Genomic DNA, 106366 nt, shown 5'->3' with positions numbered 1-106366 from the left:
TTAATGATAAATTTTATTTTTTTTTTAAAAAAAGAGTGCATAAAGCATACATACTATGCTCTAAGACTGTATTTAATATTACTCTTTACATAAATGCCCCACTATATAAAAGTTGGCCCCTCAACACAATTACTAGTTCTGCCACTGGAGGAGGATGCCTGCATCTCCGGCTGTTGCCATTCGGATGATGGCAAATGAAGAGATTAATATTGATCAGAAGAATTTCAGGGTGAAAATTTTAGAGCCCATGGAAGAGAACTTGAGGCAAGGGATTTGATATTTTGATGATGGTTTTAAATGGTGTTTGTACTTTGTACTCCTGCTGGCCTTTCGAATGACAACTAGAGATGGAAAATACTATGTCATTTTTGTGGCAGCTGCAGTTGTTTGGTTTTGTCATTGGCTGGTACACGACACCGAGAAAAGTGCAAGTTTTACTATGATCTTATGATTGGCATCCAATAGCTAAAATTATGTTGCACATTAACAAAAAACAGATTTTAATTCTCAACTGAATCTTATTTGGCCCATATATGAGTTTCTAGTTATGAATCTGCATTTGAAAGGGTTTTTCCGGATCATTCGTGGGGTGTTTTTCAACAGGTAGTTTTTGAGACTGCATTAGAACTTCATCTCTGTTTCGCATAGTAGTCGAAGGCATAGACCCACTTAGTGCACGAAGATCACATTTAAGAAATAGATTTTGCCACCGGGGCTGAGATCTGAGCAATTCCATTATTATATAGACATATTGGACCGCACCTGCAGACTTCTTTTTTACTACCAGCTTTCTTATTTTCACCTGTCCAAGTAGAATCGTCCACACTTTCGCATATAGCCGGAGGCAAACAAGAAATAACAATCTTTGTGAACATCAGGTACTCGATCCCATCTGGTATTAGTCTGTGAATTGACAGTTGTGGGTTGCAAAAGAAAGTAATCATCATCCAGATATATATCATCATGTCCTCTTTTAGATCAGCTCCATTGATTAAACTATACAAACATTGACGTACGGTACTTCCTCACTTCCACCAGAATGCGTGAAATAGTTATCCAAACCCCACCAACCTTCAGGGTGACAAAAGCTGGCATGACAGAGTTCAGAGCATATATCTCTTTCATTATTTTCCAATACCCTTAAGGAGCAATCTTGACGCATTGAACTTAATTAAATTCATATAGAAACTTGACTAATGTCCAAATTAAATGATTACATGAGCAGGCTCAGAAAGCTAGGGGAAAGAAATTGCATAAACTGCATGATGGTTATGAATGACATTGACATCAATTATGGGGAGAGTATGCATGCAGCAAACTAGCTATTCCATAAAATGACTGGTCTATGTTTTTTTATTCGACGTTGGGAAGGAAATCCATTGGGTATTAAGACACAGGTTCTCAACATTAGAACAATATTCATTTGTGGTTGGGGTAGTAAAACCGAACACCACTGCATTATTAAAAGAAACAAACTAACATCCAATAATGAATGTTTTGATCGTATCTACAAGTTCGGCGGCACGCTGAGGGTCCAGAAGATGAATAGCATGGAACCCAGCATCATCGAACCATGCACTTACATTCGCCCCGGACGTCGCCAACATCGTCACAAACTCCTGCTGCCGGTCGATCGTTGGGTCAGTATAATATCCCACCACCAAACATTTGGGCAGCCGGCAGATCTGACTCCTGTGCGGACCCATGATCATCGGATTACAATACCGATGGTCCCGATCGAGCCCTTTTGGCAAAACGAGTTCCCACATTAGGTCGAGCACAGGCAGAGGCAAGATATCGTCGGCGGCGTGGTCTAACTCGGATTTGGTTCTTTTTTCACCACCAAACAGGGGTTGGTTCATTATAAGCCCGGCAATCTTCAGGGGCTCCAAATCCCGCTCAAAAGACCTTAAAGCTGCGGAGAAGACGATGTTTCCACCACATCCACAACCGTAAAGATAACACCTCGAGAAGTCTCCGTAATCTCTGAGCCACTGCTCACCTTCGGGGTTTATTGCCTGGTTTTTTACCCAGCAGATAGCGTCCATGGCGTCGTGGTACTGTGCCGGGAGACGATTCTCAGGCGCGTGGCGGTAGTTCACGGCTACGACGATAGACGGGAGGCGACTGGAAAAGCGCAAGCATTCCCGGTGGATGGAGGCGTCGTCGACACTAAAGAGGACCCAGCCTCCATGGCGGAAGTAAATGATGATCGGAAGCCGGGCGACGGTGTTGTGATCCTTGGAAGGCAATTTCGTTGGCAGAACGATCCGGACCCATGTCTTAGTCTCGACGTTGATGGTGACGTCCTTGGAGACCACAACGTCATCGGGACCTGCGACAGGGTTTGCCTTGACCTTCGGGAGCTGGAGACAACGGGTGATCGAACCGTCGGAGTTGAGAGCGATTCTGAGGTGAGTGTAGGGATCAAACTTCGACATAACTGTTCCGGTATTATCAGTTTTTAATCATGTAATGGTTCAGGACCTCAGGTTCTCTCTTTCACGTAATTCTCATCGTGAAGCCACGAGACGAAAGCTAGCGTACGTATAAGTTGGAGATCATGTCTTTACTCTCATTGGACGCGAAAAATGGTCTTCATTCTTCACGAACAAACCTTCCGTGTACCGCGGAAAATGAGCTCCAAGAAAAGCCTCGGACCCATGAAAATGTGGTGCTTCTGACGCCTGAAAATGTCAACGGGGGCTCCTATTCCGTTGCCAAAGGTGGGGGGATTTCATTTAGATTACTGCTACGGTTCCAAATTCGAGATTTAAAAAATATCTTAAATAGTGTAATTTTTTTATATATATTATTTTAATTATTATAAATATTTTTTAAAAAAATAAAAAATTTTATTAAAAAAAATCTCATTCGAAATATTTTTTAAATCTCAAATTCGAGATTCAAAGCCTTTCTCTTTCGTTTAGAATTTTTTTATTTCTTTTAGATGGCAGTTAAAAACGAAATATTTTATCAGGAATTCTGTCAAATATATATATATATATATTAGAACAATGCTACAAAGAAGCCCCTTAGAGTACTTTTATTGGATTAGCTAAAAGTTAAATCCATTGAAGATTTGACTATTAAACCATAAAATGTGATCACATTGAAATAGCTAAATTCTAAATATTTAGAATTTAGCTATTTAGAATTTAGCTACAGTAACTTCTAAAATTATTTTCAAATTTGAAAGGAACTATTCATTCATCAAATACATTTTATATTAATTATTTCTCTATCCCTTTAATATCAATTATTTCTCTCTCTATTTTAAATGACAGTTGAAAAAATATAATTAGAATACAATTATTAATTAATATATAATATTATGAATAGTAAAATATGATAAAATAAAATAAATTCATAATTAAAAAAATTAAAAATTTTTCAAAATTATTAATTACTCATTACTATATAATGAATAAATGGATAGTCCAATATGGAGATTTGATGTGAATAGTCAAAGTTAAATAATCTTATATTATTTTATTGTCATATAATGAAAAGATGATTATTCTAATGTAAAAACTTATGTAAATGTAATAGTTAAATGTTAAATTCATCTTGTATTCATAAAAAATATACTTTAACTTTAGCTAATCCAATTAGAGCACTCTCATTGGATTAGCTAAAGTTAAAAGACATTTTTTTTATCAATATAAGAGAAATTTGACTTTTAGCTATTCTATTCACATAAATTTTCACATTGTAATAGTTATTTTTTCATTATATAATAATAAAATAATATAAGATGAATTTAGTTTTAATTATTCATATCAAATCTCCACATTAGATTATACATTTATTTATTATATAGTAATGAATAACTAATAATTTCAAAAATATTTAATTTTTTTAATTATTAATTTATGTTATTTTATCATATTTTACTATTATACCTATTATATATTAATTAATAATCATATTCTTATTAAATTAATATATCAATTTCAAAAATATTTTTATTTTTTTAATTATGAAATTATTTTATTTTATCATATTTTACTATTCATAATATTATATATTAATTAGTAATCATATTCTAATTACATTATGGATTAAAAATAGAAACTAGAAAGACATTGATGGAGACTTCGAGAAAGAGAAACAAATTATGTAAAATGGATTTGATGAATAAACAGTGTCTTTTAAATTTAGAAATAACATTAGAAGTTACTGTAGTTATTTTAATATGATACATTTTATAGTTCAATAACTAATCCAATAAAAATGCTCTTATAGCTCTCGAAATGCATGAAATGTCCACGTGGATAAGTGGGGTTCAAAAAATAATTAAAACTGTAAAACACAGCTCTCTGCATTTTCGCTACCCTCCTCCCTGACGAATCACTTTCTTTTCTTGAGAAACTCACTGCCTTAAGAAATCGCGCATCACTCATTCGCACTGCCCTCCTTCTGTTGTACTAAGAAGCCCAGGGAAGGTAATTAGCTCTCTCCTTTCCTCTCTCTCTCTCTTAAATTAACAAAACCAATTCAAATCCAAAAATGCTTGATGGACACAATTCAATAAACTATAGGAAACACTTCACAAATGCGAAAGATAACTTCTGAAAAATTAGAAATTCAATAAGAATTCTAAAACCATCCGCGTGCTTATGAAATCAAAAAACTACTTAAAGCCTGAAAACAATTAAAACGGAAAGGGAACATATCCTGATACTGGCATTTACAAAGTAGGGTGTCTAACAATTGCCATTGCTGTCTCTGTAAAATTAAAATAATTTGTTATCACGTGTTCAATGTTGGCTGTAACTTGTAATTGATAGGAGTTAGGTCTCGCATGAGTTGAAAAGGCACCATGCTTCCATACTCTTTAAAAAAAAAAAAAACAGTTAACTAGCATAAGTGGGAAACTTGGGGAGATTCTAGAAGGATATCGTTTTGTGTTGAACTGGAATTGTTTCACAATAATTTATTTCACATATCTTGTCATTTGTGGAGCATCTTCTACATAGTCCAATTGTATGGGTTTCAGAATGGTTTCTGTCAAGCTAGTTTCAGCTCCTTCTCGCGCATGGTATCACGCTGCGTTCAGCCATGGAGAAAGAATGAAATGCACAGAAATCAAGTAGTCTCTGGTGGCGCAAAACGAAAGCAAATTATTCAATTAAGTAAGGGTAAAATGGACATTTTATTATTGATGACATGGAGGGTGTGTGTTTCGTGTCTAATGGCCGTCGTGCCTTCTAGCATTTTTCTATATTTTAATGACAAGAACCATCTCGACAGACTCGCTACAGAATTTAAAATCAGGAGAGACCAGCACAATAATTCATTATTTAAGGTGTAGATTGTTTTCGTAAGTAAGGTAAGATAAAATAAAATAAAATATTTTTTTAATTTTAAATTTTAAAAATTTTTATTTTTTTATTTAATTTTTTTATAAAAATTTTAAAAAAATTATAATGATTAGATAAAAATAAAATAAAATAAATTTTTTTATAAAAGTAAATGAGTCATAAATCGCAATTTCATATCAGAAAAAATTGAACATGTGACATAGAGCTCGTACGCACGCACAAGTATTTAACACGTGCCAGCTTAAGCTTGTTGCCTAGACCGGAAAAATCCCGAAATTAAGCTCACACACAAAGAAAATAGGAAGCTGTCTGGGGACAGCTAATCAAGAAAATGGCAAGCGGCTGTTTTTGACTGAAAACTACTAAAAAATATTATAAATATAATAATAGCAGCTTTTGAATAACTATATTTTTTTAAGAGTAATGATTATAATTTTTTTTTATAATTATAATATATTTTTATAAAATAATTTATAAGAGTAACATTATCTTATATAAATTACTTATTTTAAAACAAAATTGTACGCTTATCATTACTAAGTTTGTAGATAGCCAAATTTTATCTGTCCCCACTCGAGGTTAGTAATCCATTTTTAACTCTATAATCCATTTTTAACTCTATCTTATTTTCATTCCACTAAATTAGATGTTGCACATTTATTAGATGATAAGAAAATAATAACGTGGTATATAGAATTTTTCATTATAAAATATATTATATGCATCTTATTACTCTTAAATATTTTATATTAAATAGATATTATTGGTTTCAAATAAAATGAAAAGAATTCTATTTCCTTTAACAAAATATCAAGATGCCCAGACTAGATGTGAATAAAAGTGGAATATACTATAAGAGAAATCATATTTATAATCGTAGGAGTGTGGAATCAAGCTGGATTTTATTTGGTCTAGTCTGAAACCCGAAATCCGGATGCATCTGGGCGGTTATCATCCATATCTGGTTTTGTAACCCAGTTATCTGTAATCGGTTTTTTTTTTTTTTTTAATCCTGACTCATTCTATTTCATCTCTCCTAGCTTATACTCTTCCGAATCATCTCACTTCTCTCTCAAGTCTAGAATCGGCAAATCCTCTCAACTTCTCTTACCCATTTGATTTCGTCGTTTTGTTTTTCTTACCCATTTGAGCCATATTTTGGTGAGGTAGTACTAAGTTAATTTGCTTATGGACCTTACTTACGGCTGCTTTCCTGCCCAACTCTTGAGAGTTATCATGACTACTGCTCGTGGAAGATGGGTTGAGCCCATATTCGCTTGTGGCTCCATATTCACTGCTTCCAGATTCCTAGCTATCCAATGACATCCTCCTCAATTCCAGATTTAAGATGTGGAGAGCAGTAGATTATATTAGTTTAATTATTTATAATGTATTATTATTATTATTATTTTTAATTTAATATTTTGCATTGTGAATTTGTGATGTAACAATAATATTATTTATTTTATTTAAAAAAACTTTTTAAAAGTGTTTCAATTATTTTATTAAAAAATCTAGGCAATTTGAACATGATATCATAATTTTTTTTAAAAAAGTGCTATAAAAATATTTTTTAAAGTTTTAAATAGTTTTTTCTTTTAAAAAAGAGTACTAATAAATTTGGATTAAATCTAGTTATAATTTGAATCAAATCCGGTTACAATCCGGATATCTGGATTTATAGTCAAAAAAGGAAAAAAAATCTAGATACCCGATTATAGATTGAATCCGATTATCTGGATAACTACCCGATTTTAAGAATCCGGATCCGGATCCGGATCCGGTTATGGCTGGATATCTGAATTTGGAATCGGTTGCACACCTCTATGCAATCGTAAAATGTGTAAGTGCTGCATATTTTTTGATTTTTTAATAATACATCACATTTTTTAATAAATAAATAAATAAATATGAAATTTACATAAAATAATAATAATTTATTTTAATAATTTTTTATTAATACACCCTATATTTTGTTTTTTTCAAAACAATTTAAAACAACCATGCAACACTTATGCAATACGCACTCCACGACTGCAGCATTACTCAATTAAAAATTTAAACAAAAAGTCTATTTGCAGGTGTGAAGGAGGAAGGCCCGGTGCACGCCAACTAGGGTTGCAAAATGCGAAGACATCATTTTTTAAAATTAGAAGAAACAATACATTTTTGAATGTTGGGTCATTTATCAGATTCTTCCTCTCCCCTCAAGATCAGCATTCCCTTCCTCCTCCACTCGATAAAAATATTTCTCTGACCCATTTTTTAAATATTCGAATTCTTTTTTATTTTCAAAACGACTCATTTGATTCGTGAAAAGATTTGCTATCTGTTTTTTTTCCTTGTTTTAGATTTTATTTTTTTTCCCTGTTGGTCTAGGTGTTCATTGACGAGAGTTTTGATACCATGTATATTTTGCATCGAAGTCCAGCTAACTTTTTTATTTGAGTTTCTCGAAGCCATAAATCTTAAGTGTACTTGTTGTAACTTGGAACTAATTTTCATTTTTTTTCAAGAGTTTTCTTGAGAGCCAAATATAGTATCAACTAGAAATTTCTATTGTGAACATTGCGCCACTTAGGATATAATTTATTTTGGCTAGTTCATGAAGGTTTTCTTTGACAAAAGATAAAAAAGAAAATGCTTAAACTTTCTATATCTCTTTGGATTTGATATATTGCAGTGACTGAAAGTCTTGCTCATTGTATTTCCTCTAAAGGGGGAAACCTACCCTTAGTATTTAACCAGTCCCTTATCTGAACCAACGAAATAAATTTGTACAGCCCATTGCCAATTACATTTGTAAATTAAGCATAAAAATGAATTATCTATTTTTTGTTGCTACCAACAGAACACACAAACCCATCAGCTGGGATAAAAGGATGGATATAGCCACGGAAGTTGCCCAAGGCTTACAATATTGAGCAGTTCTGTGCATCAGTCGGAAGTCGCAACACACCTCACGTGATTTTTTATTTTTATTTTTTTAAACTCAATGCACTAGTGTGCTGCGGCTTCCGACTGATACAAGAAATATTTCTACAATATTTGAACAAAAAAAAGGTCATCCAAAGAGATATGAGACCAAACATCCAGGAAACATGAACATAGAGTGATCAGGAAATCGCATGGAGCAATGATATATATTCAAGCTGAAGAAAGAAGCCCCCAAGAAGCAAAATCCGGAAAACAAATCCAGAAGTAATTAATAGCATTAAAACTGGGTAAAAGCAGCAAGAGATGAAGAAGAAAACTTGAAAAGAAAAAATAGAAGAAATAATTCAGAGCAGATCGTATGCAAATATAGAGCATTAGTATTGGATTCATCGTTTTCATGTTTAAAATTTGATGAAAATTACATATTTTTCATAAATTTAAAATCTTATTATCCATAACTCCACATTGGATTAACCATTAGATTCATCAAAATGATAATATAATATTATTTTTTTAATAATAATATTTTTAATTTATTTTTTTCATATTTTATAATTACATTAACTATATTTTAATTAATAATTTAATTTGACACTTAAATTATTATTTTTCAACTTAAATATATTGTGACTAAAAATTAAAAAATAATAATTTAAGTAAATAAAATAATAGTTATAAAGTGTAAATAGTAAATCTTTAAATTTAAAGATAAATTGAAATGTATTGTAACTTAAAATTTTAGATTTAAATATTTGATAAATCTAATGTGATAATTTTAAATATAAATTTATTAAATTTTTAAGATTAAACTCATAATTTTCAAATTTAAAACGTACCAGAGAAGCGTCTGTGTTACCGTATGATGTAAATTGGACGGCTGTAAACGGCCACGATAAGGCAGTAGGAGTTTGGTACAAGACGAAAGAGAGTTGCTGAAACTTGCGAGTTAAGTAGAGCATAGAGCCTCGCCCAAAGTCTACTCGCAATGACCGGCGGCGTAGGTGAACAGACGCCTCCTCCAGCGTCTAACGGCGGTGATTTCTTACTCTCTCTCCTACAAAAGCAGCACCATCGCCACCAACAACCCCAGACTCATCCACAACAGCAGCTGCAATCCCTGGCCGTTGATCCTGCCGTCGCAGCCGTGGGCCCAAATCTCCCCCTAGCTCCACCTCTATGGCCGCCCAGCGGCCTCGATCTTCCTTACGTTCTTCCTCCTTGGCCCCACTCTCTCCCTGCTCCCCCGGGCTTTCCATCAAACTTCCTTGGGTTTCCGCAAAACCCCATCCCCCCTCCTCGGAATCAATTTCCCGGAAATCAGATATCAGAAAATAGTACTCTCTTCGGTGACGACTTGAGAAGATCAGGGCTTCCGGGGATTGACACTAGAGGTAATAGTGGAATCGAGAATTTTATTGTGCAGCAGAAACATCAAGAGCACAAGCTGAAGTTCGGCTCTTTTCCCAGCGAAATTCATTGCTCTGAGGGTTTATTAAGTGGGAATTCTGGGAGTTCTTTGGACAATATACATTTCACCCCTTCGAAGGAGCGGGAAGCAGGTCCTGGGAGCAAGAGCTATAATGGGTTGGATATCAATTGGCCGTTCCAGCCGCGGGTGAATTCTAAGACAGATCCAAATTCAGATGCTTTTAGGCGTGGGAATTATGATTCTCAAGAACAAGAGCGACGAGGGGTCGAATTGGGGAAGCAGTACCACAACGGGAACTTTAAGCCCACGCCACCACCGGGGTTTCCGAGCGAGCCTAGGGGAAAAGGAAATTGGGATTCTCGGAATGTAAGGAGAGGATTTGAGAACAACGTGGATAAGGAAAGGGCTAATCATTTTGAATTTGGTAATAGCAGCTCTTCCTGGGAAGGGGAGGATGAGATGATAAGGAGATTGTCAATCGAAGATGGTAAGACTCGCTGTGAAAAGTCAGGCGCATTGGGCCTCAGTAGACAGCTTGATCGTCCTGGGCCGTCAACGGGAAGTAATCTCCATTCACTATCGGCTTCAGTTACTGAAGAGTCCGTATCGAAATTGCATAATGAAATTGATGAATTTGAGAACGGCAATAAGTACCGGGGTCGAGACAGGTTGAAGGAGGGAAGTCATGAACTAGATGATTTTGGGGAACAGCTTGTCGATTCGTTGTTGCTTGAGGATGAGTCTGATGGCAAGAATAGCGCAAGTCAACATCGCAGTTCTCGCGAGAAGGTTGACCTTTTTTTTGGGTTCTATTTCCTTCTATCCTTAAATGATGGCTCTTAAATGGGCTTAAGTTTTTGGAATTTATATTGAATGTAGATAAATGCCATAAACATGATGTGTAAACACTATGTTTTGAATTGTAACTTCTATAAACTTCCGCATTCTAGTTAGCAACTGTTTGTGAGAATATGTAAATCATTGCGTAATTGTCATATCTCTAATAAATAAAAAGATGTTGGAGTTCTTAGTGTTGGAGAATTAATTGGGAGGGGAAAGGTAATTAAAAGAAACAAGCGGTTTAAATGTGGGATTCACGTTTTCCTTTTGCTATTTATCAGGATGCCAGGTCAGATAGCAGAGGAAAACGGCTACTTAGCCAAAGGATGAGAATGATAAAAAGACAGATGCAATGTCGAAGTGACTTGGGTAGATTAAATGCGCCTTTTCTTGCAATTTATGAGTCCCTAATACCTGCAGAGGAAGAGAAGGCAAAGCAGAAGCAGTTGTTGACATTATTGGAGAGACTAGTTTGCACGGAATGGCCCAAAGCTCGGCTTTATCTTTATGGATCATGCGCAAACTCGTTTGGAGTTTCTAAAAGTGATATTGATGTTTGCCTTGCAATTGAAGACATGGATGTTAACAAGTCTGAGATCTTACTAAGGCTGGCGGATATTTTCCAGTCAGATAATCTACAGAATGTGCAGGTATATCATCATTCTGATTCTCATAGGGTTGGTACTTTAAGTTTTACTTAATTGAGATGTTAACAGGTATGTGCCGTTGCATGTCCTGAATAAGATTTATGCTCCCCTTTTCTGATTTCAGATTACTGGCCCTTAAAATTAATTTGTGATAAGTTTATTAACTATTCTATGCCATTTTCCGTAAAAGATTCTTCTTCTTCTTTGCGGCTCTTTCCATCTAAGTTTGAAGGCTTTTCCTGAGAAAATCTAACTTGGATGATACCTCTGATGAGGTTCGCAAGTACAAAATTCTATTCATGAAAAGAATATTATAAGATTGTCGCTTATATACTTTCCTCAAGCACTTGTAAAAAAAAAACCGTGCACAGGGCGGTTGTGAAAGAAAATTCATTTGTTCATGCATAATACATCATTAACTCATTTGTTTTGATTTTAAAGTAAATTTCTTTATGGGTCCTTGATTCACGATTTGTTCACAGGCGCTGACACGTGCTAGGGTCCCCATAGTGAAGCTTATGGATCCAGTGACTGGGCTTTCCTGTGACATATGTATTAACAATGTTTTGGCTGTCGTAAATACTAAGCTTCTTCGAGATTACGCTCACATAGATGCAAGATTACGGCAGTTGGCTTTTATTGTGAAACATTGGGCCAAGTCAAGAGGAGTCAATGAAACTTACCAAGGAACCTTGTCTAGCTATGCGTAAGTTAGCTCTTAAGATTCACATATATTCTGAAACTTACCACTTAAAACTGAGCAACCTTTATCAATAATGATTGTAGGATGCTTAACCCTTTTGAGTATGAACAAAAGCATGAGAACTTACCTATTAGGTGGGGTCTACACGATAACTCTTTCCCCCCCCCCCCTCAAAATCGCAGTCAATATCCTTATGATGACAAGTTTTGGAGATCTTTATGTTCCGTTAATTAAAAATTGTTTACAACTATTTCTTTTGGAGAGGAATTTGGGGCAATCGTCAAATCACGGCTGTTTGGAAGATGGTGCCTCTATGTTTAATGTGGTGTACTTGGAATGAGAGAAATGGTCTTATGTTTTGATAATAGGAATGCTTGTCGGGAGGGTTTAGGGACTTTTTCTTTCATACATTGTTACTTTGGGCTTCGGCTATTGTATTGAATGAGACTAGTTTTAATGACTTTTATGCTGTTTTTCACAGCGCTTAGCTTGTAATTAGGTTCATCTCCTGTATAACTTCATGTGTACTTGGGCATTGCCCAGTTGTGTGGATTAATAAATTCTTCTTACTTATTAAAAAAAAACTATTTCTTTTGTTTCAGGTATGTCATAATGTGCATACATTTCTTACAACAGCGGAGACCTGCTATCCTTCCCTGCCTACAGGTCTGTATTCATAATTTGATTCAGTTGCAAGCATGCAAGGCACATGTCATCCCACATTTACTTGCCGACATGTTTCTATTATGTTGTAGCAATGTATTATGATGGCCTACCAATTACCAAAATAACAACATAAATTGATGATTTGTTGACTTTGATCATTCTATATGTAGTCTTTTTTTACTCCCATTGAGAGCGTACCTGTAATTGTCCCCAATCATTTGATGAACTCCTTGTTTGGTTTTTACCTAGAATGCTTTAGCATCCTCTGAATTTTCTAGGATAACTCAGTGTCGAATTCTTAAAGTCCTGACCATTGTTCTCATTTAAATAGTTTAGATTTTGCTATCTCAATATTTGATATCTTTTGAGAATCCTTAAAAATGTTCATTATTATTGCATCTCATGTAGTTTGTGCTGAGACGATAAAACCTGAATCATTTAATTAACAAATGACTTTGGATTTTAGGAACTCCACTGTGGGGTTATTCTAAGAAATCTAGAGGATTTTGATCATTTCCCTTATTATGTGTCTGCTACCGGGTCAAAATACTTGAGATCACAGTTGAGGATTCAACTTCAATAAATAAATAAAAAAAAATGAATATCTGATAGCATAGAAATTTGCCATGGTGTGATGAAGCAAAGTAGAAAGTGCAATTCGTGTGATTCATGAAAAAGGCTGAAACTTGAAAACTGCTATGTTCTGTTCAGTCATATCTCTAACTTATCAAAAAAATCTCTATGTTGGTGGGATGTTGCTTCTGTTTGGGATTGCCATGGGAAAATTGAATTATAAATTATTTTTCTGTATAGTGAACTGTTGTTTTACATCAATTATATTGATATCATAGTTTGGCCTTTTACATCCAAACTGGAAGAAGTGCAAAAAATACTTTAGACGTAAAATGGAAGCTTTATTATTATGCCACAGATAATATACAGAACCATTCCTGTGCATGTCTGTTTGCAACTGCTGGTTGCCACATCAGTACAATAGTTTTGCATCTTTTATTTGCACTTCTGTATTACATGTATATTGTAGGTCTTTAATATGACAAAAGAGCGTACTCGACAACTGGTTTTGGAGCAGCTTTTGTTGCTCAGATATGAACTTATACGGTCTTAAATGCCTGTACATAGACTATATTGTATTAGACATGATAGCTCTTCCTATATTCTTAATACCTTCTGTCATGGACTTAGTGAGGCTATTCTCTAAATATTCCCGGTTCATTCATTTTCAGGAAATGGAAACTACCTTCTCTGTGACTGTAGAGGGTGTTGAATGTGCTTTCTTTGATCAAATTGAAAAGCTACGGGATTTTGGATCCTGTAACAATGAAACTATTTCTCAGTTGGTGTGGGCATTTTTCAATTATTGGGCATATCGTCATGATTATGCAAATTCTGTCATATCCATTCGTACCGGAAACGTAATCAGGTTGGATTTAAACTATGGTAGCTTTATTAGAATTCTGATGCATACAAATTTGCTACTTTATCATTTTGAAAATGAATATGGGAACTTTAATAAATCTGTGTGCCGTAATTGTTTTTCAATCTCATTGTGGCTTCAGTGCTTACAAGAATAAGAAGATATATTAACACGCCATTTTTTCCCAAAAACTCATGCCCTATCGTTGCCCCTGAATTTAATCCCCCCCTTTGAGGTCTGTTTTACATGTTGAAGGTGTGGTTCATATGTATGCTACCGTCCTTTTATATGGTATATACTAGTGCTGACTTTAGCAAGCAATGCCATGAACATTGGAAAGTTGAAAAAGTGTTTACAAAATCAGTCAAGGTGCTTTGCTTCAGGTTTTGAAAGCAGTTTTGTTTAACCTGTAAAAGTTATTTTGTCGACGGGAAGATCTGTATAAAAGATGGTTGATCAGAGGCTGAATTTAGAAATGGCATGTTAAAATACTTGTCTAATTTTATTGAAGGTAAAACTTTAGCCGGGACTGTTCCTGTTACTGACCGAATAACGTTCACTGTTAACATGTTCAGCAAGCAAGGGAAGGACTGGACTCGAAGAGTTGGGAATGATCGCCATCTGATATGCATAGAGGATCCCTTTCAGGTATCTCACGACCTGGGTCGAGTGGTGGACAAGTACAGCATAAAAGTTCTGAGGGAGGAGTTTGAACGTGCAGCCGACATCATGCAGTATGATCCAAATCCTTGTGGGAAGCTCTTTGAACCCTACCTTCATGGTTGAGTTGCCTTTACCTTGGATATGTAATTATTATGGTAAAGTAAACAGAGTGTAACGTCCCCACATCTTTGTCTTAGCGTCTCTCATTTTGGTCGGTCCTCGCACGATGTCCGCAGTTTAATTTAGTTTGTTAGGCTTTTATGTAAATATCCTGAAGTGTAAGGAACCTTGGGTCTATTTCATTATATTTCATTTTTCTCCATCGGAGATGAGTTAAGGGGGCTTTCAACTTCCTGTGCTTGCAACGTGCATGAGCCGTGTGGAGTTTTGGGGAAAGCGGCTGGAGTAGTTTAAAATTAAAATACTTCTATTGGAACGTGAAGGGTATGTATACATGTTGGCAATTTATTAATCCCTGAATATGGCGGTGCAATAATTATGAATTTTTTTTGTGTTTGCATGAATGACATTTGGTTGTTGGATCAGCAGCATGTTGAGCTCCACGTGCAAATAATAATAATAGATAATAAAAATAAGATAAGATTATGCAAAATTTAAAATTCAAATCAAATTGGAAACAGCTTAAAAACATATATATATATATATATATATATATTTTATAAAACAGATATTGCCACATTGACCGATTATAAAATAGATTGCAAAATAATTATGAAATGCCTTTTTTTCACAATACATTCTGTAATCAGTCAGTATTTGATAATTCGTTTGAAAATCAATCAAGTTCAGTAGTAACAACATTGCTAGTTTACGAACTTCTTGAGTAGATAGGGACATCAGGATCCAAACACATCCATTAGTTCAAACCGAGCAATTTCAATGAATACAGCTACTCGACTCCTATTCCTGTCCAAATCGGACTAACCTCCAAAGTGAGATACAATAGGGGTGTTTTTACAGGTCAACGAGACATTAGTTACAACGTTTCAATGGGGGGTGAGGAATGAAATCAATGAATTAAAAAGAAGAATTAAGCAATCATGTGATGTGGGAAATACTGCACATAAAAGAAAGTGAATCTTATCCCCCATGCGCTTGAGCAAACAAAAGCGACGTTTTAGTTAGAAGAGACTTGATCTCGCAGTAAGACTTTCTACCACCCAGTAATCCAGATCATTCACTTAGGTTGCAGGTGCGAAGGTAGGGATGATCGTACCTGATGTACTTAGTCCAGTACGACCGATATCTTGTCATTGCCAAGTCCAGCCAGGGTTTCATATTGCCATTATAATGTATAACTGCAGCATTCTCAATCTCGGTGCGATCCACACTTGGATTGTAACCCAAACCAAGCACATGCCATGACTTCTCAAGAGGATGTGTCAGCCCATAGAATGTAATTAATCCTGGAGGTAATGTCCCTAGCTTCCAAAGTACCCTATCTTCATTCTAAAGCCAACACAGACAAGGACAAGGTAAAATAATTAAATGAATTATGATATGAAGCTTTTTATACCAACAGAAATTAAAGCATATTTGGTGAAATAGTACTAGAGAATCAAGCGGCCAGTTTTGAAATATAAACTTGATTTAACAATAGATTTCTATCAATTTTAGGTCAGATGCATAAAATGCCTCTACATGGAACAATGAATGAAACACAGATGCAAAGTAATGCAAGGTTTCAAAGCCTCACCATGTTCTGCCACTTATGATATATGCCAGTAATATCCTTCTTTTTCCATTCCTTTAGATCAAAAACGTTCATCCCATAAGCCCAACCGCACGCATTTGGATCAAAGTTTCTTGCAATATGAGGATTTGTAAAGTTAAGGTACTTGTCAAAACGGTGAAAGCTCTCACCACAGGTTTCCACTGCACCATTAACCTTTCCATGGAGATCCACAGACCACAGTCCAGTCAAGTCTTTCTGAACAACAATGTCATCATCAAGAAAGAGGATCTTATTCAACTTTGGATAAACCTGTGGTAGATAGAACCTTAGATGGTTAAGCATTGACAAATACTTTGGGTTCCTGTACTTCAGATTAGCAGCACCAGATGAAAGTGTGGTCGGATGGCCGGCCTTGAAATAGTACTCTTTCATTGCAGCAGATTCGAGTTGACGTAGAACTGGGCAGTAAGATGAATTAAGCCACTTAAATTCATCAACATTTTCAACATGGATTGTGGCTTTTCCAGGAGGGTTCAACAGAAACCACATATTCATGGCTCCAAAGTTGAGTTTATCAGTGACAAGATGAAATACATGTTTTGAAGAGTCCTGCAATGCAGCCAAGAAGCAGATTTTAGTCAAGAATGAGAAAACAAGCAACTTGCATCTAAGCTTCAATTCAGAAGAACAAATTCTCCATTATATGTGGCATATGTCCAATGATGTCAGGTCCACAAAGATATAGGCCCCACTTAGAAAAATTTCATAAGATCAACAATTTAAGCGTCTGCTTAATGTTGCATTTCAGCATCCCAAACACACATGTTGTGCCTCAAAGCAGTTTCAGAGTGTTTGCCTACATTTTCCCTCATGCCTCATCCCACCATTTCTAACCAAATAAATTTAACACCAGCCAACCATGGGAAACCGTTTGTGCAAAGTTCCCCTACCAAAGTAAAAGGATTCTGCAAAACTCAAAGCAATGCTAAATGGCCCTGATTCGTCTGATTCAAAGGCTTATTCTCCACACATTTCTCAACAAGAGCTCCATAATTGCAAAATCAGCTAAAAAACCTAACAATTAGTTAATGAATATATCTCAAGTGCAGAAATAACAATTCATATCAAATGCAACCAATCATACCAGAGATGGCAAGCCCAAATATGTCAAACAGGGACAAAAATGATTAAGGAGCATCAACAGCCATGTTTGATGCTTTGGATGGATACCCACCAAGCCATCCACATACACAGGCACGCATTTAAGTCAGCAAAATAGAATAAGATAGTCTACATCACCTTAGCATTAGTGACAGTTGAGTTTACAACCACTGATGCAGCCAATACATTGTCTGAGAAGAGGGCATAATGATAAAGATTTGGATTTTCCAGATTCTCCCTTCTGGGGAACTTCCGCTTCTCTGGAGGAAGGAGGTAGTATTCAATGGTTAAGCGCATAGATAAACAGTGGATTGCATTTGGAATGGTCTTGGCAGCTAACTGACTCAAGAATGTGCTCTGCTTTTTCAAGCTCCTAACATGTTCATCAGCTGACTGAAGCATTGCTCTCAGCTTCCCTGTAACCAAATTGCAGTCATACAATTGCTCTCTTGCTTTTGACAGAACTTGGCCCATAGCTTTCATTCTCTCAGGTGCACTAGAAACAGATCAAACATGGAACAGGGTAAAAAGTGCCAAAATACCAATATACAAAAAAGAAGTGGCATTCTCAATGACATTACATGCCTAACATTTATTACCTGTGATGTAGATCGGCATCAGTGGCGGCCTCTCCTAGGGCCCGCTGGCTCTCTTTAAGCCGAGCCTGCAGTTTTTGGTATAAATCAACCTTGTTTTTCATCTTTGCAATAGTTAGATATACCCTTGCCATTATCATTTGATCCCGCATCAAGCGTACTGTCGAGTCAGAGTTCTCATTTTCGTTTTCTTTCCTCCATATGCTGTATTTTCCCAGAACAGCAGAGTCAACTGATTTGGAGCGTTCAATGGCAGTATTTTCAAGTTTTACAATTGCTTCATCATCCTGTTGTATCAACTCAGAAGCACGCTTTATGCGTCTTTTTTCTCGCAATTGCTGCAAAAGAGCTTAAAGAAGTATATATCAAAACTCAAGAACTAATGAAGTTAATACATTGGGAAAATCCTTGAAGAGCAAACGTTATAGTGATAATGTTTACTTCCTTTATTTTATAAGTGGAAAATAATTAACTACTCCAAGTCAAAAAATATTTTGAAGTGGAAGACCAACATCGTGACAAAAACATGCAAGCATCCAAGGATGACGATTACCCTTCGGACTAGGTCTGCAGGTTTGCCAATAAGTTGAGCATGATCATCTGCACAGGGCACGATATCAAAGGTAAATAATAAACATCATTCATTTGGAGATGTGCCACTATGAAAAAACATCAAAACTTCAAGATTGAAAAGCAACTAACAGAGTATCCCATATGCAGATGCGACAACAAAAGATATTATCACCTGAAGAATTTTCCTTGTTGCCCTTGGGTGTTTCTTTTCCAACAACTGCAGCTGCTTGGCTTGGCTTTGAAAACACAACCAAAACACATCAATAAATCAGCAGCTATTAATTGACGAGCCTTCAGTTGCAAAATCAAAAAAGTGAAAGGGATAACAGTGAATTCAAGCAGATGCATGGTCATCCTAACCTCAGAAGTGTCAACAACTGAAGTGTCTGTCCCAACGACTTTCCATGAGATAGACAAGTTGTTTTTCTTAAAGGTATCAAGACTCAAAGGCCCCATATCACTTGTGCTGGCTGTGATAACATCAATTACCTAAAACAAGAATTTTTAGAAGTGCCAGCTAGTAAGGAAACCTTGACATTAAATAACTACCACTAGTATTATAAGACATGTGGACAACACAATTAAATCTTCATCAACCTGCACTTTACCTCTTTTGTGAAGAGAGATTTGAAATGCTGCAATGCCAATCTTTCTCTCCAATCCACATTCTGCACCATTCCATCAAATTTGTTCTTCTTTTTAAGATAAAGAAAAAGAAGCAGAAAGAAGCCACTATAGAAAAATTATATAATCAGCACTAGAAATGAACTGCCTAAAAAGTTTACCTGTTTACCAGGATCAGTTGCAAGATCATCCAGATCTGTGCAATTAATAACAACAATAATTATAACTACAAAATGATGAATACAAACATATATAAATACATGCTACAAGCATCCAGAACTGATCTGGAAGATGGTATGCTAGGCTAGTAGTATACTATGGTACCTTTGCTGGCGAGTGTACCGATTTTCATGTACAAGTTAAGTCATTGTGGAATAATATTTTGGACTTCATCTGAACCTCATAGTAGAATAATATTAATCATAAGGTTTTTAAAACTCGTATCAGCAACTAACAAACATGCATCATTCGCATTCCAAAAGGTCCCTATCCACAACTTCATTGAAGCACTATTGTCAAAATCAATGAATCATCAACTTTCCAGACTCAAACAATCTCCAACCAAACATTGCAATCAGGGGAACGGCTGGATATGATATTTTCCCAAGAAATTTGACTCAAAGTAGACTAAAGGATTGGAGAAAGTCAAGCTAGAGCACAAAAAGCATTGCACAAAGAGCAAGGTATATTACTTCTCTAAACCTTGAACCCTACTGGAAGCAATTATCAACTATCAAAACCACAAAACCGTATATTGCTCCAATCAACTTCATATCAGTCATCCACCGGGTCATAGCCATTTTTTCAGAAATGTGCAGCACTGAATTTCCATCAATGAGCAATCATGGTCTAATATTCAGAAACAATACTTATAAAAAAAATATTCAGAAACAAACACTCACTATCCAAAACTTCATCATGTCACTAACAGATTGGAGGAAATTTTCTTGATATTCAATTTGCAGTTTAAGAAGTAGTTATCCTGATTCCCGAATGAAACAAATATAGAGCTCTTAAAAGCAATAAAAGCACTAGCAGAACGCAAACACAATCAGTACCAAAATCTTGATCAAGTAATGGGTATGCAATAGAGTTTAATTAAGTGAGATCCGGAAACTAAGCTCCCATAGTAGGACTTGGGAGGTGAGAAATACAGAAAAAGGTTTTAGAGCTGACCAGTGGGGTGGAGTCCTCGGCCGACAAAGAAAACCAAGGGCACGAGCACTGCGAAGAGAATGATAATTGCTAAAGGGAACCGAGATCCACCGCCTTTGTTCCTGTGGATGCCCGCGCCTGATAGTCCCCGCTTCATCGCCATTTGCGAATCAAAACCTAGAACATTGAGAGAAAAAGTTACTCGAGTGAGCCAAAACATAATAACCACGAGAGGGAGGGAGGGAGGGAGGGAATGCGTGTGTTTGTATTACGAGTGGGATTGGGAGAAGATCTTGGGGAATCGGGCGGCTTTTTGTGCTTATTGCCGGTGCAATCCCGTAAGATGATTGAAAAAGAGAGCGGAAGAAGGAAAATGCAGCGAGTAGAGAGTGAATTCAGAGGCAAATGGTTCTAGGATTTGTTTTGGGGGGGGGTTTGTAGCTTTCTTGCGCTTTCTTGCTCCAGGTAAATATAAAAAACAAAAATTCAAGTGTCATGTGCCTTTAATAGCGGCACGAAGACGACGTCGTTGTCATGAGGACTTCGTTTATTATTTTACGGACCGACCGAGTTTTCTTCCGCTAATCAAGAAAACCAATAATCATACTCATACAGTCTCATAGAATAAATAAATAAACTGACGCATGCATTCTACAAGTCCTAGCCAGTAAGTAGATCACGATAGCTACATGAATTTCTCACTTTTTGTTTTCTTTTTAAATTCTATTTGACTCGAAAAGAGAAACTCCATCTTTGCTCCTTTCCGGGCCATAACTAACTATATGAATCCTGTTAGAATTTTACTATATACAATCATTTTTATATTAAAAAAATAATATAATTAATCACATTAATAAAATATATAAAAAAATACATAAAAATAACTATACATAACATTTTTTAATAATGTTATTAGAACCGAGAATTCCAATCGATGCTTATTATTGAAATTATATTTTTTTAAATACTTTTATAACATCTTTAAATATTTTTTAAAAAAATACATAAATCAAATAATATTGACTGTCTTGAAAAAAATAAAAATTAAAAGAGAGAGAATCCGTACAAATCATCAATCCAATTTATTGGTTAAAAATACATTTCCTCTAAAACTATATTATTTGTTCGCGTTATTAAATTATTTAGATGGAAAAGCTACAATATCATAGTATTGGTAATGCCAAGTCTAAAGTTTGGTTAGCATCTTAACTTTTGGTTATAACATTAACTTTTAGTTAGGTGAATCTATATTGGACTAGCCATTTTAAAATTAAAATAATAATATTTATTATATTATTTTAATAATATTTGATATTTTTTTTATATATTTTGTAAATACACTTCATATATTAATTAATAACTTTATTTTAATTAAAGAATTCTTCCTCATCTCAAAACCAATTACAAACTACATGTACAAGAAATCTCAGGCAAAACCCAACAGCTCCCAGAACAACAATTATTTGAACCCATAAAACTAGAATCAAATGCTTGTAGAACAAAAGCATCCCAAGACCATAACCACAAAATACAGAAGATGGATCCCAAGACAGCACCCACAACAACTTGGCTAACTGCGTGGAAACAACAATGCAACAGAGCCTCCACTATTGCTTGTTTGCAAACTTCCAAAACTGTCAATGGATATGTTGGATTCCTCATCAAGTTTATGGTATAATACTAAAATCATTGCAATAGATCATCGTCGTTGTTGTCATTCTTATTCAGGCCTATAATTCTGGTGAATCTTGCACCACCTTCCAATATTTTCCTATCTGGGCAGTAAAATCTTCAAGTCTTTTAATTCTTCAACATTAGAAACCCCAAACTCAAAATCCCCTCAGCAGCACCCTAAAACTACAACATCCCACAAGATTTTAGCATCAAGCCTTGATTGTAATAAACAAAAACTTATTTTGCAAGTAACTTCTAGTTTAAAGGTCTTCTCAATTATTACTTTCAGAGGTAAATTTGAAATTTTTACAAAAAAGAAAACACTCACTCTGATTGCTGGGACATAAACAATAATGTCAGAAACAATAAGGACATGAAAGAAAAAGAAAATAAATAAGTTGAATTAGGCACCTCCATCCAAAATTCCAACTGCACTTACTAAACCTGGTTGGCAAAGATCAACTGGTTGTTCCATAAGTTGATAAAGGAAACAACATGAAAAATAAGATTCAAACTGTCATATTTCCTTCCTTCATTAGTTTCCTTAACAGTTTTTGACATATTCAAACTTTTATAATACTAAATAAAAATCACAAATTTCTTCCAAAAAAAATTCATTGGTAAAAAATGGAACAATTAGCTCAAAACAAAAAATCACGTACTAAACTTTTATTTGAGCCCAACAGAATTTCCCCACTAGATTCTCATAATCCGAAATGAGAACAAAACTAATCAGATAAATATAAATATATATATATAGTCAAAAGAGCTGACATCTGAAAGCCCCAAACGGAGACGAATGATCATTGAACTCAAATGAAATCACACTGTCCTATAGAACCGCTTGGAATATTAACATTTCTTGTAACAAAAACTTCAATTCACAGATGAAGATAAAACATACACTGCTCAAAAACATTTATATATCTCCAAAATAATGCAAAAATTTTAGTCAGCCAAAGCAATCGAGAAACAACAAAGAAACAATCGGTGGGTATGCATCTGTAATAGATGATTTCTTGGAGGGTTGGAGTGATACCAGATTTTCTAGATGTGACGATCGGACTGAGTGATGGAAAGAGAGAGGGAGAGGGAAGTGGAACATAGGACTTACGACATCGAGAGAAACCGAGAGACGAAGAGTGTGGCGACAACAACTTCAGCCAGACAACGACGCAAGGAAACAGAGTTCCGACAACCACGTTTAGAGAACCATTGCGTTCAATATTTGGTGAAACCATGAAACGCATACATGCATAGATCAGGTGAAACCAAATAAATAGATGAAGAATTGCATACTATCCATGAGTCGAGGCCCGTCGAAGAAGATGCGCAAGGTTGACACCCATAAACTGACATCCACAAAAACGGAGGAAATCTGGTGGAGGAAAAACGGGGAAGAAAACATAGGTCTCTTGGGTGCTTACGGTTGAAGAAGACGAAGGACTCAAGACAGAGAGAAAGGTTTGTTCGCACGTTTCGTGATGAAGAAAGGAAAAACGAGAGAAATGGGATGAAGAAAGAGAAAAGAACGAGAAAAAATAGGTGAAATAATAAAATATAGATTTAATGATGAACAGTAATTCGTTATGTTTGGAGAGGAGTCTAGATTTACTGTAGTTCAAATCTTAAATTTTGAACTTTTAGTTAGTCTAATATAGATATTTTTTTTCATATATAGCTAAATTACAAACTTATATTAACATTTGACTAGTTTATTACTAATGCTCTCAACAGAGTCTAGCTAGATCATTCCCCTCAATATAATATAGGACTCGACTTTGCGAGGATGATGCCTACGTTCTCCTTTTTTTTTCTAAGTTTTTTTATCCAAATATTTATTTCTTATTATAACTTGAAGAAAAATAGACAACGTATATGCGAATTTCAATGTATTTAATAGTGTTCATGGGCATCATTATTTGACGCATAAGTATTCATATGATATGTCTGAATGAGATAAAAATAATAGGCCCATACCGAGCCCTGCCTAATAAAGGATCATCGTTAAGAAGCAAGTGGAAGGAGACAAGGAAAATCAAATGTCAGATGAGAAGACAGTAGGGGAAGGCAGGCCGTGTTAAGGGAAAATAGTGGAAAAAGATAAAGGAGGGAAAAAACATTTCAGACACGTGAGATGAGACATAAAGCAGCCCATCACCACTCCAATGGGCCAAAATAAAGAGAGATCAGATCAGATGAAAGAGAGACTTCTTCCAGAAGGCTAAGCAACTATTACAAGAAAAAGATCTCCAGAACATCATCTTCTCCAAAAAATAGATCTCCGACCTCCATTGTACATAAAAAAAATATAATATTATGAGAAACTATAAAACACTCATATTATACTAAATTTTCCCTTCAAACAACTTGTGAATGTAGGCCTTATGCCAAACTACGTAAATATGTGTCTCAATTTATATTTTCCCTTCAAACAATCTCTATTTATATTTTATGTATTTATTCTCTATTTACTGTTATGAATGTATGTACAGGTACTGTACCAATACTATTCCGGACCGCCGCCGTGGGTTTCGAACTGTCTCATCTAGTCTTAGACCACCTCAATAGGCCAAAAATGGCTATTTTCTCCCATTTCGGCCTGTTGTGATTTTTTTGACATTAACAATTTAGATGTATCTCTTTAAATTAGAAAATAAAATAAAACAAAATTGTAACAAGAAATTTTAAGAAATTCCTTGGCTAATAGCTAGGCTTGTATGCTGTCTCATGCTTCATAATATTACTTTTTCTCTCGTGGTAGAGAGAAAATGTTTTTGGATTATAGGTTTGCATGCATTAATTGCATTAATTCCCAGTCCAACGTACTGTCCCAATTAATTAAGCATATATGAGACATGCATGCTTCAATAATTAAGTGTTTGTCGAATTGAAAATATCAGATAGTAGTAGCATCGGATACACACTTTTTATTTTCCCAGCCGGAAACTAAGAAAGTTTAGAAAGCCCAGTTGAATGGACATTCTGATTTGAAAAAATATTTAATGGAGGAAGAAAAATGGAAGGGTGTTTGATCATGCATCAGGGCAATGCAAGGACATGCATGCATATCCAGTACTGCTCGCTGGAAAGAAATATGAACAGTTCATGGAGACTTCACATTTTCTGCGACTCTGAAATTGCTAGGGTTTGGCATTATTAACGCCCAGTAACAAACTGGCTAGGTCATGTAGGTGGGTGCCAAACCCTTTCCACATATGTTCAACTACTGTCTACTGGGTTTGCTAGCTACGGGCATGGCAGCAACTCGCCTAGCTAGCTATAGTAGTTGGTGGCATGCACACGAGAAATTTTCCAACGGATTGTGAACAATACAATCTAATTAATGAAAATAAATGGGCTTAAAAAAGACCGGAGGAAGAGTCTAATAAAATGCAGCAAGATCCAATATCAAAAATCACAGCTTTTACTTTCAGCAAACAAGTATCAAGTTCTTACAATTTGCCTGCAGAGGAAGTACTGCAATAATATTTTAGTCGTGCAACGATTTGATTCAGATTATTGGAAAGAGTGATTATATTTGCAAAGATCGACTTGGTGCATAGTTAAGATCGACCTGCATCAAGTTGGTGGGGTTAAACGCTTTGTCCTCCTTTCCGGAGGTCCGATGAACAATTCAGTCTCCACATCAGAGCTTGGATTACTTTCTTCAAAAGGTGAAATTTCTGATCTGTGCTCGTTTGCTCCATGCTGTAATTGAATACCACACTGCGCGCAAAGGTAAGTTTAAGTTAATAATACAGAATAAAAACAAAAAAACAAAACAAAATGCAAGTTTATATATAATTAAACCAATGGCTGCTGATCAAGCTCCCTAATTATAGGTGGTATTACATTGATTTCTGTAGCTGGACAAGCCAAGCTGAGATTTATTTCTAGTTAACATACAGGATTCTGATCAGAATATTCAACTTAAAAAATTGTAGGATTGCCAATTTCTATTGTTTGTCATTTCCTTACAGAATGGTTCAGGGTGCATATATAGACTCCAAAAAAGCTTGAGAAGTCTTCCCCCCACCCCCTGGCGCCCCCCGCCGCAGCCACCGGAAGTGCTCTCTTCTCAAAAGAAAAAAACCTGCACTGTCCCTCTTCCCTCCTCTCCCCCCTTCCCGTCTTTGTAGGAAATGGGTTCTTGTTTCTCTTACACTAATCTACCATGAACCACCAGCAGATCATTTTTCTACAAACGCAAGCTGGGGGGGCCACACACCGCGAGCTAGCCGGCGACAAGCAGTAGTACTGAGTTCACAAAGTGCTGCTTGCTCTTTCTTTAGGAGTTGGCAATTTTCCATACACTCCTATTACTATATATATATATATATCCCTATATGTGAATATGGACTGAGGATGCAGCAAGAGTGGATAGTGCACTATTTTATTTGGTTTCATTTTCCAATCTATTTTTCCTCATTTTTGTATTTTATATATTTTATTAGGATCAATTTTTGTTGGGACTCTCACCCTTTCTTGTGTTTCTCTTCCTAGTAATTAATAATAACATGACTTTCATTTTAAAAAAAAAACAACAACATTAAGAATAACATTAATAATAATAAAAAAAAAAAGCAGAACTAAAAATAATAATTACAAAAGTTTACCTTCTCATATAGCCTTGCGTTTTCAGCTACTAGGGCTTTCTCCTGAATTTTAGTTAGAAAATAAAGCACAAAGGTAAGCAGCTGATGAAACATTCTCTCTTTAGAAAAATCAGCTTATAGCTAGTGTCCAATTTGAGTACTGAGAACTGATCTTAAGGAGAAAATAGAAGAGAGACTTGTAAAATATGCTTTATATATATCCGGCCAAGAGGTTAAAATTAATATATCACTGGATCAGCTCGTAATTGAAATAATTTATGAAACATTTCTCTCTCTCTCTCTCTCTCTCTATCTATATATATATATATATACACACACACACACACTCCACAGAATTAATGTGGAATATCCACTAAACATTTATACATGAATTACTTCACAATAAACGTCGGGCCTGCATCTAGCGTACGTCGACTTATCAAACATCAATGAAAAATCCAAAGAATCCCTTTTATTTTTATTTCTTATCATAAATTCTCAACACAAAAACAAGAATAAAAACGTGTGTAAGGCCTTACAAATTATCAATCAAATTACATTTTACCTTCTCTTTTAATTTGTCGATCTGTTCCTTGAAAACCTGAGTCTGAAAATATATATAGACGAAGATTTAATTAATTAAGCATGTTAAATTTTTATAATTTCATAAAATTTGTGAAAACTCATTAATTAGGATGGTTTTAAAATTTACCTTCCTTGCTCTAATTTTGATTACGCTGCTCTCCAACTGTTGTTCTATCTGTTGTAGTTCGTCAAGGGAGCATGCTCCCAAACTTTCTCCAAGGAGTTTTCTGAGGCATTATTCATATAATATATTAATTGAAGGTGCATATAATCATTCTTGAATTAGTACGTACGTAGTCATGTTAGACTAAATTCAAACGATAAATCAAAGGTAAAAAATATAAATAAAAATAAACTCGGACTGGCAGTACCGTTTTGAAACTTCAAGATGCTCAATCTTCTTCATCATGTTTGCGGCTTCATGCCTCAGGTGCTGCCATTACATATCGATATCAGACAAAAAGAACAAAAAGAGAAGCGTGATCATGAGCACCAAGAATAGCATGACAAACACCAAGACAATCTGGAATCTTCTTCGATCGTACAACTACAGGAATTAATACATACGTATCAATGTTATATAAAACTTGAAGAAGGAAACAAAAAGACAAGTTGCACTAAAACGTTCAATGTCAAGTACTTCCTCAGTTTCTCACATTCAATGAGACGCAGGTTCTCTATAAAATAAGATAATCTTAGGCATCATAGGAGACCGAGATTGCAGCTAACAGCATTATCAAAGAGTATTAACACACGTCCATTTGCTTTTATATATGGAGCAACACACCCAAATTACCAACCTGAAGGTATTTAGGCTCCCAACTGAGTTAAGAGACTGTATAGTTGTCTGCCAATTAGTGCCAACAAGAGTAGTACTCGTACCATGCCATTTTAGATGTCATTATTGGATATCAGTCTCAATGTTAATTAGGTTGCAACAAACTGCATGTTCTGAACATTTCTTTCTTTCTAAAAAAAAAAAAAATCAAGAAAATTGGTACAATCCAAGGAAATGAGGCACAACCTGCATGTTTTGTTCAACCGATTTGTTGATGGTTTGAGTGTCTTTTGTGTGCCTCCGGTAGCGATCTATTGTCTCCTGCATGCTGAACAGTTAAACCCAACATGACTGCATTCAGTTATTCTACTCTTTCCAAATACTTAACAAGGATTATCTAGCAATTGCATGTAAATGCATCTTATAAAAAGGGTTACTATTAGCAGACAACAACTGCATGTGTGCATGTTTAATTAGAAATAAGCTGGATTTTCAATCGAGAGTTCAACAATGGTTGAAATATTAATGTTGCAACGTGCAACCCGTTAAGATATAAATTCTCTAAATATTTCCATGCATGCATGGTTGTAATATTGTATCTTTTCAATTGACCTATTTAGAAGGGCAAGATTATCTGCTCAACTTTGCTAATTTGCTACTTCCCATGAGCATAAAATCTGTTTCCAATCATGATCTTCATGTCGCTCTTCTACTCTGATTCTCATGCTAAAGATTCTCTAACATCGTATGCCATTTCTTCGCATGAGTGGCATACTCAGTACCTATTTTCATAGTCTTGATCAGTACTCTAAATCAATGTTTTGGAACAATATTTCCCATAAAACACACAGGTCAGAGCTGTCATTAACCTCATATATGCTGGGAGCCAGGTTCCCTTTTTGAAATGAAGTAAAATTTGTAGATTTCAGACAAAATCCTTCAGACTACGTGACCTTTGGCGATATATGTAATTAAGTTCTGTTATTGGTAAAAAATAATACCTATCGGATACCTGCCCTATGTCTTCATCATTTTTTTTTTTGGCTAATCACTTTTTTCAACATTTTCGTAGATAATGCAAGCTAGCACTCATGCAACATGAGCTTACAATCAGTCAGCTGCATGTGAAACTTCACACACAAATCCAGGGTATTGAAATCTCCCAGCACTCAGTCCCATCCTTTTCCAAATCTGCACTGTAACGTCTCAATGCCACCTATCGTTGAAAAGTAATTCCACTTGATAATTCCGTTTGTCATGATTCCACAAAAGAATAGCCACACATACGTACGCTTATAGCTGGCCCAAATAATTAATTATACAATCCATGCAAGTCTTAGAGCATGTTTGGCAAACATGAAAATTTTCAAAATTCTTAACATTTTTCAAAATTTCTCATAGATTTATTTCCTGCAAACACCATTCAAACACAAAATACATTTCTATTTCAAAGTTTCCATTTTTTCATCTAATCATTACTCAAACATAAAAATCAATACAACTTTTATAAACTTTAAAACAAAATACAAAAATCATCATCAATTTTACCATCAATGTATCTTATATGAAATTTAACACAAATAAGAAGTATAATACAAGATTGGCAGTTGATTTTTGAAATCAGGGATTGGTGAGATCGATCCTTATAAAGGATGATTAACTTATGGATGGAGCTTCCTTGGCATTTATTACATGTGCTAGCTTGACGTACGAGTACATCACTACATGATCTACGTACATTAAAGGTGAGGTCGCATCGATTCCTTCTCTTCTGTTTTCTACAATGACAAGTCCAATATTTTCTGGTTGTATAAATGCAACTGATAAATCAGTTTAAAAAGAGTCTCTAGCTAACAAGCACTTGAAGAATGTACTAAGGTTCCCGGGAAAATGATGGTTATTTTCATCATGAACTAATTGCCATTGGGCAGGTCACCCCTCATTCAATGCTCCAAAACGCCATTGTACCATCTAATTATAATAGTGTCTCGTTGCAGACCATAGACCTAAAAACACAGCTTCAAGGCCGCGCGCACATGTATTTAACATAAAACTGTCTATAATATATATCAATTACGAAACGTACGTCCTAGATAATGAAAAAAGAAATGCATGACCCTTATCATCACTAATCATTAATGATAGTTAATTCCCACCGATTATTCTAGCTAACCATGTGATGTTAGTACCAACTAATAAGAAAGATAGGAGTTTTTTTTTTTAATTGTATTGCCTGTCTTGATTATGCAAGAACTAAATTGTCAGAAAGTTAAACATATACCCAATTTAACATAAGCGAGATTAACGTTAACGTTAATAATATTAATTACCACTATTAATTAAGGATGCTTGATATAATCTATCTCTTTTCTTGATAAGTACTCTTTCTCTCTCTCTCTCTCTCTCTCTCTCTCTGATCTCTATAAACATATTATATAAATTTCAACATCGATCAGCTCATCTCTGATCTTTCAGAATACAATATGTCAGTGATTAGAACAAGTTAGCTAGTACACTCCGACCCACTGTCCAAGCTGCAAACATCTTATGTACTATATATGCTCCACAAATCAACCAAAGAAGTACAATTCATATTATCTACTTTATTAATGATACCAAAAAAAAATAGTTATCAATACAATGTAAAAGTTCTTGTAAATTGTGACATTTGAATTAATTGCCGAGTTGGCAACATACAACGTATATTTGACACAAACAGATGATAAGGAGCCATTATAAGCATCTTATTAGGACGGAATGTGTTATATTTATATGATCCAAAACCAAGAATACAAGTTCGTGGTATAAACTCTAAGCTCTTACCGAGTATATATCAGCAATAAGTTCTTCTTCTTCTTCTTCTTCTTCTCTCTCTCTCTCTCTTCTTTCTTCTTCTTCTTCTTTTTTTTTTTTTTGTGTGTGTGACGGTAAATAGCAAAAAGGTAGTTAATATTTGGGTTTAGTTAGCTATATTTTTCTTTTGCTCTTTTCTATCTTTCTCCGCGGATATAAACAAGTAGCTGGAGTATTAAGGATTCCACCTTGTCTACAGAGAAAGTTTACTTAAGGCCATATATACAACCCTAAAGTGCAAAAAAAAAAGAAAGAAAAGAAGCCCATATCAACATATGCATGAAATCTATTATTAACTAAATATAAACACAATAACAGTGAGAATTCACTCCTTCCCATACACTAGAAATATTGAAATTAATATCTAAGGTATGAATAACACAAAATAATTCAAGAAAATGTAGCAATGGTTCTACCTGGAACTTGCAAATTCATAGAGCTTGCTCCTGGGAGAGAAAATTATGAGTGCAACCTCGGCATCGCAAAGAACTGATAGTTCAAACGCTTTCTTTAGCAGCCCATTTCTCCGCTTGGAGAAGGTCACTTGTCTGCTTGTGGCATTCTCTATGCGCCTCATCTGAGTCTTTCCTCTCACCATTTTCACTGCCCTGAGAAGAAAATGAAGCTCAGTACTATGACCGTAAACACACACAGAGTACTAATCTCTAATGCATATAGGAGTTGACTTTTTAATGTTATTTATATAAAGGTCACAATTACACAATTCAAAGGGAAGTGAGAAATTCTAGCAAAAACAGCCAAACCCAGAAACTATTTGATGAGAAACAAGGAAGAAGATTCCAGAGAGAGAGAGAGAAGAAGAAGACAACAACAATACCTTAGGTTTGTTAACACAACCAAGCAGACGGAGGAATAGATTACAGGAGTTAGAAACCAACAGATCTTCTTCAACTGATCAGATTAATAGCTGTCAACAAATTAATCAAAAAATAATTAAATAATGTCAAGGAGAAGAAGGGTGCGATAAGAAAGGATATTATTTAGTCTTGCAACAAGGAAAAACCCAGAAAGCTTTTTGGTGGAAGTTCAAAAAAGGAAAGAGAATAAAGGAAATGATCTGAGATTTCTGAGCAAAGAAATGAATCTTTAAAACACCCAGAGAGATGCAAATTTGGGTGATTGATTGATTAAAATACCAGAAGACAACCCAAAGCAAAGGAAATAAGCTCAGCGAAGACACTAATCAGGAAAAGGAAAAATAGTTAAAAGTGGGAAGAAGGAAACCGTACCAAATAGGCAAAAAAAACCCAGTAAGCTCGGACTCGGAGAAAGAAGAGACCAAAAAAAGAAAGAGCCAAGAAAATCGGAGGACTGTGAGATCAGAAACAAAATCTCAAAAAAAAAAAAAAAAAAAACAAACAAACTTGAAAAAGAACACAGAACTGAGAAGACCCAGAAGTGGTAGGTGTTTTGCCGTTGTTTCTGTTTACCAGTCTTTTCTTCCTAGCAATTAGGCGAAACAGATGCACACAGCGGCCTTTCCTTATTCATATATCTTCTCATCTCTCTTTGAAACCCCACTTTGTATATGTGTAATAATAGTTACTATAAATCCAAAGGTTGGCAACAGAAAACCTCATCCTTTGCTTGTTTTGGTAAGACCCAAATAGAGATCCGAAAAGATCACAATTTTTTTTTTTTTTAATTTCAGAAAAGGCAAAAGAAATAATGGAATAAAAAAGATAGGGCGAAGGGAAAAGTCACGAGAGAAGAGAGAGAAATAGACAGAGAGACTGCGTATTAGCATTACAATCAACCGAATGGGTACTGTTCTGTTCTTCTTTATTTATTGGCATGATCAAAAAGTACTCACGAATAAAAATAAAGCGACAGAAAAAAAAAAAACAAAACAAAACAAAAACACAGACAAAAATAAGAATGCTGGATGGAGAGAAAAAAGGAAGGCGGGGCAGCCTTAAAACAGAGTGAGTGAGTACAATGTTAGAAACACGTCAACTTCATCCGTACTAATTCGTACGTAACGGACCAATCAGAAGCCGAAAACACATCGCTCTGCGATCATTACAACTATTTTCTTTATTTATTTAATATGCCATAAATTTGGTAAGTATTATGGCTCGATCAGTCCCCACATTCGGTCGTACCTTTGTTTGTAACGTCAAATCAGTATCGGTAATTTTTCTGATTTTATAAAAATAAATTTATAATTTTAGGTAATCTTTAAAAATAAAAATAAATTTATAATTTAATATATTATTTAAAATATCATATAATAAATTATTTAAAAGTCTATATAATAAACTCCGTGGTCCGATTCGAATTAAAAAAAAAAAAACCCAATCTCAAGACAATCTTTCTTGAATTAAGACCAAGTGATTCCTCAATCGGTCTAGTTCAAACCGACCGATAGATGTTTTCGGTCGAGATTCTAATACCATGGTCCCTGATATTAGTTCTGGTATTAGCTCGGCTTGCATTCGGTAGAATTATACACTAAATAATAAAGTGAGTTCCATTCTATTTACTCAAATCAATTTAATAAGAATACAAGTAATGATCGTGTGGATTAATTCATGTAAATCGTGAATAATTCTAGATACAAATTTAGGATTAAAATATTCTTGTAAGTTTTTTGAAATAAAAAGTAGATTCAAGGTAAATATATATATATATATATATATATAATGTTAGATATTATTATAGGTTGTGCAAGTGCAGCCTCACATTCCTTTTGAAAATAATGGAGTCTATAATTAAAAAAAAATTTAAATTTTCATATGAGTCTCATATTTATTTATTTATTTTTAAAAGAAGTGTGAGATTTGCGCACTTTATGAACGTAAATATTATTTCTCAATATATATATAAGAGTAATGCTACTTATGATCCATCTTGTTATCATCCTCTCATCATCTTATGATGTGATATATATTAAATAACATGAGATTATTTATTATGTTTTACTTAAACCTATTATTTAATGTATCAAATGATGTCGAGAGGATGATAATAAATTGATTTTTCATATATATATATATATATATATATACACACAAGTGGCTCTACAACCATACATGGAGGATCCCGACAATGTAATTTTTGTTTCACTTTTTTTCATATATATTTTTAATATTTTTAAATATTTATTTAAAAAAATTATAATATTATTAAAAAATAATTCATTACTTATTAAATAAATAAATAAACATTGTCGGAGCCCCCATACGTGCCTTTAGCATTTCTCTCTGTATGTATGTATATAGGGGGGGGGGAAGAGAGGCAGTGAGTGTGTCCAGCTCACGACGGGTGACAGATTGGCTTATTTCGTCGAATAATGTTAATATTGTTTTTCAATCGTTTATATATTTAATTTTTTTAAAAATTTTGTTTTTTAAATTTTCATTATTAATATATTTGTATTTTTGTATTTTTTAAAATTTTTTAAATATATTTAAAAAATATTTGAAATAACAAAAAAAAAAAATATAAATTACACTAAACCGCACATAAAATCAGCACACAAAATCAACATGCCCAGGTTACAAAATAGCACCACTCTCTCCTTTAAGCTTCGTGCGGGGGGGCTCCCTTAACTCTATGTTACGCAAAAAGGACGCCTCGCGCCTCTCTACATTTGCTGCATTTTTTTGTTTTGAACCTGTCACATGTTATTACGTTAGTGTTACGGGAAGTGGACCATCCTACTCCACTCGTTTTTTCCATTCTTAGTATTCAAGTTATGTTAGTGAAGTGATTTTAAGATACTCAGATTATTTTATTTTTATTTTTTATTATATTTTTACTATATTTATAAATCATATCAAATCACCTCAATTTTCAAACGTAATTTAAGAATATAAAAAAAATAACAAGACTTTTATCTAAAGAAAAAAAAAAAGCAATATACAAAAAAGTTTTTTCTTAAGCTAAGTTTAATTACTTTGCTTAATCTTTAAAGGTTTTGTTTGGTAATAGATAATTTCTAAATATAACTAAACCACAAAATAATATTTTTTTTCTTGTATGAAATGCGCATATATATATATATATATATATACGTGTGATTTAATAAGCCCCTGAATCACGACACAATCATTGCTATTTATGTGTGTAGACTTGAGTTGAGATGAGAAATTAGGATACGTTTGGATTTTAAGATGACTTGAGATGAATTGAAATGAATTGTGAATAGTAAAGAGATGAGTTGTAAATAGTAGTGAGATTTGTGAGTTAAAGTTCTTGAATATTAATAAATAATAATGAGATGAGTTGAGATGAGCTGTGAATACAAACGTATCCTAAGTTGGATAGTGAGTTGAATTGAGATTGGATGAGATAAAAGTTGAAAGTTAAATAAAATATTATTATAATATAATTTTTATTTTAGGATTTGAAAATTAAATTATTTATTATATTTTATTTAAAAATTTTAAAAAAATATAATAATTATATAAAATGAGATGAGATGAATTGAGATCAACTCATTATCTAAATAAGATTTTATAATTAATGATAATAGTAATTTATACAAGTACCAAATAGATAAATTATACGTAAGTTTTTATCAAATAGATAATCTCACGCAAGTATATATATATATATAAAATAGATTATATTTTTAAAAAGTATACAAAAATCTATTATTTTTTTATTAGTAAAACTCACTTTTTATTATAAATAACCTACACAAAATTTATATATTTAAAATTGGTACGCGAGATTACTCATTTCGAAAGATGTTTACTGTATGTGTAGTGATTGTGGTGCTCGATCTTGTTAATTATGGGGCCGGCCGACAAGGTGGTGGCCTCGGGTGCTTTAGTTTCAAAAGCTTTGGTTATTAAAGTTGGTGACGTGTTCAGAGGGATGCAGTTAGTCGGTTTTATTGTATTTAATGTTCGTGCAGTTTTTTTAGTTTATTTATTTCCTTAAATAGATTAACCATAGATAGATCGATAGGAATCTAGGATAACATCCTAATTACGGATGAAGAGTTTTTTTTAAAAAACATTTATTTATAATTATTTATTTTAGATAATTTAATAATGATTTTTAATATTATTATATTTAATCACACTGCAATATGTCACTTTTCTAATACTTTTCAAGATTTTTGGTCATTTAAGAATAACTTAATTAAAACATGACATATAAAATATAAATTGATGTGAGATAAAGTTTAAAATAAGAAAAACAATTTCTCTAATATTATCTACGATTTAAGATAAATATAAGAGAAATGATTTATATAAATTTTAAATAGACAAATCTAATATAAATTATTTTTAAAAAATAGACCTCACTTTAAAAAAATTATTTTTATTAATAGGAACAAAAAAAAAAAGGCTTATAATGAGATTTACTTAATATATTTAAAATATTGTAATTATAAAGAAATATCTTTTTAATAAAACGACAATAATAGAAGATTCCGAAGATATTAACGTCTACGTCCCATTTGAAAACGAGAGAGATTGCAATGTTAGTGGTGCCGACACCCGTCACTTCGTTGAGTGGTGGGTCTGATGCGACACACTTATGTTCGCCACGGGAAAAGGGTTTAGGTACGTTGTGGGGGGGACCACACCTGGCGTGCAATACTCACTCTATTCTTTATTTTTTTATTTCCAAACGACAGCCCAGATTCGACCTCGGCATTTGTGGTCTTACAATCCAATGGCTATGATTACGTAGTCCCCTCGAATTCTCTGCAGTCAACTTTTCTTTTCTCAATGGCTGAAATCTTTTGTCCGAGTTCGATTATTATTTTTTTCTTTCCTTGTATATTTTGATGAATGTGGTAGCTAGGAGCCTAGCTAGGATGTTCACGAGCTGGTATTTTTATATTAAAAGTGACCCAAATGGCATCTCACTAATTTAAATATTAGAGTGACTTTAAAATATGTAACCATGAAGCTGGATACGATTTTTATATTATTGTTTTATAAATTAAATTATGTTATGTAAGAATTTTATTAATATATATGAGACATGAATAACATTTCTTTACAACAGTGTATGTCAATATATATATCATATTGATTTATGTTTAATTGTAGGTCTCATATAAGATATATCCCTCTTGCAGTAAATGATTTTCCTAGAGCTCGTGGATTTTAACATGTGGTTTTTGTTTAAAATTTCTTATTAAAAAAAACGAAAAAATCTTATTCACAACCTACTGTTGGTGGAAGCCCCAGCAAACCTAACGTGCTGGGTTGAAAAAAAAAAATTATGTGAGGTGTGTGAAGAGTGCAATGCACAATAAGTTGATCTCTAGCATTGTAAAAAAAAAACACCGGTAAAAAATGTCATGTTTAATATTCCCTTCTCACGTCGATCATAAAATTCTCTTATATTGACGTCAGTCGATTAATCCTCTGAGTAATATTAGTACTAGTACTATTGCGTCCTCGATTTAGTTGGTGACGATACGTAATTACGAGCAAGTCGTATTGATATTTGATCATGATGGTAATTTTTCCCACAATACAATTTAGATTACGTTTAAATGTTGAATTGAGTTGAGTTGAGTTGAGATGATATGATAAAATATTGTTAGAATATTATTTTTTAATATTATTATTATTTTAAAATTTAAAAAATTTGAATTATTTATTATATTTTATGTTAGAATTTAAAAAAATTATAATGATGAGTTAAAATGAGTTGAGAGAAGTTAAGGAATCAAGATAACATTAATAATAGATTAGATTTTTGGATTATTCTCCCGTGTCGTTAATTAATGCATGTCACCTTCCTTTTATATATATATATTCTTTAACTATAAACGATTTGAACAGTGATAATATACAGTGCTACAACAATAAACAGTATTAAACAGTGCGAACAGTATGAAACATGCTACAATAATCAACAGTGCCGAACAATATTACAATAATGTGCTACAGTGATAAACAGTGCTCGTGAACATTAATAAACAGTAAAATAAATGATAGAATTTTGTTAAATATTTTTAAGAGGGTAAAATCATATAAATAATTATAAATTTTTAATATAATTTAAATCTCATAATACTCTTAATTAACTAAAATTATTTAGATAAAATGATTTTTTACCATTATAATATTTTTGAAGTTTCCAAAATAGAAAAGACTTATTTTAATGATGAAAAAATGTGAGAGCAATATAGAAATAAAAGATTATGTATTTTTTTAATTCTTTCTGGGTCATTGAGTATTGTGGTTGAATTATACACAATTCATATATTTTGTTAAGAAAACTATTGTTAAAATATCTAAAATATTTTAATTTTCATATTACTCATATTACTATAACGTTTTGTTATCATTATAATATTTGTTAAAATTTATTTTCCTGCTCCTGTGCATTAAATTATTAACTAATTAAATTTTTTTTTAAAAAAAATATATTATTTGTACACATCATATTTTTTTTTGGACACATTATAAATGGGCAAACGTGATTTGCACGTTATATAACCGCTAATATATATATATATATATATATAAACATAATTTGGTGGTTCAACCAATATTGACAGTACTTGCATGCAGACCAGCTTTAAATTAAGGGCGCTGCTACAGCAACCGCTATAGCTTCCCGTTTTCTGTTCCCGCTTGACGTGGACTGTCACGTTGCTTTGCTTTCTATTTTTTTTAATGCCTCGTTTACTTCTTCTTGCCTAGATGAAAAAAACACCCCCAAACCCCTCCCGACAGAACTCGTCCAGCACAAGAGACCCATTTCTTTCCTTCTCTCTATTATTTTTGGATTTTGCATGGTTTGTTTGGATGTGTAGAAAGTGGTGAAAAAAAAAACTTTGAACCGAAGCAATCATGAATAAATCTAGCAGAGTACCCAAGATTGTAGAAAGCAAGACCCAAATGGGATTGTGGTGCTGCACCAGGCGGATATTGGGGAGTATTTGAGGATGGAGGATGAGCTTTGAGTTTTTGGGGGAGGACTTGCAGCTGATTTGGGGTTTTTGGGAGGTTTTGGCGAATGGGTCGATGGTATATTGTGATATCTAAGGGTTCATGTAAGTGGATCTTAATCAAACGAGTTATGTGGAGTTTTGATTATTCAAAAAAAAAAAGGACAAACCTAGCACAACACGAAATGCATGGAGAGGGGAGAGGATTTTCGGGTGGGAGAGATGGCTAGAAGAAGGTAGGGTGCAGGGAGAGGGGAGGGAGAAGAAGGTAGTGTGTTTTCTGGAGGGAGAAGCAACCGCTTTTGGGATGCAGGCATGATATATTTTAATCAATTAAGTCATGACACTTGGATGCCACATCAAGCGGGACATTCAAGCGGGAAGGAATAGCGGTGGGACTAGCATTTTCCTTAAATTAAGCAATCGGCCGGCGAAATCTGCTCCAAGCTAACGTACTCATCATGTGCAGTCCACCTAGTCAATTTCATGAGTGCCGAAATGTTGCTGATTATATTTACCCAATAATTGTGCAATCAATTAACCATGTATGGATTAATGCAGCAAATTATTGAGGATATTGGAGTAGAAGTACTATATAATTCAAAAAAGATATCCATATTTTTCACTAACGTTGGAAAAAAGGGGAAATAAAAAAGAAAAAGGCTGCTGTCGGAAGTTTTCAAATGAAGTATACAGCTAGCTACCTAGCTAGAATATTAAAGTAATAGTACTAGTTAATTAGAAATGTAAAATTACCGTCTTAAAAGATATATTACTTCAATGAATGAGTTCAACACGTAAAATATTTAATTAAATAGAATAAAGTATTGTAGAGTTAGAATTCGAACTCAAGATCGATCTGCTTTGATATTATATAAAATCATCACCTACCTCAAAAGTTTAAACTGATAAGAAGAGATAGATGATTTAGTTAGTTATATTATATTCTTAATAAGAAATTGCAACTGTTTAATTTATGAGAAATTCTATTTGCAGTCTTGAAGTGGGGACTGCATGTGCAGACACATGCTTAAATGAGAGAAAACATTATTTTAGAATGGATAATTTTGTAATTTTATAAAATTTTAAAGTTAAAATAGTCTAGACTTGTACATGCAGTCCCTAAGTGGGGACTGTACCTAGCATTGCTCTTAATTTATAGATCTATTTGGTATATGTTTAACCATGCAATTGGGATTCTAGCTAACACAAACGTACAACACCTGGCCTCCTCGCACAATAATTCAAAAGACTCTTCGTGATGATGTACTCCAATCCACCCTGGCCTACCTAGCTGCATGCGCGCTTTGAAGAAGCTAAAAGCAAGCAGGAAATTTTCTCCCTGCATGTCAAGTTTAGGTGGAGAATAATGGATACTGGTATTATATATGTACAGTTAGTAACTGATCAACTAACTCGTACCGTCGCAACTAGCTAGCACGCACATTAACTTAATTACGTGTGGAACTTACATGAGGCCTGACAAACGAAAATATATTATATATTGCTAATTAATATGGAAAACCATATAATTTTTTTCCTTTTCAGCAATATGCGAAGGCAACAAAAGAAGACAAAGCGACGTAAGTGATCAATGTACGTACGTAACATGTGCGCATGATACAGAAAATTGTGTGGCAGCAGGTCATGTTCGAGATCAGCATATACAGCTGTTGAAATTAGCACGTGCGAATTATAGTATAGACGTAGGAAAGGAGGGACGGGGACCGCTCGATGGTACGCGTAAAGGCCTAGGAACATGGATGGCGATAGATATTGAAAATTTGCAAATTTCTCAAAAAAACGACACAGATCGAAATAACGTAAAAGAAATTGGCAGGAAATTCGATGATCCTGCACCTAACTAATTAATAACAAGATATATAGTTTTAATTAAATTATAGCTAGCCAACAGTACTAGACATCGATTGCTCATATAATTGGAATATATATAATTAGCACACGAGATAACTCAAAACCTCTTTAACTATGAGCTAGCGACGTAAAAGATCATCCCATTTTGCATGCATGGCAACAATGCGTGCATGGAGTTAATATATGGTACCAGTGCCCTAGCACGATACGTACGTAAGATTAACCCACTACATGCCAAAGATCAAGATGCATGCATCCATGGATTAATCATTATATGAACAACTCATGAAGTGAATTAATTAGGACCACCCTACAAAAAGAGGCTGCCTGCAGGTATATACGTACTATATATATATATATGAAGAATATATATATATATATATATATATATATAATAGAACCACCCTATGACTCAAGTGTTAATTTACAGGCAAACCTAGCTAGCTCATCATGGTGCGTACTCGAATTGTTCGTACGTATACCCTAGGCTAGATCACTATATATAGTAGATAGGTGGATTAATGAACGACACCTGCATGCATTATATATGTAGGAGATCAGGTATGCGCCGGCGTTGCATGCCTTTAATTATGAGGTCAGCCTTAATTAGAATCTTGGTGGATGGATGGATGGATGTATGCATACATGCGACGTGGCAGCTTGGAACGCGAGACTCGTCAGAAAATGATCTATTCATATATATGCAATAACTAAGAAAACAGAACAAAAAATACCTAACCCAGTTCTAGATCTTTTATCAATATATATCATATTGCAGCGATGAAAGTAGTACTACGGTTGGTTAATTTGTAATTTTCGAAAACAATGTACTATAGGAAGCCAAACTAAAGACCCAAAAAGACTTTGACTCGCCTAGCTTGCTATATATGTACAGTGTAAATTACTTTAATAGATGATAGGAGCAATGTAATGGGGTCGATGTCAAGGCCTTGCATCACGCATGCTATATATATTTTGTGACTAGCTACCAATTATTATCATCAAGTGTATTTCGACAGCATCCAGCTTTTCTTTTTGTCGGATCCGATCGGATATTGTAGTACTGTAGATCAAGAAAACTCCAAGCTTATTTAATTATCAGCCCCTCATGCATAAAGTTATCCAGTTATAGACAGCTTGATGCACATGGTGGGGATCAAGGAGCTGCACGCAGCATTGTGAGCTTGCGTACGTACTAATTAATTAAAGGTCGATGTAGTCATGTCAAGCTTATTTTCCATTTCTGGACTTCATGCACATGGTGGGGAAGCTAGCTAGGAGCACAAACGTCGTACATTCTGAGACTACTAATTTAATTGCCTGATCATCAGATAAGCCAAGTCAAACCAGATCATGAGTACGTTTGAACCGCAAACTCCTTTAAACTCAAGATCATGATAGCCAATTATATATATTTGGATGTATTAATTGACGGCCGCGCGTCCTACTAGATGATCTGTAGTTCTTGCAGTAAATAGCTAATTAACTCGGTTTCACTGCTTATATAATGAGAAAGAAAACGGTCGATCCTTCCTCCTATATATATTTTCCTCTAGTTTTTTTTTTTTTTTGTTTTTTAGTTGGAAAGAGAGATTTCGAAATCTATACTTTCATTTTAAAAGTTGGAGATTATAGACCACATGACTTTGACTTTTTCCTCTAATTTATATTCTGACTAAAGGGTCATGTTCGGCTTAATTATATATATATATATATATATATGAATTATCAATTAATGTACACTTTTAAAGATAAATAATATTTCATTTTTGACCGAATTTATTTTCTCTTGCACACGTGTTCACGTACATGCTCGATCGTACACGGAGAAGATAATAGATCAGCTCAGGGAAATCGTGCATGTTTTTGCATTTTTTTCAAGATATATAATTTAGTTACTAAATAAAAATAAGACATAAGGAGGGACCTAATCATGAATACATTAGATATAAGACAGAAATAAAATTTTAATTGGAAAATAATATTAAATAATTAACCCGATTTCATAATTAGCCGATTTCATATTAAATTAAATTTTTGTTGTTTTAGTGCTAAATAAAAAAATAACGATCCACTTAAATTTTTTTTTTAATTATTTAATAATTTACTTTTAATTTATATTATTTCATTAAAAATAAATTTAATATTATAAAATCATCCTCTATTTTATGTCAAATTGTAAAGTAATTATAAATAAATAATATTATGTACAGTTTTAGAGTGTGCAATACTTTTCGCATACTCTTTAAAAAAATAAAAATTGTTATTAAAAAAATAATTTTTTTATATAAATTTTATATTTATATATATTTTTTAATATTCAGGGACTAGGCATACTCGGATGAGATATTTTTGTACGACAACAGGCTTACGAAATTGTGGGGGCTATCGTTCATGTGGGCATGGCCCAATATCATGCCGCAATTCACGTGGGTATGACGACGGTATTCGGTGTTTGAAGTAGCAAGGCAGCCAGCCACGACTAGATCAAGAAGGATCAGAACATCTGTGTGCAGTGTGTGAGTCATGTGGGCGTGGCTATAGCATGCAATGATTTGGATTACTTCACATGGCATTCACGTTTGCATTTAATAATTTGTCAGGGCATATCAACCACAAGAAATATCAGAGCAGTTGTAGTATTGCCATGTGATGAATTTCTACACCTACAGTTCGTGAAAGTATGCTAGCTTGTTTGATACGAGGAGTACTCCAGTTTTCTATTCGATAAAGAGTTTTGTTATGTATAAATAAGTTTGTGTATTAATATTATTATCTTCATATTTTAAATTAAAATTAATATTATTTTTAATAAAATTTACTTTCTAACCAATCATATTGAATGGGTACGCATATTAATGCATAGAATCACTTACAACTAGATTTTTCCTTCAAAAATGCATAATTCGAGTTAATTTAGGCTTAACGTAAAGCCAATACCTCCTTCTAAAGCGGTAGAAGCGTACTGGCCGCTGTTTCTGTTTGTTTAGATCCAATGGTCTTGTGGAAAATTTGTTGTAAAAAGGGAAAGCGAAAGCGAAAGCAAAAAAATATTAAATAGCCGAGACTCGAGAGTCTCCTTCAGGCCAGGATCAGCCCCCAGCTGTTTGAATAAATGCCTCAAAAAATGTCTATGGCTTCTATCACAAAGCTATTGCACCTAACCATTTGAAAAAAAAAAAATGAAAATGAAATAAAAGTTCCAAGTTTCAGTTGCATTTTGCTCAACCCCTCCATAATTCATCAATAAGAACCTCGTTTGTATTCACAGTCCATCTCAACTCATCTCATTACTATTTACTACTATTTAGTAACTTTAACTCATAAATCTCACTACTATTCACAATCCATCTCAACTCATCCCAACATCAATATTGGGAAAAAAAGATTTTATGTGAAGAACAGAAGATGAGGGAGACAGTACTAAAAAAAAGACTCATGTCATTTCACCTTCGGACCACTAAGCCGATCATATCTAAGAGTGGCTTCATATGCGGTGCCAGTCGCTCTTTCACACCGGCCGTGAATCAAACTACTTTTGTTACTTTGGTGGAGTCCTTGCATTGAATCTCCTTGACACCTTAAATGTCTATCTTCATATCATCATCCTAACTGTGTAGCTGAAACGCAACTGTTCTCTTAACAGAACCAGCTACCTTTGTCTTTTCCCAACGATGATAAAGAAGCAAATGCTGTCTTCACCAATATCGACACGACCAAATTATGATTCAAGCATTCATTACATACAACGCACGAATGCTAAATCAATGCTAGGCAACACAGCTGTAGCGGTGAGACAGACAGCTGTTGTAATGTCTTCCAAACACCCATAAAAATGTCGTTTTATGTTTGTTTCCAAGCCTTGGGATTTCGCCAGCAAAACAGAGTGACCTACTCGGCACGTACTTTAACTTGAAATGAAATATATACAAACATAAATGTAATAGGTCAAAGGTGCTCCTGGACTGCAATAATAATTGGCATCACCCACTTCGGTGCTACATTCAAAGTCTTGCTTTTTATGGGAAAATCCTTGTCTTTAGCATGCAATTCTGAGCTACTACCTCTAAATACGTCTTTGCCCACATTCACCAACCAATCCAACGGAGTAGATTGATCGACCAAACTCCACCTGCACAATGGATTCCGCCTTCGATTCTTTTTTCTTTTCCACTTCTAAAGCATTTAAGTACAAGCCAATTTGGGACGAGTTGAGCTGCCTCTGGTTCAAGCCTGGTGTTCAAATGTTATAGGCTCTTGTTCAATTCATCGATTTGACTGAATGCCCCCCACTCCCCTCCCGCAAATTAAGCCCATCCTCAATTACAAATTGCTTTCGGTAAAATTTCATGTCGTTTATAAGAATTAAGAACACAATTTGATCAATTTAAACAAATCAAATAAAATTCCCCAAATCAGGTTTGAAACAACAGAAAAAAGAGTACGGATTACTACCCAAACCGAATAGAAATGATTTGGGCGGGGGATTTTGAAAATATTAAAGCCCCGCCGCCTACACTCGTCGTAACCACAAGCATCACCACCTCTCCCTTTTTTTCTCCCCTCTATTCCCCCCCAATACAAAACTCAACAATCAAAGGGGTAAAAGATAAACCTACAAGTGCACGGAAAAACTCATTCGTCGCACTATGCCCTCCAGCGTTCTAAGACCAGCTTCTGAGAAGAGAAGCCCTTGTGCAGCAAACAAGGTAAGAAAAGTGCTATCAGCAAAGGATTCTTTCTTAGGCAGCAATCAAAATCATCCTTGCTGATCTTCCCATCATTATCAGAATCAAATAAATTGAACAGCCCATGGACCTGCATGTAACCGGCACGACCAAGTTTACGGATGACAACTGGATATTTTATGTTGACAGTGGAAGCATATTTCTCTTCAATATAATTAATACACATGATGCCATTCCCATAAAAGAAAACAGAAGAGAGGATAATAGCATGGGTAGATCAGCGACTCACCTCATCAGCATTCAAGTCTGGGATTCCACGACCAAGGAAATCTCCCAACTGATCCAAACAGCAATTAGAAATCGAATGCAATTCAGACTTCAAAGTATTGAGTACGGAGGGTAAAATAAGAGAGGAAAAGAAAAGGAAGGAAAGAGCAATATACTTCATGTTCCAGTATGTAATCATTTCCCCCAGCCGTGCATTCAGTGAAGGATAATTCACAAGCTTGCCTGAATAATGGCTGCTTCATGACATGTGCTGATCCAAATAAGAACTGCAAAGATGGGAAAATAGAATAATATATAGTTAAATAACACAACAATAATCATAAGTTTTCTATATCAGCCCAGAAAGAGCAAATGAATTAAGGCTGATCAGCAACCCACCAGAAGAAATCCGCCCAATTTGGGCAGGCAGGTGGTTTTGGAGACTGCCCGTCCATTAAATTTTGTACTCTCTCTCTCCCCCCAATTCTAAGAGACTTTCCGTCCCACCCCGCAGATCCCCTCCCCATGCCAACACTCATTGCTCCTTCCACAAAGATAATGCCAGCTCGTTCTATTTTTCTTTGGCTTTGTTGATTGTATTGGTGGCACAACCACTGGAGGCAACAGAAGTGAACAATTTTGGGTCTAGTGAAATTGGCCGTGATGGTTTAAAGATTTTGATGCCATTCAAGATTGCATCCTGTTAAGAAGTCCTTCAATTTTGCAGTTCTTCCAAGTGCAATGGAGGGTTCACTTGGTTTCCGTAAGGGAACTGTTTCATTTCATTTTGCTGCAATTTCTCGACAGCCAAATGGGACATCAGGTGGTTTCATCAGTTTAAATGGATGGGCCTCATTAAAAAAGCACCCACAGGAAGTTGGTTTCGGTCGTTATCCACCCCCTTGGGCTGGTGGATGTTTGCCAAATCAACCCCAGTGGGGGTCAGTTGGTTTTGGCATCGGCATTGGGCTGAAATCCGTCCAAAAAGAAATAGTGCTCCCATTTTGGTCTCTGGGAATTATTATATTGCCCTACTGGCACAAAAAAGGAACTTAAGCAATTATCTAGCCCTGAAATCAGGATGATCTATGTGTCGTATACATAGCTCTGGTTACATTATTTTTTATTGGCACCGGGTGTCCGAGAACAGTGTCCCGACTAAGCCTGGGTGTGCACAGGACATAGCTCTGGTTACATAGGACTTCAAACAATAAATAAGTAAAAGCATACATCATGCATAGAGAGAGAGAGAGAGAAGACAGAGACACAGACAGTTGGCAGAGAATACCTGCTTGAATGTGATTGTTCCATTTTTCTCCACATCAATGAATGCAAATATCTATAAAAGATAACATTTTTCTAAGCATTAATAACAATAACAACAAATTAAAGAAATGCCAAATTTGGAAAACAATGCTAGCAGCTTGAACCAAAAAGACAATTTATAACCCACTTTTCCCAGCTGATTTATGGCTTTCAAGTACTATCATAATTATCCCCTTATCTCAGAACATAAGAATATATATATATATATAGAGTATAGAGAGAGAGAGAGAGAGAGAGGTCCTGATCATCATCAACTGATTTATTAAACTAAATCTATCGTGTATGGTTTTCCATGCAGCAGCTTGTTTTCTTATACCAGAGACCATAGACTATAGTAATTTCCATGCCACCAAACTTAATTTACTGTTAAATTTCAGTAGTTAATTTGTCGTCCCAGCTTTATCACGAGAGAAGTTTGTTTTCTAAAGCTGACAAACTTTTTCCATTCTTTACACTGTATCATTGCAACAAATTAATAATTCTTTATCGTCCTTAACTGCGAGGCTTTAAAAAAAAATCATACATCTAATTTATAAATATTATAAAAAGAATCCGGGTGAAGCATATGATCAGGAAAACCTACATATTATAAGTTAAAAGCTGGAGTGGTTTTTCTAATTAATTCCTCATGAATATTTTGAGAAGGATTCCTGAAGTTGAGGTACAAGAACTAAAGGACATGATACGTGCAAAAGCAAACATTAATTAATTCAAAATTAAGCTGGCTTTGGAATTTCTGAGAAAGTGACTTTTGGGGCATCCTGCATGCATATTGGTCTTCGGCTTAATTTCCAGCTTCATAAGAAAAGTTTCGTTGAAAAGGGTTCTTCTAGCTGACCCCAATCACTTGTGATCAATACTTGTGTTGAGTTGTACATGAATCCATTAAAAAAATCAGTGCTGTTCAAATAGACAATTTACTGTTCAGTAAGTCCAACATGATCTTTGTTATTCTTTTACCGTTACAATGGAACAGGTAATACAATTGAATATACACAGCAATATTTGTTAGTTTTCCCCCAAGGTAAAATACCTCATCGTCCTTGCCAGAAACTGACATCTGCTCCACTATTAGTTTCAGACCTATTTCTACCTTACCATGAAACATAAGGGTTCATGCTAAAGAAGGAATATTCCAACAATACCGAAGTACAGTAACTTCAACCAGAAAAGGATTGATCCTCAAATTGTGTAGACAAGATATAAGGGTGTAAGGAGAACCCAATGTAATCACCAATAGGAAAACAACTGAAAATCCACAGATGACTCACCACCCCCCCTAATGAAGGAATTAATTGGTATTAGAAGCCAAAATTTAAGACAAGCTTTATAAAGAAATAAACAATGAGACAAGTGCATCAATCCTAAAAACTCACTGATCCATTTTCCAACATAAATTTATGCTTTGAACTTCTTTCATTCCAGAGCTCCAATTAAAGGGAAGCAAAATGATCATGGAAAGGCATTGATCTAGATCTAAACATTTTCATGTTACAGAAATGAGAGTTATTTGGGCAACTAACCTCTTCAGAAAGAGCACAAGCCTTTAGTCTTAGAACACTTAAGAAGTCATAAAATCTAACACAGCCACTGCAAAAGGATTATATAGTGAGCATCTATTGGGTTATCTGAACACATAAAACTAAACGATGATCTTGCATTTGAAATGCCTTGATGGCACGAATACGAAATAGAAAGCATGCATTTCTGAGTCATGCAATTTTGTGACAGTTAACATGAACTACATTGTTGATTTATTAGGTTATATGCATGTTATAGAATTACGACATAATCTCCTGCAGTGAGCAATGCAGACGTAACTTGGGAACCACTCTATCTAGGAAGAAAATCTAAAACCACCCCACCCCCCAAAAAAAGGAAACCAGGGGAGGAAGAAAAAAAGAGGGAGGGGGGGACCCAACAAAGCATCAGGATTCAGGAAATGAAAAGGCTTTTAAAAGGACAATTAAAAAAAATAACAAGCAATATGCTTCGCTTCAGTCCAAAGGAAAGGTCAGGTTAATGACCTACACATGCCGGTAACATTCACCCAACTATTAGAATCGGAACCGGATAACAATAGTGACAGCAAAGTCAACAACATCAATTACTCATGCCACAAATTCAATATAATAGCTTAAAACCAAAAACCAATATATAAATACCATTGGCGGGTTCCCTCTCTCTCCTAGAAAATTTTCTCTCCGTACACATGCACTTTTCCTTGGTCTGGTTCTTGATTCATTTAGCTTTACCAACGTGGGTTGATTGGTGTTAGTTAGATGGCCCGTGTTATAGAACTAGTTATTGAGTCTAAGTGCTTCACTATAGCATTATGTGGAGGTGGTGGTCTGAGAATTACTGAGAGAAGCTGGAAGACAGAAAACTCGGTGTTGCTGGGTTTCTCCTCTATACATTGGCTTGGGAAGGTGTTAGAGGAGAGCTTGAGCAGAAAAAAGGAGGTATACTCGGCAACACGCGAGGGTTATTGTAGTTTTATTGCTCAACGTTGTGAAAATAGGAAAGGAAGATACGTTGAAATATCAGAGTATAGTCAGGGGGGAAGAAGAAATTTGCTATGTATCCCAGAAGGTGAGAATGGTTGGGGATGGAGGAAGATGAGGGAGGCTTTGATAGAACAAGGGAAAGAAAAAACAAGGGAAGGTGGTCTGCATGGAGGAGCCAAACCGAATGATGGAAGAGGGAAACTGAAACACTATGAGCGATCGTATAAGGAGGTTCTTGCGACGTCGATACCGAGAGCTGCGAAGGAGAAGGTGGCTGGTGTGGCTGGTGCGAAGGTATTGGACAGAGGTAAGGGACGTTGGCAGGGTACGGTGAACCATGCCCATGGCAGGGCCTTTGTCGACTGTCAGACATGGGAAATGCAAAGGAAGTTGTTGGAAATGCAGGGGCAGTTACGTGCATTGCAGAAGGATATGGCTACTATCGTAGCATTTGTCGGTTCATTAAAGGATAGTGAGGGAGCAGATAAGCTGAAGGATGTTGATGGGCTGAGATTCACTCGGAAAAAGGCTCAACAGAAAGGAAAATTCAGCAAAGGTTGGAACGTATGGCGTCGGGCTAAATCACAAGATCAAGTTGGGGCTGGGCCGTCTCAAGTTAAGGCCCATAGTTTCGAACCACAGCCTAAGGCCCATTCAGGCGGGTCGTTATCCAGGACCCAATTAAACGGGTCTGGATCTGGGCCATCAGAACTCGCGAAACCGAGTTCTAGCCCGATACACTCCATCTAGCTTCACGGGCTCGGGTTCGTGCCGGACAGCATACAGACGACGCCGACAGAGTTCGAGGAGCTACAGACGGCGCCGACGGAGGTAGTGGGAGTCGCCGGTGTGGTCTCGCCGGAGTCTTGTGCTCAAAATCCCCTGCTAGGCGTAGAAGTTAGGGTTCCTTCGGCTATGGAGAATCAGAGCATGCGAATGAGGGAGGCTGGGGTGTCTCTATTTCCAGTGGAAGGGTCGGGGAGACCAGTAGAAGACCTAGAGTTGGCTGAGGTTGAAGAAGACTCGGATGACTTCATGCATTCTGTGGAAGATGAACTTTTCATCCCATGTGGTTTGGAGGATTTTTCTATGGGAAGTGAATTTCAGAATCAGAATAATAAAATGGGGAACCCTACCCCATTAAATTATTATTTCCCAGATCAAGCATCAGATTGGGTTATTCTTAAAGCTAAAGAAATTCAACATGTTGTGGGAATTGAGTGTGTTGGGTATGAAGAGCAGTTTATAGCCTTGTTAACTGCTATGGAAGCTGGCCATCATCAAGAAAAGAGGGAGAGCACAAAGAAGAGTAGGGAATTAAAAAGATTAATGTGGTCGACGAACTCGGAAGCAAGTTCTAGTAGGAAGAAGGCAAATGGGAAGGGGCTGAATGTTCTCCAATGAAGCCTAAGATTTTATCTTGGAATGTCTGGGGTCTAAACGAGGTAGAGAAGCGTCTTCGGATTCGTCGTCTACTTCGTGAATGGAAAGCGGACATAGTATGTTTACAAGAGACAAAGTTGAAGTTGATTAGTAGGAAGATTATCCAGAGTTTGTGGAGTAATATTTATGTGGATTGGGTATATTTGGCCTCTTCAGGGGCTTCGGGAGGAGTTGTGATAATGTGGGATAGACGGATAGTAGAGAAAGTGGAGGAGTACATAGGGAGATATATGGTAGCGTGTTCTTTTAAAAGTGTATCAGATGATTTCTTGTGGGCATTTGCTGGAGTGTATGGGCCTAACTTAGATGTCAATAGAAGTATTTTATGGGATGAACTTGCAGGGGTACAAAGTTGGTGGGACCTCCCATGGTGTATTGGGGGGGATTTCAATGTGGTGCGCTTCCAGAGTGAAAGTCTGGGAAGTAGAAGATTGAGACCAGCAAGTCTGGAGTTCTCTGAGTTTATTTTTGATTTAAACTTGGTAGATCTTCCATTAGCAGGGGGTCCAGCTACTTGGTCAAATAATCAGACATGGTCCCGTTTGGATCGTTTTCTGATTTCTTCTGAGTTTGAAAGCCATTTTCCGGATGTATCGCAAAAGCGTTTGAGTCGTATAACTTCGGATCATTGGCCTATTCTTCTGGATTGTGGAGGTGTACGTAACAGCAGAAGGTGTTTTAAGTTTGAAAATATGTGGTTGAAGTCAGAAGGTTTTGTGGAAAGGGTTAAAAGATGGTGGACTTCGTATCAATTTGAAGGTACACCCAGTTTCATTTTTGCAAACAAACTGAAAGCCTTAAAAAGGGATCTAAAGGAGTGGAATAAACAAGCTTTTGGAAATGTGGAGGAGAACAAAAATTCCAAGTTGATGGAAATTCAATATTTTGAAAGATTACAAGGGAGGCCACTAAATGAAGAGGAACAAGCACAAAAAGTTTTGTTGGTTGCTGATCTTGAGAGATTAATCTTACAGGAAGAAATCTCATGGCGCCAAAAATCAAGAGCTCTTTGGTTGAAGGAAGGGGATCGGAGTACGAAGTTTTTCCATAGAATGGCAAACTCACATAGAAGAAATAATAACATTGAAGTGCTGAGAATTGAAGGGGTTGAGAATAGAGAAGAAGAGGTTATCCAAGACCATGTGGTTGTTTTCTTCAAAAAGCTTCTCACGGAAGAGGTGGGTTAGAGGCCTACGTTAGATGGTTTGGCTTTTGACACTATTGAACCAGGGGATGTTACCAGATTGGAGAGGGCTTTTGAAGAGGAAGAGGTATTTGAAGTGGTAAGAAAGATGGCAAAAGATAAGGCTCCCGGACCGGATGGCTTCTCTATGGGTTTTTTCCAAGAGTGTTGGGAGGTGATTAAAGCAGATATTTTGAAGGTATTTCAAGAGTTTTTCTTGTTAGGAAAGTTTGAGAAAAGTCTTAACACGACTTTTCTTGCACTAATCCCTAAAAAGGTAGGGGCCATTGAGATCACAGATTTTTGGCCTATAAGCTTAGTGAATGGGGCTTATAAGATCATTGCAAAAGTGCTTGCAAATCGATTAAGTGGGATATTGGGGAAAATTATTTCCAAACCACAGAATGCTTTTGTTAAGGGTAGATAGATACTTGATGCGGCTCTTATTGCTAATGAATGCTTCGACAGTAGATTGAAGATGGGCAAAGCAGGGATTATGTGTAAATTAGATATGGAAAAGGCGTACGATCATGTTAATTGGGATTTCCTTATTTATTTACTGGGTAGGTGTGGGTTTGGTGAGAGGTGGAGGTCATGGATCAGATGGTGTATTTCTACGGTACGGTTCTCGGTGTTGATTAATGGTAGCCCAGAGGGTTTCTTCCCTAGCTCTCGTGGCTTGAGACAAGGGGATCCGTTATCTCCTCTACTTTTTGTCATTGTTATGGAGGCATTGAGTAGGATGATCTCAGCCTTAGTGTCTAATGGTTCCATCAGTGGTTTCCAGATTGGATCACCGAGTAGGGGTATTACAACTATTTCTCACCTGTTGTTTGCAGATGACACGCTTATCATGTGTGAGGCTGATCACGCTCAGTTGAGGGCGGTGAAGGCATTGCTGCTGTGTTTTGAAGCAGTATCTGGCTTGAAAGTGAATTATGATAAATCTGAGTTGGTACCGATTGGAGAAGTTCAAGATATAAGGGATTTGACGGGCATTCTGGGGTGTAAAATTGCGTCTTTACCTATGACTTACTTGGGATTGCCGTTGGGTATAGCACCGAAGTCTCGTATGATATGGGATACAGTAATTGAAAAAGTAGAGAGGAGATTAGCAGGGTGGAAGAGAATGTATTTGTCGAAAGGGGGTCGGACTACTTTAATCAAAAGTACACTTTCCAACCTTCCCACCTACTTTTTATCTTTATTCCCTATACCGGCAAGTGTGGCGGGTAGACTTGAGAAGTTACAGAGAGACTTTCTGTGGGGGGGCTTGGGAGAGGAGTTTAAATTCCACTTAGTTAAGTGGGAGATGGTATGTTGGCCTATCTCCAATGGCGGTTTGGGTGTCAGAAATTTGAGAGTTTTTAATCGGGCTTTACTAGGCAAATGGTTGTGGAGATATACCAAGGAACCAGAGGCCTTATGGAAGACGGTGATTGAAAGCAAATATGGTGATCTAGGGGAGGGGTGGTGTACCAGAGAAGTTAGAGGAACAGCGGGTAAGGGGTTATGGAAATACATTAGAAGAGGATGGGAGGTTTTCCAGCGATACGCTAGATTGCACTTGGGGACATGTGTCAAGATCAGATTTTGGAAGGATGCATGGTGTAGTACCAGTGTTCTTTTAGATCTGTTTCCATCTCTTTTCTTGATTGCAAGTAACAAAGATGCCACAGTGGCGGAGGTTATGGAAGTCTCAGTCTCAGGTAGAAACATTCACTGGAACATCAATTTCAATCGGGCGACACAGGATTGGGAGATGGGAAGTTTTGTAGAATTTTATAGCCTCTTATATTCTGTTCGACCGAACATTCAGAAGGAAGATGAGTTGTGGTGGCATCCTGCAGGGAAAGGGGTATTCTCAGCTCGCTCTTTCTATAAGGTTCTCACACAAGAGCCAGAGATACAGTTTCCTTGGAGAAAGCTTTGGCGCCATAAGGCTCCTCCCAAAGCCTCTTTCTTTGTGTGGACAACGTCTTTGGGTAAGATCCTCACTACGGATAACCTAAGAAAGAGAAGGATAATTATTGCAGATTGGTGCTGTATGTGTAAAAGCGGGGGTGAGACGGTAAATCATTTACTTTTACACTGTGAGATAGCTAAGGCTATTTGGGACGAGGTGTTTAAAAGGATGGATATGGCGTGGGTGATGCCGGAAACAGTTTTGGATGTATTGGCTTGCTGAAATTCTATCCGTGGGATGAGACAGATTAAAGCAGTGTGGAAGATGATCCTTATCTGTATTATGTGGTGTCTATGGCAGGAACGAAATGAGAGGACTTTTGAAGACAAAGAGAGATCTGTGGAGGAGCTAAAATTGTTATTTTTTAGAACTCTTTGTACTTGGGCCATTGCTGTAGACTTAAATGGCATGGACCTTCATGAATTCCTAGTTTCCAACATGCCTTCATAAACAAGGCATTTTCTTTGTATCGTGTTACTTTGGTGATTTAATAAAGTCTTATTTTACTTATCAAAAAAAAAAAAATACCATTGGCACAAAAATACAAACTTAAAAATAAATTTACAATTATTTATATGAAAATGCGTCAACAATACCTTGGGTCTGGATTCATTGACAGAAATTTATCCAAAAAGTCCACAGCTTCCAAGCTGCTTATATGGAACAACTGCAAAACAAGAGAAAAACATCATTTATCTTTCCTTCAAATCATGCAAGTACTTCTGAAAAAAACTACAAACAAACAACTGAATTGTTATTTCCAGAATAAGTGGTAAAGCATATCGATATTCTAACAAAAGGCTGGCCTTCAGTGAGCTCTTACATTGGCAGAAACTAGAAGTAGATAATTATGAGGTAATTGTTTAAGATACTTAATTCACATTATCTAATAAAAGACTGATAAGCAGATCTGTGTCAGGAAGAAAACGATCAAAGAAAGCACTGTTTTAAGCAAACTCACTCCTCCATATGAATAGTTTTATAAGGTAACGGATGATCAGAGCCATATGCACTATTGGCCCCACTTGTGTGAGTTCGCAGAAACAAAAATTTGTCTTCATAAGTTCACTTTTGGGGAAGCTATAAAGGGAAAAGAAAAAGCACCATTTGACCAAGTAGACAAAGTGGAAACCTCAATAAATAATTAACCTTCCAAAGGAAGCACCATATACGAATACAGATCTAGAATCCAAAACCTTAAAATACAAGAAATGATTCACAGTGAGGCATTATGGTGCAAGGACTCACTGATTCCACCCTAGCCATTTCAACCATATAACTTGAAGGCTTTTCCTGCAAATATTATGATACTGACATATCAGCGCCCAACAGTCGAATCCTTGAGTTTCACTAATATAAGCTTCAAATTCAATCAGAAGATCATAAAACAAAAAAACTCATTGAAAGATTAATCTGCAGTGCGAGTCAGCAAACAAATTCCACTGAAGGATTAGGGAGAGAATATTGTATTTAATCCAATCTGTCCTATATCACTGTAAGTTTAACTACATGTTTTACATAGGCCTCTACCAAGCACAGGTTTCATTTCACAAAATTGTAATGAAGACCAATACGCAATAAATATAGAGTAATTCAGAAAGCGACACAGCAGTGGAGAGGCAAAAATTTATGTCGCCACAGGGAACAACATGATTGTCAATGATAAAATTGTAATTAAGACCAATACGCAATGAACATAGTATTATTCAGAAAGTGACACGGCAGTGGAGAGGCAAAAATTTACGTCGCCACTGGGAACAACATGATTGTCAATTATTTAGAGGATAGGACTCTGATAGAGCAGAACGAAAGAAACATTCGGGCAGTCAAATACCACCGGGTGAATCGAGGCTTTCGGTGTGATATCCCATATGATAAGGATAAGGGTAGGTGGTGTATGGGATCCTACATTGCTTGGGAATGAGAAGTTCCTGCTCTTTATAAGGTTCCAATGAGACTCCAATTGTATCATTGACTAGTTTTTTTGGAGTATAGGCCATGTGATTTAGATATTTCATTGGAGTATTACAAATGGTATAAGAGTCTACCCCAACCAGAAATGTGGGACTTAAGTCGTGCCACCTACAACGAACTGGCCTGACGAAGACATCGGAAATTTAAGGGGGGTAGATTGTGATTCCCTATATGATAAAGATAAGGGTAAGTGGTGTATGAGATCTCATATTGCTTGGGAATGAGAAGTTCTTACTCTTTATAAGGTTCCAATGGGGCTCCAATTGTATCATTGACTAGTTCTTTTGGAGTATATGCGATGTGGTTTGGACCTTCCATTGGGGCGTTACATCCGGTTAGTTGTATACCAATATTACACTTAAATCTTTAGAGAAAATTTAATGACTATTGATTCGTTAAAAATAATGTGCATTATTAACATAGAACATACACTGATTATTTCTACAAATTGCTTACATATTGATCTAATTGAACTAATGCAATAGATCTCCTAAATAGATTTATTACTTGAATCACTTCATCCCAATGAAAGGGTCAAGCCTAGCACTTTATTCTAGCCCTCAATATGCTAACTAATTTCAGAGTTAACCATGCATTTCAAATTTAAAGTTCATTTGTTATAATAGATCTGACATCTACTATCTATTCTTAAAAAAAAAAAAAAAAATCTATCATTTTAACTGAAATCAACCACTTCCCAATTGTTGGGCAATGGACAAATATTTTTTTTTTGATAAGTAATCAAAGATATTGTATTCATAGAACTAGGCAAGGCCCAGGTACACAGGAAGTATACATGAAAAAGCCTAGCTAGAGGTTACAATAGAAAGGAGAAGATCATGGACACTAGATCCGTTACAAACTATAGCCCCCGCCCATAGGAACAATGACTTAAAGAAGAAAGCTTTAAGCTCAGCCAAAGTTCTCTCATGATCATCAAAACATCTAGCATTTCTCTCACTCCAGATACACCAACACATGCATATTGGTACCAATCTCCAAATTGCCGCTACCTGAGAATCACCATGGAGGCCTCTCCAACTTGCTAGAAAGTCCACCAATCTACTAGGCATAACCCAAGACAGGCTGACTCTAAAGAAGACATCATCCCATATAGCCTTGACTACCTCGCAGTGTAGAAGCAGGTGATCAACTGACTCCCCATTCTTTTTACACATATAACACCAATCTAAGACAATAACCCGACGTTTCCTCAAATTATCAGTAGTGAGAATCTTGTCCAAAGAAGCTGTCCAGACAAAGAAAGCTGCTTTTGAAGGAGCTTTCGTCTTCCATATGCTCTTCCACGGAAACATTGACAAACCGGGGTTCGTGAGCTTATGGTAAAAAGAACTGACAGAGAAAGTACCTTTCTTAGTAAGATTCCAAAGCATCTTGTCTCCGGAACCGCCTGAAATACTTACGGAATATAAAGCCGCAAAGAACTCCGTAAAAGACTCCAGTTCCCAATCATGAGCTGCCCTAATGAAATCCACATTCCACTGAGGGGCGCCATTTGAAAAGATCAAGATATCAGCAATCGAAGCCTCCTTAACTCTAGCAAGAGCAAAGATGGCAGGGAAGGTATCTGTAAACAGTGGTTGCCACACCATATATCAAGCCAAAAACGGACACGCGAACCATCACCTACCACAAAATGCTCATGATCCCGGAAGGTCCCCCAACAGCTTCTGATGTTTTTCCACAAACCCACTCCGTGAGAACCTCGTACCTCATTCGAGCACCAGCCTCCCCAAGCTTCCCCAAACTGAGAATCTATAATGGACTTCCAAAGTGCCTCCCTTTCATTTTGGTACCTCCACAACCACTTACCCAAAAGAGCTTGATTGAATTTCATCAAGTGGCGAATCCCCAACCCTCCCCCCGATATTGGGTTACAAATTGTAGACCAATTAACCAGGTGGAATTTGAACTCTTCCCCCAAGCCACTCCATAAGAAATCCCTTTGAATCTTCTCAATGCGATTAGCCACCTTTACAGGAAGCGGGAACAAAGACAAGAAATAGGTGGGTAAGTTAGAGAGAGTGCTTTTAATCAAAGTCAGCCTACCACCTTTCGACAAGTAAAGCCTCTTCCAAGCAGCCAATCTACACTCCATCCTTTCGACTACATCGTTCCAAATCCTTTCAGATTTAAAAGACGCACCCAACGGTAAGCCGAGATACTTCAAAGGAAGTGATGATATCTTACAACCCAAGGTGGAAGCTAAAATCTCCACATCAGGGGCAGCCCCCACTGGCACTATTTCAGACTTTGCAAGGTTAATGCTCAAACCTGACACAGCAGCAAAGCAAAGGAGAAGCGCCCTCAAGACTTGAACTTGTCCAAGATGAGCACCACAAAAGATGAGCGTGTCATCAGCAAATAATAAATGAGAAATGTGGAGATTGCCATTCCCCACCGAGAAACCATGGAGCAACCCACCATCCACCAGACCCTCAATCATCTTACTGAGAGCTTCCATGACAAAAAGGAAGAGAAGAGGAGAAAGCGGATCTCCCTGTCTCAGACCACGAGAGGAGTTGAAGAAACCCACTGGCGATCCATTAACCAAAACAGAGAAACGAGCTGAAGAGATACAAAATTCTATCCAATTCTGCCATTTCTCCCCAAAACCGCATCTTTCTAGAATGTAAAGGAGGAACTTCCAATTTACATGGTCATAAGCTTTCTCCATGTCTAACTTGCATAACAGCCCAGGTTCTCTAGACTTCAATCGACTATCCAAAACTTCATTTGCAATAAGAACCGAGTCAAGAATTTGTCTACCTTTGACAAACGCATTTTGCGGTTTCGAAATAAGTCTTTCCACCACCGAGGTTAGTCTATTAGCTAACACTTTGGAAAGAATCTTATACATCCCATTCACAAGACTAATGGGGCGAAAGTCTCTCACATCCGTAGACCCCACCTTTTTAGGAATGAGGGCTAAAAATGTGGCATTGAGACTCTTTTCAAATCTAGCGTTAGAATGAAAATCAATAAATACTTGCATAATATCCTCCTTGATTACCTCCCAACAAACTTGAAAGAAACTCAAAGTAAAACCATCCGGACCAGGAGCCTTATCGCTTGCCATACCTTTGATAACACTGCCCACTTCCTCTTCTGTAAAAGGCCTTTCTAGCCACCCTGCGCACTGCTGGTCTAATGTGAAAAAAGACAAACCATCCACTCTCGGTCTCCAATTATGCTCTTCAGATAATAGTTGATGAAAGTAATGTTCAATATGATTTTTGATAACCGTCTGATCCGAAGAAGCTACCCCATCTACCAACAGTGTATCAATAGCGTTGTTCCTCCTGTGAGAGTTAGCCATCCTATGGAAGAATTTCGTGCATTTATCCCCTTCCTTAAGCCAGAGAACCCTTGATTTCTGCCTCCAAGAAATCTCCTCCATCAAAGTAACCCTTTCAAGATCAGCAACTACCTGGCTTTTACGCAATTTCTCAGGTTCAGAGAGGATTCTAGCCTCCTCTTCACCTTCCAGACCCCGTAATTCCTCCATAAGAGAGCGCTTTTGCTGAAATACATTGCCAAAAACTTGCTCATTCCACTGCTTCAGGTCCTGTTTCAGCGCTTTCAACTTTTTTGCCATAATAAAACTTGGAGAGCCTTGGAAACTGTATGAAGTCCACCATTGTCTGACCCTGTCTACAAAGCCGTCAGTTTTAAGCCACATATGTTCAAATTTGAAATACCTTCTACTCCCTTGGATACCTCCACAATCTAAAATGATGGGGAAGTGATCGGAACATAAACGGGGTAATCTTCTTTGAGCTACATCCGGAAAATGATACTCCCAATCGGAGGTAAGTAGGAATCTATCGATCCTCGACCAAGAAGGAACATCACGGTTATTGGACCAGGTAAACGTGCCTCCTGACAGAGGAATATCCATAAGCTCCTGTTCTGAAATGAAATAAGAAAAATCCCTCATAGCAACAGTGATGTGGGAAGCTCCTGACCTTTCGCTAGGAAAGCGTGACGTGTTAAAGTCGCCCCCAATGCAACTTGGTAGATCCCACCAACTAATGATCCCCGCCAGTTCTTCCCACAAAAATCTTCTCTCAGAATCAAAATTTGGACCATACACATCTACAAAGGCCCATTTGAAGCCGTCTTCAAGATCAACGAAGGAGCATGCAATCGAGAAATTACCCACACCCTCTTCCACCCTTTCCACCACCCTTGTATCAAACATAATTAGAACTCCCCCGGAAGCTCCTCTTGAAGGTAGATAAGACCACCCAACATGTTGCCCTCTCCATAAGCTTCGAACTATTTGTCTTGAGATAACTTCCAACTTAGTCTCTTGTAAGCAAATAATATCCCCTTTCTATTGGCGAAGTAAATTTCTGACTTGGAGTCGCTTATTAGGATCATGAAGTCCCCTCACATTCCACGATATTATTTTCGGCTTCATGGGACAACCGGTATACCCCTCCCCTTACTACGCTCCCGAGTAGAGCTCTTTTCACCCCCATCCTCTTTCATAGCCCAATCTAGCCTTCTGAGCTCTCTGTCCCTTTTTTTTTCCGAAGCCACAAATTGATCTGACTTGGATTGGGCATTTGCAGCCTCTGTAGCTGTAAGAAGGGCCAAAAATTCAGCTTCAAAATTCCCATAAGAAATTCCTACCATATGCTTAATGTCCATTGCTCTCTGAACAACCCAGTCAGACACATTGGGATGAATAGAGAAAATTGGAGTTGGTTCGACCTCCCCCTCCCTGTTGTCAGAAAACAAGACCATGGTACCAGCATCATCTACCAATTTCAAACCTGAAGAACCAGCCAACTCCACTAAAGAATCAGGCATAGGGACAGGGGGTACCGGTTCCTGAGCCACCACACAAGGTGGAGGCCCATCCAAGAGCACCCCAAGTTCCAACAAACTCTGCACAGGGCAGTTGACAACCTCGGGAGTTGCCGAAACTTGGGATAGCAACTCTGTGGTTGCCGTCTCCCCCACAGAGTCCACAGAGGGTACCGGCGGCGTTATCTGTGCCACCACAAAGGGTGCTGGCCCATCTGAGAACTCCTCGAGTTCAACCGAAGGTTGCGCAGGGCCAAACGCGACCTCGGGGGAAGGCTCATCTTGGGAAGTCGAAACTGAGGGTTCCATCGCATGATTCTTCGGCGTCAGGGAGATCGAAAAATTCTGCTTCTCGGACGATTCCGGCGAAGGAACGACTCTGAACAGCTTCGGCGAGTTATTTTCCTCCTCCTCCGACACTAACTCCGTCGTCCCAGAACTTTCCGACAGACCCACTACCACCTCCGACGAGATCTCCACCCTCGCCGTCGACCCCTGACCCGCCGCCGATAGAGAAACTTTGGAGGGGGCGTCGCTGCAAGGAACCCTGCGTCTCCATGCCATCGAAGGACCCTGATCCTGAGAACAGGCCTGACCCGAAACGAAGGGCCGAAAGGCCACTGGGCCGCTGGTCTCATGAGGCCCAACAGAAGGCCTCTGGGTCTCAGGGATGCAGGCCCGCGAAGGAGACCCACCAGAAATCTTCTGGGCTGCTTTATGGGAGGCCTGCAATTGTGGCCCAACAGAAACCACTCCTTTGCCCTTAGGCCCAGCAAAGTGAAACGGCCCATAAGAGGGGCCTTCTCCCTGGCCTTTTGCAGAAACCCACTCCCTCTGTAGTGTCTCCTCAACACTGCGTTTTATCAATTCCATATTAAGAAGTAAACCCCCCACTTGCACCTCCATTTCAGCCATGGCCTGCTGCAGCGTTGACAAACTCGACCCCGACAAGTACCTGCCCACAGACACCTCCTCAATGTGCCACACCTTCTCCAGACTTGACCCCTCTGCATATTTTGGAGCTCGAGACAAAGCCTCTTTGTACGAAGAGCACACGTGATGTCCCTGCGAAGAAGGAGGAAGCGGCATCCATCCTCTGTTTTTGCTTCCCAGGACAGAGGATGTTGCAGAGACCTCCTTCAACAACCCTCCAAGGTTCCTCCAACCAGTCCCTTCCCTCCCTTCCGGGATCACTAAGTAACCACGCCGTTTCTCTTGGCCAAACTCCGACACAGAGAAAAATCTCCCGTGGGAGTTCTGTTGCCTCTGCAAAACCAACACTTGGGAGCCATTTCTACGTGTTCTAATGAACTCAGAGAAGCCCACACAAGCTAACCCTTCCTCCACCATGGCAGCCAACCATCTCAAAGAGTCTTGATCAATGGAGATGTGATTCACAGCGCGACAACTGCTCTCAGTGATTCTCCACCACCTTGAGTTCAACTTTTTGAATTCGAAACACTTCTGATCAATAACAACATTCCTACACGACCCCATCAAAAACTATCCAATACAACAACTCCATAAAGCATGGACAAATATAAAGAACATAAAGGCACCTATATTTAAGATGATTGTAATGGGCATAAATAGTAGGCAAGAAATGCAAACCTGCTTTGATTGCAATGCTTTTGTAAGAAGCATTAAGTCCCCATAGGAATGAGAGGTTTCTGTAACATTAAGCGCAGTTGCAATAGCATGGCTAGTCTGCATAAATCCAAATGGTTAATTGTTACCAAAAATCTACAATCAATGCCATGATGAGAAAAAGAAATATATACAAGCGAACTCGTCCCACAATCAGCACAAATTCATAATTGGCAGCGTTCTTAAGAAAAAAAAATATGTATATTCATTTTCATGCTTCAATTTAAAATCCTAAATACTTTACACATTCCTGTCTATGCCTACAATTAATAGCTCAGTGCTACAAAAATACTCAAATAATGAGTGAGAAGAAATATCCTTCTCTAAAAGAACAATGGGCAATAAAACTGAAAGAATAATTTTTTGCAGTTGAGGTAAATGAACTAATAAGAACAATTCATTAAAACTTTAAAAAATATCATATAAACACATCTGAAGAATTTAACATGCTTTAATAACCCAAACCCTTAACTAGCACAGACATGTATATGCTTTAAGTATAAAAAAAATTAAACCATATGAGTCACTTGTGCAGAATTTCAAACATGTAATAATCTGGTAAGACAGCACAATAGTGCGTACTTACAAATTCAAAACCTACCAAGCATATTTTTAATGGTTCAAGAACACAGTAGGAAAAAAAATCAATTACAAGCTGATACTCACCCTCTCAGCCAAATGGATGATGCTTTCCTTTCGATTAGTGAGGGGTGATACCACAGGAAGGTATTCCACCTGTCATGTAAAAATAATTATATCAAATTAATTTCAAATCAATATAGAGTTTGCAAAAAAAGGCAATGTAGTAACCAAGGGTTCAAATCCAGCGGTGCAGCATACCTCCATAAAATTGTGAAACTGTGTGAACATTCTAAACATGAGCTTTGCCAAAGAGATATTCCCCCTGCATGAGATGGCATACCACATTATATAGAAAGAACCAAAATGAAGTTCGAGACAAGATAAGTGTCCTACCATGATTGGTCAAAATGTACGTAAGGATAGTGGACAACTACTGGTTGGATTGGGTATCCTGGGATGAATGCACCGAGTTGGAATGAGATAAGAACGCTTCCATTAGTTGTGGTTCCCTCGGGAAATAATAGTAATCGGGGAAATCCATCGCAAGAAGCCTTTCTCTGTATTCAGATCCTTGAAAGCACATTTCTGTATCAAATAGCTTATAAATTGATAAAAATAATTTGCATATTATTTCTAAAGTAACCTTAAAAAGATTAGTAAATCAGATTTAGCATGCAACAGTTTTTGTTGCTAAGTTTATTGTGATTCCTGAATAAAGTTTCATCACTCAACAATACTGACAGTGAAAATGGCCAACAAGTTTGCTGCATTTAATCAGGGAAGTCATGCATGAAATGGTCAAATGCAATACAATCTACACCATAGAAAGGAAAACCAGACTCGACAATCTCTTGTTTTGACAGTTGCTACTATAAATAGACTAAAAGGTACATTCACAAAACCAGATGGAAAAAATAGTGGCAAATTCTCACTTCGGAGAGAATATAACAGTTGCGGTAGGACTTAATAGCAAGCATGATCAACGCAATGTACATCGGTAAAAGTTGTATTAACGTAGTAGTGTAGAAATCTCAAACAGATACTGATTTTCATATTCAAGACAAGCAAAAAGCAAGTTCTTGTGGTCAAGGCAGTACCTTTTTTTATCCATTTGATTTGATGAGAAAATAAAATGTTTTTTAAAAGATAGGAGAATACATATATAATTTTTTTTTTATTGGCACCGGGTGTCCAGGAATAGCGTCCCGACTAATCTCAGGGATGCACAAGCCCTCGGCAATGAGTTTTCCGCAAGTGCACATCAGGTAATTTAAGGGAAAAATCCTCCAGTCCAATGGCCCCTAGAGATTGTTTGCACCCAAGGAGATTTGAACTTTAAACCTGGGGGGGCATACCCCCAAGCTCAAGGCCTTTATCACTTGAGCCAACCCTAAGGGTAGAATACAAATATAATAAAAAGCATGGGTGAGGAGTGCAACCCTATTTCACGAAGTATACAAGAGAAACCTCTAGAAATCAAAGCAATTATTTCAATTTATCCGCTAAATGTTCTAAAAAGCAAAAGCTTCAACTCAGGCACTGTTTAAGGAATAGGAACTTTATGATGTGCTGAGAAATATGAATCAGGATAAAGCACCAGCACCAGCACCAGCACCAGCACCAATGTTCTTTCCAAGATATGAGAGTGTATAGTCAGATTATTATTAGAGATTATTTGGTCAACAAAGAAACAAGATCCTTAGGAGAGAATGAACGATTGCAAGAACAGAAAATCTGTATATTAAATGTCTAGAAAGACTGAAAATCATTAATAACATAAACCAAATAAAGATGAGACTGAAAAAATTATAGAAGCTTTACTACCTTTATTTCATTGACAGCATGCTTCCTCGATGACGGTGAGAATCTATTGACATAAATCACCTGAGAACATAAAAGAATGAGAGAAACAACGCCTATTGAATCCAAATCATTAAAACGAAATTGAGCGTCATTTTTTCATTAATGGGCGTAAAACACATTTTCACTGATTGTGGAAATGAAATTACGGCAATTACCTGCATCGCTCTAATAATAGTTCCAACAAAAGGTATGGAATCATGGGACTCAGCTGCCACGATGGTAGGGAATAACTCATAAAAATAGAAGATGGGTTCAATGAATGACACATGATTAGATACAACAATTGGAGCGGTCTCCCTTGGAGCAGGTTTTCCTTTCCGTCTTATCCAATGATAGCTGCAGGATACAAAAAGATAAATATACAAAGAATAAGTTCCACTATTTGGAAACCCAAAATGAAATAAGGGTCAACTTCAATACGGAAAACAGAAGAAATTCACAACAAGTGTAAGCTTCATATGCCAGAACCTATTATACGTATTTTGTCTAAATCTAGAAACTTCAAAATATTAACTTGGTTTGGTTTAAAAAAAATATCAATTTGGTTGGTTTAGAAATTGAACAGTCCTGATATTCCAGTCTTTCCTCCATTTTCTCCTCGACCAAACGAAACAGGTATTGATCAAAACCAAACATCACGATTACCCAAAACTAAATGAGAAAAAAAAAAACAGAAAAACTAGGAAACCAACTTACCCGAAAGAGAAGAGAATACACCTAGCGCAAACCCTAGTGACCCACATGATCCTAGACCTCCACCTGGGCAAGGGGTTCTGTTTGTCCTTCCAGCCCTCGAGCGCCAACTTAGTCGCCAAAAATCCCACCAGCAAGCAAACGCCGAATAGCACGAGCCTGACCGCCGCAATCGGCAAGCAAACCACGATCTTCACCCACTCGTATAGCCCGTCGATGGTTGGAGTCTCGTTGCGGAACGGGTCTACCGTCGCCGGACCGGGTACTTCCAGCCCTTTAGAACCGATCAACTCGAACGGGTTTCTGGAGTGAGAATCCCGACCGTTTTGATGATTACCATTGTTGTCGTTGTTGATATTTTTGTTGTTAGGATGATTATCGGAGTCAGAGGCGTTGACAATGATGGTTAGGTGCGGTGTATCGGATGGCTGGGAAGAGAGGAGAGGGGAGGAGATATCATGGTCCGCCATAGCTGAGGGATCGTCGGAGGGCCGAAAGTTCAGACTCTGAGAGAGAGAAAGAGCGACACCGTGTGTTTGCATGAGTGAGGGAGCAACGGTAAAGTTTGTGGGGTGTGCCTGGATTTTACTTCGGCTTTCGTGTTTTGTTTTTTTGCTGTGTAGTGGAATTTTATCTGTTTTGTTTGGTGAAGGAGAAATATTTTATCCTAGTTTGCAGTTTGGAGGTGGCGCGTTTGTTTTGGCAGATTGGGATAGGGTGGAGATTAATATTAAAAATTAAATAAAATATAAATAAGATATATTATTTTTAATATTATTTTATTTTAAAATTTTAAAAATTGAATTATTTATTTTATTTTATATAAAAATTAAAAAAAATTATAATAATTAGATGAATTGAAAAAACAAACAAGTTGAGAAAAAAGATAAAAATTAAATATAAATTATTAAAATATTATTTTTATTTAAAAATTTAAAATATTTATTATATCTTGTTAAAAAAAATTATAACGATAAAGTAAAATAAGATAAAACATTTCTTATATTTAAACGGACCTTTAGTATTATTGCCACGTGCATTGAAATTCCTCTCTTCGCGGGGATTATCACGAGGAAAAGGAAAATTGGTCGTCTGCATGTGGATCTTACACCTCACTGGCATGTGATTTGTGAGGAGGCATTCTTCGTGCCCCAAGTGCAAACAAAAACCACCCCACCCCCCCCGGCGCCGCCCTCCGCTTGTTTGTTTGGGCTTTTGGAATCTAAAAGCATTATAAATGAGAATTGTGTCACGTCCAAAAACTATTTTTTAAGTATTAGAAGAATTCTGCTAGATGTGCAAGCACGTACAGTTTTTAATAAATGAGCTGGTTCAGAATAATTTTTCTTTTTTAATTCTCAAAAGAACTGGTTCAGAAGTCGTGTCAAATGCGAGGGGGAAGCCACGAGATCAATCTGCATACACATGTAGGGCTAAGATATGAGAGGCCCCATGACAACTGTGACAGTGCATGTTTCAAGCACCATGTTTGAAAAGGTGCACATGCGAGGAACATGTTTAATGACTACGTTCTGTATGAAAGCTGGAACAAATAGACTGAGATGATCACCTGATTCATTTACAAGTTGGCCTCTCTCACTCCTGATCATCATCCTTCGATCTTTTACTAATTGGGACCGGAAAGGAGAGGGGAAGGGAGAGGAGGAATAGCACCAAAGAATAGAGCGTGAAAAGGGCTCGTTACAAGATCCACAACACAACTTAATGGATGCATAAGAAGACCCTAGTTGGTATGATCCTGCTAGTAACTATGGCTTTTCCTTGTACTCGGATCTTCAAAGAAATGGAGAACACAACTCAAGCATGACTCTGACAAAACAACATTTAATTGAAGCTCGTAATTTCCAGCGAGAAAGGAACTACTCATCATCACCAGTCCTGTTGGCCGCTGTGCCATCCAAGCTGTCACTGTCCTCTCCGCTACAAACCAAATTGCCAACTGGATCATCAAATATTTCACGTTCAGGAAGGAAGTATCCATCTTCTACAGGCTCGTAGTCTTTCCCCCTCCAAACCACAATCTGCTCCTTCTCAAACGTCACTAGGATGCAAGGCACCAAGTCCTGCATCGACATTGGAAAATAATTATTAAGTAAATAACACCGCCTCTCTATAGTCTAAAAGGCCAACAAACTTAATAGAGACAAACAAAAGGAAACCATCATATTAAATTTGCAAAGAGTTTTAAGCTACTGTATGCCATTTCTATTTTTAAAGTAATTGCAGCAACAGAGTTGTTTTCTTATATAAAATAAACTCAGAAGGATGTTGAAGGGCAAACTCCATTTACACCACAAAGGATATCAAGACCATTCCGCTTACTTCTCATCACAAGGAGAAAAAAAGCCAATTGCTTGCTAGCATCAGTTCCCCCTGAGAATAAAATTTACCAGATAATACGAGCTTGAGGATGATCTTTCCTTTTCTAGCAACAAACAAGTAAGAAATCTTTCTACTGACAACATATAAACGAATTTGAGAGTTACTAATAAAAAAATCGAATAGATTAGCATGTCAGATCAGTAAATAGATGAACCCTCATGCAGAATGATGAATCTGAAGTCTTTTACCCTGAGTTTGCAGCCTATTTTCTTGTAATCACTCCTCTCAAGACCCTGGCAGTCTATGCGAACCAGCTCACTGCAGAGGAAAGCATCTCTGACCATGGGTACCAGACTACCATAATAACCATTCTTTGCTGCAGTTGCAGCTGGGGAGTTAGAGAACAACAAAGATACACTCATTGTTACAAACTTCTAAATTAAAATTTAAAATAGTGCATACCAAGTTTTGTTAAAGCAGGAACAGCTAGTCCTCTCTTTCTCATTTCCTTTGTTTCCTCAATGCTTAGGCCATCAATTGTAGTCTTGATTAGCCTGGGATATACGGGCTCATGGGGTCTCCACAGCATCAATGGAATCATAGGCCTTTTCTTGGGATGATAATTTCTGCCTCTAAATAATACAAGAAAACTACCGTGTCTGTGGATGATCTTTCCAAACGTTTTGTCCTGCAACAAACACCTTAAACTTGAACCTAACATTTCGTCCTCTATAAGAGAGAAAATCTTACCATTTATGAACAATTTAACATTTCTACCAAGAAAAGATAAAAATTATCAGGGCTATTCACATAGATCAAACTTCATCGTATCATGCAAAGAAATTTAAGAAGATATTCTGATGTAAACAGAAACCACCTTCACAAAACACTGCAAGCCATAGTGCAATATTTATGGAAAGCTGAACGTGATGTTGGTAGCTATCTAAAACAAGAAGTCGTTCTATTTTTAGGCAAGATACCTCCACTAGAGAAATGCGAGAGTTGCTATGTTAAAAGAAAACGCAATACCTCAAGCTGAGTGCACACATTTCTCATGTCCACAGTTGGAACACCTAAACATTTTATCCTCACTGCTTCGGCATGTTTCCAACTATTGTGGATATCATTCAGCATGTTGTGGGTTAAACCATCCCTCCCTACAAATAAAAAATAATAATAAAAAATAAATAAATAAAAACAACAACACTAAATAAAAGGCAATGATTAAAGAAAACGATAGATAGCAAATGATACAGCTTATTTCATCTAGTATCTCAGTTCAGATAAGAAGCCTTTATAATCCATGCATCCTGCAAGTGCATTTCCTTTTGAATATCTAATGCATGTTAGTCCAAGAAAAACATTACTTTATCAACAACATCAAATGCATGCAAGAGTAAGAACAAAGGTATGACTTGACCTCAGAAGAAGAGGCATCTGCAAGGCAGTATCATATTGGTTAAATCACCTGATATCATTGACCCGTCCAACTAGAATTTCAGATTCCAAAATAGCTAATCATCAATGAAAAGAAAAAACAACTAAAACAAGCAGGAAATGACTAAAAAAATTAGAAAACGCCTACAAAACATAAACAAAGACTCCCCAGCCTCTAGGACAGCCCATTCCGGCAATGGTAGGTACTCAATAAAGATTCCACCATGCATCCATTCCTTGCCTGATGGCTTCCATATGAAACTGTCAAATCAATGACAAAAACATCGAGAGAGAGAGAGAGAGAGAGAGTTCATAACTCCCTCCTTGTCCTTGATAAATTTGAAGTCAATTAGCTTCATCTTCTCCTTAAATACTATCAAGCTCTTAGTGGTAAGAGCCTTAGTCTTGCTTGTATGCTCCCTCCAAGTCAAAGATTCAAACCATTGGCTGCAAACAATTCCTAGGGGCTATCAAGCTGAAAGAATTTTTTCTTAAATTACTTGAGGGCCCTTGCGGGAAACTCCTTGCCAAGGGTTTAATGCACCCCCAAAATCAGCCGGGATTTTGTTCTGGCAGTGCCGATATCAAATAAAATAAAATAAGCTTTAATCTGAGATGGTGGCGGTGGGTGTGGAGCCTAGAATCAATAGCCTATGAAATATTTGGGCCTCTCGTTGGTGGTAACTTTTAAAGCTAGAGCTATTTGGGACAGGGTAATTGAGAAAGTGGAGAAAAGGTTGGCTGGATGGAAACGGTTGTATCTATTGAAAAGAGAGAGGGGGGGGTCCACATTGATCACGAGCACTTTATCTAATCTTCCGACCTATTTCTTATCTCTATTTTTGTTGCCTACAGGGGTGGCGAATAAGATCGATAAGTTATTTCGGGCTTTCTTGTGGGTTGGTCTGGGGGAGGAAACCAAATTCCATCTTGTTAATTGAAATAAAGTTTGCTCCCCAATCTCGAGTGGAGGATTGGGAGTGCGCAATTTGAGGACTTTCAATAAAGCGCTATTAGGGAAATGGCTATGGAGGTATCACTTGGAGGGGGAGTCATTGTGGAAGGAAGTTATTGACTCTAGACACGGAGGTGCTTGGGGAGGTTGGTGTACCAATGTAGTGAATGGGGGTATGGTATGGGTTTGTGGAAATATATTATGGGGGTTTGGCAGTGTTCCGAAAACAATATCCATTTTGTGGTTGGAGAGGACACTAGAATCAGGTTTTGGTAGGATGTTTGGTGTGGAGAGCGCTCTTTAGAGAGGGACTTCCCAGCTCTCTATAGTATTGCAGTTAATTGGGAGGCTTCGGTGGCAGATTTGCTTGCATTTGAAATTGGTTCCCATCAATGGAATATCCTATTCACTAGGGATAACCATGACTGGGAATTATCTACCGTTTTAGAATTTTTCAGCTTGATATACTCCTCAAGAAGTATAACGGCAGAGGGTGATAGGATACAATAGAGGTCCATTGGCAGCAAGAAGTTCACAGTCAAGGCATATTATAAAATATTAGCTTCAAAAGGTAATGTATATTTCCTGTGGAAAAGCATTTGGAGGTCTTGCGTACCTTCCAAAGTGGCTTTCTTTGTGTGGATTGCTGCTCCTGGAAATATTCCAACCACGAACAACTTAAGGAAGAGGGGACTCATTGTGATGGATTGGTGCTATCTGTGTAAAAATCATGGAGAATCAATGGACCATCTATTATTGCATTGTGAGGTTACAAGAGCGTTGTGGAATGGGATATTTAGTAGAGTAGATGTTGCTTGGATTTTTTTTTTATAAGCAGTAGATGTTGCTTGGGTTATGTCGTCAAAGGTGGTTGATCTGCTTGCTTGCTGGAAGGGTATCCAAGGCTATCCCCAGGTGGCAGCAACATGGAAGATGATTCCGTTGTGCATTATGTGGTGTATTTGGTCGGAAAGGAATGTGCGGTGCTTTGAAGATAGGGAGCAAACAATGGCGGAGCTTCAGAATTTTTTTCTACACACATTAATCCTATGGTTTTCAGCCATCGTGCTTAATGGAAACAATGTGCATGATTTCTTATATTTAATTTAGCGCTTTTAGAATGTATTTAGACGTTCTTCTGTATACCCCTTGTGTACATGGGCTATGTCTATTTTCATTCATATCAATAAAATTTACTTCTTACTTATTAAAAAAAAAACAAGTTCCAATATAACTGTTGAATATGTAAGAAGACCCAAAATCTTTATATGAGCCGACTTTTAATATGCCTCGTTCTACTTATCAAAAAATGTAAGAAGACCCAAAAAAAAACTATAGAAATAATGAGAATTACACTCCTAGGATGTGGATATTGCAGTCGGTACTCATTCGGTTAATTGCTAATAATAATAAAAAAAAAGAAACCAATGCGGTCTGAAAATTTGAAAAGATCACATTGTATAATAGTATGAAAAAACATACAGAAGCAATTTTGTAAAGGGTACCATGGAGTTTAACTTCAATTCAGAAATGAAAATCCTTTTTTTTTTTATCGGTAAATGACTAAATGAAAATCTTTATTCAAAGAGATGATGCGAAATCCAACCCAAAGATATAAATCCTCTAATTGAGCATGCACAGATGCGGCAGAACACACTTAGTAACTCAAAAAACAACGACCCAGATGAACAGAAAATACCTTCCTATATGATGAAATGCAAATTAGAACCCAAAGTTTAAAACCACACACCCTATGCAACATGCAACTCACACAAAATAGAAACCTCATAACCATACTCATCATATAATTAAAAAGGAAAACCATTAAAAAGCACTCTACAACGCGAAAAAAATCTAAAACCAACACATCCTAGAACAATACTGAAATAGCTGATTCACTAAACACTGTATGCAATCCAAAAACACCATACCCAGATTGACTTGCGTCTTGGTATTGCACCTCTGACACTTCTCCACGAGAATTCTCCTCTCAGCCCCAGTAAGGGGTTCTCCCTGAACCCTCTCCCGCATCTTCCTCCTCTTCTCCTCCAGCTTCGGGTCGTCCGCTCCTTCCACGGACCTCGCCTTGGGGTCCACTGCGGGAGCACACACCCCGGTCCATTCGCGGTCGAGGCGGCCCGGCCCGAAAGGCGAGTACTTGGGCTCCCGTAGCCCAATGGGTCTAACCGTTGGACTGCTCTCCGTGTAACTGTACCGGAAATCGAAGGGCAAATCGGATTTTATTGGCTTTATACCAGTTCGATCAAGCGAAGAAGGTGGGCGGTACCTGGGTTTCTGCTTTTTCTTCGTATTCACGCTGGGAAAGCGATTAGGGTTTTGGGGGGTCGAGGAGAGGGAAGGTGGGGGTTTGAAGGAGTAATGTTGGTGGAGTTTCGAGGAGGTGGTGGTGGTGGAGAATGAGAGGAGGCCCGTGAGAAGCGTGCGGCAGAGTGGGGGTGAGGGTAGTTTTCGGCGGGATAGATGGTTAAGGGACATCAGGGTTTAAGGGGGGTTTCTAGACTCTGCCGCTGCGAGCGATGGAGACGGAGGAGAAGAGAGAGGAGAAGGCAAAATTGGACCAAACTTTCGTGTACCTCCGAATCTTTCTTTCCTGTTTTTTTTTCTTCCTTCAAATTATTCACATCCATAATCATTTTTCCAATAAATTATTTTAAAAATATAATAATAGACTTATTATCTCTTACTATTTTTTTACTCTTTTATAATATATTTAAAAAATTTGTTTTATATTTATTTTATTTTAAATATTCTTTTAACATCTATTTTTTTAAAATATATATATATACAATTTTATTAATAATTAATTTTTTAATTATTAAATAAAAAATAAATAAATTAATAAATGAGTAATAAGAGACAACAAATCTATCATTATCTTTTTAAAAATTAAAAAGTCTTTCACAATTTCAATATTATTTGCATTGGATAGGTTAGGTTTACCTATTTTTTAATTTGTTTTCTCGATTACAGTTACCTTTTTAAAATGTAAACTATATTTCTCTGTTGAAAATGATGATTATAAATAAAATTGAGAGCACCATGCTTCCTATTACAAAAATAAAATAGAGAAAAAATGAATATATATAGCAGGAGCTAGGCTTTTATAATCTTTACACGATAAAATTTATCTTATATTTTTAGTTAATTATAATATTTATAAATTGATATGTAAATCAAGAACTAAAAAGACAAAAAACTGATATTCACTTATTTTCTTTCCACGCCAAGCTGAAAATTAGCTTCCGGCGGAGGCCAAGCAAAGTCATTTCAAAAGACTATTTTAGCTTACCCGTCTCGTTTGTTTTTACAGATCATGAGATAAAATAAGTTAAAAGTTGAATAAAATATTATTAGAATAAATTTTTTTAATATTATTTTTATTTTAAGATCTAAAAAAGTTAAATTATTTATTTTATTTTGTATGATAATTTAAAAATATTACAATAATTAAATGAGATGAATTAAAAAATTTATTGAAAACAAACTAGATTATAAATATTTCTCTCTGATATGGCCATGTTGTTGGCATATTATATATATGCTTGAATTGGAATTCAAGAAAAAATTAGGGGTTCTGTTCTCTATTTCTAAATCCACAAGAAAAGATTATCACTAATTAATTTTTAGATTAATCCGACACATAATTATGATCTTATTTAATTAATTAAAGTTGTACCAAACGTATAGTTTGGATCTCATCATGTTGACTTTGTTATAATTTTACGTTAATTAGTCACCACTCCTCCAAAACATCGAGAATAATATTGCATGTGTTAATTAGAAAATTAGTGTCCAGATCACGTACGATTAATGTCAGTACTACCGAATCATCATGATCTTATAAATAGCTAGTACATTAGCTCACAAATTAATTGGTCGTAATTTCATGATCAACTCAAATTAAAGACGTTGAAAATTAACTGAAAACTGATTTTTTTAGTTAGAAATAGAATGTGGCCAACTGTATAAATTGGTCGTGTCTATATATATATAGGCTTTATATATATAGACAATGGCAGTTATTAGAAATCCAGAAACTTATATATGTTGTCTTCCTTGTAAGGTTTCCCAACCAAAACCCTGAGCAATCGGATCCGAATTTATAAGGACGTCGATCGATCGAGAACTTCAAGATTGCTCTTTATATATATATATATACCCTTGGAGCTGCATGCATGCTTAGTTAATAACTTCTTGTTGTTTTTGTTTCCTGCGATTGATTTAAACTAAATATATAACTGGGATGTATTACTGTTTGTAGCGCCCTGCATAAACAAAGCTAGCTAGCGCTACTACGTACGTACGTACGCCGGCAAAGATGTCGAGATCAAAGAAATGCGTCCATTCTGATCTTTCTATTCCTTGGCAGCAGCTTGTTCTTCCTCTTCTGATCTTGGTCTCGATAAGTCTTGTTAATTGTGCAACTGAGGACGAGGAAAAGGTACTGCTAGCTGTGTATTGATCTGCATTTTGCTTTATTTTCTGCAATTTATATTAACGTTGTTTGGCTAGCTAGCTTGTTTACTTCCATGCATGCATGCAATTTAATAATCTTCATCGATCGGAAATTAATTATGCAGAAATTGTACATAGCATTTTTGGGAGATCATCCACTAGTTAATTCAAACTCTCTAGATGAAACACATATTCATCTCCTTTCATCTGTAAAAGAAAGGTACGGTTCGTATAAGGTTCTCTCTCTCTCTCTCTCTCTCTCTCTCTCTCTATATATATATATATTCTCTTTAATTCCTATTTTCATATATTGTAATTATAAACATATATTCTAATAAAGTTTTTTGTTTTTTTCACGATCGAACAGCTATGATGATGCGAAGGAGTCCATCGTCTACAGCTATACAAAGAGCATGAATGCATTTGCAGCAAAGCTATCTGAAGATGAAGTTAACAAGTTATCGGGTATATTTATATATATATATATATATATATATACAACGTCTGATGAAATTAACTATATATGATCTAATTTCAATATGTTCAAAAATTAAATATGGGATATTATATATCAACGATGAGCTGTAGTGCTTACGTACGTACGCGGACGTCGTTGCTGTGAAATTATATATAGGAATGGATGAGGTGCTGTCCGTGATACCGAATCAGTATTATAAGCTACACACCACGAAATCCTGGGACTTTGTTGGCTTACCTGTAACCGCAAGAAGAAAATTGAGAACGGAGAGCGATGTGATTGTGGGTCTAATAGATACAGGTAATTAATAATCTTGATCATCTCTTTTTATTTATTTTTATTTTTTATTTTTTGCTCATTTCAAAATATAACTAACTAGTTTCATATATATTTGTGACAGGAATTTCTCCACAGTCTGAAAGCTTTAAGGATGACGGGTTTGGTCCTCCACCCACCAAGTGGAAAGGAACTTGTGGCCCTTATGCTAATTTCTCAGGATGCAACAAGTAATTAAATCTTGATCTCCATATATATATAAATATATATATATATTTTCTTTCATTTTCAAGATATTTTAATGGTTAAGTAATATATATATATATATAGTTAATTATCCGCACGAATTTAAAAATTAATATAATTTTTAAGCATAATTAATTAATAATGCATAAACATGTTTGATAATTAATTGGTCCTTTGGATTATAGCACTTATCACAGATATCATAGAATTAATAACGAAACAGAATTGATCAAATTAATTATTTCTGTACAACTTCAAAAATGCATGATTTCTGATCAAACAACATAAACATTTTAATTTTGCACTAATTAAACAAATAGGTAAAAAATAAATTATAAAACGAACAAAAGCATTTTCGAGTTGATTCGTTCGTTCTATTAATTACTGATGTCCATGCATATATTTCTTTTGAACCATTTGGAAAACGTCGTAATTTTTCCATAAAGCTAGAGATCTAGTCGTTTCACTAGCTAAAAACTTATGAGTACTTTCTTATATAGCGCTAATCGAAAATGGTCTCTTTCCTTGTGATCAAGATGCAGTAACATGATTTTTGAGAGTGATGCGAATTAATATATCGATCATCACCTTTTACTAACAAATTAAAAGTACTGATTATATATATATATGATAAAAATTACCTTAAAAAGTGTTCTTAAGCATTTATGATCTTGTATTTTTAATTTTTAATTTTTTAATTTTTAATTTTAAATCAAATTATGTTGAATTAATGTATAAAAATTCTCAAAATACAATTATTATTAAACCCAAAAACAATCTCGATTTCATCTTTCTCGAGAGCAAAGTAATGACAAGATTTTTAGACTACGTACGGAGATTAATTTTTTAATTTTTTTTTTTTAAGACTTCGAATGCATGGGCTTACCTTTGATTAATGTTCTCTCCTTTGCCACCCCTTGTGGTAACTTGTAGCAAGATCATAGGCGCCAGGTACTTCAAGCTCGATGGCACTCCCGATGCCTCCGACATATTATCTCCGGTTGACGTGGATGGACACGGGACGCACACATCGTCGACATTAGCTGGCAACCTAGTCACAAATGCAAGCCTCTTTGGGCTTGCCAGAGGAACCGCACGTGGTGCAGTGCCGTCGGCGAGGGTGGCCATGTACAAGGTGTGTTGGGCCTCCGATGGTTGCGCGGCTGTAGATATACTTGCTGCTTTTGATGCTGCTATACATGATGGTGTGGACATTATATCGATTTCCATCGGCGGCGGAGGGAATCAAGATTACACGATCGACACTATACCAATAGGTGCATTTCATGCAATGCAGAAGGGAATTATCACCGTGGCCTCCGCTGGAAATACGGGACCAAGTCTGTCTAGTGTGATGAATCACGCTCCTTGGATTCTAACCGTGGCAGCTAGTGGCATTGATAGGGAGTTTAGAAGCAATGTTCATTTCGGTAATGGAAAGAACATCTCGGTACGTACGCCATAGATTTTTGCATGCATGAAGGCAGAATTAATTTTTATATATATATATTACATGAAGTTAATTATTGGTACTCTTGAAAGGATAATACTTTATCCACCGACAAAAGTCACTCATGGTGTGGCTACCGATTAATTTTTTTTTTCTTAGTGATTAAAAAAATATTTTTTTAATAATGTTGTGATTTTTTTTTAAAAAAAAAAAAAATTTAAGAATATAACAAAAATCTACGAAAAAGATAAAATAAAAAATAAAAAAGGTCATTTGACCTTTTCGGTGACATCTCTCGTGCTACACCCACCGCGAGGGTAGCATGACTCCTCTTGAAATCCTGTATAGAGTTTAATACGATCTTTGTCCGCAGAAGTGATGGGCAAAGATCATTGGATGGTATCTCATTTCCAAACCGTGACGTCAAACACATGAATAGGGAGCTTTTCTTTTTTGATTTTGAGGGCAAAAAATTAAGACTAATCTGATACATGAAACGAGAAGGTCTCTCCATGCCACCCCAATTGAATTACATGCATTAAACGCTAATATCATGATATGCAAGTATATATCCTAGCCTAAAGGTAGATATATATATAATAGCTAGCCAGCTAGGTCTGTAACTGTCTATGGGTAAATTAACTAGCAAGTATGTGTATGCAGGGGCTTGGCGTGAGCACATTCAATCCAACGCAGGAATTATACCCTCTTATTAGTGGGACTGATGCGGCCCTTAACTCTACAACTGTGGAGGAAGCAAGGTACGTTTTCTTTATGCACGGAGCTGGAGCAATACTAAAAAATGATGTAGCGCCATTAATTTCATATTGTGATGGCCTGCTAGGTTCTGTCTGCAAGACTCATTGGACCCTGTCAAGGTGAAGGGAAGGATTGTTCACTGCAAAGTATTAGCGTCGGGTGCTGAATCTGTTGTCAGAGGAATTGGTGGGGTTGGCACTATAGTTGAAAGTGATCAGTTTCCTGATGTTGCCTTCGTTTTCATGGCACCGGCAACTCTGGTTAATGGCACTGTAGGCGCGAGCATCAATGATTACATACATTCCACAAGGTAATTAATACCACTTCGCTGTATTTTTAGAGAATGTTTAATTTACTACATGTTGCTGATCATGCCAAACACAACATTTCGGCAAGGAAAACAAAATACATTAGAGAAGTATGGTCACACTCCTTACTGTTATGAACTCCTAATCACTGACCAATTGTCCAAAGCCCGACTTTCCACAATTATTTTATGAAAAACAGGTGGATATTAATCTCTGATGATATAGAAATTTCAGGATGATCTATATTATCCGACAGTTATTAGGAAGGAAATGAATTAATATTTCTTGTTCAATATTATTGTAGATCACCATCAGCAGTAATTTACAAGACCCAAGAAATAGAAAAAGAGCCTGCTCCATTTGCAGCTTCATTTTCATCTCGGGGTCCAAGTCCGGGATCCAAACGCATCCTCAAGGTGTAGACTTTACTATATATATATATATATATATATATATATATATATATATATATTAATTTCATCCCGAATATATTGTATAAAACCTTTTCCTTTCTGCTTGACTAGTGACGTAGCATATAAAAACTAGCACTAAAAAAAGTGGACCTGTTTTCTATACAGCCTGATATTGCAGCACCTGGTATTGACATCTTGGCAGCTTACACCCCCTTGAAATCGCTCACCGGCTTGAAAGGAGACACCCAATATTCTAAGTTTACCATCATGTCTGGTACCTCCATGGCATGTCCTCACGTTGCCGGGGTAGCAGCGTATGTAAAGTCATTCCACCCAGACTGGAGTCCAGCTGCAATCAAATCCGCCATCTTGACCACAGGTAAAGAGAAAGGATCAACTTAATTCTATAGGAAGATTGAATTTGGTCCATCAATTAATATAGAATTCTGTTTCTTGATTAATTTATATCTTCTTCATGTCTGACACTTTCAAGCAAAACCCATGAGCCGGAGAGTTAATAACAACGATGAAGAATTTGCCTTTGGTTCCGGTCAATTGAGCCCAACTCGGGCAGTGAGCCCCGGCTTAGTTTTTGACATGGATGAAATGCCTTACATCCAATTCTTATGCCACGAGGGGTATAATGCATCCTCTTTAGCAGTCCTAGTTGGTTCCAAACGTGTCAACTGCTCCACGTTGCTTCCCGGACTTGGCTATGATGATCTCAACTATCCCACCATGCAGCTTAGCCTGAAAAACCAGCGAGAGCCGATAACAGGCGTTTTCCGGCGAAGAGTGACCAACGTCGGTCCTGCTCTGTCCATCTATAACGCCACCATTAATGCTCCCGCAGGAGTTGAAATCACTGTTAGGCCCACGACTCTCTACTTCTCTCGCGTCTTGCAGGAGCTGAGCTTCACGGTTGTGGTGAAGGCAAAGCCAATGCCGAGTGGGCAAATGGTCCCGGGTTCACTTGTTTGGAAAAGCTCCCGTCATGTTGTAAGGAGCCCTATTGTCATTTATAGTCCGATTGATGGCTAATTAATGAACAGATGAAGTTGCTCCAGCGTTTGCTGCTCTAATTAATTTAAAGAAGGAAATCAAGCTGCTAATGCAGCTCATGTAAAATTGGCATTTTCTTTAGACTTTGAGCATGTATATATGGATATTGGAGGACCCACCTATCGAGGTTCTTCTTATCATCTCTATTAACAAATCATGTATCGTTGGAATTCAATCAAAAATCTTTTATTTTGTTAATGCAACCGTACGATTCAGATAAAGAGATAAAAAAAATGATAAACACAATATTTTTCATAACATATTTCACAATCATGTTTTAAAATTAAGAGTACTATTATAAAATGTCATATAAAAATAACACCAATTTATAAAAATATTCTCATTTTACATTATATATTGTGAAAAGTGTTCTGAAAAATTTTGTGTGTATCATTACTAAAAAAGATATATCGTGTCAGATGTGAATGATATATGGTAGGGCTGAAAAATCTACTACAAAGATTTTTTGTTTTTTGCAAAATTTTTAAAATTAATTAATTTAATCAATTTATTTTTAATTTTAATCATGCCATGCATATATTATTAGTAACTAATAACTATTAACTACTACATATATACTACTTATATTTTATAATCTTATTATCTTATATACTAAATTACTAATTACTAGATAAATAAAAAAAAACTTCACTAGATGTTTAATACACATTAGAAACAAAATTAAATTGTCTTAAGCAACAAATAACAATTATTTTTGAATAAAACCCAAAAAATCTTCATTCTTCAGTCTGCAGTCTTCGACTCTTCAATCATCAATAGTTGTGATGTATGATGCCCCTAACTCTATAAGAAAACACCAAATAATCAAATTATCAATATTAATAAATTAGGATAATGAAAACAAATTAAATTAAATAATAAAAATAAATGAATATGGAAATTGAATGAGTAAAAGTTAAAAACACATTACCAGATTCTACTACAAAGCTCTCAACATTATCCATGGAGTCTCGAATATCAATTGACGTTGACGGATGTCGCAACCAATTCTGAGTACAAATAAGTGCCTCAACAGTTCTTAGAGCCAAGGAACTCTGAAAATGATCAAGTATCCGACCTCCCGTACTAAATGCGGACTCTGATGCAACCGTGGAAACAGACATGGCTAACACGTCTCGTGCAATTCTCGCAAGTATAGGATAGTTAGGCTCATTCACTTTCCACCAATTCAACAAATCAAAAGATTGACTGAATGCCTCACAACCATCTGATAAATACCGATCAATCTCTGTTTTGGTTGATGTAGATCCAGAGGCAGTCGATGCTTGCAACCACTCATAAAAAAGTTGTGACTCATGATTGTCTTCAACATCATCTGGAGGTGCAGCTGACGGAGGGGAAACATATTCTCTACTACTCGAGGAAGAACCGAACATAGCATTATACTCTTCATACATGTCTGATAATAATTGTCTCACCCTCGATAATAAATCTTCAGCCCAATTGTGATCATAAATTTTTTTCAAGTGAAAAGTAAGAAGCCCCAACTTACTACGTGGATCAATGAGAACTGCAATCAACAACAACAAATTCAGTCTATCCAATGAACCCCAATACTTATCAAATTTCATTCTCATGCTTATGGTCATGCTCATCAAACAAGTATTCTGACTCTCACACAGTCTAACCAACTCTTTTTGGAGCCTACAAATATCCAAAAAACTTGTGTTTGCCGTGACATGTAAAGAATCAGAAAATCGACAAGTGGCATCATAAAACATCTTCAAAAATTTCACAAAAACTCGCACTGTCTCCCACTCGTCACCTCTAGGAGGCCCAATGTTTCCATCCTTAAAGTAAGAAATGAAATTGTAGTCCTCACTCTCCATTTGCCTAAAAACCTTTTCAAATTTCTCAGCAGCCTCCAACATCATGTAAGTTGAATTCCATCGGGTTTGCACATCAAGGCACAACATTTTTTTACAATCAATTTTTTCTTTTTCTGCACATCTCTTAAACTTGTCTAATATTGCAGGGGAGGAGGGCACATATCTAACCGCATTTCTAACCATTGTAATGACATCATCACACTCCTTAAGACCCTCATTCACGACAAGATTCAGAATATGAGCACAACATCTCATGTGCATATACTTTCCTTCCAACATATTCTCCGTCAAAAAATGTCTCAAATATGCAATTGCAGTATCATTTGAACTAGCATTATCAAAAGTAACAGTAAATATCTTATCAATGCCCCAATGAATGAGGCACGATTCAACATATTTTCCAATGGTATCCCCTCGATGATTAGGGATTAAACAAAAATTTATAATTTTCTTCTGTAATTTCCAATCACTATCAATGAAATGGGCAGTTAGACACATATAATTGAGATTTTGTACCGATGTCCACGTATCGGTAGTTAATGAAATCCTCATTCCCCCATCTTTGAATAACTTTTTAAGTTTTGGCTTTTTCATATGCAAATAGTTTTATACAATCTCTTGAAACCATCACTCGACATGGCACTTTAAATCTAGGTTCAAGCAACCAAATCATCTTCTTAAATCCTTGCCATTCAACAATTCTAAATGGTAATTCATCGAGAATTACCATCTCCGCAAGCGCCATCCTCACAGCCTCTTCACTATATTTATGAGTTACAAGATTTCTTAAAGAATTATCACTCTCTTCAAACCCCTCCGAGGATACCTCACCTGCCAATGTTGTTTGGTATTTATCTAAAGGCCCACGCTTATGAGGATTTTTGAGACATGAAGGTAGATGGTTTTGCATAGTTGAAGTTCCGTTCCTCTTCGAGTGGCAAGCGTATATCTTGCCACAATAATTGCACTTGGCCTTAGGATCATCTACGGAACAACTCTCAACTTTTGTAAAATGATCCCAAACAATTGACGGATCATTCCCCTTCCGTTTCTTAGGAAGTGGACAATTACTACTATTAGGGGCACTTGAAGTCGGGGGTTTTGGTATTTGAGAGTTCGAATCAAGATCAATTGGACTTGACGAAGAATCCATCTAACATGTAAAAACAAGAAAGAACAAAAAATCACCACAATTGTTAATTACACAGCAGCTAGTTTGCAACGTGGCAAACATCACAAATCTAAGATTCTAATCTACATTTTAGATTGCTCATAAATCTCACAAATTATTTTACTTTCAATAAACATCACAGATTATTTATAACATAAACACATCATAAATTTAACTTTCAATAAATATCACAAATTATTTATAACATAAACACATCATAAATTGTACTTCCAATAAACATCACAAATTTTTTTTTTCAACAAAATTACATCCAATCCGTGAATGGCAATGCACACTGCCGACGAAAATCAATCAAAATTCTTCAACAAAATCCTCCTCACTATTTCAATCATCTCAAACAAGCAAACACAATCCCTAACCCTAGATTAAAATACCAAATCAGAAAACAAAAACACTAATCCACCGAACTTTTGCAAACTCGGGTTCTAAATAAAATCTCACAAAATACTTATAAATAAATAAATAAATCTCAAAATCATACCTAAAAACAACAATGGAGGCTCTCGGGTCCCTATGGTTTGCCGGAGGAAGCGTGGAGACTGCACCGCTGCTGGACGGTGGACCGCTGGGCGTCGGTGAGCCGTGAGTGGCTGGAGTCGCTGGAGCCTGAGCCTGGAGTCGCTGGAGTTAGTGGAGTCGTGGACGGCGACGCGGCGTCACGCACAGAACTGGCCGAAACGGCGAAATCGTCGAAGACTCGAAGGAGAGAGGGAGGCGGAAAGGAAACTGGGTAGGGGGTCCGAACGAAATAGACCTGGGGCTAGGGCTCGGGGACAATATGCCCTAGTTGGAACGGCGCCGCGCCGTTCCCTTTATTTTTTTTTTCTAATTTTAAGATGAAGACAACGTCGTTTCACTTATTTAAGTGAAACGCCGTCGTTTAATAAATGAATATATTTTAAAATATATATATATATATATATATATATACGGCGTCGGCCGGTTTTTCGATTTTTGGTTGGTTCAAACCGCGACCGAACCGGCCGACGCTGGTTTTGATGATTTATCACCGACGGCCGACCGGTTCCCTGCCGATTTCGACCGGTTCCGAGCTCCGACGACCGGTCTGAGTCGATCTCGGCCGATTTTCCGTACAGCCCTAATATATGGTTACTTTTCTAATGGTTTGCCTTCATCCACACAGACACATACATATATATATATAAATATAAATATATGCATGTCAAGATTCTGGCTAAGGGTTTGGAGGATGAACCTAAATTAGATCAATAAATGCTTATGCATTAAACAATGAGTACAAAACAAGGATAATGTCGCTAGCTAGCTAGTTCAATTCGTAGATAGAGTACACTACGATCGATGATGAGTTAGGCGTTTTAAAAATGGACACACGTACACACATTACATCTTCAATTTTTTTCTCTTCCTAACAAAAAGAAAAAATAAAGATACATTGAATATTTAATTAAATAGTTTAAGTGTAGAGTAATATTCTAACACATCTATTATGATATTGCCAAGTAAAATAATGACTAAGTCATCCTCAAAACTTAAAGACTAATTATAAGAATAGATTGATTTTAATATTTATATATATCTAATGATATTACGTTTTAATTTTCCTCACGTCACATTGTCATGATATATATTACACATTAACGAGTATAGAGAATCCTTTATCAAACTTTAAAACGACAAAAAAATCCTCAAAAAGTCATCTTTGTTTTTGTTTTTTTTGTTTTTTTTTAACAAAGTCATCTACTTCGAGAAGGATATCCATGCACCATATAATTAACTATAGAGTAATGTTATATACAGTCTTTATTTTAAAATTATATTGTAAGTCTAGTTAATTAATTTGTCTTTAAATTTTTTTAAAATTATAATAACATCTTTATTAAAATGATATTTTTTTTTATTTAATGAAAGACTTGCACATATAACCTCTATTTAGAGATTATAAATAAAATTTCTCTTTAACTATATGGCAAGTAACGCGCAATAGCATAGGAAGCCGGAAAATGGCTGTTCCTAGCAATTTCTCGTCATAATAAATTATAATGTATGCTGAATTGTTCACTACGTACAATGGACCAACCAGTTACTAGAAAATGCAAAAGAAATTTTGATGCTACTTCTAGGATCATCGTCATCATGTATACAATATTTCTCAAACTTCTCGAAGGTTTTTTTACTTTTTTTTCCTAATTAAATATATATATATATATAATATATATCATACATGATACATATGGTACGTATCATGAGAATTATTCACTTCGAATAACGTGCATCACCCGCGTCGAACATAACGGCCAATCAAATTGTGTGTTTTGGGTGATTGGATTATCTAATATATTTTTAGATGAACGCTAGAAATAGTTTTAGAATATTTAAATTATGCGTACTTTATTTAAAATAAAGTAGAATCCATATTTAAAATCTCGATTTTTTATATGATATTTTAATTTACTATTTTTTAAAAATAGTAAGTGAGATTTATATACTTTATAACTATATAAATTATATCTCTAATTTTATTTACAAGTCGGTGCGAATAAAACATATTATTCACGATATTAACTTGCCAAAATTTAGTCTGTAAGCAATTCATTTTACAAATTAAATTTGGTTATTTATATATGTGAATGTGAAAGCTTCCCGGACATGTAGATATAATTAGGGCTGCTATGGTTCCGGAATTCGGGACCCATTTTGTGTCTCGAATAAGTTTTTTATTTTTATTTTTTATTTTTAATCATTATAAATATTTTTAAAAAAATAAAAAAATTATAATATTATTAAAAAATATTTTTTTAATCATTCAAAAAAATAAAAAAAAATTACATTCGAGACATATTTTGATCCGAATTCGGGATTCAAAGCATTTCTTATATAATTATTAATTTATATATTTAATTAAAAAAATCGATGTGGGAGAAAAAATAATAAAAACCGGCTGAAATGGTAGTTGTTGTGGTCCTTGCACGCGTTTGTTAATACGAAGAAGATTTGCAGGTTACAGGTTCCGCTCTTCTCTCTCTGACTTTGAAACTCTGTTTTCCTGTTCTTATTTCTTTGAAGGTTCCAGAGGAAATTTCTTTCCATATCGTTCGATAATCAGACCTCAAAAGGTATTATCTCCAATTCTCCCTTTGACATTTATCTAATCAAAACTCTCCTTTGCGCATTTTTTTGTTAATCATTGTCACCGAGCCTCGAGCCTTCTATTTTCTGAGAATCAAATTCCATTTGATCCTCTCTGTATCTTTGCTATTTTCCTCAAATATACAAAATTTTCAATGAATCTATAATCCCCAAAAGTTGATCCCGGTCTATTTCTGTCTTTTTTTATTGGTTTACTTGCTAAACAGCTTTGCATGCTGTCCATATATCTTTTAATTCAAGTCCTACATATACATTAAACTTCTCCTTGGAACAAATCCACCTGATTTGTTCTATAACAGTGTTGCGTAACTAATATTCATGATCAATTCTTCATTCAATTATCATCATAAAGAATCAAAATTTAGTGTCTGTTAATGGATAATTCTGGTTCATCATCTTCGTATCCAAACCACAATCCCTATGCATACCCTCCTCCTCCTCCGTACCAACCACCAAATTCAGATCCATATCATGTCCCTCCTCATCCATACCCGTATGATTCCGCACATTCTTACCCTTATGCATACCCACCCCCACCACAATCGCCTTCAGCCTCGTATTCAGGTCCTTTAGACTATCACCACCATCCTCCTCCCTATCCATACCCATATCCAGTTGCTCCGATTCGTCACAATGCTCCACAACCAACCCTTCAACACCATAGTAGTTTACAATATGGCTCCTCACATTACCATTACCAACAACCCGGCTTATACCCGTCTATCGAAAGCCCACCCCAAGTCCCTTCCCGGGCCAATAGCTTTTCCAATCATCACCGACAGGATGGCTCAAGTTCTATAGAAACTGGGTCATCCGCGAATCTTGACAGTGCAAATTATTCCAGTGCTTCTCACACTCCTGCTTACCCACCTTTGGATGATCTTTTCCTTAATGTGCGTTTGTCTGAAAATCACCCTACTGCCCCTGCATCACCCCCCGCTGTTTCAGTGCCACCATTGACGAGTGCCCCTCCTGGCGCGAGGTACGATAGGCAAGGGGACTTTTACGCATATCCTAACCACTCGTTTCCGATTAGTTCTGAGGTGTCTTATTCGAGTGAGATCGATTCATCTGGAAATTCTGCGTATGGTCACTCGGGCTCATTCAATGGGTCGCAGCACGGTCAGTCCTTGCAGATTTTGCCTCGGCAGAATAAAGGATCATTGAAGGTGTTGCTTTTACATGGGAATTTAGATATTTGGATTTATCGTGCACAAAACCTTCCGAATATGGACTTGTTCCATAAGACTTTGGGGGATATGTTTGCGAAATTACCAGTGAACATGAGCAACAAAATTGAAGGCCACATGAATACTAAGATCACCAGTGATCCTTATGTTTCAATTTCAGTATCAGATGCTGTAATTGGGAGGACTTTTGTGATTAGCAATAGTGAGAATCCTGATTGGAAGCAACATTTCTATGTGCCAGTGGCGCATAGCGCAGCTGAGGTGCATTTTGCGGTTAAAGACAGCGATGTAGTGGGGTCGCAGCTTATGGGAGTTGTGGCAATTCCAGTGGAACAGATATATTCAGGGATAAAGGTTGAAGGAACCTACCCAATTCTGAATGGTAGTGGGAAGCCTTGTAAGCCCGGAGCTACCTTGAGTCTTTCAATTCAGTACACTCCAATTGAGAAACTGAGCAGTTACCATCATGGAGTGGGGGCAGGCCCTGATTACGATGGGGTTCCTGGAACATACTTTCCTCTCAGGAAAGGAGGAATGGTCACTCTTTATCAAGATGCCCATGTTCCAGATGGATCCCTTCCAGACGTGATGCTTGATCGAGGGATGTATTATGTGCATGGGAAATGTTGGCATGACATTTTTGATTCAATACTTCAAGCCCGTCGTTTGATTTACATTACTGGGTGGTCCCTGTGGCACAAAGTTAGACTTGTACGGGATGCTGGTCAAGCAGATGTCACACTAGGGGATATTTTGAGGGCCAAGTCCCGGGAAGGAGTAAGAGTACTGCTGCTTATTTGGGATGACCCTACATCAAGGAGCATTTTGGGTTACAAAACAGTGAGTAACTTACCTTCAGAAACATTTTATGACATTTCCGTGTAGCATGTACCCTAGTTTCCAGATTTCACTTATTAAACCATGTGACTTAGTTATTCATATCAGATTTTAGAGTAGAGCAATCATTAAAATGCAATCTATATGTTGGCCTAACCTGGAGTTTGGATTTTAAGTCTTACAAATAAGTATCCTGCATGGCAGGCTGGCAGCATAGCATGTTTTGTTGTATTTTGATGCTTATATTCACGTAATACTTTTGTTTTCTTTGTTTTGAGTTCTTAGGTGGAGCTTGATAAGCTTATTGTCATAATCAATGATTTCTATGTTTTGATTACACCTCAAAATGTGCTTAAACTATTCTACATATTGCTTGCCGTTTTCGATTATAATAAGAAAACTTTATAAGATATATTTTTTCAGTATGCCTGTTTATATGCAGGATGGAATCATGCAAACCCATGATGAGGAAACTCGCCGTTTCTTCAAGAATTCTACTGTGCAAGTGCTACTTTGTCCCCGCATTGCTGGAAAGCGACATAGCTGGATCAAACAAAGGGTAAGATATAAAAGTCTTTTTTACCTTTTTAGGCACTGTTTCATGCTTGACGCAATGCTCTACAATTTTCTGCATCATTTTTAAAGTTCTTTTATATCATTGTTTAGAACTCCTATATTGTTGGGACCTGAGGATTTCAGTTTTACTGGAAAAATTAGTGCCACATCCTACATTCTATCCAAAGGGAGGGAAAGAAAAAATTTTGTCCTCCTACATTATTGGTGATTAATATGGTTGGTAAATTTGGCATCCACCATGTATCTACATGACCCTAACCCAGGATTGGTGCCCAAAAAATGAATTTCACTATGAGGTGTTTGACTTGGTGAGTTGAGAAACTAAATAAGAATTTAGCATGGTTGATTGCTTAAAGCTGAGCCCATCTCTGGCGAGTCAAATAATCACAAAGGGAGTAATCCAATTGCATTGCCATTAATGTACTGTTTAAGCTATTAATAATTAGTAACGGATGACATGATCGATTTTTAAAATATTACATTAGATAGCTTATATGTGATCACAAGAAAAGAGGTTGCTTATAGAAATGTCCTTATCTATAACTGAAACTGGATTAATATTCAGTCGCTATGAAATTTAATTTTTTTTTCTTTCTTCTTGTATCAGGAAGTTGAAACAATCTATACACATCATCAAAAAACTGTAATTGTGGATGCTGATGCTGGCAATAATAAGAGGAAAATAATAGCTTTTGTTGGAGGACTTGATTTATGTGATGGCCGATATGATACTCCACAGCATCCTCTATTTCGGACGCTCCAAACAGTGCATAAGGATGACTATCACAACCCTACTTATGCGGTAATCTCTTAGCCTTATTCTTCCTTGTGTTTGAACAACTAATAGAAGCTACATTTTTTAAAAGTAAAAGCAAATTTTATTAATATAAAAAATAGACATATCCCAAGCACACAGGACATATACAAAATAATGCACCTAATTAAGAACTATAGATCGATACAAGAAAATCATTGAAATTGAGCCAATTGAAATCTATAGCACTATAAAGCAATGATTTGAATACCGTAACGGTACTTGAACTAAATATTTTGGTACCGGTACCGTTTCGTGTACCGTTTTGGTATAGTCGATATATGAATAAATTATATATAAATATATATATAAATTATATTCAAAAATACTAGTCTATATATGAATAAATTATAAATAGCTTAGTCTGAATTGGAGGTCAAAAAATGAGTTTATAGTTTGAAAAAATGGAAAAATAAATAAATGAAGGCCGAAATATCGGCCGGTACGAGCTGAAATACAGGCCGATATTTGGGCCGGTACGAAATGTATGCAATACCTATACCGGACCAGTGGCCGGTAAGGCATATTTCGGCCTTACCAGCCGGTACGGTACGGTATTTGAAACACAGCTATAGAGCCTAAAGAAATAAGGTATTGAAAAATAGTCTATAGCTAATAGCAGCTACATTACATAGTTAAGCAAAATTCATATTGCTTGCTTGGCACAAATAACACCCCAAAATACTATCCACAAAGGTAAGTAGGACTACTCTTTGATGTGAGGATCATATATGTCTGTGATACCCCATATGATAATGATAAAGGTAGATGATAAATGAGATTCTATATTGGTTGGGAAGGAAAAGTTTTTGCTCTTTATAAGGTTCCAATGAAACTCCAATTGTATCATTGACTTGTCCTTTTGGAGTATAAGTCATGTGATTTGGGTCTTCCATTGGGCGTTACAAATGATATCAGAGACTATCCCAACTAGAAATGTGGGACTTGAGCCGTGCCACTTACAAAGGACAAGCCCGATGAGGACGTCGGGAATTTAAGGGGGGGAGATTGTGATACCCTCATATGATAAGGATAAGGGTAGGTTGTGAATGATTTGGGTCTTCCATTGGGCGTTACAAATGATATCAGAGACTATCCCAACTAGAAATGTGGGACTTGAGCCGTGCCATTTACAAAGGACAAGCCCGATGAGGACGTCGGGAATTTAAGAGGGGGAGATTGTGATATCCTCATATGATAAGGATAAGGGTAGGTTGTGAATAAGACCTCACATTGCTTGGGAATGAAAAGTTCTTACTCTTTATAAGGTTCCAATGAGACTTCAATTATATCATTGACTAGTCTTTTTGGAGTATAGGTCATATGGTTTGGGCTTTCCATTGGAGCATTACAATGTCTTGACTTTAGAATGGTGCATCTGTGCAAGAAGTTGAGATGTAGTGTGTTTCGGACTGTATGATGCGATAACGCTGTCCAAATTTGATTTATAAAAAAAAAACTCTGTCAATATTTGTTAGTTCTTGAGGAGACATTTTGAGGTACACTAAGCCTCGTTTGTTTTCACAGTTCATCTCAACTCATCTCATCTAATCATTACAACTTTCCCAAATTCCTATACAAAACAAAATAAACAATTCAACTTTTTCAAATCCCAAAACAAAAATAATATTAAAAAATATATTTTAACAATATTTTATTCAACTTTTTAACTTTAATCTCAACTCATCTCATTTCATACGCGAAAACAAATGAAGCTAAGTTTCGGAAGTAAATGTAGATCCTATGGTTTCTTCTTAAGCTTATCCTACATCAGCCATAGACACAAAAGTATAATACATTGTGGAGTTGATTACCTAGGCTTCCCCCCCCCCCCAAAAAAAAAAGACAAGAAAAAAAAAAGCAAGAACTCCTAAAAGGAATGACTCGAAATCAAACCATGCGTACGAGCAAATTAAACGCATTTCAGATAAATGGCCGAGTAATTACCATGATAATCTGTAGAGGCCTTTGAAAGTAATCAGCATCATTCTTTTAATACCACAACAGGGTAACATTGCTGGTTGTCCACGAGAGCCATGGCATGACTTGCACTCTAAAATTGATGGTCCAGCGGCATATGATGTTCTGATCAACTTCGAGGACCGCTGGCTTAAGGCTTCGAAACCACATGGGATTAAGAAACTCAAAATGTCATACGATGATTCCTTGCTTCGGCTAGAAAGAATTCCAGACATTGTTGGACTCTCTGATGCTCCTTGCACCAGTGAGAATGATCCAGAAACTTGGCATGTTCAGGTCAGATAGTCTTTCATTAATAGTCGAAATTGCCCTAGGGCATTGGCTCTGGAGGAAAATAAATATTGATTTTGCTATTTTTTTCGGTAATAGCTTATTGATGGAATTATCTTATTCATTCTCTGGGGTTCTCCAAATCCAGATTTTTCGTTCTATTGATTCAAATTCTGTTAGAGGTTTCCCAAAGGATCCAAAAGACGCCACAAGCTTGGTGAGCTGAAAAACATAGTGAATAAGTTTATCTTTAAGACGATTTCAGTTTACATGCCCCCTCCATTTTTTGTGCCTGAAATTAATTAATTACTTTATTGTAACAGAACCTGATGTGTGGGAAGAATGTTCTGATTGACATGAGCATACATACGGCATATGTTAAGGCCATTCGTGCTGCTCAGCATTTCATTTATATAGAGAACCAGTATTTCATTGGATCGTCATACAATTGGATTTCAAATAAAGACGTAGGTGAGGAAACTTTAAATTTAACAATACATCATGTCAATAGCCATGATATTTAGAGGATCATTTATTTTTTATTTCACACATAAAGTTGAAGTTTTATGCATTTTTTCTATCCAATTTACCCACTGAAAATTGGGTTCACAGTTGCATATAAAAGTTGGATGCGCATATGATAGATTTTAAGAAAAGTAACCTACTATCTCCATTGTTGTGTCAAGGTTCACTTAATAGATACACCTTATAAGAACACTCAAAGCAAACTTTTACTTTATGAAGTCATTGAAGTCTTGACATATAACAAAACAAAATGCTAGGGATGGGCTCCAATAGTCTTTTTTTTATAAGTAAAATAGAATTTTATTGAAACAAGTAAACAAGCATTTCCCAAGTGCACAGGGAGTATATGAAAGAGAACACCTAGTTACAAATGCAAATCATGTATTGGGTTTTGAACGATATAGTATTTTAGATTTTTAGAATTTGATTGGGTGTTGTATGTACTGTTTTTGACAAAATACTCTAAAGCTGCTCCACCACTTCAAGCAACTACATTTTTTTTTTATCGACTTCTCAGGAAAAGTGTGGTAATAAACAGGTGTCTTATTGTTACATTATCTTGTTATATTAGCTGAATGCAAAATTTGGTGACACTTTCTCTGTAGGTGCTAATAATTTGATCCCGATGGAAATTGCCCTTAAGATTGCCAATAAAATTAGAGCAAATGAGAGATTTGCTGCATATATTGTTATACCAATGTGGCCAGAAGGTGTTCCAACTGGTTCTGCTACTCAAAGAATTCTATTTTGGCAGGTAGGGTCCAATTAGTAAATTTGGTACTGAAAGTATGTTCGGTCAGGAAAGGCTTTACCGTGCTGTTTGCTTTAAAGTTCTGCATGTCATAGGTGCCTCGAGATAACCCTTTTTGCATTTTTTTCCTTCTCTATTTCATTATCCCATCTTTTATCAAAGAAGTGCCTTGAAGTGAAAACCTTTTCCAGAAGATCCTCCATATGCAGAAATTCTACAAAATCGACTTTGAGTGACTTTTATGGTGAAAATAAATTCTTGTTCTCTTTCAATACGAAGGTTTTTTTTTTTGTCTCTCTGTAAATGTGAAAAGAAGTTCATGGTGAAAAGAAGCCTTCTCATTGGTTTCTGTAAATTCCATACTAGAGCTTCAAACTGTAGTTTTTCTCCCCGCAAGTCATTCTTAGATTTGTTACCATATTTTTCTTTTCTTTTCTTTTTTGGCACAAAATGTGGCTTGAGTGCTTCTACTTACACACAACAAAAGGTTCTAGAATGTGTAAGTTCCACTCTTGAGCATCAAATTTTTTATTCCTGGATTCTATGACTCAGTTTTAAAATATGTAGAATTCCAATATAAAAAGCTTCATTATTTTGTGCCAAAAGTTGAAGTAATTTCTTCTTACCTTTACTCCAATGGACTCATCATTTTTAATATCAAACTCAATGATCTGGACAGCAATATCACCCAATATATACTAAAATCTATAGCATTTTTCTATGGCTGACAAGTGCGTTTTATTGATCTGGAGTTATTATTATTAATCATTGTAGCATAAAACAATGCAAATGATGTATGAAACCATCTACAATGCTTTGGTGGAAGTTGGGCTTGAGGGAGCATTTTCACCACAAGATTATCTGAACTTCTTCTGTCTTGGAAATCGTGAGGCCATAGATGGATATGACGCCACTTCATCTGGGAGTCATACTGCCGCTAACACTCCTCAGGTGTCTTGACTCTTTTCTTCTGGAAGTGATTAATTCTTAAGCGAGATTCTGTGGGATGGTGTGTGTGTGTGTGTGTGTGTTATCTTGCTTAAATTTTTGACTGGATCAGGTTCAAACTCTAGATATTCTTTTGAACTTTAAAGACTCATTATTTAGTTCCTCTGGTTCCTTAGATTTGCTCTTTACGAAGTAAGTGTAAGTTTATAACTATATATGTGTTCTATCTTTATGTTCCCAGGCACTGAGTCAAAAAAACCGACGATTTATGATATATGTTCATTCAAAGGGGATGATAGTTGATGATGAGTATGTAATATTGGGTTCTGCAAACATCAACCAACGCTCCATGGAAGGCACAAGGGACACTGAGATCGCGATGGGAGCATATCAACCTCATCATACCTGGGCAAGAAAAATTTCTAATCCGCATGGACAGGTAATTTTACTCAAGGATCTATTCAAGGCTTTGGAATGGAATTGGAAATTCTCTGAATCATTTTTTTTTTTAATGTGGTATCCTAGTCCCAATATGTTATGTTTTGCTCTGGCATGTCATTTGCAGTTTAATGGAATTGGAAATTCTCTGAAAACAAAACAGTAATGACTCAAATTTTCTAATTTATTGGGAATAGGAGTGAGTTTTTGTCCATTATTTAGATATTAGCCTGTTAAATGAAAGTTTAGCATTTTGGTGTACTGCTTCAAGTCCCATGTTCACATGGTCATAAGATCTAGAGGGAAGCCAAAAGTTCTACATCCAAAATGCCAGTCAAGCAAGCTTCATTCTGTACGGTGTGATCTGATTTTCTAAGGAAGTGCATATTGCAATAGTATATTAAACTATAAGACATTTCTCAAAAGTTTCCTTGTTAAGACAACCTTCATCAGTACACATTGAAAGGTTCAGTTGTGATATTGAACTTTCAATTAAAACGCTCTAGATTCATTAAGCCACAATGATCAAGTGATACATATGCCCTAAAGTACACATTCACTTGTTTTTTAGAATTTCTAATTAGGCAGTTCAGTGGAATGGACTTTTTTGGTTTTAGTAAAGGTATTCGTAGATTTCCTAGATCAAGTCCTTGGGGTTGGCTCAGTGATAAGGGCCTTGGTCTTAGGGGTATACTCTCTCGGTCTAAGATTCGAATTCTTGGATAAAAACAATTTCTATAGGCCACACCATATTTGTAAAAATTTAATATTTTATCCAATCCATGTGATGTTGGTACGTTACAGAGGCCTGAGATTATTCAGGTAAAAGGCATTGCATGGTCTCTCAGATTCCTCACCATCATTAAAAAAAAAAAAAAAAAAAAAAAGGAAAGATTTTCAAGACTGGACTGAATACAGAAGAATAGTGTCGTTGCCAGGAAAGATGGTATTGGCACAAAAATAGTGAAAACGCTACGAGCATCTTTGTAGGTACTCCATCACCACTACTATTTGTACAAGTCTCAAGGGATATAAACAAAGATAACTGCTTTATGCTATGCTAGATGATTACTGTTCTATCACTATTTTCCGCATGTCAGATACCTCGACCATATTCAGAGAAACTGACCTGCTGTTTCGTGTGTGAATATGTATTGCGTAGATTTATGGATACAGGATGTCATTATGGGCAGAGCATATTGGAGGCACCGAGGACTGCTTCAGACAACCAGAGTCTATCGAATGTGTAAGAAGAGTTAGAACACTGGGCGAAAAGAACTGGAAACAATTTGCCGCAGATGAGGTGACAGAGATGAGGAGCCACCTACTGAAGTACCCAGTTGAAGTTGATCGAAAGGGCAAGGTGAGGCCCCTTCCCGGCTCTGAATCTTTCCCAGATGTAGGAGGAAATATAGTCGGTTCATTTCTTGGCATTCAGGAGAATCTGACGATCTGAGCAGAATACTGCCTCCTCCTACTACCAAATATACAGTACAAGCGAGTACACTTTTGACATGTATTTTTTCCTATGTCTGTCTGAAATCACAGTAAATCTTATTGCACCATTTGCTGTTTGGTACAGTTTTCATAATTGGTCTGTACAGTTATTGGATTTTTCATTGTAAGTAATCACATCGGACAGATACTACTGATATCAACCAACCCAAAAAAACGTGAGAGGTTTTTGTATGTGTTCAGAACACCTTGAAACCGTTTGTAGTCATACATACATACAGGACTCTGGTCTAAGTTTGTTTTCATAATTTTTCTTAATTTATTTCATCTCATTTAATCATTATATCTTTTTTAAATTTTCATATAAAATAAAATAAACAATTTAATTTTTTCAAATCTTAAATTTTAAAAAAAAATTAATAATATTTAATTTAATTTTTTAATTTAATTTTAATTTATCTCATCTCATTTGTAAAAATAAAATTAATCTCATATGCTAAAATAAACTAAGACTGAAAGGTTTGTGTTTAAAGGCAAACCTTTGTCCAACGATAGTTGCGCTCTCTCTCTCTTCTTCACGTATTAAAATTGTCCTTTTATCCCAAATTTATGACTTCCACAATTTACCCTCTTAGTTTATCACCAAAACTTTTTTTTTTTGAATTAATTTTTTTTAATTTAGTGATTAAAAATATATTTTTAATGATGTTATGAATTTAAAAAAAAATGTTTTAGGATATAAAAGAATGTATGAAAAAAAAATGACCTTCTCTAGATTATAACAAATTAAACAACCTCTACACTACACATTATAACAAATTAAAGCATTATAGCTCTTTTAACAACCTTCATTCGGATCATATTGGCTTTAAGACGGAGGAAAAATGGTGATGCAACTTCGAATGAGAGAAAATGAAAATGATACAATTTTTGCAACTAAGGTTTAGTTTATTTTCGTAGATAATATAAAATGAATTGAGATTAAAGTTAAAAGTTGAATAAAATATTATTAAAATATATTTTTTTAATATTATTTTTATTTTAAAATTTAAAAAATTTAAATTGTTTATTTTATTTTATATAAAAATTTTAAAAAATTATATTAATTATACAAAATAAATTAAAAAAATTATGAAAAAAAATAAGGACTAATTGTCAAGAATCTTGATAGCATATGAGTAGATTCTTCGAATGGAAACTGGTTCGAATCTTCCACCCCTTTATAAAATAAAATAAAATAATGCAACGATAATACGTCATCACATTGTCATTTCCAATTTCCGTACGAAAGAACCATGGTGCATCAGACGGCCCCATCAAAGCCACGTCACATGGACCCCCAAGTTCCAACTACAAAAGAGGCCGGACGTGTTGCTGAGGAAAAGAAACTGCGGCCCACAGTTTGAAGCTGAGCAATCGACACGTGGTCGAATCTAAGACCTAAAACATCACGCTACCTCTCACGATCAGACCACCAAACCCGTAAACACATGAACACACATGTGGGACCCAGCGACCGCAAAGAACGCATTGGTGGAGAAGCAAGGATAGACGGTCCCGTAGGGCCCACCCAACCCCGCACCCTTGGGACCCGAGCTCACCCCCTCACATTCACATGAATGATGTCAGGTGGACCCGGCTCACACTCTCCATGCACAGTCCACGGAACAGCACCTCCTCTTGGTTTAGTCCCACTGGACACGTGGTCTCCACTTCCAACGTGCCCTCACCTAACTCAAACATGCGATTCCCACACGCGCCCACGTGCGACTCCACGAACGCTGGAAAGAGCTCCGACGCAGCAGTGACTTTCAGTCCTTGGAAGGTCGAGATAGAAACGGAAGCTCCCGTTTTTCGTAAATCTCCAACGAAAAGTCTCTCAGCATCTGAGTGGTCGAAGAAGTAATTGTTGTACTCGTACCGGCCGTGTGGCTCGAAATGGTAGTGGCCAAGCTTGAACACGAAGCTGCTGAGTTGGCTTGGATTTGAATTGTCGCGGGTGTATTGGCCTCGGAGGAGACGAATGACGATATGGGCCTCGCCGAAATGTTTATCAGAGGCGTCGCCGTGGCTGGGAATGTAAATATGTGAGGCTGGTTCGAAGGTCCGGTAATGGAGGCCATAGGCGGGACCATGATGAATGTGGCCGGAACGACGGCGTTGGAGGGTATAGCCCACATGGGGACGACTGTTTGCACTTTTTGTTGTTGCGTGGTGGTTATTGGGGCGAGACCTGACGAGACCGAAACGCGGTCGTTTACATCTATGTAGTCGCTGCTAGAGGGTCGTTTGCGTTTCTTCTCAACCGCTGGGTCGACGCTGTTGGGTGCGGCTGTGGTGGGGATTTTGAGGGTCCCGTTGACGGAGAGAGCGATGGCGGGGATGGTTCCGGTACCCGTAGCGGCGATTATGGCCGGCTCGGCGTGTTCTAAGAGCCACCGGATGGTCTCTCCGTCTGACTTGTGGCCCAGTTCCCGCGTCAACTGAAAGATCCGAGCCGCGCAGGCGGCGGGCATCCGGATCCTCCGTCCGCGACCCTCCACTTTCGTGTGACGGTCCTTCGTCGAAGGTCGCTTTGGTGCAGTCGGTTGATCCATAACCGCCTTGCTGTCCGTCTGCATCGTTACACCTGCCGGAACGTGCACGGACACCGGTATCACTTGCATCGCAATTGGCGTCTCCTCCGTTCCCGGCTCTTCTTTCGGCGAGGTGGATGTGGTGTTGCTGGTGGGTCCCTCTTTCCCGTAGTGGTTACTTAGTTCCACTTCTCGCCCACCGTTGACTTTAAAACCAACCGCTCTTGTAGCTTTATCTTTTTGAAGTTCTTGTTCCCGAACGGCAGCCATATTTGGAGTTCGGAGAGAACTAACACCTACCACCAAAACTCAGAAAAGAACAAGCAGAATTCAGAAAGAAAAACACTGAAATTCCAAGAAAGTAAAATGTTTTCTGCGAAAAGGTTCGGGAACTTTCTCGGTGAAGTACAAAGAATATCGTCCTATGTCTATTTATCTATGTACATCGGAAACGAAGGAGAACACGGACTAGACTAGAGAGCGAGAGAGAGAGAGGGAAGAGAGTCGAGAGACGAATCCTTATTCTGCTCGCTACTCGCTAACACGTACGTTGGAAACAATATTAGAGAACCCACCGTATATATTAAGGGGAAATGGAATAGAAGGAGAGAGAGTTGGCCTGGTGGCTGCAATCTTGCGCAATGGAAAATGCTGGAGCTCCCGCTGGGGGCTCCCGCTGAGAGCTCCCGCTGGAGCTCCAGTGTATTTTATTATGTGTTTTTTTTATTTTTTTTTTTATATAGATGTTTTTAATAATTTTAAATATTTTTAAAAAATAAAAAAATTTATAATATTATTAAATAATAATTACTTAATCATGATGTAAAATATAAAATATTTTTTTATAATTTTTTATTTTACTTCGTGATTAAGGAAGTATTTTTAATAATTTTTTTTTTTACTTCTTGATTAAGAAAGTGTTTTTAATGATGTTCTAAATTTATTTTATTTTTTAAAAAATATTAAAAAAATTTATATAAAAAACAACTTAAAAAAAAACACATACAATATATACTACAGCCCCCAGCGGAAGCTCCCAGCGGAAGCCCCCAGCGGGGGCTGTAGCATGATCCCTTGGGCAATTGCAGATCACGCAGGTGGTTGGACCCACCAACGACGACACGTGGTGGCTCCCTCTTCACATGTTCGTCTGTTCGGCTTGGGTCAAAGGTCATGATGGCGCCAATGAGCCTAATTTTATTTCCATCTTTATATTTATGCTATTGTGACTGTAGCTAATTTGCTTCGTCTTTTGCATGGCGCCATTCATATGTATATATAAGCTTTGCTAATCAGAAAGGTAAATTCATAACTTTGTTTTGCTCTGAATCATTGTATTGAGGAGTTCAAACGTGAAAACTTTTTACAGCAGTGAACCAAGTGTTAAAGTAGAGAGAACCAGCGTTCCGTATTCAGCCGGCCAAGCAAAATTCCAATTAAGTTAATAGCTCTAATTGTGGGATATATAAGAATATATATATATATTAATTCTTATTTGTGGCATTCCTGCTCTTCGGGGTAGCTAATTTAGTCGCATACTCGCAATAGTAATTATTAGTAAACTACAGTCTCGTTATTCAATTAAAGCTCGCCCCCACCATCTTTTGTCCCTCGCACTCACAAGCTGTTTTGAATTTCAGAAATTTTTTATTATTTGAGATTATGATTAAAGATTATGATTTGAGTTTTGAATTTCAGATTTTTTTTTATAACTAATATTAATATTATATCATTTATATCTTAAAACTCACAATAAGCAAATGAACATGAATGAATAGTATCTTTATTTGACACTTCTATCTTCTACTTATATTCTTATACATCTGGTTGTATTACGTTTTTACCTTCTATTTTGTTCCTTTTTTTTTTTCATTTTCAGTCTTTTCTCTTTCGTCTACTCTCCCTCCCTCACTTTCTATTTAGTCTTTGTCGACTCTCTATCGAGAAACCACCAAATACCAACACCAAAGTTCAGTCATGCCCGAACACCAAAAACCATCACCATCAAACCACCAGATCTACAACGAGAGCCACCAAGACTACCCAAATCTGTCATGAGACCCACTATGCACGGACGATACACCAATAGAGCAAGGGAGAGGTAGAGGTTGGGTCGGGCATGTAGAAGCATGAGAGGTGTCGTGGAGGACTGGTAGTGGCGTCGTGGGCTATATCTTAATATAATATAATTTTAATAATATTCTTAATTAACTATAATCATTTAGATAAAATGATTATTTTGGAAAGTATCTTCTCTTACCATAATTTGAGTATATTTTCTTATAGCTAAAACTTCCATGCAAAGTTTTAACATATGATCGTGATTGATCTTTCACATACAGATTATCAACTCAAATAAAATATTTGGAGATACTGCAATTGGAACAAACTATTCTTGTTAAAGTAAAAAAAAATAAAAATTCATAGATGCTTGCTTATATTATATTTTATGCTCTAATGCATTATGTTATTTATTAATCAATCTTATATATTCTCTTAATCTTGATGATTGTAAACTAATAACTAATTTAATTATTTAATTATTTAAAATATTGTGCTTGACAGTGAAAACTAGACGGCACAGTAGCATAATTTATAAACAATAATGGAGAAGAGTCTTAGGGCAGGTTTGGAGGGTGATATGAGAATTTTGTGTTTTGTTTTGAAGTTTAAAATATTGTGTTTTAATATTATTATTATTTTAGAATTTGAAAAATATGTATTGAGATTTGAAAAAATTAAATTATTTATTATATTTTATATAAAAATTTAAAAAATATATAATTGTGAGATGAGATGAGATAAAAATTTTATATTTTATTTTATATTCCAAACCTGTCCTTAATCTATTTTGTTGTCAAAATGAAAGACAATATGCGGTCATAATCAATAATCTCAATCCTAAAAAATCGATTATTTACTGAATCACATGCTTGGCATAAGAATGATCAGTACTGTGATGTCTAATCACAAAAAAGTCGTTGCCTGTGAGGAAAAATATATTATAATTGTAAATGGTAATTCCATGCATCACTACTTTTCACACCTTATATCTATAATATATAAAGTATTTTTTCATGAAAAGTAAAATATAAAATGTAAAATAGTAAATAATAATTTATAAAAATAAATTTTCAATTAAAAAAGTGTTATAGAGTTAAATAAATCATACAAATTATTTATTTAAATTTATTTTATAATAAAAATAAGAGTAATGTTATTCATCATCTTAATTTTTATCATTTTATAATGTGATATTAGATAATTAAAAATTATTTATTATATTTTATTTATAAATTTATCATTTAATTTTACATTATAACATAACAAAAAAATGATAAAAAAAATATGATGAATAAATTTAATAATAATTTTACTGCAAAACATATCACATCAAAATAAGTGTGCAATTTTACTAACAAAATATGGAATCTTATTGCTGTAATTCAACGAGCAATTTTCCTGACAAACCTTCCCACGACCAACTTCATTAATTTTTGATGGATAATAATTAAGAGTAGACTGACTAGGTTGCTTGTGGAATATGGGGGCCTCTGAGGACAATCACCTTGAAACCAGCTAGTCCCATAGCTACACATTCGAGAGACTCTGAAAATTATTGCTACATAATACAAGGAAAATGAAATATGATCAAATTGGCAATTTGCATTATTGATATGATTACCCATTTCAAGTGGCACCTTAATGTTCTACTTAGGTGTTGCCCCCATTACACTGCATAATGCACAGGATTTAGTTTCTAAAAGCCTATAACAAACATGCAATTTGCTCGTATATACAGTTGATATGGAAATGAAATAAGGTATAGTTTGGATAGTGAGTTGAGATGAGATAGTTTTAGATGATTTGAATAAAATATTATTATAATATTATTTTTTAATATTATTATTATTTTGAAATTTAAAAAAGTTGAATTGTTTATTATATTTTATATAAAAATTTAAGAAAATTATAATAATGAGATGAGATAAATTAAATTTATTTCTGTATCCAAACGAAGTCTAAATATTCATTACGTCTTCTGCAAAATCATGAAATCCTTATTTAAAACTGAAGACCGAAGTTCAGCATTATTTAAAATTTGAGTACTCTTATTTCCCCATCAATTTATAGAGAGAGGATAGGATTAGCTTGCAATGGAGGAGATATCTTCTAGCCACTTGCGCTGTAAAAGGCTGCAAAGGTAAGTGTTGTGTGCCCGTGGGGACCAATCCGGGCTGTAAATCTGACGGGTTCAGCCTTGTCGGGTGGGAGGACCCGACCCAAGGATTGCACTTGGTGGTGTGGACCAAAAGGAGAGGTAGTAGAGTAGATGGAACCCACCACCGAGTGGTAGTAGTAGGCCACTATATATTTGTGCATACGGCTGAGACCCACTTGCATAAAAAGTGGTCCATCTTGCTTTCTCGATGGCGACTCTCATTGTATGGGCCCTCCAAAGTAGGTATTTGGTACAGTGGGCCCCGCCGCATGTTTTACACCTTTTTAACCAAATTGGATTTTTATTTTGTTTTATTTTATTTTAATAATGAGATATATATATATATATATATATATATGAAAAATGTTACTACTCTTACTACTTATTCTTATTATTTAGAGTTATTGTAGTGATTTTTTATTTTATTTAGTGATTAAGAAAATATTTTTTTAATAATATTATGAATTTTTTTATTTTTTTATAAAAAAATAAAATAATATATATACACACACAACTATTTTACCCCACACAACTATGTTACCCTTTATTTATTGCCCCCTTAATAATGTACGACTTTTATCAGAACCAAAAAAAAAAACTACCACTTTCGTCTTTTTGGCGTGCCAATGGGACCACTCTATAATTGGAACTTTGAAATTATATATATATATTTAGAATTTTGTTATGTTCAGTCCTATAAGTTAGTATCTCATATTTTAAACGACTTTTTTTTAAAAAAATAATAAAGTTATGAAGAAGTTAGGAACTTCTAAAATACGTCGGATAATTAAACTAAGAATAAAGAAAATTAGAAATTAATAAATTTGGGTGAACTGGAGGTTTTCATAAGGTAAAAAAATAAATATTAAAATATCAAAGTTGATTGAAAGATTAGCAAAAGAAATCTCCAAAAAGAAAAAAGGGTAAACAAGTGAGGCACTCTCAAATACCAAATAAGCTTAATGAATTAATTGATTAATTAATAAACCAAGGTAAAAGCTAAAAACTTGATGGGCACAATTTCAACGGATACGAGCCGAGTGTAGGCCGGCCCCCCACTCTATCACATCAATACCCAGCACCAACCCACTAAGCACCGGTTTGGATTGTAAATTTATTTTATTTTATTTTTATTATTTTTTTAAATTTTTATTTAAAATATAATAAAAAATTTAATTTTTTAAATCTTAAAATAATAATATTATTAAAAAATAACATAAGAGTCTTTTGGGCTCGGACAGTAAGAAAAACCATCAGTAATGCTTTTGTACACGCACCCAAGGGCCAAAGCGTGACTGAGGCCCGTTTGGATACGGTTTTATTTTATTTTATTATTATATATTTTTTAAATTATTATATAAAATATAATAAATAATTTATTTTTTAAAATCTAAAAATAATAATATTAAATAAATAATATTATAATAATATTTTATTTAATTTTTAATTTTTATTTAAAATTATTTTATCTCATCTCATTATCCAAATGAGACAAAATACATAATTAAATGCTGTTAACCGAGTCGAGAGCGAAATTTTATCTGTACATTGAGACGCAAAGCACAAAAATCCGAACGTATAAATAGATTCATCTCCATTTTAGAGCACTCTCATTGGATTAGCTAAATTAAAGTATATTTTTTATGAATGCAAGATGAATTTAGCATTTAGCTATTACATTTACATAAATTTCTACATTGAAATAGTCATTTTTTCATTATATGACAATAAAATAATATAAGATGAATTTAATTTTGATTATTCACATCAAATCTCCAAATTGGATTATCTATTTATTCATTATATAGTAATGAGTAATTAATAATTTTTTAATTTTTTAATTTTTTTAATTTTTTTAATTATGAATTTATTTTATTTTATCATATTTTACTATTCATAATATTATATATTAATTAGTAATTGTATTCTAATTATATTTTTTCAATTGTCATTTAAAATGGAGAGAGAAATAATTGATATTAAAAGGAGAGAGAAAAAAATAATATAAAATAGATTTGATGAATGAATAGTATGTTTCAAATTTAAAAATTAGTTTAGATTTTACTGAATATAGCTAATTCAATGTGAGATATTTTATGACCTAATAGCTAAATTCTCATTGGATTTAACTTTTAGCTAATCCAATAAGAATGCTCTAATTAGTTGAAATATTTTATGGAATTTAATAAAAAGTAACTTAGAAATTGAAAAGCGATACCAAACACGCCAGAAGGAAACCCAATACGTGGCTGGATGAAATTGGAAAGATGATAAACGACGCCGTCTCATTCCACTGGAACTATGAGCACGTTCAAGTTTCAACGGCCAGCAGGCTGAGCGCAAAGCCAATTGAACAATTCTCTCTTTTTTATGTCCGCTTTATCATTTAGGCGAAGTTTTATAACTAAACTCTGCATTAGTATTGGTTTATGCATAAATTATCTCTTTTATATATCTACTTTATCATTCAAGTAAAATTTTCACATTAGCTTATGCATATTTAAGATAAAATAATAATAAAATATTATTATTTTTTTATTATTACTTTTTTGCTAAAATCAATTTTTTTATATAAATTTTGTAATTAACATCCACTACATACATTTGACATTAATAATACAAATGTAATAATAAAAAATAAAATTTTTAGTAATAATATATTAAAAATATAATAAAATGAAAAAAAAATATATAATATATTATAATAATAAAATGAATGTGTAAGTGAAGGTTTGTTTTGTTGTTGAATGAAGGAGAAAATGAAAGGATTGTGTGAGAGATAGTGGGAGGAGAGAGAAATAATTATTTAAATATAATTTATAGGGTGAATAGTGATTATCCAAATTTAGATAAGCACTATTTATAGGTAGTTAAATATTTGGATATGCATAAGTCAATGTGAAAGATTTTAGGGTCATATTATGTAAATATGATTTTGCATATACATATATCAATACTAATGCTCTAAAGACACCAAACAGAGGGAAACAAAAAAAAAAAAAAAACACTTTTGTTGAGAGTGGGATTTGAACCCACGCCCTTTCGGACCAGAACCTTAATCTGGCGCCTTAGACCAACTCGGCCATCTCAACGTTGGGTGTTAGTCTATTTTTGTTTTTTATATTTAATTTATAGAAAATGAAACGTAATACACTCAAGTTAGAGAAAGAGAGAAATGTATAACGGTACTGCCTGAAGCAGTTACCATAAAAATAAGCTTTTTTAACACATGTTCGAGGAATAATTCTGCTGCAAAGCTTCTGGAAAAAGTACCGATCGAGCTTCTTTTTCTGCGAATCTTGATCCAGTAAGTTCCGGACGGCGGTTCCTGCTTCTATGGTAAATCTGTAGCCATTTACGTACCTAGCTTTCTGTTTTTGCCGCTGTCCTTGAAGTTGAAGTTAACTAACATGGTTCATGCTCCGGTAGTTGGACACTAATCACGTTTGCGTCCACTCAAGTCCTTGAAGGTAAATCACGTTAATTTGGTTTTGAGGCCATATTAATCAAAACCAAATTAACGAATCTAATCAGCTATATGTAAGTAAGATGAGTTGTGTAAGGGGATAAAATATCTAGGCCCAAAATCAAGCTCAACCCACTATGCCACTGCTAAGGGACAAGAAGGGAAGTAGGGAGGTAAGGCAGCGGGGGTCTCAGGAGACAAGGGGTGTCAGGACTCAGGAGGCAATGGGGAGGAAAGAGAGAGGGGTCAGA

The 106366-nt window shown here is 36.0% G+C and overlaps 9 protein-coding genes and 1 non-coding gene across 16 annotated transcripts; 3 read left to right on the top strand and 7 right to left on the bottom strand.

Annotated features, from left to right (window-relative positions):
- Nucleotides 1-1249: 1249 nt before the first annotated feature.
- Nucleotides 1250-2637, bottom strand: LOC109010055 (probable carboxylesterase 9). Its single transcript, XM_018990769.2, has one exon. The coding sequence runs from the start codon at nucleotides 2439-2441 to the stop codon at nucleotides 1476-1478; it is 966 nt and encodes a 321-aa protein (XP_018846314.1). The 5' UTR covers nucleotides 2442-2637; the 3' UTR covers nucleotides 1250-1475.
- A 6491-nt stretch (nucleotides 2638-9128) lies between these two features.
- On the top strand, nucleotides 9129-15119 carry LOC109013900 (UTP:RNA uridylyltransferase 1-like). The gene is made up of 6 exons (XM_018996159.2): nucleotides 9129-10482; nucleotides 10815-11183; nucleotides 11663-11886; nucleotides 12486-12549; nucleotides 13794-13990; nucleotides 14560-15119. Exons 1-6 carry the CDS (start codon nucleotides 9250-9252, stop codon nucleotides 14768-14770), a joined length of 2298 nt encoding a protein of 765 aa, XP_018851704.1. The 5' UTR covers nucleotides 9129-9249; the 3' UTR covers nucleotides 14771-15119.
- A 405-nt stretch (nucleotides 15120-15524) lies between these two features.
- Nucleotides 15525-20903, bottom strand: LOC109013899 (polygalacturonate 4-alpha-galacturonosyltransferase-like). The gene is made up of 11 exons (XM_018996158.2): nucleotides 20725-20903; nucleotides 20474-20629; nucleotides 19459-19493; nucleotides 19282-19341; nucleotides 19034-19162; nucleotides 18846-18909; nucleotides 18654-18700; nucleotides 18104-18438; nucleotides 17643-18000; nucleotides 16365-16952; nucleotides 15525-16117 (listed from the first exon to the last, which is right to left on the bottom strand). Exons 2-11 carry the CDS (start codon nucleotides 20613-20615, stop codon nucleotides 15842-15844), a joined length of 2034 nt encoding a protein of 677 aa, XP_018851703.2. The 5' UTR covers nucleotides 20616-20629; nucleotides 20725-20903; the 3' UTR covers nucleotides 15525-15841.
- Nucleotides 20904-25512: 4609 nt separating this feature from the next.
- Nucleotides 25513-32693, bottom strand: LOC109013897 (MADS-box protein SOC1-like). Of its 5 annotated transcripts, none has more exons than XM_018996147.2 (9): nucleotides 32345-32693; nucleotides 31779-31868; nucleotides 31357-31548; nucleotides 28334-28415; nucleotides 27681-27742; nucleotides 27437-27536; nucleotides 27290-27331; nucleotides 26746-26787; nucleotides 25513-25855 (listed from the first exon to the last, which is right to left on the bottom strand). In XM_018996147.2, exons 3-9 carry the CDS (start codon nucleotides 31536-31538, stop codon nucleotides 25709-25711), a joined length of 657 nt encoding a protein of 218 aa, XP_018851692.1. In that variant the 5' UTR covers nucleotides 31539-31548; nucleotides 31779-31868; nucleotides 32345-32693; the 3' UTR covers nucleotides 25513-25708. The 5 variants fall into 5 exon arrangements, with proteins under 5 accessions (XP_018851692.1, XP_018851694.1, XP_018851691.1 ...); XM_018996149.2 differs by having other exon boundaries at nucleotides 31779-31852; XM_018996146.2 differs by having other exon boundaries at nucleotides 32392-32693.
- An 11256-nt stretch (nucleotides 32694-43949) lies between these two features.
- Nucleotides 43950-66366, bottom strand: LOC109022172 (lysophospholipid acyltransferase LPEAT2-like). 2 transcript variants are annotated; one of them, XM_035683401.1, is made up of 15 exons: nucleotides 65697-66366; nucleotides 65156-65336; nucleotides 64962-65021; nucleotides 63531-63694; nucleotides 63396-63459; nucleotides 63222-63290; nucleotides 62520-62615; nucleotides 55344-55388; nucleotides 54692-54762; nucleotides 48520-48586; nucleotides 46959-47009; nucleotides 45847-45957; nucleotides 45693-45740; nucleotides 45335-45533; nucleotides 43950-44948 (listed from the first exon to the last, which is right to left on the bottom strand). In XM_035683401.1, the coding sequence occupies exons 1-14, from the start codon at nucleotides 66233-66235 to the stop codon at nucleotides 45363-45365; spliced, it is 1737 nt and encodes a 578-aa protein (XP_035539294.1). In that variant the 5' UTR covers nucleotides 66236-66366; the 3' UTR covers nucleotides 43950-44948; nucleotides 45335-45362. The 2 variants fall into 2 exon arrangements, with proteins under 2 accessions (XP_035539294.1, XP_035539293.1); XM_035683400.1 differs by lacking the exon at nucleotides 43950-44948 and having other exon boundaries at nucleotides 45081-45533; nucleotides 65697-66364.
- Nucleotides 66367-67230: 864 nt separating this feature from the next.
- LOC109022176 (CRS2-associated factor 1, mitochondrial) lies at nucleotides 67231-73036 on the bottom strand. Of its 2 annotated transcripts, XM_019005001.2 has the most exons (6): nucleotides 72360-73036; nucleotides 69066-69193; nucleotides 68499-68724; nucleotides 68285-68412; nucleotides 68037-68087; nucleotides 67231-67777 (listed from the first exon to the last, which is right to left on the bottom strand). In XM_019005001.2, exons 1-5 carry the CDS (start codon nucleotides 72922-72924, stop codon nucleotides 68043-68045), a joined length of 1092 nt encoding a protein of 363 aa, XP_018860546.1. In that variant the 5' UTR covers nucleotides 72925-73036; the 3' UTR covers nucleotides 67231-67777; nucleotides 68037-68042. The 2 variants fall into 2 exon arrangements, with proteins under 2 accessions (XP_018860546.1, XP_018860545.1); XM_019005000.2 differs by lacking the exon at nucleotides 68037-68087.
- A 1428-nt stretch (nucleotides 73037-74464) lies between these two features.
- On the top strand, nucleotides 74465-80099 carry LOC109022174 (subtilisin-like protease SBT4.14). The gene is made up of 12 exons (XM_019004998.2): nucleotides 74465-74631; nucleotides 74711-74890; nucleotides 75030-75124; nucleotides 75272-75369; nucleotides 75539-75682; nucleotides 75783-75888; nucleotides 76838-77354; nucleotides 78018-78115; nucleotides 78199-78423; nucleotides 78726-78837; nucleotides 79000-79213; nucleotides 79328-80099. Exons 2-12 carry the CDS (start codon nucleotides 74768-74770, stop codon nucleotides 79873-79875), a joined length of 2280 nt encoding a protein of 759 aa, XP_018860543.2. The 5' UTR covers nucleotides 74465-74631; nucleotides 74711-74767; the 3' UTR covers nucleotides 79876-80099.
- Nucleotides 80100-85898: 5799 nt separating this feature from the next.
- On the top strand, nucleotides 85899-96050 carry LOC109022175 (phospholipase D beta 2-like). The gene is made up of 10 exons (XM_019004999.2): nucleotides 85899-88097; nucleotides 88537-88653; nucleotides 89278-89472; nucleotides 91492-91740; nucleotides 91883-91951; nucleotides 92058-92205; nucleotides 92865-93013; nucleotides 93785-93961; nucleotides 94200-94397; nucleotides 95559-96050. The coding sequence occupies exons 1-10, from the start codon at nucleotides 86442-86444 to the stop codon at nucleotides 95850-95852; spliced, it is 3252 nt and encodes a 1083-aa protein (XP_018860544.1). The 5' UTR covers nucleotides 85899-86441; the 3' UTR covers nucleotides 95853-96050.
- Nucleotides 96051-97039: 989 nt separating this feature from the next.
- Nucleotides 97040-99077, bottom strand: LOC109022173 (transcription factor TCP9-like). Its single transcript, XM_035683284.1, has one exon. The coding sequence runs from the start codon at nucleotides 98695-98697 to the stop codon at nucleotides 97663-97665; it is 1035 nt and encodes a 344-aa protein (XP_035539177.1). The 5' UTR covers nucleotides 98698-99077; the 3' UTR covers nucleotides 97040-97662.
- Nucleotides 99078-105660: 6583 nt separating this feature from the next.
- Nucleotides 105661-105741, bottom strand: TRNAL-AAG. Its single transcript has one exon. It is a non-coding gene; the product is annotated as a tRNA-Leu (tRNA).
- Between the last annotated feature and the right edge of the window lie 625 nt (nucleotides 105742-106366).

Source organism: Juglans regia, chromosome 12 (assembly GCF_001411555.2).
Source record: "Juglans regia cultivar Chandler chromosome 12, Walnut 2.0, whole genome shotgun sequence".
Lineage (NCBI taxonomy): Eukaryota > Viridiplantae > Streptophyta > Magnoliopsida > Fagales > Juglandaceae > Juglans > Juglans regia.
Note: the sequence above shows the minus strand (reverse complement) of the source record. Positions and strands in the feature narration are given on the sequence as shown.

Excerpts from the sequence above, each read along its gene's own strand:
- LOC109022172 (XM_035683401.1), bottom strand. The coding sequence starts at position 66,235 with ATGCAAACACACGGTGTCGCTCTTTCTCTCTCTCAGAGTCTGAACTTT. Across the intron at positions 63,291-63,395 it reads AGTTTCACAATTTTATGGAG|GTGGAATACCTTCCTGTGGT; the intron begins GTATGCTGCACC and ends TTTACATGACAG. Across the intron at positions 45,534-45,692 it reads CAGACTTGAATGCTGATGAG|GTCCATGGGCTGTTCAATTT; the intron begins GTGAGTCGCTGA and ends GGTTACATGCAG.
- LOC109010055 (XM_018990769.2), bottom strand. The coding sequence starts at position 2,441 with ATGTCGAAGTTTGATCCCTACACTCACCTCAGAATCGCTCTCAACTCC.
- LOC109022175 (XM_019004999.2), top strand. The coding sequence starts at position 86,442 with ATGGATAATTCTGGTTCATCATCTTCGTATCCAAACCACAATCCCTAT. Across the intron at positions 91,952-92,057 it reads CAAAAGACGCCACAAGCTTG|AACCTGATGTGTGGGAAGAA; the intron begins GTGAGCTGAAAA and ends TTATTGTAACAG. Across the intron at positions 94,398-95,558 it reads TTTCTAATCCGCATGGACAG|ATTTATGGATACAGGATGTC; the intron begins GTAATTTTACTC and ends TGTATTGCGTAG.
- LOC109013897 (XM_018996147.2), bottom strand. The coding sequence starts at position 31,538 with ATGGTGAGAGGAAAGACTCAGATGAGGCGCATAGAGAATGCCACAAGC. Across the intron at positions 27,537-27,680 it reads CATCTTGAAGTTTCAAAACG|AAAACTCCTTGGAGAAAGTT; the intron begins GTACTGCCAGTC and ends ATAATGCCTCAG. Across the intron at positions 25,856-26,745 it reads ACGCAAGGCTATATGAGAAG|TGTGGTATTCAATTACAGCA; the intron begins GTAAACTTTTGT and ends CTTTGCGCGCAG.
- LOC109013899 (XM_018996158.2), bottom strand. The coding sequence starts at position 20,615 with ATGGCGATGAAGCGGGGACTATCAGGCGCGGGCATCCACAGGAACAAA. Across the intron at positions 18,439-18,653 it reads CTGCAGACCTAGTCCGAAGG|CAATTGCGAGAAAAAAGACG; the intron begins GTAATCGTCATC and ends GCTCTTTTGCAG. Across the intron at positions 16,118-16,364 it reads ATCATAAGTGGCAGAACATG|AATGAAGATAGGGTACTTTG; the intron begins GTGAGGCTTTGA and ends TGTTGGCTTTAG.
- LOC109022173 (XM_035683284.1), bottom strand. The coding sequence starts at position 98,697 with ATGGCTGCCGTTCGGGAACAAGAACTTCAAAAAGATAAAGCTACAAGA.
- LOC109013900 (XM_018996159.2), top strand. The coding sequence starts at position 9,250 with ATGACCGGCGGCGTAGGTGAACAGACGCCTCCTCCAGCGTCTAACGGC. Across the intron at positions 12,550-13,793 it reads CTATCCTTCCCTGCCTACAG|GAAATGGAAACTACCTTCTC; the intron begins GTCTGTATTCAT and ends ATTCATTTTCAG. Across the intron at positions 13,991-14,559 it reads CGTACCGGAAACGTAATCAG|CAAGCAAGGGAAGGACTGGA; the intron begins GTTGGATTTAAA and ends TAACATGTTCAG.
- LOC109022174 (XM_019004998.2), top strand. The coding sequence starts at position 74,768 with ATGTCGAGATCAAAGAAATGCGTCCATTCTGATCTTTCTATTCCTTGG. Across the intron at positions 75,370-75,538 it reads TGAAGTTAACAAGTTATCGG|GAATGGATGAGGTGCTGTCC; the intron begins GTATATTTATAT and ends AATTATATATAG. Across the intron at positions 78,838-78,999 it reads GATCCAAACGCATCCTCAAG|CCTGATATTGCAGCACCTGG; the intron begins GTGTAGACTTTA and ends TTTTCTATACAG.
- LOC109022176 (XM_019005000.2), bottom strand. The coding sequence starts at position 72,924 with ATGTCCCTTAACCATCTATCCCGCCGAAAACTACCCTCACCCCCACTC. Across the intron at positions 69,194-72,359 it reads CAAGACGCAAGTCAATCTGG|GGAGGGATGGTTTAACCCAC; the intron begins GTATGGTGTTTT and ends TTTTATTTGTAG. Across the intron at positions 68,725-69,065 it reads ATGTGTGCACTCAGCTTGAG|GACAAAACGTTTGGAAAGAT; the intron begins GTATTGCGTTTT and ends TGTTTGTTGCAG.